This window comes from Schistocerca cancellata, chromosome 1, assembly GCF_023864275.1.
Source record: "Schistocerca cancellata isolate TAMUIC-IGC-003103 chromosome 1, iqSchCanc2.1, whole genome shotgun sequence".
NCBI lineage: Eukaryota > Metazoa > Arthropoda > Insecta > Orthoptera > Acrididae > Schistocerca > Schistocerca cancellata.
The window spans coordinates 572614233-572726766 of record NC_064626.1 but is presented as its reverse complement, the minus strand read 5'-3'; the positions used below and the strand labels follow the sequence as shown (position 1 = coordinate 572726766).

At 42.9% G+C, this 112534-nt stretch overlaps 1 protein-coding gene across 1 annotated transcript; it reads right to left on the bottom strand.

The window, feature by feature from the left end:
- Positions 1-28668: 28668 nt before the first annotated feature.
- Positions 28669-97188, bottom strand: LOC126161826 (dipeptidyl peptidase 1-like). The gene is made up of 10 exons (XM_049917932.1): positions 97161-97188; positions 83192-83371; positions 78147-78298; positions 77913-78065; positions 58331-58473; positions 55902-56027; positions 48215-48401; positions 40866-40977; positions 29949-30103; positions 28669-29046 (listed from the first exon to the last, which is right to left on the bottom strand). Exons 2-10 carry the CDS (start codon positions 83355-83357, stop codon positions 28864-28866), a joined length of 1377 nt encoding a protein of 458 aa, XP_049773889.1. The 5' UTR covers positions 83358-83371; positions 97161-97188; the 3' UTR covers positions 28669-28863.
- Positions 97189-112534: the final 15346 nt, after the last annotated feature.

Here is a 112534-nt window from a genome sequence, read left to right as displayed (position 1 = left end):
TAAATCGCTCCATTTCACTTCAAGCTAATATCATGTCTAAATCATTTCACAATTCGTTTTGATCTTTTGATAGCTTTACTGAACGGTAAACGGCAGAATCATCTGCAAACAGTCTAAGAGAGTCGTTCGCATTGTCTTACCTGTATAAATCACTTATATACGAGGGCTATTCGGAAAGTATGGAACGATAGGTCGCGAAATGGAAACCACAGTGAAAATCAAAACTGTTTATTTGCAACAGTTAGCCACAAATTCGAGCTACTTATCTCTATAGTCACCGGTCCGACTTAGAAGTTTGTCGTAACTTTGTACCAACTTTCCAATACCCTCGTTATAGAAGGAAGCCGTCAGTGCTTTCCGCCAGTTCTCTACACTGGCCTACAGCTCGTTGTCTGTGCAAAAATGTTGTCTCCATAGCCAGGGGTTCTTGTGAGCAGAGCCGGCCGCTGTGACCGAGCGGTTCTAGGCGCTTCAGTTCGGAACCGCGCTGCTGCTACGGTCGCAGGTTCGAATCCTGCCTCGGGCATGAATGTGTGTGATGTCCTTAGGTTAGTTAGGTTTAAGTAGTTCTAAGTCTAGGGGACTGTCCCATAGTGCTTAGAGCCATTTGAACGTGAGCAGAAATGAAACTCAGAGGGAGACAACTACGGGCTGTATTGTTGGTAATCAAACATTTCCAATTGAAAACGATGCAGGAGCATCTTCATTGCCCCTGCAGAATGCGTCTGAGAATTGTCTTGAAGAAGAAAGCGCACTACAGTTATGTAATGTTGGCTGTATAGCTTTAGGCGAAATTTCTCACCAGGCCCTTGTACTTGTTCTAGGTATCTTTATGTGCTCCCCGTGTGCTCAGAACTAAAAAGAACGACGTAACCCGATGGACAGGCATACTACAGACACTGCACAACACACCTGTGCAAAACTTCATCGGATTTTCAGTGTGGTTTCCATTTCGCGATCGATCGTTCCTTATTTTCAGAATAATTCTAGTAGTTTGAGAACGCAGACGGCCTACAACACTTCCTTGGAGAGCCACAGATATCATTACGGTTTCACTAGATGTCTTCCAGTTATTTACTGCAAACTGTGCGTCTTGACAGTAAATCACGAATCTATTCACACAGCTTAGAAAATCTATAGGCACTCAACTTGAGATTATATGCATTTTGTGAGGAACGGTTGAAAAAATCCTCCGGAAATCTATAAATGTGGAATCAACCTGAAATTTCCTGTCGGCAGCAGTCCGTCGCACAAATAAAGAACCGTTGTGTTTCGCAATACGATATTTCTGCTGCTTATGTGTCAACAGATCATTTTCTTCGGGTATTTTGTAATGTTGACAATCAGTATATTTTCCAGAATCTCACCACAATTTGATACCAATTATATGGGTTTTTCAGTATATTATTCATATTTCATTTCATTGTGTTTTGGAGTGATCTGCGCAACTTCGTATTCTATAAGTACAGATAATTCGTCGAGCGAGTGGTTGTAAACGATTGATAAGAGTAGAGCTATTTCTTCAGCATACATGTGATTGTACAGAATCTGGACGGACCAGTCGATTTCATTAAGTGGTTTGTTTCGCAATTGTCTGTGTGAATTTCGTGATATTAGCTGTATTAGGCATGCATTGAGGTGACGGGCGTGATGGGATAACGATATGCACATGTACAGATGGCGGTAGTATCGCTTACATAGGGTATAAAAAAGTAGTACATTGGTGGAGCTGTCATCTGTACTCAGGTGGACAATTGAAAAGGTTTCCGACGCGATTCTGATGGCACGACGGGAATTAACGGACTTTAAACGCGATGTGATAGTTGGAGCTAGACGTATGGGACATATCACTTCGGAAATCGTTAGGGAATTTCATATTCCCAGATTTATAGCATCAAACAATCTTATCTCCACAAATTTCATGAAATATTCAAAAATAAAAACTCATCATCCTCTGATATAATAACAAATCGAATGTAGCAATCACACAACAGATAAGGTGTCATTATCGTAATTCGAAAAAGTCGTATTGTAAATGTGGTCACCGCCAGACACCACACTTGCTAGGCGGTAGCCTTTAAATCGGCCGCGGTCCACTAGTATACGACGGACCCGCGTGTCGTGGCGACAGTCAGTGATTGCAGACAGAGCGCCGCCACACGGCAGGTCTAGAGACACTTCATAGCACTCGCCCCAGTTGTACAGACGACTTTGCTAGCGATGCTACACTGACAAATACGCTCTCATTTGCCGAGACGATAGTTAGCATAGCCTTCAGCTACGTCAATTGCTACGACCTAGCAAGGCGCCAGTATCATTTAATATTTATCTATGGATGCCTGTACCGTCAGACCGATGTTCTCCAATTGTGGATTAAAGTTAAGTATTCCAAGAGCTTCGTACTTTATTTATTAGACTCAACTCCTTTAACTGTTCCAGACCTCACGCCAGTCTGCGTGAGCTTAAACGCGTGCATTTCGGCCTGCTCTAGCAACATGGTGTTGGCTCTTCTGCCAACACATCAGTAAACACAAGCTTTAACTGTCATTTCAGTAATTTATAACAGCTTTCAAAATTTCATGTGTATAACATTATTGTACTTCCTAGATCTAAGATCTCGGACAACAGTGTGCCTCAAAACAGTTCTAACTGTCGTTTTTTAATTTGTAATAGCTTTTTGTAATTTCGTATACAGGGTGGTCCAATGATTGTGACCGGGTCAAATATTTCACGAAATAAGCTTCAAACGAAAAAACTACAAAGAACGAAACTTGTCTAGCTTGAAGGGGGAAACCAGATGGAGCTATGGTTGGCCCGCTAGAAGGCGCTGCCATAGGTCAAACGAATATCAACTGCGTTTTTTTAAAAATAGAATCTCCCATTTTTATTACATATTCGTGAAGTACGTACAGAAATATGAATGTTTTAGTTGGACCACTTTTTTCGCTTTGTGATAAATGGCGCTGTAATAGTCACAAACATATGGCTCACAATTTTAGACGAACAGTTGGTAACAGGTAGTTTTTTTAATTGGAAAAACAGAAAGTTGGTAGGTTTGAACATTTTATTTCGGTTGTTACAGTGTGATACATGTATCTTTGCGAACTTATCATTTCTGAGAACGCATGCTGTTACAGCGTGATTACCTGTATACCACATTAATGCAATAAATGCTCAGAACGATGTCCGTCAACCTCAATGCATTTGGCAGTACGTGTAACGACATTCCTCTCAACAGCGAGTAGTTCGCCTTCCGTAATGTTCGCACATGCATCGACAATGCGCTGACGCATGTTGTCAGGCGTTGTCGGTGGATCACGATAGCAAATATCCTTCAACTTTCCCCACAGAAAGAAATCCGGGGCCGGCCGGGGTGGCCAAGCGGTTAAAGGCGCTACAGTCTGGAACCACGCGACCGCTACGGTCGCAGGTTCGAATCCTGCCTCGGGCATGGATGTGTGTGATGTCCTTAGGTTAGTTAGGTTTAAGTATTTCTAAGTTTTAGGGGACTGATGACCTTAGAAGTTAAGTCCCATAGTGCTCAGAGCCATTTGAACCATTTTTTAGAAATCCGGGGACGTCAGATCCGGTGAACGTGCGGGTCATGGTATGGTGCTTCTACGACCAATCCACCTGTCATTAAATATGCTATTCAGTACCGCTTCAACCGCACGCGAGCTATGTGCCGGACATCCGTCATGTTGGAAGTACATCGCCATTCTGTCATGCAGTAAAACATCTTGTAGTAACATCGGTAGAAAATTACGTAGGAAATCAGCATACATTGCACCATTTAGATTGCCATCGATAAAATGGGGGCCAATTATCTTTCCTCCCATAATGCCGCACCATACATTTACCCGCCAAGGTCACCAATGTTCCACTTCTCGCAGTCATCGTGGATTTTTCCGTTGCCCAATAGTGCATATTATTTCGGTTTACGTTATCGCTGTTGGTGAATAGCGCTTCGTCGCTAAATAGAACGCGTGCAAAAAATCTGTCGTCGTCCCGTAATTTCTCTTGTGCCTAGTGGCAGAACTGTACACGACGTTCAAAGTAGTCGCCATGCAATTCCTGGTGCATAGAAATATGGCACGGGTGAAATCGATGTTGATGTAGCATTCTCAACACCGACGTTTTTGAGATTCCCGATTATCGCGCAATTTGTCTGCTACTGATGTGCGGATTAGCCGCGACAGCAGCTAAAACACCTACTTGGGCATCATCATTTGTTGCAGGTCGTGGTTGACGTTTCACATGTGGCTGAACACTTCCTGTTTCCATAAATAATGAAACTATCAGGCGAACGGTCCGGACACTTGGATAATGTCGTCCAGGATACCGAGCAGCATACATAGCACACGCCCGTTGGGTATTTTGATCACAATAGCCATACATCGACACGATGTCGACTTTTTCCGCAATTGGTAAACGGTCCATTTTAACACGAGTAATGTATGACGAAGCAAATACCGTCCGCACTGGCGAAATGTTACGTGATATCACGTACTTATACGTTTGTGACTATTACAGCACCATCTATCACAAAGCGAAAAAAGTTATCCAACTAAAACATTCATATTTCTTTACGTACTACACGAATATGTAATAAAAAATGGGGGTTCCTATTTTAAAAAAATGCAGTTGATATCTGTTTGCCCTATGGCAGCGCCATCTAGCGGGCCAACCATAGCGCCATCTGGTTTCCCACTTCAAGCTAGACGAGTTTCATTCTTTGTAGTTTTATCGTTTGATGATTATTTCGTGAGGTATTTGGCCCGGTCACTATCAATGGACCACCCTGTATATAACATCATTGTATTTCCTAGATCTAAGTTCTCCGACAAAAATGTGGATCAAACATTTCATAATGTGGATAAAAAAAACTTCGCAGTTTATAATAGCTTTAAGTTTCTATATGTGCAACATCCTTGCGCTTCCTATGGCTAAGTGCTTTGACCACAATCTACATGTTTCTGCATGAGCAACATCTTTACAGCTCCTACGCCTAAGTTCTTTGACCATAGGCTACATGTTTGTATGTAAACACAGTGTATTCCACGAGTGCACGTCGTAATACTGTAATATGCAGCTAAACTTTATAAAACTGAAATATGGACGCGAAAACGATAAAAATGTGCAGCTAAGTGGAGAAACTATCACCAAAGCGTAATTATAATAATGATGCTTCATCTTTATATAAGTACAGATATATTTTCGACAAATGATGCCTTGCCACCTACAATTGTTCACATGTATCTATTTGGTCAACAGCAAATAATTTTTCTGTATTTATACAGTGATCTCCAGCAATATAAACATATACATGAATGTATAAACACCTGAGGATGGGCACTAGCCCGAAACCGGTATTGTGACGAATAAAAAATCTTCTATTGTGACTGTTAGCGGAAATTTTTCTAGACCCTGTACTGATAATGGATTCAGCATCGTCCGCCAAGAGGTAAAGTAGAGGCATCGCTATCAGAGTGCTGTCTGTGACTACCTTTTAATAGAGAATGCTCACACTCGGAATGCTCAGTGTGGTGCAAATGTGTGGACTAAGCAGGCAACCAAGCCACGCGCTTCGTATAGTCAACTGAATAAGTTTGAAAGGGGTCAAATTCCGGTCTTCCGAGGGGCGGGATGGTCCTTTCGGAGAACTGCCATACAGGTTTGATGTGCTGCGTCGGTTGTCCAACGATGCTGGTATCAGTGATCAAGTGAACATTTTCACACCCGTAGACGAGGTTCTGGACGTCCACGCAGCACAGACGCCAGCCAGCATGGTGGTAGTATTGTAAGGGCAGCCAGCAGTGGCAGGTCGTTCAGCTACCACAGCACGGATAAGCCTTATGAGCCTAATCATGTCAAACCGGTTATTAGTGGTGGGAATACGGGCATACACACTTCTAGCCCGTCTTCCTTTCAAGTTACAGCATCGACGTGCACGGCTAGACAAGTGCCGTCAGAGGATCACTTGAAACACGGAACGGCGCGCTGTGGTCTTCAGCGATGAAAGCAAATTCTGCCTCCATGCAAGTGATGGTCGTTCGTGTGTACGACATACACCTGGTGAGCACTGTCTCATAGAGAGCCTTTGTTCAAGGTACTCTGGCCGCACCCAAGGCCTTATGGTCTGGGGTACGATAAGCTACGACTGAAGTTCACATTTGGTGTTTCTGGAGGGGGCGCTAATCAGCGGTCGCCAAGTGCAGAATGTTGTCGGACCCGTCCTTTCGCCGCTCTTGCAACAGGAAGGTGATGTCTTGTTCCAACAGGGTAATGCCCTCGCACATACTGCCCGTGAAACGCAGCGTGCTCTGCCAGATGTGCAGGAACTTCCCTGGCCAGCACGTCTTCCAGACTTGTCTGCAATCTATTACGTGTTGAATTGATGAGGAGAGAAGTGACTCGTGTGATTTATCAACCAACAACTCTAACAGAATTACGTGAACAGGTCGAGCAGGCGTGGAATAACGTACCCCAGGACGGTATTCGCCATTTTTCGATCGACTGTATGCCAGAGTGATGGTGAAGCAAGCATGGGTCGATACCTGGTATCTCAGAACCGCTGTGCTATTGATCTGCACGTACTCCATATGATTGTTGCAACAATAAATCTTGAGTGAATTGGAAACCTCTAAAAGGGAGTACTAATTTTTTCCGGCAGCGTATGTCAACGTTTTAAGAACGTTTTAAATTTAAAAAGTCGCATAACACTGTGCTCTCTGTAAGGTCGATATACGAGTGGAGCAAACGTTATGTTCATTCTGAAAGCTATAAGAATTTTATACAAAAGTTTCGAAATAGTTGGAGAAACTACTAACAGGAGTCACTGTAAGCTGTGCAGATCGTACAGTATCAGCATACATAATTAAACTTGTCCTTTGTAAGTAGTCTTTGCAATCACCTCACAATCCTTTCAAAACGTCTACCACTCGCCGTGCGGAAGTGGTGCAAACGAGCAAAATCAAATTTGTCCTCACATCGTGTAGCGTCTCAAAGATAATGCGATCAGAGGCCACACAGATCGCTGATTCAAGCTCGTCCTTCGTGATGGGATGGTTCCCATGGACAGTGTCCTTCAAAGTGCTACACCTAAAGTAGTCACAAGGAGTCAGATAGGACGACTAAGGAGGCCAATCCATCACTGCTCCAGTAAATTTGCAATAATCCAACGCAGTGACTGTGTTCCCGAAGTATTCATCAATAAAGTGAAACACATGTTCCCTCCGATGTGGTCTTACACCATCTTGCATGGACCATTAGGTGCCTGGTCGATCCTACAACAACAGCGTTGTGGCTACAAATCGTTCCAAAATTGCAAAGTAACGTTCACTAGTGATCGTTACCCGCATAAAAAAGGGAAAATATTGCCTCTGCGACATACCGCAGCCCAAACAGTAGTTCTGGGAGAATACAGTGGTTTCGCTTCGCACTGAAGGGGATTTTCGGAACCCAAAAATCGCCAGTTTTGTTTATTCGCGACTACATTCACCTAGAAGCGTGCTTCATCTTTGAACCAGATACAGCCAACCTCAAATCCCTCATTATCAAACATTGTGAGAATCTGGTTCGCGAAGTCAGTCCTCTGTCGTACAGGCATGACCTGATGGCTTTGGATTTTGAATTGAAACATTTGTGGGCTCTATCTCACTTATTTTCCGCGTGCCTTAACGCTTCAAAGCAGTCTATGCTGCAATTATTTTGACAGATTTCCTTGGATCTTCTTTAGTAACTCCAGAAACTATGGCGACATTTTGAGCACAAAATCATCAGCCAGGCTGCCTATCCGATGGAATTCGGCGAATGATTTTCGCATCAGTTCCTTCTGGATAGCTGGCCGCTGTGACCGAGCGGTTCTAGGCGCTTCAGTCCGGTACCGCGCTGCTGCTACGGTCGCTGGTTCGAATCCTGCCTCGGGCATGGATGTGTGTGATGTCCTTAGGTTAGTTAGGTTTAAGTAATTCTAAGTCTAGGGGACTGATAACCTTAGATGTTAAGTCCCATAGTGCTTAGAGCCATTTGAGCCATGCATTTGAGCCTTCTGGAATATTTGAAACATCAAATCGTGTTTGAAAACTGCGCATTGTTATCGTAGGACTGTATTCTAACCTGTGGTGTTAGAGTACCATGAAAACACGTTGTTCAATGGAACACATGACTGCAACCTCTCCCTTCGGCACGCTAATCTCGTTTCACGTTTCAACGTTGAAAGTGATCTCTCTGAACTGCGAAGCACTATATGTAGACTTTACGTATTGTGATTACAGCGCCATCTCTTAGTTTCGAAACTTCTGTATAAAAAATTTACCGTTTGGTACACTTGTCTATTGACCTTAGTTTTTGAGATTTTTAATTTTCGCATCACGAACTTCTGCGGTGGACACCGTGTATGTGGTGAACAAAAATCTGCGTTGGATGAGAATCGAACGCGGAATCCAGACTTCCTGAGCCACTGCACTATCGACACTGATAGCATCAAGTTCTAAACGCTGCAGAGGCTCTCTTATGACGGAATTTTCCAAACAGCTGATGGTGCATTTAACAGCCTGCCTAGTAAAGAATCTCAATCAAACCTTCTTAGCAGTGGGCAGCACGATGAGTTTAAAAGCGCCATAATTTAAGTTGTATTTTCTCTCAAATTCTTTGTAGAAGTCACTCATGATCGATGTTTTACTTGCTTTGACCAGCGAGTGATTACGTAACTAATATTTAGGACTTGCACCACATACCCTGTTTTTATATTTATCTTTCTTCCTGTAGAAATATCTACCTCTTCTTATTTATTCAGGGACACCGACAATCAAGGAAGATATGTTAAGGACTAAAAGTGGTATAGATTAGAAAAATTGTCACTGCTAGATACGGCAGCACTGAGATGTTTGATGTTATTGAGTCACGTATATGTAACATAGAACAGCAGGAAAGAATAGAAATAAGAAGTGCAGGGACGCCAAGGAGGAATGACACCAGGTAAATTAGAAGAACTCGAAAAAAGAACTGATCGCCGGAAGGACTGATTCAGCGTATAGAAAAGTCAAACCGGCTTCCGATAAAATTAAAAGCAAACGCGTCAACATTAAAAGTGCAACAGGACTTCTGCCCTTAAACACAGGGGGAGGGGGGGGGGGGAGGGATAGAGGACAGACGTAAAGAATAAAAAAAATGGTTCAAATGGCTCTGATCACTATCGGACTTAATATCTGAGGTCATCAGACTCCTAGAACTTAGAGCTACTTAAACCTAACTAACCTAAGGACATCACACACATCGATGCCCAAGGCAGGATTCGAACCTTCGACCGTTGCGGTCACGCGGTTCCAGAAGGAAGCGCCTAGAACCGCTCGGTCACACCGGCCGGCCGTACCGTAAAGAATAGATCGAAGAACACTACGGGGGATGGGGTGGAGGCGATCGGACGACATGACGGAAGAAATGCAAGTCAAAATGGAAGACACAGGGGATCTAATGTTAGAGTCAGATTTTAACAGAGCTTGTAAGACCTATGATCAATGACTGCGGCTACACAATCCTGAAGATAGCAAGAGCAGGTAAGTGCGAGATCTATCACACAATGAGTCCAATAGTTCGGGGGTCGCGTTGCTGATAAGAATAAAATACTGAAGAATGATAAAGAAAACTGAGGATCTGTTAGATGACGACCAGTTTGGTTTTAGGAAAGATAAAAGCGCCAGAGAAGCAGTCGTGACGTTGCAGTTGATAAAGGAAGCGAGGCTTAAGAAAAATCAAAACACGTTCGGTTTGTCGACCTAAAATAGACTTTCGAGAGTGTAAAGCAGTGCAAGACGTTGGAAATAAGCTATAAGGAACGATGATGAATAGGCAGTGAAACCAAGAGGGAGCAATAAGAATGGAAGCTCAAAACGAAATGCTCAGATTAAAAACGCATAAAACAGGAATGTAGTCTTTCATTCCCACTGTTTGAACTACACGTCGAAGACGTAATGGCGGAAGCAAAAGAAAGATTCAGGAGTGCGACTCAATTTCAGGGTGAAAAAATATCTATGATGAGATTCGCTCATAATGTAACCATCATCAGTGAAAGCGAAAAGAACTGCAGGACCTGCTGAATGGAATGAATAGTCTAGTGAGCACACATTACAAATAGGGAGTAACCCGAAGAGCGATGAAAGAAATGAAGAGTAGGTTAATGATAACGTCAAAATTAGGAACAACAAAGTAGGCAATTCTGCTACTTTGGATGCAAAATAACAAGTGACTGACGAAGCAAGGAGTGCATAAAAGGCAGACCGGTTTAGGTAACGGCATTCCTGGCGAAAAGAAGTATGCTAGTATCAAACATGGGAATTATTTTGAAGAAGAATTTTCTGAGAATGTATGTTTGCAGCACAGCATTGTATGGTGGTGAAACGCGGATTGTGGAAAAACCGGAAAAGAAGAGAATCAACGCGTTTGATATGTGATGCTACAGAAGAAAGTTGAAAATTAGTTTGACTGATAAGATAAAAAATGAAGAGGTTTCCGCAGAATTACAGAGGAAAGAAATGTGTGGGAAACATAGTAAGCAGAAAGGATGAGATGATAAAATAGGTCGTGTTTTAATACATCAAGTAATATTTTAAAAAGTACTACTTTTCAGGAAGACCTGTAATTACAGGTTTTTGAGTTGGGCGTTTTTACATCTACATCCACATTTACATTTATACTCCGCAAGCCACCCAACGGTATGTGGCGGAGGGCACTTTACATGCCACTGTCATTACCTCCCTGTCCTGTTCCAGTCGCGTATTGTTCGCGGGAAGAACGACTGCCGGAAAGCCTCCATGCGCGCTCGAATCTCTGTAATTTTACATTCGTGATCTCCTCGGGAGGTATAAGTAGGGGGATACCTCATCCAGAAACGCACCCTCTCGAAACCTGGACAGCAAGCTACACCGCGATGGCGATGCAGAGCGCCTCTCTTGAAGAGTCTTCCACTTGAGTTGGCTAAGCAGCTCCGTAACGCTATCACGCTTACCAAATAACCCTGTGACGAAACGCGCCGCTCTTCTTTGGATTTTCTCGCTCTCCTCCGTCAACCGGATCTGGTACGGATCCCACACTGATGAGCAATACTCAAGTATAGGTCGAACGAGTGTTTTGTAAGCCACCTCCTTTGTTGATGGACTACATTTTCTAAGGACTCTCCCAATTAATCTCAACCTGGTACCCGCCTTACTAGCAATTAATTTTATATGATCATTCCACTTCAAATCGTTCCGCACGCATACTCCCAGATATTTTACAGAAGTAACCGCAACCAGTGTTTGTTCCGCTATCATATAATTATACAATAAAGGGTCCTTCTTTCTATGTATTCGCAATACATCACATTTGTCTATGTTAAGGGTCAGTTGCCACTCCCTGCACAAAGTGCCTATCCGCTGCAGATCTTCCTGCATTTCGCTACAATTTTCTAATGCCGCAACTTCTCTGTATACTACAGCATCATCCGCGAAAAGCCGCATGGAACTTCCGACACTATTTACTAGGTCATTTATATATATTGTGAAAAGTAATGGTCCCATAACACTCCCATGTGGCACGCCAGAGGTTACTTTAACGTCTGTAGACGTCTCTCCATTGAGAACAACATGCTGTGTTCTGTTTGCTAAAAACTCTTCAGCCACACAGCTGGTCTGATATTCCGTAGGCTCTTACTTTGTTTATCAGGTGACAGTGCGGAACTGTGTCGAACGCCTTCCGGAAGTCAAGGAAGATGGCATCTACCTGGGAGCCTGTATCTAATATTTTCTGGGTCTCATGAACAAATGAAGCGAGTTGGGTCTCACACGATCGCTGTTTCCGGAATCCATGTTGATTCCTACAGAGTAGATTCTGGGTTTCCAGAAACAACATGATACATGAGCAAAAAACATGTTCTAAAATTCTACAACAGATCGACGTCAGAGATATAGATCTATAGTTTTGCGCATCTGCTCGACGACCCTTCTTGAAGACTGGGATTTCCTGTGCTCTTTTCTAATCATTTGGAACCTTCCGTTCCTCTATAGACTTGCGGTACACGGCTGTTAAAAGGGGGCAAGTTCTTTCGCGTACTCTGTGTAGAATCGAATTGGTATCCCGTCAGGTCCAGTGGACTTTCCTCTGTTGAGTGATCTCAGTTGCTTTTTTATTCCTTGGACACTTATTTCGATGTCATCCATTTTTCGTTTGTGCGAGGATTTAGAGAAGGAACTGCAGTGCGGTCTTCCTCTGTGAAACAGCTTTGGAAAAAGGTGTTTAGTATTTCAGGTTTACGCGTGTCATCCTCTGTTTCAATGCCATCATCATCCCGGAGTGTCTGGATACGCTGTTTCGAGCCACGTAGTGATTTAACGCAAGACCAGAACTTCCTAGGATTTTCTTTCAAGTCGGTACATAGAATTTTACTTTCGAATTCACTGAACGCTTCACGCATAGCCCTCCTTACGCTAACTTTGACATCGTTTAACTTCTGTTTGTCTGAGAGGTTCTGGCTGCGTTTAAACTTGCAGTGAAGCTCTCTTTGCTTTCGCAGTAGTTTCCTAACTTCGTTGTTGAACCACGGTGAGTTTTTCCCGTCCCTCACAGTTTTACTCGACACGTACCTGTCTAAAACGCATTTTACGATTGCCTTGAACTTTTTCCATAAACACTCAACATTTTCAGTGTCGGAACAGAAATTTTTGTTTTGACCTGCTAGGTAGTCTGAAATCTGCCTTCCATTACTCTTGCTAAACAGATAACCCTTCCTCCCTCTTTTTATATTCCTTCTTTTTAGAGCTAGTTTTAAAATTTCCGTTCTCTCTAGTCAGCCGAAATGTACACTCTGATAAAGCTGACAGACAAAATTACATGACATGTGGTTTTGTTGATTCATCTTCATGGATGTACTCTTAGTGGCGTTTAGTTGCATTTCATTAATGTACTTTTATTGGTTAATCCGTTCTTCTGTTTTATTGATCGTATTTAATTCACGTGATCGATTTCGAAATTACACAATTTAGTATTCCGACTTGCTTCTTGTTGTCCGACTCAGTCACAACACAGAACTACAGAATGTGATCCAAAATATAACCACATCGAAAATCCGCAGTGCTTCTGTAAGTATAAATTATTCCACTTTTTACGTGCAGACAATATGGTCACCAGACATGAATCGAAATTTCGTGCCCGCCCAACGACAGCTACGTTAGCCATGTGTAAAGTCAGCTTTTCGCTCTGTAAGGCATTAACGGTTTATATCGCTGGTACAAATAAAGAAAAAAAAGCAGAACTCAAGTTCATATTTTTGTTGTATACAACTGTGCAGCATTCCACTGGGCCATTTCCAGACCGACGAAAGAGTATGCGCGGAGGTGCGACGGTACATTTGGGAACTACTCGAGTTAGACCGCCACAGACTGGACATTAAATATAATTTTTAACTATTCTGTAGAACATTTATGATCTGCAGATAGGTGCTTTAGCATTCCTCGTTTCGTTAGCTCTGTAAATTCGAATACGTCCATCTCATTTTATTAAGAACACAGTACTGCCTCATGAATAGGAATCACTTCTCTTGGTCGGACTACGTTCTATTCTGTTTGGTTGCAATGTGTTTGTGATTTAGGATGTGTGCTGGAGCAGGAGCAACGTATGTACTGTACACATGTTTGTATTTATCATCAATTATTCATACAGTTAGAATGTTACGCTGAAAAAAATTCTTCCATATCTACACACAATCTTAACAAGAGAGTGTTTAAAACAGTGCACATAGCTGCATTAATGGGGGAATGAGACTTAACGGTACCTAGTGATAATAAATACGAGACAGATTAGATGACAGGTGCACTCATGGAATCTATACTTCATAATGTTTGACGACAGCCACTTAACGAAAAAATGCTGCGCAGTAGCTTTATTCCCTTGAGAAGTAGGGAAGTGGATTCTTTGTAAGTTATCTTATCACTGTTCGTGGCTCAGTGTCATATTATCGTTATATAATTATGAAATACTGACTCTCGTGAGAACTTTTTTTCTTGTCTCGATCAAACTTTTGTGTTTGATTTCTTAATTTTATTTCTTTTTCTTTTAATTAGCATTCCATTATCAATCTCATCTAAGTTCAACAGCTGAAGTGAGGATGGAGGTCGCGTGTATTCCAAGAACTTCATTCTAATATACACTCAATAAAAAGAAAAAAAGAGAACGCCACGAAGGAATTAACAGAATAAGATGGAAACAGGTAGATGTATATGTGCAGATCATTACAACTGCAGAAAAATCGGATAATTTACTCAAGAGAAAGCTCTTCACAAATTTATCTACCACTGACCTAATGCAGACAATTATGAGGTTTTGCATTGACTGATAGAGTTGTTGGAAGGGCATCGTGCCAGATTCTGTCCGACTGGTGCGTCAGATCGTCAAAATGACGAGGTGGCTGGAGATCCCTGGCCATAATGCTCCATACGTTCTCAACTGGGGAGAGATCCTGTGACCTAGCTGGCTAAGGTAGAGTTTAGCAAGCACAAAAGACATGCAGTAGAAACTTTCGCTGTGTGCGAGAGAGCATTACCTTGCTGAAATGTAAGTTCAGAATGACTTGCCATTAAAGGGAAACAAAATGGGACATAGAATATATTCGACGTACCGCTCTGCTGTAAGGGTGCAGCAGATGAATAGCCGACTGCAGTGGCCGAGCGATTCTAGGCGCTTCAGTCTGGAACCGCGCGACTTCTACGGTCGCAGGTTCGAATCCTGCCTCGGGCATGGACGTGTGCGATGTCCTTAGGTTAGTTAGGTTTAAGTAGTTCTAAGTTATAGTGGACTGATGACCTCAGATGTTGAGTCCCATAGTGCTCAGAGCAAGTACGAGCAGATGAATACTAAAGGGATCCTGCTATGGTAATAATTGGTATGCCACACCATCACTCCTGGTTTGCGGGAATCAGTCAAGTTGGCAACCCACGCATATACAGATGCGTCTTCGCTGGTCGTCGGAGCTTAGTTCGAAGCGGCACTCATCAATGAAGATACTTCTACTCCACTCAATGAGATAGCAGGCCGAATGTGACCCACACCAATGGAAACATGCTTGTTGGTGTACAGAGGTCAATGATAGTAGGCGGCCGGCACTGGTAGCTGGGTGGTCAGCGCGACGGAATGTCATTCCTAACTGCCCGGCTTCGATTCCCGCCTGGGTCGGAGATTTTCTCCGCTCAGGGACTGGGTGTTATGTTGTCCTTATCACCATCATTTCATCCCTGCCGGCACGGAAGTCGCCGAGGTGGCGTCAACTCGAAAGACTTGCACCAGGCGAACGGTCTACCCGACGGGAGGCACTAGCCACACGGCATTTACATTTCCAATGATAGTTGACGCAAGGGACGCCATGAACTCAGCTGCCTTCCCCTGAGCCGCTTGTTGAGGGTCCCTGTGTTCACTGATGCACCAGCTGCATGTTGGATTGATGATGACGATGAATATGGGGCTGTGAGTGCCTCTCTGACGACTGTTCGTCCTCACGTTCTGTCGTTTCTCTGGATCGACCGTTTCCTTCTCGATGCTGCGTTCGGTCGTGGTTCACTCTTTTCTCTCAACATCGTCGACTAGTGGCATCATCCCTACTCAAATGTCGAGCGATTCGTCGATTACTCCAACCAGCTGCTTTGAGCCCAACTTCACGTCCAATCTCAAATGCTGACATCTGCGTACATTGTTCAGGTGCCTGTCTGCGAGGCCTCGTTACTGGATGTCCGAATACACGGAATAAATTTGTCAAAGATCTTATGCTCCGGTATGGATATGATCCATGTTTACTACCCGTGTCAGCGGCGGGGTGAAATGGTGCTGGAGTGTGACACATTCGTCCATCGCTAATGTTTACAATTTTCATTTTCTGTGTATACCTATATGAACATCAATTTTTGACCAATTTGCATAACTCCTTCGAGTTCGTCAATTTTTTTTTTGTCTTAGTGTGTACTTAATGAGCCAGCTTATGAAGCAGTTACCCAAAACCTTCTGTTCACACGTTATGAATGCAAACACACACAACACCGATGTAGTACGAGTATTTTTAGAATATTTATTATTTACCTCACAAATCGGTTTCCGACTGTTACGCTATTCTGAACATCACATTATATGTAGATTCATCAGCAATAGAAACTGGCACACTTCTCATATGTCGTAGTACCTGCTTAGTATTGATGAGATATCGAATTATCTTTGCGTGGAATGCACAAGACACCGAAAGTATTCGGAAGCCATCCTGATCTGTGCAACTGAAGCTAAAACTCATGGAGATCGGCAGAGCTTTTTGGCATCCCAGATATAATCGGCAGCATTAAGGTCGGGTGATTTTTTGGGGGCAAGATGGGTAGAGGGGGGACACATAAGAACAGTAATACTCTTGTAGGGTACGTCAAATTATTCTGCCAGTGTCACAGGTCTGGGGCAATGGGGAGATCGTCGTTTCGTCAAAGGTAAAGGCTGCCTGCGGAATTCTGTAGCAGTACAATATGTGACACTAGGCTCCTGGAACTTTCACCACTGAGAGGTGATACAGGAAAAATCAGTGGCTCCATTTTATGCTACGTGAACATTACCTGAGCATAGAATTCCACCATTTGCCTAAAAAGTGCCCTGTAAGCAAATGAGATACACCACCTCAAGCTGTTTTCGGCATTTTTGTCCCTGCCATCGACATGTGCCAACATTTGCCGTGACTGCCACGCAATCGTTGTCCGTCTTTTTAGAGCCCAGTGGTGACATTCAGAGGTTACATTAATCTCTGAGCTCTGTGAAATGCAGATGTAGAGTTCGACCAAATTAACTTGGTCCATGTAGAAATGCATTCTCACCCTGAATGCTGGGAGTTCATCCCTTTGTGCCAAAAGTGTGGCACTCTCATTTAGCTGTCACTTGCTGAGTTGTGCTCTTAGTAGTTTAGAAACTCTATGATTAAAAGTTCATGAGAAACTGCGGCTGTTGAATAACCCACCCCTACTGATCGTAGCCGTTTGCACAGGAAATCCTACCTCAATCGCTTGTCCCCTCTTCTACCGAGTCATCTAACAAGTCGTCTGCATAGGCCAACTTATTTCGCGCGCACTCTGTGTTTTTTTTTCACATATCGAGGTCGTATCTACGGGTCGTATGCTTACTCTCCGGGATCGGGCAAAGGACGATTATAAGGGGTGATAAAAAAGTTTGTGTTTGACAGCGTTCGTTCAGCGTATACGCAACGTAGCGCGACTCCGATGCCGTTGTATACGCACTGACATGCAGGCAAGGTACACTCCTGGAAATGGAAAAAAGAACACATTGACACCGGTGTGTCAGACCCACCATACTTGCTCCGGACACTGCGAGAGGGCTGTACAAGCAATGATCACACGCACGGCACAGCGGGCACACCAGGAACCGCGGTGTTGGCCGTCGAATGGCGCTAGCTGCGCAGCATTTGTGCACCGCCGCCGTCACTGTCAGCCAGTTTTCCGTGGCATACGGAGCTCCATCGCAGTCTTTAACACTGGTAGCATGCCGCGACAGCGTGGACGTGAACCGTATGTGCAGTTGACGGACTTTGAGCGAGGGCGTATAGTGGGCATGCGGGAGGCCGGGTGGACGTACCGCCGAATTGCTCAACACGTGGGGCGTGAGGTCTCCACAGTACATCGATGTTGTCGCCAGTGGTCGGCGGAAGGTGCACGTGCCCGTCGACCTGGGACCGGACCGCAGCGACGCACGGATGCACGCCAAGACCGTAGGATCCTACGCAGTGCCGTAGGGGACCGCACCGCCACTTCCCAGCAAATTAGGGACACTATTGCTCCTGGGGTATCGGCGAGGACCATTCGCAACCGTCTCCATGAAGCTGGGCTACGGTCCCGCACACCGTTAGGCCGTCTTCCGCTCACGCCCCAACATCGTGCAGCCCGCCTCCAGTGGTGTCGCGACAGGCGTGAATGGAGGGACGAATGGAGACGTGTCGTCTTCAGCGATGAGAGTCGCTTCTGCCTTGGTGCCAATGATGGTCGTATGCGTGTTTGGCGCCGTGCAGGTGAGCGCCACAATCAGGACTGCATACGACCGAGACACACAGGGCCAACACCCGGCATCATGGTGTGGGGAGCGATCTCCTACACTGGCCGTACACCACTGGTGATCGTCGAGGGGACACTGAATAGTGCACGGTACATCCAAACCGTCATCGAACCCATCGTTCTACCATTCCTAGACCGGCAAGGGAACTTGCTGTTCCAACAGGACAATGCACGTCCGCATGTATCCCGTGCCACCCAACGTGCTCTAGAAGGTGTAAGTCAACTACCCTGGCCAGCAAGATCTCCGGATCTGTCCCCCATTGAGCATGTTTGGGACTGGATGAAGCGTCGTCTCACGCGGTCTGCACGTCCAGCACGAACGCTGGCCCAACTGAGGCGCCAGGTGGAAATGGCATGGCAAGCCGTTCCACAGGACTACATCCAGCATCTCTACGATCGTCTCCATGGGAGAATAGCAGCCTGCATTGCTGCGAAAGGTGGATATACACTGTACTAGTGCCGACATTGTGCATGCTCTGTTGCCTGTGTGTATGTGCCTGTGGTTCTGTCAGTGTGATCATGTGATGTATCTGACCCCAGGAATGTGTCAATAAAGTTTCCCCTTCCTGGGACAATGAATCCATGGTGTTCTTATTTCAATTTCCAGGAGTGTATTAGTGTCTTTCCGTCGGGCTTGCGGTAAATGCGGAAACGTGAACTCCAGCGACGTTACAGCCAAATGTATGACAACATTGAACTGGCGATTGGTTTGTTGTACTGTATGCTGTCTGCCCGCTGTTATTACTAGCGATACTAGACAATCTACACCTACCTCTACATGGATACTCTGCAAATCACATTTAAGTGCCTGGCAGAGGGTTCATTATTCCAATTTCGTATAGCGCGCGGAAAGAACGAACAACTTTATCTTTCCGTGCGAGCTCTGATTTCCCTTATTTTATCGTGATGATGTTCCTCACTATGTAGGTCGGTGTCAACAAAAAATTATCGCATTCGAAGGAGAAAGTTGGTGATTGGAATTTCATGAGAAGATTCCGTCCCAACGGAAAATGCTTTTCTTTTAATGATGTCCAATCCAAACCCTGTATCATTTCAGTGACACTCTCTCCCATAATTCGCTATAATACAAAACGTGCTGACTTTCTTTTAACTTTTTAATGTACTCCGTCAGTCCTATCTGGTAAGGATACCACACCGCGCAGCAGTATTCTAAAAGAGGACGGACAAGCGTAGTGTAGGCAGTCTCCTTAGTAGGTCTGTTACATTTTCTAAGTGTCCTGCCAATAAAACGCAGTCTTTGGTTAGCCTTCCCAACAACATTTTCTATGTGTTCCTTCGAATTTAAGTTGATAGTAATTGTAATACCAAGGTATTTAGTTGAATTTACGGACTTAAGATTTGATTGATTTATCGTGTAACCGAAGTTTAACGAATTCCTTTTAGCACTACGTGGATGACGTCACACTTTTCGTTATTTTGGGTCAACTGCCAATTTTCGCACCATTCCGATATCTTTTCTAAATCGTTTTTCAATTTGTTTTGATGTTTTGATGACTTTATTAGTCGATAAAAACAAACTAAGATGGCTGCTCAGATTGTTTCCCAAATCATTTATATAGATAAGGAACACCAAAGGGCCTATAACACTAACTTGGGGAACGCCTGAAATCACTTCTGTTTTACTCGATGACTTTCCGTCAATTACTACCTCTCTGACAGGAAATCACAAAACCAGTCACATAACTGAGGCGATATTCCATAAGCACGCAATTTCACTACAAACCGCTTGCGTCGTACAGTGTCATAAGTCTTCCGGAAATCGAGGAATACGGAATCCATCTGAAATCCCTTGTCAATAGCACTCAACACTTCATGCGAATAAAGAGCTAGTTATGTTTCACAAGAATGATGTTTCCTAAACTCATGTTGACTGTGTGTCAATAGACCGTTTTCTTCGAGGTGATTCATAATGTTCGAACACAAAGTATGTTCCAAAATCCTGATGCATATCGACGTTAATGATATGGACCTATAATAAAATGGATTACTCCTGCTACCTTTCTTGAATATTGGTGTGACCTGTGTGACCTGTGCAACTTTCCTGCCTTTGGGTACGGATCTTTCGTCACGCGAACGGTTGTATATGACTGTTAAGTATAGAGCCAATGCATCAGCATACCCTGAAAGGAATCCCGGTGATCATCCAGTTGTTACCAGAGCCAGTTATCTACGGCAGCGGCAGTTTTCTTCAGATCGTGATAAGCATGGCACACTCTTGATACAGTGGCATGTGAAAACGTCAGTGCCTTATGACCTCAGAGATGTAGTATGCCATGCATTAAGAGTCCACAGTGTGGCTACCATAAAATATTCTGATATTATCCGTCTTAAACATCGACAGCTCAACAAGTACGCCAATAGCCAATTCCGTGAAGAGGCACATTATCATACGCTGAGATGATAACTATTATGGGATAGCGACCTGCACATATACAGATGGCGGTAGCATCGCGTACGTAAGGTATAAAAGGGCAGTGCATTGGCGGAGCTAACATTTGTACTAAGGTGACTAACATTAAAAGATTTCCGACTTGAATATGGCCTCACGACGGGAATTAACAGACTTTCAACGCTGAATTCTAGTTGGAGTTAGACGCAAGGGACTTATCATTTTGGAAATCACTAGGAAATTCAATATTCAGAGATCTACCCCGTCAAGAATTTGTCGATAATACCGAATTTCGTGCATCACCTCTCATCACGGACAGCACAGTGGCCGATGGATTTCACTTAAGGACCGCAGCGGCGTCTGCGTCGAGTTGTCAGTGCTAACCGACAAGCAACACTGGGTTGAATAACCGCATAAACCAGTGTGTGACGTACAACGAAAATATCCGTTAGGACAGTGCTGCGAAATTTGGCGTTAATGGCTCTGGCAGCAGAAGACCGACGCAAGTGCCTTTGCTTACAGCACGACATCGCCTTCATATCCTCTCCTGGCCCCGTGACCATATCGTTTTGACCCTGGACGACCGGATAACCGTGGCCTGGTCCGATGAGTCCCGGTTTCGGTTGATAAGAGCTGATGGTAGGGTTAGAGGGTGGTACAGATCCCATGAAGCCGTGGACTAAGGTTGTCGACAAGGCACTATGCAATTTGGTGGTAGCTCCATAATGACTTGCGCGGTGTTTCCATGAAATGTATTGGGTCCTCTGGCCCAGCTGAACCGATCATTGACTAGAAATGGTTATGCTCTGCTACCTGAAGACCATTTGGAGACATTGATAGACTTAAAGTTCCCAGACAACGATGGAATTTTTATAGACGACAATGCGCCATGTCACTGGGCCACAGTTGTTCGCAATTAGTTTGAAGAACATTCTGGGCAGTTCGAGTGAATGATATGGTCACTTTGTAACAAATGTTACTTGACTGTATCAAGACAATCGTAATACAGCCAAGAAATATTTTTACATTGACCTGATGTAAAAACAAATATTTTATGGACACTGAAACATTAGAAATGCAGGTATGTCATAAAAGATTCATTTCACTACTGTAATCTGTGCACACAAAATGTTTGAATATGTTGTATTTCGCGTTTTCTCAATAACATTGTTCCTTCTAATGTAGGTAATGGTTTGAGAATGAACGAAAATATTCGAAACTAGTCAATAATAAAAGTACACTCAAGAGCCAAAAAACTGATACACTTGTCTAATATCGTGTAAGGCCCGCGCGAGCACTCACAAGTCCCGCAACATGACGTGGCATACTCGACTAATGTCTGAAGAAGTGCTGGAGGGAACTGACACTATGAATCCCGCAGGGTTGTTCATGAATGCGTGAGAGTATGAGAGAGTGAAAATCTCTTCTGAACAACACGTTGCAAGACATCCCAGTTATGCTGAATAACGTTCATGTCTGTGGAGTTTAGTGGCCAGCGGGAGGGTTTAAACTCAGAAGAGTGCTCCCAGAGCCACTCTGTAACAATTATGGACGTGTGGGGTGTCACATTGTCCTGCTGGAACTTCCCAAGTTCGTCAGAATGCACAGTGGACATGAATGGATGCAGGTGACAGGACAGAATACTGAGGTATGTGTCACCTGTCAGAGTCGTGTCCAGACGTATCAGGGGTCCCATATGACTCCATCTCCACACGATCCACTCCATTACAGAGCATCAACCAGCTCGAAAAGTGCGCTGCTGACATACAGGGTCCATGGCTTCATGAGGTTGTCTCCATATCCATCCACTCGATACAATTTGAAACGAGACTCGTCCGACCAGACAACAAGTTTCCATTCATCAACAGCCTAATGTCGGTGTTGACGGTCCCAAGCCAGGCGTAAAGCTTTGTGTCGTGCAGTCGTCAAGCGTACATGAGAGTGGGCCTTCGGCTCCGAAAGCATATATTGATGATGTTTCGTTGAACAGTTCGAACGCTGACACTTGTTGATGGCGTAGCAGAAATTTGCGTTAGAGTTGCACTTTTGTCACATTGAACGCTTCTCTCCAGTTGTCGTTTTTCCCGTCCTTGCAGGATCCTTCCCGGCTGCAGCGATGTAGAAGATTTGATGTCTTATCGGATTTGTGGTATTAACAGTACACTCGTGAAATGGTCGTACGGGAAAATCGCCACTTCATCGCTATCTCGGAGATGCAATGTCCCATCACTCGTGGGCCGACCATAACACCACGTTCAAACTCACTTAAATCTGGTTTGATCAGATTAGATTACATTTCCTTTCATTCCAATTGATCCGTAGTGAGGAGGTCCTCCAGGATGTAGAATATGTCAAAAACAATAATATATGACAATATTTACAACTAAAACAAATAAGCTAATGTACCTTCCACAGGTCCCAAGTGGATTGATCGTCATTTTTTATATGAGCACTATATGAAAAGCTCATTTTACAATATTCATTTACTAAGATCGCATTAATGCACTGAGTTCAAAATAAAAAAATGGTTTTTTTATTAATTTGTAAGGTAATGAACATATAAAAGAACTTCTACAATACTTACTTACAATGAACACATTACTGAACTGAAATTGTGCAGAAGTTAGATTGTACTTTATATACACACATCAAAAAAAGTTTTTCATCACCTCGGTTCAGAGAGTTCCGGACCCTGTACAGAAAATTGGAATACAGGTCAACATGAACATCATTTCCGCCCTTTTTATTGCTCATGGAAACCACACATTGCACGTTGTACCACCACACAGCAAGACTTTCAGAGATGGTGGTCCAGATTTCTGTACACACCCGTAGCTCTAATATGCAGTAGCACGTCCTCTTGCGTTGATGCATGCCTGTATTCGTTGTGGCATACTATCCACAAGTTCATCAAGGCACTGTTGGTCCAGATTGTCCCACTCCTCGGAGTAGATCCCTAAGGGGGGTTGGTGGGTCACGTCGTCCATAAACAGCCCTTTTCAATCTATCCCCGGCATGTTCGATAGGGTTCACGTTTGGAGAACATGCTGGCCACTCTAGTCGAGCGATGTCGTTATCCTGAAGGAAGTCATTCACAGGATGTACACGATGGGGGCGATAAATGTCGTCCATGAAGACGAATGCCCCGTCAATATGCTGCCGATATGGTTGCACTATCGGTCGGAGGATGGCATTTACGTATCGTACAGCCGTTACGGCGCCTTCCATGACCACCAGCGGCGTACGTCGGCCCCACGCAATGCCACCCCAAAACAGCAGGGAAACTCCAACTTGCTGCAGTCGCTGAACAGCGTGTCTATGGTCGTGTCCTACGTGAGCGACAGAAGCGAGCGACAGCTTCAGGCGACAAAATACAACCGCTGCCTGTCTTCCACTGCAACTGGCGACGTTTGAATTCAAACGTGTTTGAACCCTGTCGCTGCAGCACGCGCAACACAGAGCGACAGTCTTGTTGGCAAAGCAGTGGAGCTGACGCGACGGCAGCTATGAATTACTTAACATCCGATTTTAAGAAAACTATTTGGTGAAAAAATTTGATTCTTCCGCAAACTGTAGCTTGATATCCTTAAATGATAAAGGTCAGAATTTATTTTCGTTATTCGTCATAGTTACTGTGCAGACAAAATTGAGTACATGGCTGCACGAAACTTTTAAGAATTTGCAGAGGTAAAATCACATTGGGTAGACTTTCCGCATAGTTCATTTAAGGCTATACATTATTGTGTATGAAATTTAACCAATATATCTAAATTGTATTTAAAGTTGAGACTGGAAAGATATCTCTTTTCATTCTTGAGATGTTGTTGTTGTGGTCTTCAGTCCTGAGACTGGTTTGATGCAGCTCTTCATGCTACTCTATCCTGAGCAAGCTTCTTCATCTCCCAGTACATACTGCAGCCTACATCCTTCTGAATCTGCTTAGTGTATTCATCTCTTGGTCTCCCTCTACGATTTTTACCCTCCACGCTGCCCTCCAGTACTAAATTGGTGATCCCTTGATGCCTCAGAGCATGTCCTACCAATCGGTCGCTTCTTCTAGTCAAGTTGTGCCACAAACTCCTCTTCTCCCCAATTCTATTCAATACCTCCTCATTAGTTATGTGATCTACCCATCTAATCTTCAGCATTCTTCTGTAGCACCACATATTGGTTGTTATATGCACGGATGGGTCGCTCGCGGCACGTCCGAATCTTTCGTGTGCTGCAGGAATCAAGTGGTCGTAAATATCGTATGTCATAAAAGGTTCAAGATATCGAAACGACGAATTCTGAAAATGACAACACGCAGAAAGGACTATTTTATCATATGATTAACAGTCGATACGTTTTTGTAAACGCGTGAGCAGAGCGAAAACATGACTCCCTATAACTTACACTATGAGGTTTTGTCCAAATTTTCATAGACAATCAAAGGGAGAGAAACAGGTAAACGGGGTATCAAAGTGACCAGCATGAGGTCTAGTTTGGCATGAAAATATTCAACTGTTTGAAAGTAATCAGGCTAATGAACAAAAACTTAATAAATAAGCTGAGGAAAAATTGAAATATTTCAGGAAAAGCTGATGTAAATGAAGTGTCGAAAAAGTCATCTGTTCATTACCTAGCTATTTTGCTCATAAAAAGATACATTGGTGAGGCATTTAAATGTCAAAAAGGCTTCCTTCGAATCAAGTACGTTAGGAAGGCAAACGAGGAGTTAGTAACATCAAACTTTCTGAATGAAACTTGAAATTCAAAAATGGAAGAAATCAGACAAATATTTTATAAAATGATTTGTGTAAAAGAAATAAGTAGATCAGAGAAACGTTCTAATTGCCTTTGAATGATGCTCGAAATCATGAACAGAAAATGAGGTGCATCAAACTTTTCCCTAATATTTATTTATTTCATACTTTTTGACAAATCATTACACAACACATTTGACTTTCTTTTCAAAAATTTTGTAAGCGTTACTTTTACGGACTATTTAGATTAATCAAAACGCTTGGCCTTAACACTGACTGTTGATGAATTACGTTCGCAACATCAAATATCTGTAAATTTTCATGGTACATTGTAATTTATTAGGAATTAACTGTGTGTGATGTACTGGGATAGGTGTGAAGATCAAGTTCTAGGGCAAGACCTTAAAAATATACTTAGCGATGCAGTGTAAACAGTATACATAAAACTAAGTATACTGAATCGTAACTGAGTCAGTAAAAATATATGAACTGTCGGGAATCGAACATAGGAACTTCTTTTCACACAAAATTATAAACCGAATCACTACCCCTGCACCTAACGTAGTTCTTAATCATTTATAACAAACTGTGTACTTATGTTTGTATTTACCATAGTTAGTCATGTAATAGTCATTCTTCCGCATTTATTGGCTGTTATAAGTTCTAGATCACGTAAAAAAAACATTAGTATTTAATTTATTGATGAGATAGTCGAATGCTCCTCCGATCATTCACGTGTATTCGAAGAATTTGTCTGGTAAGCTTCGTAGTTGACGATACTTACGAAATTCTCCATGGAGAAAAATAAATTTCATACACAGCATTCCTTTTCGCTTTATTTTCTTAAGTAAACCTAATTCTGTAGCCTTACTCTCCAGCAAAAGTATTCTACAGGTTAAAGACGCCGTTTTATAGAAACAGCTGGTTGGCTCTAAGCAGCCGTCTTGCAGCGCGACATGGTCGTTCACACGCAGGACACCCAAGATTGTCGCCCAATGCTGCTGCTTGTCGCTGGAGTGTCGCATATCCCAGAAGTCGCTCTCGGTTGCTCGCTTCTGTCGCTCACGTAGGACACGGCCTGACCGGGTTTTGTATATGAATGCTTGGTGACGTGTCCAAAGGAACAAACATCACACATTCATGTATAGTTGATTCGCCTCGACGGCCAATGGATCCACAACCTTGAATGTGGATGCACATTTACATTCGACCTTCAGTGGGAATCTAAAATTAGCGATCGTGGAGGACTAGTTAGGGACTGCAGATAGATGGACCTGAATTATCAGGGGAATGGGTTGAGACAGTCTGCGCATTTGCGATGAACACTGCGTCGGGGTGGCACAGTGATTAACGCAACTGCCCAGTGGGCAGGAGATCCCGGGTTCGAGTCCAGGTCTGCAACACATATTCACTCGTTGCCGTTGATTCCACATGAAGTACCTTTCCTTTCCTTTCTTCCCCCTGCACCTGCAATGTTTTTTATTGACGCCAGCGTTGCTGTGACCCTCTGCTTTGACTGATTGTCCGATACTGAAGCCGCCGCTCGTCACAGCACCTCCAGTGAATTTCGTTATCATCGCAGCAGACTCAGGGGGCCACCATTCGTTAGGTATTCTTCCCGCTCAGGTATGCATTTGTGTGGCACATCACTCACCATCAATCGTCACTTCATAATGCCCGAACCCACTCTTCCACAAATAAAGGACGCCGTTGTTTGCACCATTGTAAACGACGATACTCATTCGTTACTGTGGTCGCTCGTCTTTCGGCGACAGCGCGGCTGTGAATGATTCTGTCGGTCGTGATGCATCGTTCCGTCATTGCGAGTTGCAACTGAAGTTCAATAAATAAAAGGACGTCAGGTGTTGGTTTTGCACATCTCTTTCAGAGTTACAAGGTTCCCGTCAGTTAATTTCTATGATCTACCAGAATGATGATTTTTGCTTAAAGCTTTCTTATTGAATCCACTTAGAGTAATATCAGGATTAATGGAAACGTCAGCATTTATACCTGTGGAATATCTCGCCAGAATGCCAAAGCTTGTGGACCCCTCAAGACACGTATTGTCCATCACTCAATTTTCACCGTATAGTCATACCGATAGAAACACCTATCTGATGTAGAATGTTGGATGGCCCGTAGCTGCATAGTGTACCGTGATTCCATTGGTCCATAGTTTCTTCTCTGCAAATATCTTATGAGAGAAAGTAGCCTATGATTTACACAAAAAACGAAATAAGGTTACAAAATTGGAATATAATAGGAACACATATATATTTGAATAAATGATGGAAAGTGTTGATATATTTTTGACAGCTCTGATTTCAGATTTCTTTGTGTTTTTATGATCATTATGAACTAATTATTGATGGAGCAGTCTACATGTGTAGACAATCATTCATTAACTCCTTTAAGGAACCAGTTCAGCGTCTTCTTAGATATTGTGAGAAAATCACTGAAACCGTTATTCTGAGAGCATGATTTGTTACTCCGAAAGATTGATTGTCACGTTCTGCGTTTGATTGTGATGCCGCTTTGTAGGCTGAGTTCAGTCTGGTGTATTACACTTCTGGCCACTAAAGTTACAACAGCCTGAAGGCAGCATGCAACAAGCATCAAATCGGCGTGAAGTGTAGTACATTATTGAGTGTGCAAATAGCTAGTATTCTAGCGCAACCGCACGAAATATATAGTAACAGCGCCATCTGCATTCTATATTCAAGGAAAGAAAACGCAGCAGATTTCTCATTCAAAAATCTCATGTGAATGTCGTTTGTTTGAGAGAATATCATGTTTTCTCGCATAAGGGAGAAGAGTGTCTGGCGGCGGATTCGGACAATAGTAGCGGAATAGCCTATAGTAACAGCGGTTTATCGTTGCACAGTATTGTTGCTCCTGTTCGTCATAATACCACCACTGTCGTGCAAATATATAATTGATGGGTTCAAGACGTCCATGCTCAACGCCATGCAGGATTTCATCGTTGTCCCCCCGTCCAACTACCTGCGAGTAGCGCCCGAGAGGACAGATGTAACGTTTGCTCGGCTGTGCAGGATCGCTTAGCTCTGCCAGTGTCTTTAGTGAGGAAATGAGCCTCAGCTCACCAGTCACTGAGACTGATAGCCTGTTGCGCAGTAATAAGTAGCAAGGAAGAAAATAAGTAGCAGGTTCAGTGCACAGTCATCGTTTCTACCAGCGGTGCAGCTATTTGCACGTTTCGCAAACTGTAAATTCCCAAATCAGCTACAAATTTAGTCCCGTGACCATCCTGCTGATCTGAACACACACGATAAGTAAAATACCTACATTTTATTCTTCCTGGTGCTGCTGTTTAATAGATAGAAGTACAGATTATGGGTCGGACTTGTAAATGTTTTTCACCTCAGTTAGCGGTTACGAAAATTAGACTAAGCAAGATTACTGATGGTGGAACCAAATTTATTTCAGTTTTTGATTTGACAGGTACACCAACACGTCATCAGTAGACATCTTTCACGGTACGGAGAGTGTGAGGTACGGCGCAGTCGTAATCGTACGCCCCTGGAGGTATGCTGCCCGCGGCGCACTGCACCTCCAGCGCTAACTGACGTCCGGGGCACTTCTAGGGGATGGGCGTGGCCTCGACGGTGTTGCTCTCGATGCCGCACTCGTTGACGCCTCGCAGCATCAGAAAGTAGCCGCTGTCGCCCCACTCGGCGCCCCAGCTGTTCTTCACGATCCAGTACTTCTCGCCAGAGGCGTCGTCTACTCCGTAGCCCACAAGCAGAACAGCGTGGCTGGTTGGCTGGAGAACAGGAGTTACACATTATACACCAGTCCCATAAGAATTGCTTGTATATCAAAGGTATTACTAGCATATTCCAATTCCTGCAATCTTTATTGTTCAATACTGGGTGTTTCCGGTCCTCAAAGCAAAAGTAACTAAATTAATTAATGACTACCGGTCACACACCTGATTAGGGGAAAGTTGGACTTGATTCCGACAAGAGCTGTTTATAAACAGCTGTAGTAGATCCGCATTAAGTGTCACAGTATTGTAAACTATGGAGCAACAAAGCTACTCAGGCATTTTTGAATCTAACCAACTGTGCGCTTCAGAACGGCGACAAGTTACCTGTTTCTAGAAATTTTTGGTCCACGAACTGAACATTGTAGTGTTGTGTTTTGTTTGCAGGTAAACAATATTGTATTTTTATATGGTACAACTGCTATTATTCTCTGTATTGTAGGCTGTGCCAAAGTTTATGCAGTGATAAAATAGGGAATGTAAACTACTATATCAGTTTCTGATTGCAGCGAACAAAACAGGCACTATAAAATTTAAACTTTCACGTGTTTTTTTTTTTGGTTTAACTGCCCTACTCACATGGGGAGGAATAAAGTTCGCATCTGTCTCTATCGTGACGATACTGGTTTCCCGTGGTTTTAAATCGATTAAAGGTAATGCCGGGAAGGCTCCTGTAGAAAAGACATGGCCAATTTCCTTCACTTTCCTCGTCCTATCCCAGCGTATGCTTAATGCGTGATGACCTTGTAGTCGACGGTACGACGACCCTTAATCTTGCTTCGTTATTGTAACATCATGGCGTTGACGCAGTGGATCAATGGAGGAGGACACAGCGCCTGTCAAAAGAGAGAAGTCACAGTGTACAGCTGCGCAGTGCAGGCCTACAGCGGGCTACGTACCACGCGGGGGTTGAAGTCGACCCTGGTCTCGACGTGCTTGTACACGCCACCCGCGTACTGCCGGAAGTCGTCGTACACCATGAAGCCGGCCGCCACGGGCCCGTTCTGCACCAGCGCCTCCTGGATCAGCACCTCGTTACCGCCGCCGTAGTAGCCTGTGAAGCACAATAAATCGTATACCACAACAACTCTCGAAGCTGTTACCGTCAGCGGGCAGTGGCTTGTGTGTGTGCCAGGTTGAAGAGTAAGTTCGTTTTGCCTGTTGGTGTTCCGGATGCTATGGATTTATTTGTCGATTGTCATTTGTTATTTGTAGTTCACACTTGCTGTTTGATTTATTATGTCATTTGGAGAAAGCGAGTGGAGCTGCGGACGCCAGAAAATGAAGTGCCAAGTGGAGAAATCGGTACATTTCCGACGTATTCTTCCGTTGATTTCAATAGAGGGGTGACAACAGCGAATGCAGCCTTAAACACTTGCGCCATGTAGGGAGATAATGCCATTGGATAGAGCACGCCAAGAAAATGGCTTTCTCGTTTCAAGGAAGATCGTTTTGACGTCAGTATTAGGGACTCTCCTCGTTCAGGAAGACCCAAGGGGTTTGATGGAGATCATTTAAACCCATTAATCCCATGTCTGCATACTCGAGAACTGAGAAATGTGATGAACTGTGATCAGTCCACCATCGTGAATTCTTGCCTGCAATGGGGAAGGTTCAAGAATCGGCAGTGTGGGTATTGCATGCTCTAAGCAAAAACCACAAAAACGGGTGGGTGGCTCTGAGCACTATGGGACTTAAGTTCTAAGGTCATCAGTCCCTTAGAACTTAGAACTACTTAAACGTAACTAACCTAAGGACATCACACACATCCATGCCCGAGGCAGGATTCGAAACTGTGACCGTAGCGGTCGCGCGGTTCCAGAATGTAGCGCCTAGAGCCGCTCGGCCACCCTGGCCGGCCCGGGTGGATGGCCATAGACGTATATCTGTTCGCTGGTCATCAATTGGCTCGTGAATAACACCGACCGTACCTATCCTGCATCGTTGCTGGTGATGAGAAATGGTGTCTTTATGCTGGCATTAGGAAACGAAAGGAATGGTTAAGCCCAAACAAAACAGCAACTCCCCGTTCAGAGACCTGCGCTCGTCCACATAAGATAATACTATGCATGTGGTGGAACAACGACGGTGTGGTGTACTACGAATTGCTTGCTCGAGGAGTAACTATCACTGCTGACATTTGTTTTCAAAAACTGAGACGTCTTGCAGACGCAGTCCAAGAACAACGACCAGGAAGACTGCATCAAGTGATGCTACTCCACGATAACGCCCGCCAGAATTCCGCTAGACAAACAAAGAACACTGTACAGGAATTGGGTTGGGAAGACATTAGGCACCCACCTTATTCACCTTGTCTTGTGCCCCTGTTTTCATATTTTCCCCTCTCTCTCGAACAACCTTAAAGAAACATCCTTTCCGGATGAAAACACTCTCCGCCTCAAAACCACTTGATTTCTACTTTCGCGGAATGGAAAAGTTGCCGCAGCATTGGGAGCAGAGTGTTGTGAAGGAGAACATTTTATTGCCAACTAAAGTCTGTGTTATGCATATGTGTTTATTAAACCAATTGGGAAAACGCTACGAACTTTTACACCAATCCAAAATATACATAGAATATTCAAACTTTTGAAAATTGGTAGACAACCTGGAAATTGTGGACAAAATCGGGAAAGTATAAGATTAGATAGTATAAGATAGAAGAAATGGATATATTCGTGCATAACATAAAAAATGAATATGATATTCTAAATGAGATTGTTTTATGGGGTGACAGGGGAAGGGGGGGGGACAAACCATCAGTCTTCTGAGTGGTTTGGTGTGGCATGCCGCGAAATTTCTCTCCACTGTTAAATTCTTCATGTCATAGTGGCACTTACACCTGCCGCGTGGAGTGTCCGCACTGTTAGAGACGCCATGTCACTGATTGCGCGAACCCTCTCGCTGGAGGTTCGACTCCTCCCTCCGGCGTGGGTGTACGTGTTGTTCTTAGCGTAAGTTAGTTTCAGTATTGTGTAAGTCTAGGGATAAGTCTAGTGACCGATGACCTCAGCAGTTTGCTCCCTTAGGAATTCTCTCTTTCACACACACACTTACACCCAACGTCCTCATTTATTTGTCTGCTATATTCCAATGTCTGTCTTCGCCTACAGTTTTAACCCTCCATAGCACCCTCCAGTATCATTGAATTTATTCCTTGATATCTTCACTCATTTGCATTCGTGATACTCTCCAACTCTGCGGTAATACAAAACGAGCTGCCCTTCTTTGAACTTTTTCGACGTTCTCCGTCACTGCTATCTAATAAAGATCCCATACCACGCAGCAGTACTCGAGAAGAGGACAGACATGCGTAATGTCAGCAGTCTCTTTATTAAACGTGTTGCATCTTCAATCTCCTATCATCGTGTCCCTTTCTTCTTTTTCCCAAATGTTTCTCTGCTCGCCGATACTGCAGAGAACCTTCTGATTTCTTACCTTATCTGATCACCTGTTTTTCAACAATCTGCCGTAGCACCACATCTGAAACGCTTCGATTCTCTTCTTTTCCGGTTTTCCCATAGTGCATGCTTCACATCCATATGATTCTGTGCTCCGAAAGCATACACTCGGAAATTACTTTTTCAAATTACGTCCTGTTTTTGACAGTAGCAAACCTCTTTCACCCAGGAAGCCCTCACTGCCTGTGCGAGTCTGCTTCTTACATGCTCGTTGCTTCATCTGCCTTGCATATTTTGCTTCCAACGTGGCAGAATAAATTCACATAATCTACTTCGTGGGCTCCAATTTTGATTTTAAGTTTCTCGCTAATCTCTTTTCATCTACTTGTCATTACTTTCGTCCTGTTTCAGTTTACTCTCGGTCCTGGGCATGTTCTCATGAGGCTGCTCATTCCGTTCCACAGCACCTGCAACTCTTCCTCAGTTTGACTGAGAATAACAATATCATCAGTAGATCTTCCCATCGATATCGTTTAACCATGAATTTTAATCCCAGTCCTGAACTCTTCTTCTGTATCCATCAGTGTTAATAGACATGGAACAAGAGGAGCGAAATACCACATGCCTGTTTCACCCTTTCTCATTGGGGTACTTCGATCTTGAGCTTCCATTCTTACTTTTCCCTCTTTGCTCCTGCACATATTGCATATTATGCGTCTTTCCCTATGGCTTCCACCTATTTCCCTGATAATTTTCAACATTTTGCATCATTTTACATCGTCGAATGGTTAACAAACCCTATGAAAGCATCTTAATTTTTTTTAAATCTTACTTCCGTCATCAACGTCGAAACATCCTCACTATTGTCTTAAGCTTACTTAAAGTGAAACTAATCTTCTAACAAATTCTGAATTTTGTTAATGGGATGACTGACTTTAAAAGAACCTATGACTCTTAACTATGCTAATGCAGTACTTAGGACGCGCTAGTGTGAAACTAATGACTGCCTAACTGTTAGTACCGCAAAAAAAAGAACGCATTGCGCAGTGAACTGCATCCAATGCAAGTGTCAGTACCGTAGCGTAACGTTACTCAGTAGTACCGCTAATATACCAGAAGGAAATACAATCCGAATAAAGCTCTGCAACACCAAAATCATAGGTGAACAGCTGGCGTGTTAGTGCATCACACCAATCTTGCACCACAGTAAGTGAAGCAAAACTGTCTGAATGCATATCAAACCGACTGTTTTTCCTAACTCAACAGTAGAGAGATATCTTGCTTGCTGAGCTTCACACAGCAAAATAATAAAAACAGATACCACTGAACGTCGACTTCTGCCACTCCCCCCTTACCGCCCCACCCACTCCCCTCTCCCAATCCCGACTCTCGGGATATTTTAAGACAATTTTCAAAATGGCAAAGCATGATGCCAACTACGATGTGAACTATAGTTATGTCATTTTGTTAACAGTGTACAAACTGCTGAGTAAGATCTATGTGTTTAATTTCCCTTAACAGCCAATTATAGCCATAAAGTTGCAGACAATCTATAAGGGTAGTCAAATGAAAACCGAGCACTCTCCACGGCAGGATCATGGAATGTTTCCATTCAAAAGTAATTACAATGTGCATTAAGACATTTATCCCTCTGGGAAACAAGACAATCAGTAGTTCCTGTTTTTCAGAACGCGGTCAGTAGCTGACGGATCCACAACCGCACCCACTCTTGCACTTTCTCGTCCGCCTGAAACCAATGTCCACGCAGGTTCTCCAAAGATGTGAACATACACAGCGGAAGATACGGGCTGTACGGAGTGTGCTGCGTGTTACCCAACCAAGTCGCCGAAGCGTAGCTTCTGTCCTGTTGGCAATGTGGTGGCGGGCGTCATCATGCAACAGAACGATTCCGTCCCACAGCATTCCTGTGCGTTTTAACTTTATGGCTCTTTGCAGTTTCTACGAAGTGTCTTCATAGCGCTGCGCGCTGATGGTGGTTCCACGCTCGGGAAACTCGACGAGCAGAGGGCCCCTGCAGTTGAAGTAGGAGGTTATTCTGAACTTACCGCAACTTGTGTGAACAGCTTTCGATTTGTTTGGTGGGGCAGAACTGGGATGTTTTCTCTGTTGGCTTTGGGCTCGGTGCGATGTCTATGGCTGGTCTTCGTATTTTACGTCGCGTTTGGAGCAGATCTCCACCTTGGCTCCTCCGGAGACCCAAATTTATTTTAGATTTGACTAATTTTAAAAAAGATGGCATACCAGATTTTACGTTTCAATCTCTGTTTTTTCACATTTTAGATGTGCATCACGGTTTCACTGTCGTTTATACTGATGGCTCCAAACAGGAGACTTTCCTTGGCTGTACTGTGGTGTTCCCTGATCGTGTTACCCGGATTCGCCTCCCTGCTGAATATACCGTTTTCCCAGCGGAGCTCCACGCGATCCTGAAGGCACTGGAGCAGATGCATCGTGTTCGGGGCGATCGATTTCTTCTCTGCTCCGATTCTCTTAGTGCCTTACAATCACTGCAGAACCTATATCCGACTGAGGAGATGGTCCAGCTGATACATGACCAACTGTACTTGCTCCAACGGCGGGGTAAAGAGGTATCCTTCTGCTGGGTGCCTGGTCGTGTCGGCATATTGGGGAATGAACAGGCTGATCGGGCTGCCAAGGAGGCCTGCAGAGAGCAGGATGTGGTCCAGTGTCCTACCCCTTGCAGTCAGTCATCGCTGCACTCCACAGGAAGTGCATGGAGTTGTGGGAGGACGAATGGCTGGCGGTGACGGCCAATAAACTGCGGTCGGTAAAGTCAACCACTCGGCCGTGGCGTTCCTCCTGCCGGCTGCTCAGGCGGGAAGAGGTGGCCCTCACACGTCTTCGGATCGGGCACTGTCCTCTGACGCATAGCTATTTATTACGGCGGGAGGATCCTCCGTTTTGTGATGCTTGTGGTGTGCACATCTCTGTCCGGCACATTTTAACAGACTGCATTTTATACCGTGATGCAAGGGCAGAAGCACAAGTTGATGGGGATCTGCCCTATGTTTTAGCTAACGATGAGACGTGTGTGTCTAGGGTTTTTAAGTTTTGTGATGTGTCTGGACTCTGGCCTAAACTTTTAGGCTGGAGGTTTTAGTGTATTGCAGAGTGGCTGACTCCTCCCTTTTTTCCTTGCGGTCAGCCAGCCACTTCCATCTGCTATATTGTTCTGGCACCCTCTCCCTTTTTCCTCCTGTGTTGTCCATTATTTACTGCTGACGCCCTGCTTCATCCCACGCTTCGGTGTGGGTGAGCACAAATTTTTCAATGATTGTTCCCCGTGTTTTCTGTTCCGTTATATGTAAATGTTCTGAGTTTTTTTCTTGACACCCGTCTCACTATGATACTGAACGGGCGCTGAAGACCTTGCTGTCGTGCGCCCACAAAACCCTTCTATAATAATAATATAATAAATTTGGAGTTTGCACTCGGATAGAATCATCTTGTAGATCGATAACGCACGTCCCCCTCCACCCACTGCCAATCGAACGAAGGTTACGCTGCACTAGTTGGTTGGGAAACATCGCAGCACCCTCCGTAAAACCTGGATCCTATACCTTGTGATTTTCATGCCTTTGGCGATCGGAAGAAAGACATGTGTGGACGGTCAGTTTCAGTCGGACGAAGAAGTGCTGTTGTTTGGATCTTCTCCACTTCCTCTATCCCTCTTATCTGGTACGGATTCCAGACTAACGAGCAACATTCAAATTCTGGTCGAACGAGAAATTTGTTCGCCATTTGTTTTGCATGTGGACTAAACTTCTTGAGGATCCTTCCAATGCATCTGAGTTTCGTATCGATTTTACCTGAGACTAGTTTCATGTGATTGTTCCTATTTAAATCGCGTAATGCGCAAAATCCTAGATATTTAATAGATGTGAGAGCTTCCAGTGACTGTTCTGTAATCGTGTAATCATGTAATGGCAGGCTTGGTTCAAATGGTTCAAATGGCTCTGAGCACTATGGGACTTAACTTCTGAGGTCATCAGTCCCCTAGAACTTAGAACTACTTAAACCTAACTAACCTAAGGACATCACACACACCCATGCCCGAGACAGGATTCGAACCTGCGACCGTAGCGGTCGCGTGGTTCCAGACTGACGCGCCTAGAACCGCTCGGCCACCACCGGCCGGCTATGGCAGGCCTTACTGCAATTTATGCTAAATAGTACCATTTGTTTATATTGAGTGTTAACTGCCAATACCTGTACCAAGCGTCGATGATATATATATATGACAAACTAAGAAGGAATCATCCACTGCGACGGAAATCGGCAGATGTGATGGACACGCGGAGATATACAAATGATTACAAATTTAGGAAAAATGGATGATTTACTCAGGAGTAAAAGTGACAAACTGGGAAAATCAAGAACCCCTTGGTCTTCCTCTGGCTGTTATGCACGCAGTTATTCGGCCTGACATTGATTGACAGAGTTGTTAGATATCATCCTGAGTGATGTTGGAGAGATCTGGCGAACTTGCTGTCCAAGGTAGGGTTTGTCAATCACGAAGACAAGCAGTAGGAAATCTCGCCGTCTGCGGGCGGGCACTGTCTTATTGTAATGTAAGTCCAAGATGGTTTCCCATGAAGGGCAATAAAAGTAGGGAGGGCTACAGTCAGGTTGTATCCCTCCTCCGTCAGTGGCGTCTACAGACACGTCTTCGCTTGTCGTTGGGGATCAGTTGGAAGTGGGACTCATGACTGGGGCCGAATCTACTCCACTCATTGAGATTCCAGGCCAGTTTGTTAACCTCTTGAATAAATCATCCAATTTTCCTCAGATTTTAATTCGACTGGGCATGTGCATCACAACACATTCTGTTCCATTCGAATAATTCCTTTATGGTGCGTAGTCCGTGATTTTTTCTTTTTGCGTTTAGTTACGCATTTTGGAGTCTCAAACCGGAAGGTCGCGCTTTTAGAAAATTCTTATTCTAGACATTGTAATTTCTCTGAAAATAGATTCTGAAGAGTGAAGTGCCACTGAAGTCATCTCTTTTAGAATTACGACACTAGCATTATATTGTTACATTTCCGTTTGACAAAGTAAAGCTCATACTGATATATTTTCAATTAATATAGCTATAAAAAGAAACGATAATTAATCGAAATCATCAGCTGCCAACAGGTGTTGTTGATGTACTTCAATGGGGACAGCTGAAAATGTGTACCCCGACGGGGACTAGAACCCGGGATCTCCTGCTTACACGGCAGACGCTCTATCCATCTGAGCCACCGAGGGCACAGAAAATGGCGCGACGCTTCCCGTGAGACCTACATTCCCAACTGACCGTAACCTACATTCGTAATGTTTCTAAAGGATATTTCCCGATTCACTCATTACTCGCCCCAAATAAGGTGACTGTTCCCGTAAGAGTTCGGGCAAAGTGTGCGTACTCGCACAGAAGAAAGTCAATAGCCGGGTACCCTTTAACTATATGTAGAGTATCCTTTAGGAACATTACGAATGTAGGTTGTGGACAGTTGGGAATGAAGGTCTCACGGGAAGCGTGCAAGGGAGAAGTCCCTGCAGGCGCGTTCTCTTCTGTGCCCTCAGTGGCTCAGGTGGATGAGCATCTGCCATGTAAGCAGGAGATCCAGGCTTCGAGTCCGGGTGGGGGCACACATTTTCAGCTGTCCTGATTGAGGTATATCAACAATACCTGTTGGCAGGTGAGGGTTTCGATTAATTATCATTTCTTTCTAGAGAAACTGCTTGGTCATCATCGGTATCTGTTCTTTCGGAACAGCTACTATCTTCATAATACAGCTATGAAAAAAGACTGCAGTAATTTAGTGGAGATGCTTTCATAATTCATTTTGGTGAGAACAGAATTATAATATGTTAAACGGTTCAGGAAATATGTGAGCTGAACAGCTTAGGTGAATTATACTGTATATTGTAAACAGCAACGGCCCTATAATATTTCCCCGATCCAGATGCTCACGAGATACCCTCAACAGAATGCCACGTGAGTAGCGCAGTGCATGAACGACCTCGGGAAGTCGGACAATGTGGCCGATATGAACAGCGCTGGTATCGCGCGCTTCTTACGCATTCTGAGCTATACTACCGTGCCTACGTCCAGTACAGGGGTTGGCGAATCCTAGCCACATGAGACACGGTGCTGGTCCATTCACTTTGTCGGTAGAAGCGCTCTGTCTCCAACACAGCACTCTTACGACAATTTGAAGTCCGCTGGGGACATTTTCAACGAGGTATCTGAATGACTGTGGAAGAATAGCTTCTTTCTTTCCCAAGAACAAAAACTAGAGAAGCTACTTTTGTTAGTCGCTGGAGTTTGGAGCGAAGGCGACGTTCTAGCCCGTATCAAAGGTGTCTCACTGGGTTCAGGTCGACGTGTGGGCAGGCAGGTCCATTTCAGGAATATTATTGTCAACAAACCATTGTCACAGGAGCTGTTTTATGACAGACTAAACAAACAATGGTCTTCTCTGGCTGCCGCTTAGCATCCAGTACTGAAATGTGCGCATTATGAGGAGCCACTCGACCATTGCTCCTCATTCTTTTTAACTCCCTATGCGCAGTCATTGTGCTAGTTGGACTGCTGCTAGCACTTTGGAACACTGCAGTGAGTCCTTCCGCTGATTTCATGCAATTTCTTATAACCACCCACTGCAACGCTCAGTGGTTCCTGTCTGCTAGCACATGAGGTCCGCTTGGTCCTGGTTTAGCTGTAGTTGTTTCTTCGGATTCCCACTTCACAGTCACATCATGAACAGTTGACTTGGGCAGATTATGAAGGGCTGAAACGTCCCAAGGATTAGTGTTAGTCCACATTCGGAATCACAGTGCTCTCCTGATCGGTCCATTCTACAGGGTGTCCCACTCAAACCTCCCTGGTTTCAAAGGCTCAGGAAAAAAAAAACCGACAGTAGATACAACAATGAAAAATGAACCACATTATAGAGCATCTCAAAGAATTTATTTATTTATCATCAGTTCACCTCTACATGTGAACCATTTCTAGCACGAAGAATATGGAGTCTATATACAATTTCTTGCCAAATTCTTTGTGACATTTCCTCTGTTATTGTTGCAATCGCATTAGTGATACGAAGTCGCAACGTAGGAATATCGTCCACTTTGGTCGCATACACGCGGTCCTTCACGAATCCCCACATGAAGAAATCAAGCGGCGTAAAGCTGTGGCCAGGCAGTGGGTCCTCCGTGTCCGATCCAACGATCGGGAAATTTCTTATCCAGGAACTCGCGAACAGCCGTTGACCAATGCGGTGGAGCTCAATCTTGTTGAAAAATGATGTTGGGTTCCAAGTCTTGTATCTGAGGGTACACAAACTGCTCCAACATGTCCAGATACACAGACCCATTCACTGTTTGTTCTGCAAAGAAGAACGGTACAAGAATCCTGAAGTGCATTAGCCCACACCAAACGTTTAGTTTAGGGCTATCACGAACATGCCCAATGTCGACATGCGGATTTTGCGAACCCCAATTCCGCATATTATGGCTATTAACCCTTCTTGATAGATGAAAGGTTGCCTCAACTGAGAAGGAAGCTGGCATCCATATCAATACGCTGCAGCATATCTGCAGCAAATTGTAGTCGGCGTGGTTTGTTGTTCGGCGTCAGATGTTGCACAATTTGCACTTTGTAAGCACACATACGAAGACGCTGGTGAACTACACGATGCAATGTTGATCGAGGTACATCAAGTTGCCTAGATGCTTGACAAATTGACTTACGTGGGCTTCTGAGAAATGTTTGTCTGATGTCCTCCACTGTCTCTTCTCAAACTCCGTAACGTGTACTGCCAGAATGTTTCAGAACACTTCCTGCTGCCAGAAACTTCCTATACCATTTCCTAATTGTTTTCACATCTGCTGGATCACATTCATACACACGACGATAATTTATTTGCACACTAATCGGCGATTTTGTTTCTGCAAACCACACTACTGCTTGTGCGCGCTGCTGTGGAGTCGCCATTTGGACTTTATGCAAACATGCTGCACTCTGGCGACGATACTTGGCACTTCTGACGCGAGAATATAAATTCTTTGAGCTGCTCTACAATGTAATGCATTTTTCATTGTCGTATCTACTGTGGTTTTTCTCTCCTGGGTCCTTGAAATCAGGGAGGTTTGAGTAGGACACACTGTACTGTTACTGCGCCTCTACTGACAACGTATTTCATACTGGCGGGTTACCTCTTGCGGCGTCTAGCGGTCAGTCCTGCATTACATAGGGGTGTTCGGATACTTTTGATCAGATAATGTGTAAATAAATAATCAGGAGTGTGAATGATGAAGCTCGTCAAAATGGAGAGCTCAAGACACGTGACAGAATTGATAGTATCGTCGGCCGTCAGAATTGAGACTCACCGCCCACGTAGCTGTAGTCAGACACGAAGTACCGCTTGCAGGTCTGGTTGGTGGTGCACGCCCCGTCCACGCCCAGGTACGGGTTGCATTCCTCCTCCACGAAGCCGTAGTCCTGCACCAACAATACAACAATCATGTCGAGAACAACCCTTCTTTTTATGTGATATAAAAGCAACCGATAGTAAATTAGAGTTCTGTGATATGATATGCTTTAGAACGACTAGCTACTGAAGAATATTTCTGTATAACAGACACACATCAGTTCTCTTTGTCAATGGGACAAGTGATACTGTGAAAGGCAGGCAACGTGATATACGTAATGTAGTCTATAGGGCAGTCAGTAACATCAACACGTGACTTCCAGAGAACAGATTAACATTTAACAGTAACAAAAAACGGAGTGCATTCTGTTTCTAACACGGAACTCTTTTAAAAGTTCAAATCGCTCTAAACACTACGGGACTTAACATCTGAGGTCATCAGTCCCCTAGACTTAGAACTACTTCAACCTAACTAACCTAAGGACATCACACACAACCATGCCCGAGGCAGGATTCGAACCTGCGACCGTAGCAGTAGCGCGGTTCCGGACTGAAGTCTTTTAAGAGCATAATGTTATTGTTCCAAGGTGACCAGTCAGTGAAGGAGACAATTTTTAAAACTTTTAGGACTGAGGGGAAGGTTTTCTTGGAAGTATCGCGTTCAAGATCATAAGAATTACCTCCACTGTCTGTGATACTGAAAACAGAAGGCTTGTTTACTTTGCTTATTTTCCCTCTATTAACTCGTACTGTGTTATGTTTTGAGGCAATTCTGTGAACTCATCAAGAAAATTGTTAGCTCAGAAAAGGCCGGTCAGACTGATCTGCGGTGCCAGTTAGCGAACAGGCCGTTGTTCAAGTGCATCGATATGCTCTAATTCTGCCGTCCCTGTACACATACTCTGTAGTGGGAGTTATTGTTGAAACTTGTGGCGTAGGCTGTTGAGTGGGGTTCGGGCTGGGGATTGCACAGGCGTGGGCTCATTTCAACAATTATTTATTTTGCATAAAAACCTTCTTAACAACGGACCAACAATACAATAAGAGTGAAACAGAACGTACTCTGCATCGCGGTATAGTTTTTGAAAGTACGACTCAAACGAGAGAAAATACCTTCAGCACGACAAACAAAATTGAGAAAAAGCCTTTGGCTTAGCACACAGCATTAGGCATCAACAATAACAATTACAATATGACCCTCAACTACAGACGGAAAATATAATAAATATAACTCCTGGAGTGAACGGTAAGATACTAAAACAAGCCTCAGACTTAGTTTATATAATGTACACGGCACATACTGAATATTGGTCAACTACTATCCAAGATGATTACTCTCACATAGCTAATAACGAGACGAGGTGACATTCTTTGTACAAATGGGATTAACAAATCAGTCACAAAGACACACACACACACACACACACACACACACACACACACAGGGAGAGAGAGAGAGAGAGAGAGAGAGAGAGAGAGAGAGAGAGAGAGAGAGAGACCGTGCCTTCAAACAACCACGACTTCTCACACGATAACGACAGTCTTCCATGCATAATATTGTTTGCTAACCAGTACACTCTAAACACCGCTTGTACTCAGCACTGCAAACTGTATTGAATGACTCAGCCACCAGAACGCAACCGTCAGTTACTAAGGCACACAGGTAGTGCTCCTCCCGATATGCACAAGCTCATTTCTTCGCCTCCATTGGAAACACCATCCACACGCCCGGGAAAAGACACCAACCGCTCCAGCAGGTGTCGTTTTCACAAAGCGGCCAAGCTCCCCGCTGACTGTTAGGGCTGGAAAACAGGTGAGTTTTTTGCTCTCAGACAGTTTGCTACTCTCAGATAGCGTTCGCAGAACTGTTTACACTAGGGCCGAGTTTCCGCTGTTAGTTACTGTCTGACAGTCCCTTGCGAGCGATTTCAGTCTGAAAGTCTTGCGAGATCATATCTCGGAAGCATTTACACACAGCAGGATGACAGTGCATATGAGAGCTGAGAGACCACTCTCGGCGAGATTTTTTAGTCGTAGTTGTGTGGTGAAGGAATGGGGTTGCAATAGAAGAGTGTCGGGCTGCAGATGCTCTATTAATACTGTTAGTGGTAGAGAAGAAACGTAAACGAATGTGTTCATGTTGCATGTAAGCATCTCACTGTAGAGCTCCTGGTGGAAAATCCACAACAGTACCGAAATTTTAGTGGATGACAGCAATGGAGATGGAAGAAGTACTGTTTATAATGGGCCGGCCGTGGTGGTCTTGCGGTTCTGGCGCTGCAGTCCGGAGCCGCGGGGCTGCTACGGTCGCAGGTTCGAATCCTGCCTCGGGCATGGGTGTGTGTGATGTCCTTAGGTTAGTTAGGTTCAAGTAGTTCTAAGTTCTAGGGGACTTATGACCTAAGATGTTGAGTCCCATAGTGCTCAGAGCCATTTGAGCCATTTGTTTATAATGGAACTCAAAATATCCAGTCTAGATACTATTGTACGTAAATCCAGTAGTGTTAAATACAGACCGTTTGTACATGAAACGCCTCAGCTACTGTTATTCTCTTTAGTATCTGGTAAAGTAACAATAACGGTGAAATAATATTACACCAATTGCATCTTGATAACCATAGATGTTCAAAAGCTAAATAAGGTGGCTACCTGATAATTGAAGCATTTCCGGCTATACTTTTATTTGAACTTTTTTTTACTTATATTTACTTAAGGAACTACTCGTAAATTCCATAAGGTCTGTTTTTCAACACCCGATATGATAATATAATCGGTGCATACCACGTAAAATTATAGATGCAGCTGTAATACTTGAAGTTAAGTGGCAATTTTCCGAGTTCCGAAACAATTAGTTTTAAACGTAAGTTCACTTATTTCTCTGTATTGATTAACCTAAGTTATAAAACCACTTTGCCTGATTCCTTGAATTGTGGATATTATGGTAAATTTCTTTTGTGGAAGAGTAGAAAATTTGTGCCATTTCAGGCAGCAAACTTTGCTTCTTATCTCAGTTCCTGGCGTCCAGTAACTACACATACCATAACGCTGGTCTCTCCTCGTACAAACTAGCTAAATGCGCAAACTCGTCCTGAGTCCATTCCTGGCAGCTTTCTTCATTTGTTTTGTTGCTGAAACATCGCTGGCATTCACTACCAGTGCGTATCCACCGCGACAGTAGTCTCAACTTTCTCGATAACGTCAGTAAATGTTCAGAGGAGAATGTGTTTGTCGTTGACGTCGCATAGACTACGGTGCGCTGGATTACTAGTCGTCTTTTTAGTGTCAACATCGGATCAAGTCTCTCCAGTCCCAATATTTTTTTCTTTTCATTAGTTAATTCTATACAATATGTCCATGACGTTTTCATATGTTATTGCTGCGTAGCGTTGATAAGTCTAGAGATTTCGAAATTGATTACTTTGCTCGTGCTGTTCGTTTATGAGGTAAAACGGGTCACTGGAGCACATGAGACATTCTTCCTCTCCTAAATTTCTTGTCTGTTCCGATTCACTCAGTGCCCTTCACTCATTGCAACGTTTGTATCCGGCAGACAAAATTGTCCAGACCATCCAGGATGCCCTCCTCCGACTACAGGGACTGGGGAAGACTGTAGCTTTTTGCTGGGTTCCGGGGCATGTCGGCATTGCAGGGAATGAAAGGGCAGATCTCACAGCCAAGGAGGCGTATCTCGATCCACAAGTATCTCAGTGTGCTATCCCCTTTCACGCACTCACCTCGCTGTTGAGCTCACGGGTCATGCGTCGGTGGGAGGATGAGTGGCTGGAAGTGACTGACAATAAGCTCCGTATAGTCAAGCCCTCAACGCGTGTGTGGTGTACTTCCTTTCAGCCCCATCGACGGGACGAGGTTCTCCTCACTCGGCTTCGAATAGGCCACAGCCCTATGACGCATGGCTTCCTTCTCCGGCGAGAGCACCCTCCAATGTGTGGTGCTTGTGGCGTCCAGGTCACTGTGCGCCACGTTTTATTGGATTGCGTTTTATTTTCTGACCAGCGGGTCGCGGCTGACTTGCCAGCGGACCTGCCATCTCTTTTAGGCAACACTCGGACGAATGTGGTTAAAGTTTTAAAGTTCTGTACCCTGTCAAATGTTTTTACAAAGATTTTAGGGAGAGGATTTTAATTTGCTCACTGTGTGACAAGATCGCCCATATTTTATGTAAGTGGCCAGCCAATAACAATTTCCTGTGATATTTTTGTTGCTATGTTTCCCCTTTCCTTAGGTTTTACTTTCTTATGTAGCATTTTCCTTCTTTTCCTGCTTTCTTTGAGTGTGTGCTTTTGTTTTCTTAGGTCTGTCCACATTCGTTCCTTTTAATGTGTGTCAGGGCGCTGATGACTTCGATGTTGAGCGCCCATAAGTCCCAACACACCACCACCAGATTTCTTACCATGGCCACATATTATGGCGTAAAACAAGGCGTTTCGTGCATAGTTTCATTTACTGTATACGTGAGTAGGGCAAAATATATTAACAAGATGTAGTCGTGTACAATCTGTGAAATACATCGTGAATCTGGGACACAGTGTGGCCGCTCAGTACACGCAGACTGCTGTCAGCCCTGCCGACAATGCCGCTATAGTTTTCCTTGTCTGAGAGCTATGGCGAGCAGCTCTCCGCAGATGGAGACTGCCCTCTATTCGCAGTGCGCGTGTATGTGAGATATTTTCCCACTCTCGGCCACTGCAGTCCGGCTGGCACTCGGCACTGTTTACACGACACGTATTACTGGCAAAAGCTCCCGGAGAGTGAAAAACTCTCACGTCTATACCTCGCTTTGGTGGTGTCCCGCCGACAGCTCTGCAGCGTACAGCTCGTAGGTACTCTGCAGCCTTCGCTTGTTCCCGGCCGTCCAGCAACTGATCACCACGCCGTCCACATCTGTTCCCTGTGGCTCCCTTTCTGACCAGCCCAAGACTCGCACACCGCTGCCCACCTCTGAGCGCAGCCTGAGCTGCCAGCCTCGGTCGCCACTTCGAGTTCTTCACACCCCACGCTGACTGTTGACGTCACTCACCGGCGATCCGATCGCGTACACGGTGCTGTGCCCCGGAACATGTACCGCGTTCCAAGCGGAGCGGGTGACTGCTGCACCCTCGTCTCACGCTGTTCCACCGCGGATCGTAGTGGCACCAGGAGCGCCAAAACGCCGCTGACTGTGCCTCTGTCTCAGCGCAATCACGATAGCGGCGCTAACGTGCGCGACTGTATGCGGCAGGAGACTAGACGTGTCGCGAATTACAAATCATGGTTCACAATACTGACTCATCTATCATTCGTTCAGAACATGACGTGGAGAGAGATATGCTCTTGGAGAAGACTTCCTTAAGGGTTCTACAGAAAGGTGTGCAGTATTCCGCAGGTCTCATTTGTAGCAGGCTTTCAGCAGCACTGAGAAAACGAATGAAATATCCCAGCGCTTACAGCGGTGTTAGATAGCTGGCGTTCTCGTAGCATATTCAAAAGGCTCGTCAATCTTTGAATCTCGATTTGTTGACAACAGTTGAGAAGTGTATCGCTATGGAGCAGCATTTGTTACTTTTGAAGTGGTGAGCAATTGGGTTATGCTTCGCTTGTCACAGTGACAATGTCAGTCCTCAGATAACGTGAGGGACACCAGTTTGAGCCAATGGTACGGATGTAGCAGATGAAGAAAATATAAAATCTTCAGTTAAACGGTTCTGGGTATGTGATCGCATCGTCATGTTGTTTCATAGACCAGCGTTTCGACCGCTCCTCCAAATGCTCTTCTCTGGGTTCTGTATTCACTTGGTCGTGTACTAGCAAGGCAGCCACTTACCATGAAGAGGAATATACGGGCAGGTGGTTGAAATTATTCCGAAGCAGTCTGCCGACATGAATCACGATAATGGATATAGGTTCCCATCATGTCGGGTATCTTTCTACACACCACACATTCCTTCTCTTCCACGTTTCTCTCTGCAGCCTCTTGAATCTTATGGTCGAGTGGTGCGACATTTGGAAACGTCAAGTAAATCCGCAGGACAGCCAAGCCACAGCCGCGCGAGATATTCCCGTGGCCTAAGGCGTCTTGTCACGGTTCGCGCGGCTCCCACCCTCAGAGGTTCGATTCCTCCCTGGGGCATGGGTGTGTGTGTTGTCCTTAGCGTAAGTTAGTTTAGGTTAGATTAAGTAGTGCGTAAGTCTAGGGAGGGATGACCTCAGCAGTTTGGTCCCTTAGTCCTTACCACAAATTTCCAAATTTGGAACCCACTACATGTCGCTGTAGTGCTCATCATTTCTGTCATATAGATTTCCACCTCTTCATCTACAACCACCCCATCCTTCTCGGTAACACAGTAATGTATTTAGGTCGAACCCTAGGCAGCAAACTAACATGGAAAGCACGTCTGTATCGAGCACTAGACCCAAAATCGACTAAAATTTCTAGCAGGCCGGTTCATTCCAGGAGATATATTTATTGTATTTGCTGTCTGTGGTCGAGGGTAATATTGTAATTGTTATTGTTGATGCCCAATGCTGTGTGTTAGGCCAAAGGCTTTTTCTCAATTTTGTTTGTCGTGCTGAAGGTATTTTCTCTCGTTTGAGTCGTACTTTCAAAACCTATACCGCGATGCAGAGTAAATTCTGTTTCACTCTTATTGTATTGTTGGTCCGCTGTTCAGAAGGTTTTTATGCTTCACCGTAGATGGTAGAGCTTGGTTTAATCCTGGGTGCGGGTGGGGATTTCTATTCGTTTCACACCCTCTAGGATGGACCCAGGTCCATTTAGCCTAATATCAAATATTTCCTGGCGGTAACAGCCGGCCAGGGCCAGCCATCCTCCCCTCTCTTTTGCCGCGACAAAGAAAGGCTGCACTCTACTTGCAGTAAGGCCAATAGAGCGGTCGCTGACTTTTGCCACAGGCTTTTCCGTCTTTGCAGTATTTATCAAATGCATAAAACCTGTCGCTGAAGAGTGGTTTTATCCTCTGGGGAACTGATTTTACGCAAAAAAAGAATAATATTACAATCAAGAAAAGTTTTACTGAAGTTGTTAATGGCCGCGCAGGTCTATGCTCGTTTGTTACAGTAATGTATTTACTTGTAATTTTTATCATCGTCAGCAGACTAATGTTAAAATTGTACTTTACTTCATGGTAAGAAATTCGTAGATTTGCTCTTTCCCCACAGTTCCTGAAGGTCTCTAACGGCTATGCGGAAATAATCAGCAGACGAAACGAAATGTGTATTTCACACGTGAGTCCACTACTTGTTCAAAGGCAAGAATGCAGCGCTGAGTGTCGGTGTCAGGTCGCACAGTACCTTCCCGTAGCGGCCTCCAGCGAGGTAGGCGAAGCCCCCGGAGCAGCCCTGGTCGAGCACGCTGCAGCCCATCAGGTCCTGCACCGACAGCACCGGCTGCAGCGTGTTGTTGGTCTTGATGCGCAGCCGAGATTCCAACATGGCGGCTGACGCGAACGCGAAGCAGCTCCCGCAGTTCGCCTGGTCCCTGCACACACAGTACACCCTCCGTACAAAGTGCGTTACTTAGCTTTAATTCGTTAAAAGATTGAAACCCTTAGTACGCATAAAAGCTTCATGTGTCAAACGCCAGCACTTTGCTCCCAACACTTGAGATGACGGTGTGTACTTGCCTCTTTACAAGGCAAGAACAAAAAAAATATTAAAAATATTATTATATTGTCATTTAGAGAATGAAAGGTTATTGCGTGATAGTGGGAATGCTATGTATGTTCTGGACCACTTTTCGTGAATTTGCATCTGAATCTTGAGGATCCTGTGATATCATCGTCCTTATAATTGATGTCATCGTTCTTACCATTAATGTATCATCCTTATTAGTGACGTCATCAGTGGCATCATCATCCTTATCAGCGGGAAGCTACGCCCCCTCCCCTTCCCCATATCTCTAGCTAGTTATAGTGCAGTATTAACACGAAACAACAGTGAAACATGCGAGATGGTAAGTTACCAAGTACCACTAAGTTATGTGCCAACTTCACGGTTGTACAGTGTGAACCGAATTAATATTAATGGCGTTAATGTGCCGATTCAGTTGACTAGATTCACACATGTTCGAGATTCAGAAGTCCCACGCAAGCCCAGAAGCACGTAAACGCGTGTAGGTAACGTGATACCAATATAGTTGTCTGTAAAATACCCACGTGTCATCTGGCATTCCAGCCTACACATCCCATTTTCTAATATAAAATTTTGTGGTGCGGGTCCCATGACTCCAACCTGCTGCTAGCAGATGCTGCTCTAATTGGTAACGCCTCATACGCGATCAAATTTGTCTGACAGATTCGCTCTTTGCTATCTAAGGTTTGTCAAACAAGTCCGATTACATGCCAACAGAGTTTGTCAATTGAACCTCACTTTTGAAGCAGACTCTGTTCATGTCATGAAGTACGCTACTAGCCATTAAAATTGCTACAGACGCAAAATTTAACCGACAGTAAGAAGATGCTGTGATATGCAAATGATTAGCTTTTCAGAGCATTCACACAAGGCTGGCGCCGGTGGTGACACCTACAACGTGCTGACATGAGGAAAGTTTCCAATCGATTTCTCATAAACAAACAGCAGTTGACCGGCGTTGATCGGTGAAACGTTGTTGTGATGCCTCGTGTAAAGAGGAGAAATGCGTACCATCACGTTTCCGACTTTGATAAAGGTCGGATTGTAACCTATCGCGATTGCGGTTTATCGTATCGCGACATTGCTGCTGGCGTTGGTCGAGATTCAATGACTGTTAGCAGAATATGAAATCCGTGGGTTCAGGAGAGTAATACGGAACGCCGTGCTGGATCCCAACGGCCTCGTATCACTAGCAGTCGAGATGACAGGCATCTTATTCGCATGGCTGTAACGGATCGTGCAGCCACGTCTCGATCCCTGAGTCAACAGATGGGGACGTTTGCAAGACAACAACCATCTGCACGAACAGTTCGACGACGTTTGCAGCAGCATGGACTATCAGCTCGGACACCATGGCTGCGGTTACCCTTGACGCTGCATCACAGACAGGAGCGCCAGCGATGGTCTACTCAACGACGAACCTGGGTGCATGAATGGCAAAACGTCATTTTTTCCGATGAACCTAGGTTCTGTTTACACCATCATGATGGTCGAATCTGTGTTTGGCGACATCGCGGTGAACGCACATTGGAAGCGTGTATTCGTCATCACCATACTGGCGTATCACCCGGTGTGATGTTTTGGGGTGCCATTAGTTACACGTCTCGGTCACCTCTTGTTCGCATTGACGGCACTTTGATCAGTGGACGTTACATTTCAGATGTGTTACGACCCGTGGCTCTACCCTACATTCGATCCCTGCGAAACCCTACATTTCAGCAGGATAATGCACGACCGCATGTTGCAGGTCCTGTTCGTGCCTTTCTGGATACAGAAAATGTTCGACTGCTGCCCTGGGCAGCACATTCTTCGGATCTCTCACCAACTGAAAACGTCTGGTCAATGGTGGCCGAGCAACTGGCTCGTCACAATACGCCAGTCACTACTGTTGATGAACTGTGGTATCGTGTTGAAGTTTCATGGGCAGCTGTACCTGTACATATGCACCCAAATTGCATGAAAATGTAATCACATGTCAGTTATAGTATAATATATTTGTCCAATGAATACCCGTTTATCATCTGCATTTCTTCTTGGTACAGCAATTTTAATGGCCAGTAGTGTATTTTGATACTGGTGGGAATGGCTACCAATGGACACAAAGAATTTCTTGCGTTGATTTTAGCACTGTGTATAGAGAAGAAAAAGAGCTTGGTCAAGGAAATGGTTGAAAGAGAAATACACCCAAGGTAATCTGCTGAAAGAAATGTTACACTCAGAACCTAGTGATTGTATAAACTTTCATCAAATGGACAATCGGACTTTTATGACCGAGTTGCTTCGCCTTTAGATTGAAAAAGAAGTTACAAGCATGTGAATAATTATTCTCTCCCACTTGATCCCCTAATCAAAGTTCATTAAAATATCTACCGTGAGACGATATACATCGTCGTGTAAGGAATGGAGAGCTTCGATTTTTTTAAGTTGCTCTCCCGCTGTTTAGTTGTGTGTAGAATATTGTTTTCCTCTTAAGCCCTCCTTGCGTAACATACGGCTGGGAAAGACACAACGTACCACTTTAGTACTTGCCAACGTTGTTTTCTGCTTATCCCTGATTAGTTTCCATTTTTGTGGAAAGTCAAAATGTATTGAGATGAACTCTAGTAAAACTCATTTTCGTTAAACACTCACAGCGAAACGCGAACACAAACAACGTCTGCCATTTTATCAAATTTACCGAGAGTCAAAATTTCTCTCAGACGCGTCAGACACGCAGCATAACAAACCAGCAAAGCAGTGTCGTACAGCGTCAAATATTTGACAGACATAGTAAAATTTGACAGATTGTTTGATCGTGTACGGGGCCTCTAGGTGTGTGAATACTGAGTCTGCGGGCAATCTGGAACCTGGGACACAGACAGATGCCTGCAGCACAAGGCGTCCGCTCCTTTTTGCACTGTGTGAGTCGCTTACCCTCGGCTTGTGTTAAGGCTGCTTTAAGCGACTACATTTGTTTGCCATTTTCGCTGTTTGCTGCCCAAGGCTTTGTCAAACAAGCGGTAGCAATGTAGACTGTCAGATTTAACATCTCTTTTGAAACAGCTGTAACAAAATATTTTGACACTGGTGAGAATGGCTGCTGCATTGACGTTGATACAGTGAATAAAAAAGAAAAAGGAGACAAGACGCTGGTCCAGAGAATGATTGAAACGGAGAGATAAATGTGCCCACGACAACCTAAGTTCCTTAAAATACCATAACATGGGAAAATACACATCGTCCGTGGAGGAACCAGAGAGCTTCGATTTTTATTTTATTGAACTTCCACTTGTATGTTGTATGTAGAATAATGATTTTCTTCGCAACTTATTCCTGTATAATATATGGCTGAAGAAGACACAACACTGCAACCATTTCGGTGACTGCCAGTGCTCTTTTGTTTATATCCGAATATTACGGTTTCTACAATTCTTACAACATACGATATAACGAGAAAAACTCGGCCGGCCGCGGTGGCCGAGCTGTTCTAGGTGCTTCAGTCCGGAACGGCGCGACTACTACGGTCGCAGGTTCGAATCCTGCCTCGGGCATGGATGTGTGTGATGTCCGTAGGTTAGTTAGGTTTAAGTAGTTCTACGTTCTAGGGGACTGGTGACCTCAGATGTTAAGTCCCATAGTACTCAGAGCCATTTGAACCATTTGAGATTAACTCTTTCTTGCTAAACATCCACGGCGAAATATCAACACAGACAGCGTCCGCCATATTGCCATGTCGGCTGTCAATCAAAACACGTCGAACACGCACTATGTTTGACAAAAACACCAAATTCAGCTATGTACGTCAAATACCCATACCAACAATTTATATAGTATATGAAATGATCGTGTGGTATTGTTGGCCGGGAAGCCCCATCCGGGGATGTTCGGCCGTCTTATTTCAGTCGACGCCACATTGGGCGACTTGCGTGCCGGTGATGAGGATGAAATGATTATTAGGACAACACAACACCCAGTCGACGAGAGGAGAAAATCTACAACCAGGCTGGGATTCGAACCCGGTCCCGCTGCATGGGAGGCAAGCACGTTACTACTCAGCTAAGCAGGCGGACTATGTAGTACATCACACACACCCATGCCCGAGGCAGGATTCGAACCTGCGACCGTAGCAGAAGCGCGGCGCCGAACTGGAGCGCGTAGAACAGCACGGCCACCGCGGCAGGCGTTCCGTAATCGGTCTACGCCGAGTCGAGTGTTCCGTCTGTGGTCCGCGCCCACCAGACTCGGCTTCAATGGACCCCTCCAGTCGCGGATATTCCGACTGCCGTCCGCGCCCATTTTGTCCGTCCCCAACGATTGTGGTCGACATCTGAGGTGTGTCAGACCCGATCTGAGATGTTGGGTACTCTATCTCATGACTGTTACTATGATTTCCACTTCTGTTTCCTGCTGGGCGTTCCATAATCGGTCCTCGCCGCCTCGTGTGTTCCGTCTGCGGTCCGTGCCCGCCAGACGCGGCTATATTGGCCCGCTCTGGTCGCCGGTGTTCCGACCGCCGTCCGTGCCCGGCCTGGCCGTCTTCTGAATTCGAGTTTATGATCTGGGGTGTATCAGATCTGGTCTCTAATGTCCGGCACCTTGTCTTTCGGCTGTTCTCTCGGTCTTCACTTCTATTTCTTGTAGAAGCCCGGAGTGTTCTGCGTTGAGTTTTCACAAGCTCAAGCACTGGATTTCAGGCAGTGCTGATTTGGTATCCCGAGTCACGGTTGATTAGATTATCTGTGACCTTAATCTCAATGGCTTCTTTAATGACACTGTACCAAAATCGTGAGGTCTGTGTCACAATCTTGGTGTCATCGTAACCCATTGAATGACCAAGTTCCTGACAATGCTCTGCTATGGCTGATTTAGTTGCCTGTCTGAGCTGAGTCTGGTGTATATCTGGTGTTCTTTACACCTGATGTCCACAGTTCTGGTGGCCTGGAAAATGTATGACATCCCACACTGGCATGGTATGCTGTAAATACCTGGCTTGCGTAGGCCCAGGTCATCTTTTACATTCCCCAGCATAGCCCCAATTTTGGTGGGTGGGCAAAATATGCTCTTGATGTCATATTTGTGGAGAATCCTGCTGTTTTTGGCAGAGATAGGTCCGATGTATGGCAGGTATGCCATCTTATTTGTCTCTTCTGGTTCTTCTTCTGGATCCTTTGGCGGATTGGCAGGTTGAAGTACCTTCTGGATATCTTTAGATGAGTACCCATTCCTGCTGAACACTGATCGTAAGTGTTCTATTTCTGTGACCAAACTATCGGGATCTGACAGTTTGTGGACCAGTGTTTTGAGCACTCCATTCTTCTGTGCTGGATGGTGGCAACTGCTGACTTGTAGGTATAAGTCAGTGTGAGTAGGTTTGCGGTACACACTGTGTCCAAATGTGCCATCTGCCTTTCTCTTCACTAGAACATCCAATAACGGAAGTAGACCATCCTTCTCCATTTCCATTGTGAGCTGGATATTTAGATGGTAAGATTTGAGATGTAGCTGGAATTCATCTACCTTCTCTCTACCATGGGGCCAGATGACAAAGGTATCATCCACATACCTAAAAAGACAACTAAATCAGCCACAGCAGAGCATTGTCTGGAACTTGGTCATTCAATGGATTACGATGACACCAAGATTGTGACACAGACCTCGAGATTTTGGGATAGTGTCATTAAAGAAGCCATTGAGATTAAGGTCACAGATAATCTAATCAACTGTGACTCGGGATACCAAATCAGCACTGCCTGGAAACCAACCCTTCAGCTTGTGAAAACTCAACGCAGGACTCTCCGGGCTTCTACAAGAAATAGAAGTGGAGACCGAGAGAATAGCCGTGAGAGAAGGTATCGGACATTAGAGACCAGATTTGACACACCCCAGAGCATGAACTCGACTTCAGAAGACGGTCAGGCGGGGCGCGGACGGCGGTCGGAACACCGGCGACCAGAGAGGGCCAATGTAGCCGCGTCTGGCGGGCGCGGACTGCAGACGGAACACACGAGGTGGCGAGGACCGATTATGGAGCGCCCAGCACAAAACAGAGGTGGAATTCATAGTCGGAATTCTCGACTCGGGGAGGACCGATTACAGGACGCCAGCTCCTTTCAGGCATAAATACTGGACTCGATCGATCCTAGGACCAGTCTCAGGTAGCACCTGAAGAGGACAGCGGGGCATGCTGTTGAAATATCGTGCGAGAACGACGCGAACATCTGGCTGGATTCCCGAATATCCAAGATGTCAACAGATCGCCGGGAAAGCATGAAGAATTACAATTTTAAAAGTAGTTACAATGTTACATACAAGTCATGTGCCATTTAGGAACTTGTTAATGGCCAATATGTAGACATCCACTGAAAGTAATCATGAATTAATTACTTCAGAATTGACTCTTTCCACAAGATTTAGAAAAAAGGTCATTAAAATAATCTATGGAACATGTAACTAACTAATACCTCCCAGAACCCGCCGTCTTTTGTTTCCCCACATTACCGCATTCTGAGAAGAAGCACCGAAGTTGCGAATACCACATCTTGAAGTCCCTCTGACGGAACGTGAAAAGAATGATCAAGTCGAATGAAAAACATGTTAATTATCGTTTCTAACGATAAGGGTGTGGTTCACAAGGAATTCATGCCGGAAAAACAGTTATTCAGCTCTTATAAACTATGTGCATATGGCTTAGAGACAAAAAACAGTCAGCTACATCATCTTTCGCGTCTGGGAGTCCTTGGACAATCACAATTTGGCAATGCTATTCGAAACTCCCTACAGTCAAAATGTGGTTCCGGCAGACCTTCTTCATCTCGAAAATCAAGACCCAGACCGTTTCGGAAGCATCGAAACTATCTAAAACGACGCGACAGATAAACGATCTAATCGCTGTCCCTGTCAACGTCTTTCAGAATATATTTATGGCAGAGCTGCTGAAAAAAAATTACATACGTAGATACCATGGGGATTTATATGAAGAATTTAAACGTTTGTAACAATATTGTGAATGGAAATATATTTACTGATGTAACTGGATCACTGTCCGCCTCCGTATCTGAGAGATCTTACTACCATTTGTCTGGATTCATTTCCCGGTACTGTTAGAAGTGTTTCCTTAGATGGATAACTGGACGCACTGATCCTCGATATGTCAACTAAGCAGCTTCTTGAGTGAGAGGTAGAAGGTCTGGCAAGCTGACAACGGCAAAATTGCAAGGAGAGCCGTACGCTGACCGCACACCCTTCACATCACATCCGGGTGACGCCAGTGTCAGAGTCTTCTAGAGAAGATGGTGAGGATGGCATTTCTTATGGGATTTAGGTACCATGCGTGCGATAGTGTAGTGTTGCTGGTTGCAACTTAAGTTACCTCACAGGAGACACGTAGTTGACGCCGTCGACGTTCCTCCAGTCCCACTGCTTGGGCAGGTACGAGGCTCGCTGCTTCAGTTCCATCGTCACTGGAGCGGCTTGTGGCCACTGCATCACCACCGATCTGCAAGCAAAAAAGCCATCATTCACTAAACTGTGGAAACACAAAGAAAAATATAGCGGTAATATGTGAAAATGTAAAGCAACTGACACTGAAGTTACGTTTGTTGTAATTATAGCTGTGTTGCACAACTTACTTTGGCTGAACATGACGATATGAGCAAGGTGAAAGGACAGGTGGCGTTAATACCAACCAATCTTTTTGTTTCCTCTATATTGTAAACCAAGTGTCATTCCATTTACTAATTTTTTGTTTAACTTCTCACTCTTCCCCTGGTACACTACAGTGAATCGTGATTAGACAAAATTTTGTGTGTAAAATCATCCAAAAACTATTATTTGCACTGAAAATAGCTGTAGGAATAAAATAAAAACAAAATTGTAAACTAGAAAATAAATATTGTAAAATCATAGAAGAAGTAAAAAGAAACAGAGACATAGTAGAAGAAACCTTCACTAATACAATTTTAGTGTAATGTTTTCCACTCTTCGGCCATTGTGAAATATATTTTTTCAAACAAACTTATTTCATATATGGATTTATTGAGTGAAACAGTAATTTGGCGGAGTCAGGAAAATTTCCTCTTTCACCTACAAGTAACAGAATAGTCTCATCCTGTACTGATGCTGTTTATGTAGCTAACATAAATACTGACGATTAAGGTGGCGAATCTGGTGCAGGTAGACTATGAATGTTGCGGAAGATAAGAGGACAAATGGTATCTACAAATATGTGCGACAGGGAGGTCTGGATAGAGAGGTGTGAGAAAATGGGACATAGGTTAAGTTCAAATAGATGGTTACGTACAGGCAGTGTAGGTTTCGAAGTGTAATGTCTGTTGGACAGTATAGGGGGGGCGGGGGGGGGGGGCGGGCGCGGAAATGCTGTTTCTAGATGATTGTAAGAATTTAGCTGGCAGAATAGATACTGAAATATACTTAGAACAGTATAAGGGTCGTATGAGAGGAAAGAGAAAACGTTCTCAACAGTACAGAAAAGAAAAAGCGTTAAAAATGTTTGCATGTGCATGTGTATGTGTATGAAACATCCACTGCGTCTTCATCAGAATTTCCTTTAGCAGGCATTATTCCCACAGATACAACCACTCGGAACATTTGTTGTTCCTGCTGCAGGCTACGTAGATGCCGCATACTTAAGTCCATAACGTCTGCGTACCCTCAGATTAATTTATACTCCAGTGGAATAACGAAATCGCAAAAGGAAAGATGTATCTAAACTTTAAATAGACTTATTTTCAGTCTGTAGTTTACTGAATTTTTAGGTTAAAACTGAAGAGTTTTGGACAGTGTCATTTGCCTTCTGATCACCTCTCAATGTTGAAGAGTAACCAGTCTTAGTTCCACTGAAATTGGTAGTTCCTTAAGAATGGCTACCCTGTAACAAGTGATCTGAAGATGGAAGACACTGTCCGAAACCGATCAGTTTGAAACATAAAAACAGCGACTGACCAATTTAAAATGTTTTTTTATATAAAAATAAGTATCGCGAATAACTCCCTGCCGAGAAGTATGTCTAGTCTTGATTTCTAATCTTCGTTTAATGAGGACTGCGAAATTTAGAATAATGCGTGACCATCAATTTCTAACCACAAAAATGAAAATAAAGCGTGTCTACTTAGTACCCTATACTTTCAAATACTACCTCTTATTAAATGATGCCGTTCAAACCATAGTGCGGGGAAGATGTGGTTTAGGCGGTAGATGGTTCTGTGATGTATGGAAGATGGTTTTCGTATCGATTTCAGCCAACCCATTCACATTAAGAACCAGTGTGTTTATTTCAACATTTTTGTGACCCAGTATTGTCCTTCTTTCCACATCTTCGTGATGACTGTACTGTGGAGACTTCCATTTTCGAAGATGAAAACAGCTCCGCATTCATAGATTGCACACGTACTACCCTAGTTTGGTGAACATTCAGGCAACAAATCGGTCCTAGCCCGTTAAATCATCCAATAGTAATAGTATAGAAAAGTCAGGTGGTATATGTAACAGCGACTGAAAAGTAGGAATCAACATCATCACAGTTTACTAGCTCTGAGGGATCTAATCAACGATGAGTTTAATATGGCATAACAGAAGAAACTTTAGAAGTCCCTTCTACACCATATCATGGCTAGTAGTGGTGTTACACGGTATTAGCTTGATGTCCGATGCTCTTATTGTGGTAGCAGTAACGACTAAGATCTAAGTGTGTTCAAATGTCTAACTTTCATACTTGATAACTGTTTAACGAATCCGGCCATCAGAAAAGAGTAATGATATTAAAGAAGACGATCGTCTTACCTTTTTCCGCCGGCCATACTCAAGAGTTCGTCGTATGTTTTCCCTTCAAACTGCTTATACGCCTTTGCTCTCCACAGTTTTTGCTTCTGATTTATTTCGGTGACCATCGCCTCCTGTACATCGGCGGTGAACGTCTCTGCCAGCTGCAAGAGAGTGTTAATATAGAACAGTTTCAAATGTATTGTTTTATGTTGATAACTAGTTAAATTGAAGATAGTTGCTACTTTCTGGGGGAAAGACCCAAGAGGTCTCATTGCCGAAACGTCAAACATAAAAGCTCGGACATTGAAAATTTAAAGAGAAAACGTAAATTATCATTGATGTTCATTGAGACTGGGACCACAGGTGCTATAAATTGTCTAAATGATTTCGTTCCGGCTATCATTTGTCCTTTATTGGTTGTACGATTGTACAATTTCTCTCTTAGACCATTATCAAGTATTTTACAAAAAAATTCAGAACCTGTATAATTTCGTATCGCTTACACATGTGTAGAAACCTCTGTGGTATAATTTTTCATCGATGATTGTTTTTTGTGAAATACCTGATTTTGGTCTAAGACCGAAAATTCACAACCGTACAACCAATAAAGTAAATACGGCCAGCTACAAGCTATATTTGTTCGGTTTTCATTATTCAGGTTCTTCATGTTCGGCTATCCCACCGTCCTCAATGGATTATCAGAGCCTAAATGAACAGTAGTCTATTAAACCCGTAACACATCTATCGTGTCTGTATCTTCGTTGTGAACAGTGTGGTCTCTAGATTAAGTAATATCACAAAGAGGCCACTTTAATCTGTTTCACAGAAATCAATCATGGGACACTCGAAGAGTCAATGTTAAATTTTCGGAGACGATTGCGTGACACAGTAAAAGTTCTATGTAGCTGATCACAAAGCTGACCTAGATTAACGTCTTCACAGCACGCCAAAAATACAACGTAAATGCACGAAGAAATCCGATGATGCCTGCAACTCTATTCTTCACGTATTTTTATGGTATAAGCAACCAATGAATGATGTCACATTTAGACAAAATGCAGAACATTGTGATTTATAATTCACCCAATTTAAGCCGTGCAGATTTTTCTGACTGGGAAGAAATTACTTACGGGTTTCCTCAAGCTTCTATCTTAGGTTCGATTTTGTTTTTTACATGCATAAACGACTTTCCACCTAATGTACAACAAGCAGAATTGGTTATTTTTGCTGGTGAATCAAGTGCTGTAGTCACTCCTGATATACATACAGCAACAGGAGAAATGTTTTTCTGCAAATGGTGTCGTTATCAGTTTCAAAACGACAGAACATATTCAGTTCTGTAGATTTAAAGATACTTCATCAGTGATATCTGTAACACATGGCTAGTAAATAGTTGCTAGGGTGGATACATGAAAATTTTAGATACCAGTATTAACGAGGGTTAAAAATGTGAAAAAGACATTTTTGAACACATAAAACCACTCTGTTCAGCCACATTTGCACATCGAATCTACAAATATTGGGGAGCCACAAATCATTTAAGTAACATGTTTTGCTTATTTCCAGTTAATACCGTTCTAGACAATAATGTTCTTGGGAAACTCATCATTCAGAAAGAAAGTTTTCGTTTCTCAAACACGTACTGTAAGAAAATTCTGTGGTGCTCAGGCGCGATCATCTTATTGATATCTCTTTCAGGGATTAGCCAACTTAAATGATACTTCAAAGTACACTTATTTCCTTATGAAGTTTGTTATAAATAACAAGGAGCAGTTCAAAATGACTAATGATGAATATAATTACAATACCAGAAGTCAAAAATCACAGTCATTCGGCAGTGCAGACACAGGACCGTTCATAATAGCGACAGCAGATTCGAAATTGGATCAAATAAGAAAGGAGGCATATCCTCCTTTGTATCAGTTTTCGGATTGTACCTCACGGCGCAACCATTTGAAGGAAAAAGGTAGTTGGTACGATCACGGAAGTATAGTGGAAAGAAACCAAATGGGTTGTTGTGGAGCTCTGCGTCACGTTGGATAGCTTCACATCTTTTGAGGAAGAAGAGGTACAATACCTGTCGTGTTGAGTATTCATGAGCCGACTAAACGAACCTGTGACGAAGCGCGAAGTTCTTCTTTAAAACTTCTCTATCTCTTCCGTTAATCCAGCTTGGTAAAAATCTCTGAGTACAGAACATTCAAGAACTGGGCGAATTAGGTTCCTGTGAGAGACATCTTTCGTGCGTGAAGTACAGGGTTCGTCATAAGTAACTCCGGAACTTCAGGCAAGGGGAAGAAAAATGCCACTTATCAGAAAATCAGAGAGAATATTGGAGAAAACAGGAGCACCTGTTTGAGAATCGATAGCTCACGTGAGACGCCCGTACTAAGCAAAGAAGCGAAAGTGAAAGGGGGAAGGAATATATAGGGAAACAACCTTGAAGACAATGTTATCGAAGAATAAGAGGAATTAGATGAAGACGAGATGGAAGATATGATACTGCGAGAAAAATCAGGCAGAGCACTGAAAGACCTAAGTATAAATAAGTCTTCTGGCTCATACCACATTCTCTCACCATTATTAAGATCCTTTGAAGAGCCAGCTGGTGTGCAAGGTATGAAAAAAGCTAAATAGCCTAATACTTCAAGAAAGATGAAATGATTCAGATTCCTATTAAAGTGGCTTACAGGTGTGAATAGTACCAAACTATCAGTGTAGTAAGTCACGGTTGGAAAACACTGAGACGTGTTATTTATAGTAGAATGGAAAGAGTGGTAGAAGCTGACCACGGGGAAAATCAGATACTGAAGAAACATAGGAACACAAGAGGCAATATTGCCGTTAAGGATTATCTGAGAAGATAGACGGAAGAAAGGCAAACCTACGTTCATAGCATTACAAATTGAGAAAAGAATTTGATTAGGTTGACTGGAATACTCGCCTTAAAATTCTTAACGTGGCAGGTATAAAATACGGGGAGCAAAAGGTAAAGAACAAGAGTTACAGAAACGAGAGTGCCATTATGAAAGTCAGAGGACATGAAAGAGAAAAGTAGTTGAGGAGGCAGTAAGACACCTCATCTCCGATGCTATTTAAGGAATATAAAGGAGAAACCTACAAAGTAAATTAAAGCTCAGGGAGAAGAAATAAATTATGAGGTTTGGCGATGATACTGTCATTCTGTCAGAGAGGTCAAAGGACTTGGAACAACAGCTGAACGGAATGTGCAGGATCTTCAAAAAGAAGTTATGACATGAACGGCAACATGAGTAAAGGAAACGTAAGGCGATGCTTGTAACGTCTAGAGAAACAAAAACAATATATTATGTAGTAATTAGAGAATTAGATGTATCATATTGTGTCATTGCATAAAATTATGTATTTTTTTTTATTATTTATTTTTGAAAACGTCTGCGTCGGCGAGTAATAAAACCGACACAGAAGATAAATGTTAAACAGAGATAAAAGAAATGAACTAGTATATAATACGTGATGTAGATTAATGTCTTTGTCTTCTTAACTTAGAAGTTGCGCGAGTAAGATCTCCTGTTGTTGTCGTAGAGAACGCGAATGTAGCACTCTTTTGTCGAGACTAAGCAATTTACGCCATTACGCCTGAATTCATAAAGGTCTGTAATCACTGAGATATTTAAAGGTTTTAATAGAGTTGTTTAAATGAAAACTTGTATCATTTATTGTTAAGCTTGCTTGCATATTATCCCATCCTGTTGAAACATTTTTCAGTTATATAAATATTATCTGTGGTGCTGAGCTGCGTGGAGAACGAAAAGCCGCTGCCGCGGCGTATTTAAACGACTTACGACATAGTCGAGCATACCGCAAGGAAGCGGTAAAATAATAGTAAAATAATATTATTTCTTTTAGCTCCCAGACTGGCAGTGAAGATCAGCGGATTTTATGATGTGTTGCAGATTGACGCGGGCTGCTGATAGGATATAATTTACAGTGCAAATAATTTAATGTACCTTCAGAATCTGATAGGAATCTTGCTGTGCTCCGTTCTGATCTGGCAAACTTTATAGTGACAACGCATTTTTTAATGAGAGTCTCATGTTCTTGGGCTAGTCGTGGTGTGAAATAGCATTTTAACGAGAAATAAAATCCACTGCGAACTTGTGTTTTTGAACGATCATACGAACTGTAACATCAGTGTTCATAACAAAGTAATTTCAACTTTTACTCATTATGAAGTAGGGAAGATATATTGATTTCTAGCATGAGTTGCAGTTACGAAAAATCGTTCCTTAAATTGTAGGCCAGATCCAGAACAATCAAACTTCCATATATACATTTTATTCCGCTAAAAGGTAATGATGATAATGAAAAGCAAAGCACAGCATTGATAAAAGTATTTCGCGTAACTCTTTCCGTAAATGTGTTGTTACAAAGAGAATAAATAAACCAAAGAGTAACAATTTAACAATTCGCGAGAGAGAACTATTACGCGAAACTGTCGCCCAAAAACGCGGGGCCCGAATTTGCAGTGGCCACAAATATAAAATTTTATGTATTTTTCTTTCAGTGTTGATTGTTATGTATGTATAGATATATATGTATTTAGTGATGAATGTATGTATGTATATCATGATCAATGCTATGTATTAATGAATGTGTAAACACTCTTTCATGACAAAACGTACTACTGCAAACGAGTCTGAGAAGACGATCCTGATAGTACTGAGAAGCTGTAACGACTACGTAATCCGGGGGCAGCCGAACCCCGAGATAAGATAAACTAAAGGTAAGACTACAGTGTAGTTGTCCTGTTTGTAGAAGTCGTGCTCCAGTGAAGTGATCTCATTTCGCTAGTGGTGTGCATATTGTACGTAGTTTGATGTTAGTGTTCGTGACAGGACAAAGTTGATGGTAGATAGTAATTTTTAGTGTGCAGTTAGTGTAGATAAATTAACGTATTTTGTGTGCAAGGGGCAAAACTGTCAGACTTTATGTTTTAGTAAGCAATTTAGGAATATGGTTAAGTTGCGTAGTCAACGTCCGAGCAATATGGATACTGAGGAACAACAATTAGTTAGTGCAGGAAATGTGGAACCGGGTACCTCAAGTAGTACTAGTACTCTCTTTGAGGATATAACATGTGAGAATGTGGGGGCAGGGGCACAGGAAGTGGTGCCACCGCCCACTAGTCCTCAAGGGGATGTAGAGAAAGAAGTTGTACCACCAGCAGAAAAGCAGGAACCAGCGAGTGGTAATCTGCCTGGTGGGTATTCGCTTCAGGCTATATTAGAGCGCGTGCTGAATTACCAGGCAGAATTTGCGCAACAGCAAGTCGAGCGAGACCGCCAGCAAGCTGAGCGAGATCGTAGGCTAGAAGAAAATTTACTTGCCCAGCAAGCTGAGCGAGAACGCCGGCAAGCTGAGCGGGACCAGCAACTTGTGCAATCGTTAGAAAACATGAAAAAAGAGATTGCAGATATGAAACAGAATTATGAGTCGATACCTAAGGCCGTGCAGGAGCTGACTGAACAGGTCAACAACCTGAAAGTAGCAAACACTAACAGGGTAGACGAAATAGGTGTATTAGCCAATCGAGTAGAAAAGCTAGAAATAGATTCCACGCAGCTTGTAGAGCAGAAGTGGAACGAACAAGCAACTAAAATTGAGACAGAATTCAACTCATGGCTAGAAGTGAAGGAGTGTGAGATTGACAAGAACATTAATTCCAAAGTACAAGCAGCCATAGCAAATAGAGATCCCGAAACGTTTAGTACCGCAGTAAATAGTCAGGTACAGAACGACGTGCAAACCATCAAACAAATACTCAGTGAGGATATTCCGCAGTGGCAAGTGAATATGAACAAACGGATATCCGACCTGGAGAAGGGTTTAGCACAAAGCAGAAAGCATTTGGAACAGGAACCTCTGTCGCCAACAGCCCACGGTTTTGGCAACGCACAAACTTATACGCGATACAACAATGGGGAATCTGTAGTCGATAATGCGAAGAGCTGTAGCTTCGGTTCGGAGCACACAGCATATGTCCCAGGAGAAAAACCATGTAGTTCAAAAATATTAGTGGAAGAAAGTTTAATCAAAAATAGACAATTTCAAACGTTTACTACTGAACGGAAATCAGTACACCCAGTAGTATTCATAAAAAGCTTTAAAAATATCTTGCCCAGTGTGTGGAATGAAACACAGAAAATTCAATACGTAATGTCGTACATTCAAGGTGACGCAGCGTTGTGGGCTACAGAAGTAGCAGACAGCTGCATGACATATGAACAGTTCGAAAGGGCATTTCTATCGAAATATTGGTCGCCTTGTATACAAGAGCGGCTAAGAAAAGAAGTATATAATCCCGAACCGTACTCACCTCGTCTGGGGAATTTGAGACGGTATTTTGAAAAATATATAAACAAAACACGCTACTGGGACGAACCTATATCACCAAGAGACATAATAAGACTACTAAAATCACATTTACCCATTCATATCAAAGAGAAATTAATACACGTACCAGAAAGCGATATGGAAAACTTCCTGTCTGTTCTAGATTCTATAGACTTGATACAGGAAGACGCAAAATCAGCGTGTGATCACTCGCGGAATAATGGGTCAGGATGTAAACATGACAGGAATAGTAGTGCACAAAACCACAACCATGGAAATAGTGGGGTTGGTAACAAGCGGCAAGAACATTCGCAAAATGGTAGTAATGGTAGAGGCCAGAACGGGTATGGACAAACAACTTATAACAAAAAGCGTCGATTTGACGACCGGTACGAATCCGGAATGTCAGGGACCAACCGCTGGAAAAATGCGCGAGGTCAGTGGCAGAGCAATTATAGTGATAGTAACCGAAATTGGCAGCAAAATCAGCGAAGAAGCCCAGAGCGACAGGGTAGTGACCTGTATGACAACAATAGACCACCACCGCAAAACGCGCCTATTGCGCAGCCGTGGCGGCCGACAAATCAGAGTGTACATATAGTGGAGGTCGCGGACAATAGCCGTCCAAGTACTTCACAAGTAACTAATCCAACAAACTAGAATCGGCCTCGATATGCTCTCCATCGATGGCCGAGGGATGGAGTGAGAGCAACACGAGTGATAATAATATACCTGGGATACGTATGCTGCGATACAACGATGGTGTCAGTATGGATAAAGATCTACTGAACGAACCGCACGAATGTAAGAAAGATAATAACGAAAATGTGCAAGCTATTATCGAAGCGAAAATTAATGATGTTGCAGTGAATATAATCATCGACACAGGTGCTTCAGTAAGTGTAATGAGTATGGGGTTATTTAAGGCACTGGGAAAAGGACATAGCATTCCGACTTTCCCGGTTAATAATTGTAAGGTGTCTGGAGCCATTAGTGCACAGAGCCAATCAGTTAAGTACCAGGTGCAGGTGGAGATTTGTAAGGAGGGCGAAGCCATAGTGAGCTCGTTCCTCGTTGTAAAAGGATTGAAGGTGGCCTGCATTCTGGGAGTAGATTTTCTCCGCGAGAGGGACGCATTGATCGACCTCTCCTTGGGGAAATTAAGCATAGTTAATAGGGGTAGAAGGATTGAGTTATCTATGATGAAATCGAAGGAGGTACTTGTGCCGTGTTGTAATCGAATCAATATCAAGGGTAGGAACCCTTGGGTACTACACCTTGATGATTTTTCGCATGCAGCAGACCTCTATTATCCGAATTTAGAGGATCGAAATTTTGAAATAAATGTTCAGGCATTTAAAACCAAAGTGCAGGAATCTGAAGGGTTAAGCGATACACAAAAGCAACAGTTGACGCAGCTGCTATTGGAATACACTATGGTATTTACCGACCGACCAGGAATAGTCAAAGGGTACCACTATCACATTGAGGTGATGCCCCATAAAACATAATGTCGCGCAACTTACTCCATCCCTTGGTCGAGGAGGGAATTGGTAGCTAAAGAGATTCGGAAGATGTTAGAGTGGGATATCATTGAGCCCTCATTCTCTCCATATAGTAGTCCTCTTGTAGCAGTGGCGAAAGCCAATGGAAAAATCAGGCTAGTGTTAGATGCGAGGGACATTAACAAAATTATCATACCTGTCCGGACTCGCCCTGAGAATTTAGATGAGCAGATACAAAAATTTCATGGAGTACAGTACTTGACCTCGGTCGATCTTAAAAGTTCATATTGGCAAATTCCCCTTACACCGGAATCCAGGAAGTACACAGCTTTCATATTCGGAGGGCGAAGTTACCAATTCAAGGTACTTCCCTTCGGATTGAATGTGAGTGCCGGAGTGTTTATTACTGCACTAGACACGGTATTGGGTCCAGACTTATTAGAAAAAATCACTGTATATGTTGATGATCTGGTAATCGCTACTGCTACTTGGGACGAACATATGGAATTGTTGCGTAGAGTACTAGAGAGATTTAAGCAAGCAGGTGTGACAGCAAACCTAGAAAAGTCAAAATTTGGACGAAATAAAATTAAATTTTTAGGTCATCTTATTACACCACTTGGTATCCGCCCAGACAACAAAATACTAGAGGCGATCCGAGAATTTCCAAGCCCCCGCACTAAGAGACAATTGAAAGCGTTCCTGGGGCTCACGTCTTTTTTCAGAAGGTTCGTGCCCAATCAGTTGTTAAATGACGCGTCACTACTAAATCTACTACGAAAAAATGTGCAGTGGGTTTGGACTGACAAATGTCAACAAGCTTTCGAAGCGATCAAAACCGCCCTACTGAATGCAAATATTTTGCAACACCCAGATCTGTCAAAAGATTTTTGTCTTGCGACGGATTCATGTTCCTATGGCCTGGGAGCGTGCTTATTTCAGTGGGGGGAAGGAAACGACCCGACAACAATAAAGATTATCGGCTTCGCCAGTAGGACTTTAACTAGCTGCGAGAGAGCCTACTCGGCAACCGAACTGGAAGCACTTGCGGTAGTCTGGGCTGTAAAAAAGTTCAATTATTATCTACAAGGGAAGGAGATTAGAGTGTATAGTGACCACCAGGCGTTAAGTTTTTTGATGTCATGCAAACTATTCCATACCAGACTGAGGAGATGGATGCTTGTCTTACAAGAATACCGGATAAAGATTATGTACATAAAAGGCCAAGATAACGTGATAGCGGATGCTCTGTCGCGACTGCCGGTAGGATTACCGGATTTAGCAGAATTGTTAGAGCAGTCCGCGGAGTATAAAGTGCTGTTAGTGCGTGACAATACTTACATGAAGGATTTTTTATATATATGTAAAAACATGGTCGAATTACAGAGGGCAGATCCGATGTGGAAAAAAATCATTAATAATATTGAAGAGGGTGTTAACAATAGAGATGAGCAAGGTTTTAAAATTGTGAATCATATTTTGTATCATAAACTTAGTACGAAAGAAGACTGCTGGGCAGTATGTATACCTAACCAGTCGGTAAAAGTTATGATATGGCACACGCACTTGGCATGGGGCCATGCAGGGATTGGAAAGTGTGCAGAGATCATGGCGAGATACTGCTACTTTCCCAGTATGAAACACCAGATTCAGGCAACAGTTAGAACTTGCGTGATATGTCAAAAAGCAAAACATTATAATAGATCCACTAAGTTTGAACTACATCCCATAGTTCCACTCAGGCCGCTTCAAATAGTATCTGTGGATGTAGCCGGTCCTTATCCCATGGCCAGAGGAGGTATGAAATATATACTGGCCATGTACGATATTTTTTCCAAATACTTGGCAATTTATTGCATAAAATCAGCTACTGCCAAAACCATGGTCAGGCGGATCAATCAAGAATACTTGCCTCAAGTGGGAAAACCCGAAGCCATAACGACTGATAATGCTTCTTATTTCACGGGTCGAACTTGGAAAAATTACCTACGGGAACAAAATATACAGCATATTCTGGTATCCCGGTTCCATCCAGAAGCAAGTCTAGTTGAAAGAATATTTAGAGAATTGAATAAGTTCCTTAGAATCTACTTAGGGAACCGACATACAAAATGGCCAGGACTAGTACCGAAATTTGTAGAAATACACAATTTAACACCCCATTCAAGTACAGGCTATCCACCGGTAGAGATACTGAATGGATTTAATGAGACACCGAATGAATGGCTCACGCCTTTGCCGAGACTACCAGTCAAGGCAGAAACAAGGGAGGAAAAGATGAAAGAGATATGGAACAGACTAACCAGCTGTGCGGCAAAGAGGAAAAGGAAGTACGACCGAGGTGTAACTAACGAACAGAAATATAATGTAGGAGATCTAGTACTTATTCGTAACCACCCTAAATCCTCAGCCACCTTAAAACGGAATAGTAAGTGGCAATTGCTATATTCAGGGCCCTTTGAAGTAATAAGCGTGCCACACGAATGTAGCTATTTGTTAGCACATCCCCATACGAGGAAGATCAAAGGATTGTATCCACGTAAAGATGTGAAGTTATTTATTCAGTGACATATCACATATAAAGAGTAATAGTTATAAGAAGATTTTAATTGTGTTTTAGAATATAAGTATGTTAGTATTAAGAAAGAAATTTGTGTGTAATGAAACTTGGAGGAAATGGATTCAGAAAGTAGGCAATAGCTTACACAGGAAAGATTTTGCTTACAGACAATTAGAGCCATTTAAAATATTATATGCTCATTAAGCAACGAACAATCTTCTTGTTGATAAAGTGAGGATTAATTTCTTGAATCATTATACAAAGGATTAATTTCTTGAACCATTTTCTATGTGTAGTGTGTAAGGGCAATTAATGATGCAATCTAATATAGTAAGGTAACTGTTGTAATTGTATTAGAATAAGGAACCCTGAGAGAGAGAGTCTTGACTAGCCAAACATGGACTTTGTAATATGCAACAATTATGTGATGTTTGCTGCCAGTAGTGATTTGAGAACGACACTGGAGCATAAGCTAATCAAAAAACAAGCCGGTTCCGTGGAAACTCCGCTTTGTATATAACAATGCTTCAATTGAAGCCTGTATACTTGGTACACGCCCTTGAATATTCACTACGCGATACGCGAATTAAGTCAACCAATGTGGAACCTACACTGTAGTCACATAGGAAAAATCATTAAAAATAATGCTAGTGCTAAATGAAGTATTTATTGAGCAATATGCCCAAGTCAAGCTGTCATGCACATGGTAAAATCTGTTTGATAGATGGGTGATAACCAGGCAAGCTACACTGATAAGAAAATTAAAAAATTTTACAAAAGGGCTATATACGCCTAGTAACAATATGAAAAGTGTGTTGTGATAAGGTAAAAACAAATAGACGCCATGTAGATGAGAGTGAGTATATGAAGAACAATTAAAAGGTACTAAAAAATAAACTGTGCGTATAAATAATGGAGGAAAGGACGCAATATTGTGTGTAGCAGGGACAGAAAATGACTGTTGTATCTGCACCAATATATACGTCGATAAGTCTAGTGTTGAGTGACAGACTGTCCTAGTGCAGTGCTCAACGAACAATAGACAGTGTATAAAAACAGTAGTTATTGATCCGTTCGGAGTCGATTTAAACGAACATCGCTCGACGGGGACATTTAGTATGTGTGTTACGAAACATTTTCACGTGTTGAAAGACGCTCTGGCAGTGTACCAACCGTGGAGTGAGTGAAAATGTGTAGTACAATGTGCGTGTGACGAACCTTGAATACCAGTGTCACAATGCCACAAGAAACCTGTTATCACGCCAAACCATCCTGTGCATACCAGTGAAGCGACGGCTTACTGAACAATAAACGCTTTTAACCAGTTGCATCTTCTTCCACAGCTAGTAATCTGTGTTCTTAAAGATAGTACACTGTTGTGGAATGTTTGTTTCATGCGCTACGACGGGGAGCCATGCGAAGAAGCCGAGACGAGTGCCGTGTCGCCAGCCAGCCGGTCACGGTAAACCACTGCCACTCGCCGACATCGGCGAATGGTTCAGCGCGGTTCGTGACTGTTTGGGCGCCACGTCAGCACGACGTCGCTGTTACTGAGAGCCGGTCATCGAACCCAGCGGCCGTCGGCACGCGGCGTTCCAGACGACGCTACTCAACAATTGCTTCGCGCCGCCAGCTCCGTACAACATTGTTGTCATTCAAATGAACTATCAAATATGTGTTTAATGCACTAACATGAATAGGGTTTAGTGGACACTAAATGACGTGACAAACAGTTTTTTTTTTGAGTTATTCAACACAGACCCGAAGTATTCATTGGTTCAGTGATATATAGGTGTAATATGTTTTCGTCATGTTAATGAAGTATACTCGCACGAATGCTAGAAATTTTAAACCAATTGTCGCGAGTAAATGCAAGGACGATTCATGATACTACGGTAAAAATGTGTAATAAGTGACTTTCATTACAATCCAAAACACAAATATTATATGGGTAACAAAGAGACTAAAAGTTTAACATGATCTGACAAATAGCCTTTGTTATATGTGAACATTGAAAGAATCTGAACTTTTTGTGATCAAACTGGGTATTAAAACAAACCAGGCGAGATGACCATGGCTCCGGCGCAGTTTTCCCAGGTTTTCTGATCGCACGTAGCCCGAATGGGGGAGCCAAATAAATGTAATGACCCTGGGACTAGGTTGACGGTCACCTCGCAAAGTGTAAGAACAGTATAAAAAGTGTAATTAAACCTACAGTATAAAAGAACTAAGAAGTGTATGGTGAATGTTCCAACCAAGGTAACAGACAATAACCAAACAGACGTTAGTGGCAGCATATTGCCGAACATTTCCAACGTTAGTCAATTGCTGCCAGGGGGCATTGTAACGTCTAGAGAAACAAAAACAATATATTATGTAGTAATTAGAGAATTAGATGTATCATATTGTGTCATTGCATAAAATTATGTATTTTTTTTTATTATTTATTTTTGAAAACGTCTGCGTCGGCGAGTAATAAAACCGACACAGAAGATAAATGTTAAACAGAGATAAAAGAAATGAACTAGTATATAATACGTGATGTAGATTAATGTCTTTGTCTTCTTAACTTAGAAGTTGCGCGAGTAAGATCTCCTGTTGTTGTCGTAGAGAACGCGAATGTAGCACTCTTTTGTCGAGACTAAGCAATTTACGCCATTACGCCTGAATTCATAAAGGTCTGTAATCACTGAGATATTTAAAGGTTTTAATAGAGTTGTTTAAATGAAAACTTGTATCATTTATTGTTAAGCTTGCTTGCATATTATCCCATCCTGTTGAAACATTTTTCAGTTATATAAATATTATCTGTGGTGCTGAGCTGCGTGGAGAACGAAAAGCCGCTGCCGCGGCGTATTTAAACGACTTACGACATAGTCGAGCATACCGCAAGGAAGCGGTAAAATAATAGTAAAATAATATTATTTCTTTTAGCTCCCAGACTGGCAGTGAAGATCAGCGGATTTTATGATGTGTTGCAGATTGACGCGGGCTGCTGATAGGATATAATTTACAGTGCAAATAATTTAATGTACCTTCAGAATCTGATAGGAATCTTGCTGTGCTCCGTTCTGATCTGGCAAACTTTATAGTGACAACGCATTTTTTAATGAGAGTCTCATGTTCTTGGGCTAGTCGTGGTGTGAAATAGCATTTTAACGAGAAATAAAATCCACTGCGAACTTGTGTTTTTGAACGATCATACGAACTGTAACATCAGTGTTCATAACAAAGTAATTTCAACTTTTACTCATTATGAAGTAGGGAAGATATATTGATTTCTAGCATGAGTTGCAGTTACGAAAAATCGTTCCTTAAATTGTAGGCCAGATCCAGAACAATCAAACTTCCATATATACATTTTATTCCGCTAAAAGGTAATGATGATAATGAAAAGCAAAGCACAGCATTGATAAAAGTATTTCGCGTAACTCTTTCCGTAAATGTGTTGTTACAAAGAGAATAAATAAACCAAAGAGTAACAATTTAACAATTCGCGAGAGAGAACTATTACGCGAAACGCTGTCGAATCAAATTAGATGATGGCGAGAGATTTAGATTAAGAAATGAAATACTCAAGTAGTAGCTGAGTTTTGTTACTCAGGCAGCAAGATAAGTGACGATGACCAAAGATGAGAAGACATGAAATGCAGGCTGGTAACAGCAAGGGAAACATTTCTGAAAAAGAGAATCTTGTTAATATAAAATAAAATTTTAAATGTTAGGAAGTTTCAAATTAAAGTTTTTGTTTGGAGAGCAGCCATGTACGGAAATGAAACGTGGATCATGAACAGTACGGACAAGAAGGATTAGAAGCTGCAGAAATTTGATGCTACAGGAGAATGCTGAAGATTAGATGGCTATATCGTGTAACTAATAATAATAATGTCGTGTAACGAGGGCCTCCCGTCGGGTAAACCGTTCGCCTTGTGCAAGTCTTTCGATTTGACGCCACTTCGGCGACTTGCGCGTCGATGGGGATGAAATGGTGATGATTAGGACAACACAACACCCAGTCCCTGAGCGGATAAAATCTCCGACCCAGCCGGGAATCGAACCCGGGCCCTTTGGATTAACATTCCCTCGCGCTGACCAGTCAGCTACCGGAGGCGAGCGTGTAACTAATAAAGAAGTACTGAATAGAATAGGGGAGAAAAGAAATTTATGGTAAAACTAGATTAAAGTAAGGTATTGGTTGATCATCTTCAAATATGTCTGCATTTCCTAACCATTTCCCAACGATGTCACTTCCATGTACGCAATTACGTCCTCTTATGAGAGCTTTTATAGAGGTGTGGACGTTGTCTGCAATTTTATTTGCACATATTATCTATAGCAGTCCTGACACTTTCTCGAACTTGTAACGGTCCTACTAAATTGGCCGTTCATGTACTATTTTATTCTTCCCTTTAAAGAAGTAATGCTAAGTCAATGCCGTAAGATATTTTCTGAGTGATGGAATTACGTGTGCAAGTGAGGGACAATCATTGTATCAGTTGCCCTAGAAAATTTTTTCATGTTGAGTTACTAAGCGCTACGTGGTGTTTCAACCCGCAGGGTTATGGAGTACGTCGTTGGAGGTGGCGTTAGCGGTGACGGCGAGACGATAATGAATCAGGCAGCACAGAACATGGAAAAACTGTCTACGAGATAAAGACAATATGAATTATGTTGTAATGCGTCGGTCGTTAGCATGTATTCTTTTGAGACTGACGTTAATATCTTATTGCGCCAGGCCAGACTTATTGACGTTGATACTGAACTTAACATTGTGCGATTTACATGAAGGAAGCTCAGAATTGAAGAGGCCGAGTGATTGTAGTTCATAGTTTCAAAAAACGATCAGGATCCGTTTGTTTAGAAGTTCACTGTTTTCCTTTACGTAAAGAGAGTGTTTGAGTGACGGGATAGTGATTTAATTTCGAGTTTATTACATTAAACTTCAATTTACTTATTTCAAGCGGTGAGATGTGTTATATGGAGAGAATTATCCTTTGACTTTGGCCGGCCGGTGTGGCCGAGCGGTTCTAGGCGCTTCAATCTAGAACCGCGCTCCCGCTACGGTCGCAGGTTCGAATCCTGCCTCGGGCATGGATGTGTGTTATGTCCTTAGGTTGGTTAGGTTTAAGTAGTTCTCAGTTCTAGGGGACTGATGACCTCAGATGTTAAGTTCCATAGTGCTCAGAGCCATTTGAATCATTTTATCCTTTGATTTTACTGTTTTTTCCTTGGAATGATTACACGCCTGGAGCTGTGGGATCATGGATGGGCGGGGCTTTACTATTGTAGGAATTCTTAATTTATTTACTTATTTAAATTGATCAAATTAAAGCTTGCAGGCCCTCTCTTACATGATACGAGAGTTTCGCACATACATCACTTTTTTTATAATACAGTTACCTAATAAATAACGATAATTTTAATATGGCAGATAGTAATGACATGGTATTAATACTATTAAATAGGGACAATGATTGTTCGCGTTCACGACATTCCGTAAGTCACACGTATCCTCTGGGTGTTGCTAAAGAAGTCACTTCAAGGCAAATGTTTAAGGCCAAGAAGCAGAGGTAGCCAGATAATCTGAAATGTCTTCTGGTTAAAATAAATTTGTCACGAGACACAGACACAGACGGTTTTTCTCAGGACACTCCAGTTGTAAACTTGGGACCTGTTATCTAGATCCGTCAAATCAATGTTGAAGGCACAAGTAAATGTCAAGTCTTACAGAACATCTTATCAAAATATAACGTCATTGTTATTGCTGTACAGGAAACACATACTGAAAATGAAGAGCAAATGAATCAGAGAGGAAACATTCCTGTCTTTGACTTACTAGGACTGTCCTCCACAATGCCTTCAATTGCCTTGCGTCCAGAACAAGGTCCCTGGATTCGACCAACCTTAGGCTATTTGGACTACCTTGAATCGCATCCGAACGGGCCGTGGAAGATATGCAGACACTTTTTACAAGTGGGGCAAATCATCATCGCCAACGTGTGACTGTGGTGCGGAACGATAGACAGTTGCTCATTCGGAATCAAAATGTCCCGCAAGTTCCTGCAAGGGTCCTTTCGAAAATTTCCTGACAGCGACGAGTGTTGTGATAAAATACATAAAAGAACTTGACATTTATATATAGGTGTTGTCATTTGTGTTATTTTATGTTGTGCTTAAATTATGACATGTAGTAGTTTTGTAGTCACTGTGTATGTATTGCCATTTGATAAATGAATAAAAATATAATTAAAATTATTTGAGCATGTGAAGGGAATATGTGAATAAACAGCACTGACTAAGAGCTAATAAACTTAATGCTGGTTGTTTTACTATTACTGCTTCTATTGCTGCCACCATAATAATAGTTATAATAATGGAGTTATGTTTTTTTGGGGGAAGAGACCAAACAGCGAGGTCATCGGTCTCATCGGATTTGTGAAGGGTGATACTGGCAGATACAAAATGTGTTGATGGGTGTACAAACGCTATATCTGGCGTAGCAAGGTCTGAGGGAAGGAAGTTACATGTGTTCAAGCAGCCAAATGCGAATTTACTATCCAAATAAGACTTAATGTGCTGTATCCGTTGGCCATAATCAAGGATATTTATGGACGGTTCACTCGAGGCAGAACTAAAAGAACTATATTATTGTTTAACTTTAAGACTTGGGAATGGGAGACTTGAACAGGTATTAGTTAATATTTCATGCTGTTAAATACGAGAACCGCCACAGGGTACGCTGGATGCTACTTTTGCTTCTAACGATGCATTGGCAGTAAGAAAGACTTAATGGGTTCTATCTGCAAGAAAGTTTGCAATTTAATCATATATCTGTCCTATTATTCCTTATGTATGTAATTTGTTCCGTAGGCACCGGTAAGGACGTGTCGGCTTTCTGAAAGCCAAGAAACACAGCATCCAGCTGTCAACCTGAACTCCGCTATCTACCTCCTAGTGGATCTCACGAACGAACGGAGCAAGTCGAATTTCACATGATCGATGCTTACAGAAAGTCTTGAAGATGATCGATTTTCAGAAAATTTACGATACGGGAGCACAAAATATGTTCCATAATTTTATAGAGACGTCAGTGATACAGGCCTATAGTTGTGAACATTGACTTTACGACCTGCGCCTTGTTCCAGCTACGTGACGCAATTCGTAGCCGCTTGGGGCTTCGGTAGACTGGTGCTAGCAGGGCGGCTTCCGATATAATACAATCTGTCGCACTACCTCTTCCGCCGACTTTCGACTTGAGCCGATTTTGAACAGCGTACTAAACTTTTTTTTCTGCATCTGTCAATTTTACGCGTTTGCGACGGTAGAATGTTAATTGTGCGGTGATCCGCAAGAATTAAGGAATTTCGGAAAACAATATTCAGTGCTTCAAATTTTATATTAACATTTTCCATTTCGGTGCCATGAAGTACCCGGATGGGCCAAAAATCCTGAAGGAGTTATAACAACTTTTTAAGTTTTTTGACAATTCACCAGGTAATCCTTGCTTAAGAATTCATAGAGCGCTTCTTGCTCACTTAACCCCATAAGCTTGTTTTGGCTTATTTGTCACCAGGTGTCCTGACACGTTTTGATCTGCCATACACCTTTGTATGTTCCTGTTGTTTCTCATACTAACTTTCATGCACAGTACTATGCAGCTTATCACGCATAACACTTTTAAATTTGAACCCGAGGTCTTCCACTTCCTTCTATGCACAGCACAATACACGAAACTGACTGCCCAACTCATTTTTAATAATTTTCCTATCGCACCCGGTAAGTATAAAAACTTTTCACCTTACTTTTTAAATTTTTGTGTGATAGTGGGGACCTACGATTATACGTTGGGTACAATATGGCTGGCTCAGAAAATAAGGTAGCAATCCATCTTATAGCATCCACCGCAGGTGCAGGTGATGCACAAAATATATTCCGAGCTAATTTTATTTCGCTCATTCTATATAATGAGTGGAATAGAAAATTTTTGGCATGTATGTTGGTAGAAGATCCAATGCATTTCCACTGCGAGTGGGTAGTCTCACAAACAGCTATAAATTCAGTATAATGTCGGCATATTCTATAACGCTGCATTCTGTTGTAAGTGTGTGAGGCTAACCAATCAGATCTGCCGATCCGAATCTTAGGCAGCATGTGTGGGATGAGATACAGTCCCTTAACCACATTAAAGGATTCTTCTGGCAACAGGATGACTCCGTTGCAGTAATCGGACAGCAAAACAGCTCTTGAATCACTCCAAATAGAGAAAGCCCTCTGCTAACATTTTTGCTACGTTATTTTAGATGCATACATTACCCTCTGTTTCAACATTCCTGTAACTGCAGGCTTTGAACAGTGATGTTTCCAAATATATTGTGGCTGAGCTTTACTTAGTCTTGTACCATATCTGAAACCATGTTCGGGAAATACGTTCTCGTTCTCTGCTCATACCTAACTTCGGGTGTATACACAGGGCGATTCAGCTACCCCTACCGCTGAGCTTTATGCAGCCCACAACGCCTTCATATACCACGTGCAAGATTTTTATATTCTCTCACTCGTTATGTTCAAACTATTAGCCCCACAGAAAAAATAAACAGGACCTTTTTGTAGAAAATGCAATGTAGTTAAATTTTATACTGGGAACTTTTTGCTGGAGGCCATCGTTTTCGAGTTATTCAGGAAAGATGCATTTGCACTACACTTTTGTACGTTTTCATTGTATAATTCGAATTCGAAAACTATGGCCTCTGGCAAAGACGCATCTCAGTACAAAATTTGACTACATCAACTTTCCCACAAAAGCGCGACTTCATTTTTTCCGTAGGACTAATAACTTGCGCGTAGCGAGCGAGAGAATTTGAAAATCTTGCATGTGGTGTTTGAACCTGCTGCACGATGCATAAGACCCAGCGGTATGAGCAGCTGAATCGCATTGTATGAAATCTCTCCACGATGTTGTGCAATAATAACTAGACTTTTTCGTGTCATCCTCCATGGGAGGTTCCTCACTAGAAAATTGGGATCTCAATCATGGCACATCAAAGATATACGAGTTTAGTCCTAGAAGTTAAAAAGAAGGCTTAAAACTCTACTCTTTACAAGCACAGAATAATAAAGAAGTGATATGCACAGTACAAAAGGGTAAAGGAATAGTGGTTACCTTGTGCGTGGGAAGCTCGGGTTTTGCAGATGAGAGCCGCCTCCTGGTGGAGCCGTCCTTGATGCCATAATAACACGACCAGTGTCGCACGGTGACGTCGTGTGACCACCCGGGCAGTGTCTGGTCACACAGGCTGTAGGTATCGTTACCCACCTGAAAGAAAATATCACAGCGCTAAGTTATCAGCGACTTCGCAACATCGAAAGGAAAGTAAAAACTTTGATGGTCACCCACCGTTTCGTAGGCTGAGAATGCAAAGTATGTTCTGCCGTTTACGGTCACTTCGAAGCCCTGGTTTGATATCAGCGTCCAGGTGCCGACGTTGTCGTATTGGTCCACCGCAACGTTGGGGTAGGACAACGTAACCCGCACTTGGTGAACGACATCTGCCAGCAACAAACGAACGGGCCTCCTATTAAATATCACGCTGCTGTTTCCAACATACTGGAGGAGGCTTCACAACACACGACAGACTTCAGCCTTCACAGCTCAAGGAATTAGATATAAACTGAATACCAAACATCGCTTATTGCTTGAGATTTGTAAGAAAAGTGTAGTGAATAGTATTTCAATGCTGTAACGTACCTATTATTGGAAAACGTAAATTATATTTTCGCTATATTCCCTTAACGGGTCGTAATTTATGCATGCCGATCCGGTTTTACTAAAGCTGAAATTTCTAGTCACAACTGTTTATCTCGTTCAAAACATACAACCACACACTATAACATATCTTCTGATAAAACTGCAAAGTAATATTTCTGCTTATGGACTCCTACGTAATAATCCCCGATATTATTTCAGTTAACTGCAAAAATATTGCTAATGCGTTGAGTGGACAATGAAGAACTGTTTCTTTCGTGTTATGAAAATACAAAGTGTTTTAGGAAATTAACATACACTACTGGCCATTAACATTGCTACACCACGAAGAGGACGTGCTACAGACGCGAAATTTAACCGACAGGAAGAAGATGCTGTGATATGCAAATGATTAGCTTTTCAGAGCATTCACACAAGCGTGGCGCCGATAGCGACATCTACAACGTGCTGACACGAGGAAAGTTTCCACCCGATTTCTCATACACAAACAGCAGTTGATCAGCGTTGCCTGGTGAAACGTTGTTGTGATGCCTCGTGTAAGGAGGAGAAATGCATACCATCACGTAGCCTATCGCGATTGCGGTTTATTGTATCGCGACATTGCTCCTCGCGTTGGTCGAGATACAATGTTAGCAGAATATGGAATCGGTGGGTTCAGGAGGGTAATACGGAACGCCGTGCTGGATCCCAACGGCCTCGTATCACTAGCAGTGGAGAAGACAGGCATCTTACCCATATCGCTGTAACGGATCGTGCAGCCACGTCTCGATCCCTGAGTCAACAGATGGGGACGTTTGCAAGACAACAACAATCTGCACGAACAGTTCGACGACGCTTGCAGGAGCATGGACTATCGGCTCGGAGACCATGGCTGCAGTTACCCTGACGCAACATCACAGGCAGGAGCGCCTGCGATGGTGTACTCAACGACGAACCTGGGTGCACGAATGGCAAAAGTCATATTTTCGGATGAATCCAGGTTCTGTTTACAGCATCATGATGGTCGCATCCGTGTTTGGCGACATTGCGGTGAACGCACATCTGAAGCGTGTATTCGTCATCGCCATACTGGCGTATCACCCGGCGTGATGGTATGCGGTGCCATTGGTTACACGTCTCGGTCACCTCTTGTTCGCACTGACGGCACTTTGAACAGTGGACGTTACATTTCAGATGTGTTACGACCCGCGGCTCTACCCTCCATTCGATCCCGGCGTAACCCTACATTTCAGCAGGATAATGCACGATCGCGTGTTGCAGGTTCCGTACGGGCCTTTCCGCATACAGAAAATGTTCGACTGCTGCCCTGGCCAGCACATTCTCCAGATCTCTCACCAATTGAAAAGTCTGGTCAATGGTGGCCGAGCAACTGGTTCGTCACAATGCGTCCATCACTACTCTTTTTTTCTATGAGGATGGAGGATGTGGTCTCTACATCTACATCTACATCCATACTCCGCAAGCCACCTGACGGTGTGTGGCGGAGGGTACCTTGAGTACCTCTAATGGTTCTCCCTTCTATTCCAGTCTCGTATTGTTCGTGGAAAGAAGGATTGTCGGTATGCCTCTGTGTGGGCTCTAATCTCTCTGATTTTATCCTCATGGTCTCTTCGCGAGATATACGTAGGAGGGAGCAATATACTGCTTGACTCTTCGGTGAAGGTATGTTCTAGAAACTTTGACAAAAAGCCCGTACCGAGCTACTGAGCGTCTCTCCTGCAGAGTCTTCCACTGGAGTTTATGTGTCATCTCCGTAACGCTTTCGCGATTACTAAATGATCCTGTAACGAAGCGCGCTGCTCTCCGTTGGCTCTTCTCTATATCTTCTATCAACCCTATCTGGTACGGATCCCACACTGCTGAGCAGTATTGAAGCAGTGGGCGAACAAGCGTACTGTAACCTACTTCCTTTGTTTTCGGATTGCATTTCCTTAGGATTCTTCCAATGAATCTCAGTCTGGCATCTGCTTTACCGACGATCAACATTATATGATCATTCCATTTTAAATCACTCCTAATGCGTACTCCCAGATAATTTATGGTATTAACGGCTTCCAGTTGCTGACCTGCTATTTTGTAGCTAAATGATAAAGGATCTATCTTTCTGTGTATTCGCAGCACATTACACTTGTCTACATTGAGATTCAATTGCCATTCCCTGCACCATGCGTCAATTCGCTGCAGATCCTCCTGCATTTCAGTACAATTTTCCATTGTTACAATCTCTCGATACACCACAGCATCATCTGCAAATAGCCTCAGTGAACTTCCGATGTCATCCACCAGGTCATTTATGTATATTGTGAATAGCAACGGTCCTATGACACTCCCCTGCGGCACACCTGAAATCACTCTTACTTCGGAAGACTTCTCTCCATTGAGAATGACATGCTGCGTCCTGTTATCTAGGAACTCCTCAATCCATCACACAATTGGTCTGGTAGTCCATATGCTCTTACTTTGTTCATTAGACGACTGTGGGGAACTGTATCGAACGCCTTGCGGAAGTCAAGAAACACGGCATCTACGTGTGAACCCGTGTCTATGGCCCTCTGAGTCTCGTGGACGAATAGCGCGAGCTGGGTTTCACATGACCGTCTTTTTCGAAACCCATGCTGATTCCTACAGAGTAGATTTCTAGTCTCCAGAAAAGTCATTATACTCGAACACAATACGTGTTCCAAAATTCTACAACTGATCGACGTTAGAGATATAGGTCTATAGTTCTGCACATCTGTTCGACGTCCCTTCTTGAAAACGGGGATGACCTGTGCCCTTTTCCAATCCTTTGGAACGCTACGCTCTTCTAGAGACCTACGGTACACCGCTGCAAGAAGGGGGGCAAGTTCCTTCGCGTACTCTGTGTAAAATTGAACTGGTATCCCATCAGGTCCAGAGGCCTTTCCTCTTTTGAGCGATTTTAATTGTTTCTCTATCCCTCTGTCGTCTATTTCGATATCTACCATTTTGTCAGCACCGTGGTATCGTGTTGAAGTTGCATGGGCAGCTGTACCTGTACACGCCATCCAAACTCTGTTTGAGTCAATGCCCAGGCGTATCTATGTACCCAAATTGCGTGCAAATGTAATCACATGTCAGTTCTAGTATAATATATTTGTCCAATGAATACCCGTTTATCATCTGCATTTCCTCTTGGTGTATCAATTTTAATGGCCAGCAGTGTATGATATTAATCTTTATTCTGCGAAATTGTAGTTACTTTGTCTATGAGAAAAGCGTCATTAGATTGTTTCTTTCTACCCTTTCTGCCAGCGGCACGATACAGATGTAAGTTTACATTTGTTTTGTCTGTTCTTCTGGACATGTCCGAAAGAACAGACACCACACTTACACGTCCTGACGGCGACATATTGATACCTTCAGTGCTGATACACTGTCCGTTCGATCTCTTGCGGGAATCAGGTAAGGCTGCAAACCATGAGCATAATGGACAGGGACACGCGACATGCGCGAATTTGATTCAGACAGAAAGCGTGCTCAGGTGGGCGAACTGTTTAAGGCTACCACTATCGATAAATCCAGCCTGGAGTCCCGGTACGGCACAAATGTTCCCTTCTCGCCAATTGCTTTATTTCTATGTCCGATTGCAGGTGATGTCGGAATTTCTCTTTCGCCACAGATGAAAGTGTAATCATCATGACGGTTGGACCATTATATTATAACTTTGTTTTCTTTTGTAAAATGAAATAGTCCGAATTTTCCTGTTTTAACTATATAAGGCAACTAATTTCTGGCCGTTTACAGTAGGTTGAAGTGACTTGTTTGGTGACGCAACGAGCGAGCGCCATAAGCGTTTCATAGTTAGTTTTTTATGTTTGAAAGTCGAACTTGCATCGTAATTAGAAGTCGGCTTTTTTCCTACAACGTAATCTCTTTTGTATGACGGTCAACAACGTACCCGGTTATTCCTCACCAAGATCGCCATTAACCAAGAATAATCATTTTGGCCTGAATTTAATATTCATTCAAGTTACTAGAGCCAAAGAACGTGATTTTATTCAGACTGAAAATAATATTTAAAACAATTTCAATTAAAAATGAGAATAATAGCACCTTCAGACCTTCCACCTATTTACCGCCTATGAAGACGATCCTATTGCTTGAGATTTTGTGACGTACACAAAAGGAACCACTTCAGCACTTTTCAGTAACAAAGATTCTCTTTTTCGTTTATGTTGGATAGATATTGATGTTCGCAGCAGTACGAACGTGTGTGGCACATTTTATGTGAGGTCTGATCCAAAATACCGAAAATAGCAGTTGAATTGATGTTAAATTACCAAATTACTTTTGAATCTACATCAAACGTAGAACTTTGAGACGGTTTTCCACAAGGGGCAAAGTGCACGATCTTCAGGCAATGGATCAGATCATTTACTGACACACACGGTGGATGCCTGATTAAAACGACAAAACTCATCTGGGTGTATGAATATGAATTAATTTACAGCGTTTTCTTGCCAACTACCACAGTTTATCTAACAAGACTTCCGTCAGTTGCAAATGGCCTGGCTAACAGATTTCTCTTACTTTCAGATAAATGCAGTAAGGAGACGCAACGAAGATGTAGCAGAGGGGAAAGCGATTCAGCAGTGCAAAACGAAAAGAAATAGAAAATAAATGATTATTCGATTCGTCGAGGGAAGATTTCTTACCAAAATCTTCGCAGAGGGCGGAGCTGTCGAGGTTCCGCTGTCCCTCGTGGAAGGTCCAGGAGCCCTCTATGTCGCTGTACAGGCAGCTGGCGGGCGTGTCCGCTGACACCGCAGCCAGCAGCAGCGCAGAAGCTGCCGCAACCAACGCACTCACTCCAGCGGTCATGGCCACAGACGTCTCTGAAAACAGGAAAGCGATCTGACTGAGTCGATGAATAAGCAGTGTCTGACAATCAAGTGTAGCGATTACAGGCTTCAAACTATTACCACGCTCGCAAAAGGAAATCTGCAGTTGGAAAGAGCGTACTACACAGCCGCTGAAACGCTTAATCTTGTTCACAATGCGTATGTTTTTAGGTGTAAGTAGTAGTCTCTCGTTACAGGGTGCAACAGATGGCTAAATTAAATTCTGCAACTGACTGGTAATCGGCGAAAGAGGGAGCGAAGACCAGAGGCGTGTTAGCAGTGGTCAGTCTGACGTGATGGTCAGGTACGAGGGGCGTTCCATAACTAACACAAGGCACTTTTTTTTCATCATCACTTGCGGTTGCAAAAGAGCGGAATTTGCTGTTGAATATCATGGAATTTTCCGCCTTCAACTCCTATAGTTTCAAGAAGTTTCGACAGGTGAGGGCTCTATACGTAGCCTTCAACGTGGCGTCTGTAACGGAGATGCGTTCCAAGGAGAGCTCTACAGCTGTCATTGAGTTGCTTTTGGCGGAAAACTAGAGCATCGCAGATGTTCATATGCGCATGCAGAATGTCCGTGGAGACCTGGCAGTGAACAAAAGCATGCCGAGTCGATGGAATGGAGAAGGCGTCTGTCATCATCGTAATAAGATTGCGCAAACCTGACCAGTATCCAGCGCGACGGTCGACCGCACCCAGCTATGACTCTTGCAATGTTGGAACGTGCGGACACTCTCATTCGAACTGACTGCCGGATCACAATCAAGCACTTCACTGCACTTAGTGATTTGACCCAAAAATTGTAGTGGGTAAAGAAGTAATTATTGCTTCAAAATGGTTTATTTGGACAGTAAACGATCATAAACATTAAACTAAATTAAGTGTAAGCTACATATGCTAGTATTAGGTTTCCACGTTGGGAGAAAGTTGACTCAAATAAGCAAACATTAATGATAGAGTTGTCAAAGTTTTGAACAGATTAGGCCTCGATCAAAATATTGGTTTAACCTTTAATAAGTCACCGTCTCAAAAGACTAACACGAATTCTTTACAGAGAAATTGGAAAACTGGTAGAAGTCGACCTGGGGGAAGATCAGTTTGGATTCCGTAGCAATGTAGGAACACGTGAGGCAATACTGACCCTATGACTTATTTTAGAAGATAGGTTAAGGAAAGGGAAATCTACGTTTCTAGATTTTATAGACTTAGAGAAAGCTTTTGACAATGTTGACTGCAATACTCTCTTGCAAATACTGAAGGTGGCAGGGGTCAAACACAGGGAGCGAAAGGCTATTTACAATTTGTACAGAAACCAGATGGCAGTTATAAGAGTCGAGGGGCACGAAAGGGAAGAAATGGTTGGGAAGGGAGTGAGACAACGTTGTAGCCTCTCCCCGATGTTATTCAATCTGTAAATTAAGCAAGCAGTAAAAGAAACAAAAGAAAAATTTGGAGTAGGAATCAAAATCCATGGAGAAGAAATAAAAACTTTGAGGTTTGCCGAAGATACTGTAATTCTGTCAGAGAAAGGAAAGGACCTGGAAGAGCGGTTGAACGGAATGGAGAGTGTCTTGAAAAGAGGATATAAGATGAACATCAAGAAAAGGAGGATAATGGAATGTAGTTTAACTAAATCAGGTGATGCTACGGGGATTAGATTAGGAAATAAGACACTTAAAGAACTATGTGGCCGAAGTAGAGCGGATATACAATGGCTATGGCAAAGAAAGAAGAAGAGAAATTTGTTAACATCGAGTGTAGACTTAAATGTCAGGAAGTCCTTCGTAAAAGTGTCTGTATGGAGTTTAGCAATGTATGGAAGTGAAACATGACGATAAACAGCTTAGACAAGAAGAAAATATAAGCTTTAGAAACGTGGTACTACAAAGAATGCTCAAGATTATATGGGTAGATCACTTAACTAATGACATGGTACTGAATAGAATTGGGGAGAAGAGGAATTTATGGCACAACTTCACTAGAAGAAGGGATCGGTTGGTAGGACACGCTCTGAGGCATCAAAGGATCACCAATTTAGTATTGAAGGGCAGCGTGGAGGGTAAATAATCGTAGAGGGAGACCAAGAGGGGAATACACTAAGGAGGTTCAGAAGGCTGTAGGGTGCTGTAGTTACTCGGAGATGAAGAAGCTTGCACAGGATAGAGTAGCATGGAGAATGCATCAAACCAGTCTCTGGACTGAAGACCACAACAACAACAACAACATCTGATATTCTGATGATGGGCTATGTCCGAAACACATGAACAAAAAAGAGCTTTTAGCGACTGGACTATTGTTATTAAGGGCCAGATGGCGGTGATGTGTTCAGTTACTAGTATATTGGTCGCACGGCTTCTACGCAGCTTTATGCCGCAACATAAACGTTTAGGGAGAGTCTACAGTGACAGCCCCCCCCCCCCCCCCCCCCCAGCCATCACGGCTATCTGTAGAGCATTATATGGACTCGACGAAACAGCAAAACTTGAAATATTTATTCCAAAGTTCCAGCTGAATATTATCACCGAGAGTGATACTCGATAACAGTACTGAATAATGACTCTCAAGTTCCCGGAATAAGTTGAGTTCAGTTAATATTAAAGCAAGATTGAGAGAATTGTGAAGATGGTTCGATGATTCATCTGCCAGGCACTTAAAGGTGATTTGCAGAGTATCCATGTAGATGTGGATGTAGAAGACAAAGTGCTAGATCTACAGCCTTGCTTCCGCCGTTTTTTGTGGAAGTTAGAGGCTTTATTGTGTAATACTTACAAAACATTTATGATTCAAAGTACAGACCATTGCTAGCCATTACTTTTCCCACCTTTCGGCCAGTATTCGAATACCGCGGTGGAAGAACTGGGCCCCTTTTGAGGAGACCCATGAATCGATCAAATTTCGCACTTGTTCATGTTACCAGAAGTGCTGGTCAGCCAGGTCGTGTCCCATTGATCGAAAAAGATGGGAGAGTAGACCCTGGCGGTGGCCAGCTTGTATTGATCTTTTTATGCGGAAACATTAATACTTTATTTCACCATCTTTACAGCTAAGTAATTAAAGCTTCTACCTGTTTGCCTGTTAATAAAAAATATTTAGTTCAGTAATATCACCTGGGACAATCTATACCTCCTATGGGGCAAGTTGTCGCAACAGTTGGGCAAACTGGCCCGTATTATCTTATCATTAATTTAGTTATATTTTTTATTTCATTGAAAATATATCGATTTTAATACTTACAGTTTATTTTAATACAAATTTCTGTAACTTTATGACAAAAACTATTATAAAATTGTGTTATCGTAGTTATAATATCAGACTGATAGAAAAATATCTTCACAATTTCTATATCTTCAACCGAAAGCCTGATAGGACCTTTGCAGTACAAACATTCATGAAGAAGCGCTTTCACGTCATTTTTAAAATAAAAGATATGGCTACCGCTTACAACTTGTGCATTGAATCCATTCCTCATCTGGATTCTTGTGCGAATGTTGTTAGGACATCTAAGCCGCACAGCACACTCACCTCAATCTTCTTCATCTTGAAGAACCTTCTCAGAAGTTTCTTTTCTCTTTCTGTCTGTTATTCAAAAACATTTAGCTTGACAAGAGAGCTTTTTTATTGTTTTTTTTTTTTAAAAAAAGGTTTTTACACACTACAACCGTATTCCTCTTTAAATTGTGTTATTTTCTCCCCGTGGAGGATTGAATTCTATGGCTGATAGTCTTTTAGTTGCTTCAGAAACATCGCCTCTTTCGGTTTTCGTTTCATAATTTCGATTGATCCTAAAAACAAAACAGTAGAACGACGATGAGTAAAAGCATGATTGCATTCGAAAGGTTTAACGTTCAGTTGACAAGAGGTATTTAGACGACTACATTCGAAGATACAGGTAGATTTGATACTTGAAAATATATGTCCTTCAGTGTCCAGTAAGTAATAATTTAAAATGTATATTACAGTCATTTTAATTGAACACTTGAATACAAGTTGCAGGTTTTGAAAGAAAAGAAGAAAATAGTATCAAACATCACATAAATATTACCGGTTTAAAATCAGTGCAAGACAAAATTTTCTCGCGTAAAAGTTGCGTTGGATTTGATGTAGTCTTCGATTACTTTGTACGTATTAAAGTTAATAAGATTATTTACTTACAAAATGCAGAGGGACAGGTTGACCATGTGAGCTGACGTGCCCTTATTTAAGTGGGCCACAGCGCCCCATCGCTATGTTGGAATTATGTTAGTTCGTTAGCGAAAAAGTTTCAAACATTTATCGCTGTCTATAGTATCAAAATAATATTTAATCTATGGACTTTAACCATTGTACTCACTTGTTTAGTAAGAGTGCTGTCTTGAAGTAGACAACAAAACATCTTAAGAAAACAAAACTTACTTTCAATATCAAAAAGAGATAAAAATGCATGCCTTTCGTCTCTCGACAATCTACATGCACTGGCGAGTTCGTGGAAAGACAACTATATTGTTGCCATCAATCTCGATGGTAGGTAGCGTATTTTAACGGCAGTTTAAGACCAATTGACCGTCGTACCTTTATGGCTAATGTCCTCGGTCTCCCCAGGTCATATGCCATTGATCCAAAAAGGCGCTAATCACAGGGAGAATTGTTTGGAGAATACGGAGGGTGGGGTAGGTCTTTTCGTTTCAACGTTTCCCAGTATGTTTGACGGGTTTTGCGACATGGAATCGACCACTGTCATGCGCTGAAGCAGCGCTGTATTGTGGCCGTTTATCTTTCAGTGCTCGGCTCAAACGTATCATTGCTATCTATTACGACCTTCTGTGATTATTTCCCTGGGCTTCGGTAGCTTCGAAAATCTTCCCTCTTCCACCACAATGCCAGTCCTCAACATCAAAATCACCATTGTTGAAGTGTTGAAATCGTTCTCTGCGCGTTGTTTCACTGACAGGTGCTCCACCGCAGCTCTTACCCAGCATTTTATGAGCCTGAGTCACAGGTTTCTTCATGTTAAAGCAGAAAATTAAAACTTCCCGCAAATGACGAGAATTGGGTGCGTAAGGTGACAGACTCAATCGAAAATAGCTTTATGATGCAATCCCAAGTCGATTAATAACCTGATCGCGTTATGTTTAAAAATGACTAAGGTCATTGTATGACACTTACGCCCTATCATCAGCACCACCACTTGCCGCTGCTGTCATGTATTGCAAAGCGATGGGAGCAAAGTTGTAGGACTAATAAATACTTTCTATTCTACTAAAAATGATACAAATGGACACATACATCCTAGCGTAGGGTAGAAGGTTAATAAAACAGAGATATCTAGTCAGTGAAACCAAGGCAATCAGTTGTGAAGCACAATGCCGGTCCTCAACATCACAAGTCTGTGACGATGTTAGAGTTCATTTTGCGTTCTCAGCGTCATGTTTGGCGAGTTGACTATCAGAATCTTTACCTGCTCATTGGCTGTTCGCAGCTAATCTTTGAAAAGCAAGTTCGGAAAAGAGTGGCGTGCGTATATTCAGCATTGGCATTCAGGCATATACCTGTAATTTAAAGTCCCACGTATTTAGTGCAATTCAGAGTATACTGTAAGATTTTTTATGTGTCATCAGTCATCTGATTGGTTTGATGCGGCTCGCACGATTTCCTCTTCTGTGCTAACTGACCCATTTATTTCAGAATAGCATTTGCAACCAATGCCCACAGTCATTTGTTGGTTATATTCCAATCTCTGTCTTGCCTACAGTTTTTATATTTTACAGTTCCTTTAAGCAGTGTGGAAGTTGTTCCCTGATGTCTTAGCATATGTCCTGTCATCCTGTCCCTGTTGTCAGTGTTCTCCACGTTTTCTTTCCATTGCTGATACTGCAGATAACCTCCTCATTCCTCACCAGTCCACTTAATTTTCAACATCCTTCTATGAGACATCACGAACGCTACGATTCTCTTCTTTCCTTATGCTCATCAATAACAACTTTACATTCCTGTGCTGCGCACGTACATTCTCAGAAATGTCCTCCTCAAATTAAGGCCGCTGTTTGATACTAGTAGACAGAATTTGAGCATGAATGTCCTCTTTACGTGTGGTAGTGTGCTTTTTATGTCCCACTTGCTTCGACCGTCTCATGTGATTTAGTTTTCAACGTAACCAATTCTTTCACCTCATCTACCACCAATTTAGCTCTTAAGTTTATCGCTCATTTCTTTCCGATACCTCTCAATACTTTCGTCTTTCTTCGGTATACCCTCAATCCATATTCAGTACTAACTACAGCATTCCATTCACTAAGTCCTGTGATTCTTCTTCATTTTCCCTGAGGCTACCCATGTCATCAGGGAATCATATTATTGATATTATTTCACACTGAGATTTAATCCCATTCCTGAACCCTCTTAAGACACCGAAGTGGAAATATGTACCATCGCCATACAGCCATGAGCGATTGAAAACATTTCCCCGAAATTAAAGTCTGATTTTACTTGAAACGTTTTAAAAATGGAGGTGGGCTCCTTCCTCTTCGCTGTGGTGCAAATGGCAGCCATCATTATCCCTGAGGTTGAGTCCAGATGAAACGAGCTTCAAATACGTGTGGTGTTAGTTGGACTCTCTTAGAGGGCGGCATGAGGGAGATGACTTTTGCTTCACATCTAGCACTGTGCTCCCACTCTGGTGGCTTTTTATCTGTTCTATTCCTTTAACAAATTAATACTTTGTGCAGATTCATGTTCTTAAAAAAGTTTAGTATGTTACTTCCTTTTATTAACAAAGTAAGTCTTATCTGTTAGCAATAAACAATAGTTTAAATGATTGGCATAACAACTGAAGATTTGATTTTTGAATTTGCCTCACAACGTTTCCACCAACGGCTTGTTTCGTCTTGGTTTGAGCGAAGCGCATCCTCCCATTTCTGCTTGTTGTGCATAAAAGACACAAATATTTGTGTCTTTTTGGCGGCCCCGATAGATGAATATTGAAACAAACACCGTCCGAACAGGCATTGAAGCCCCAACGGTCCGACCAGCCGTCGTGCCACCCTCAACCGTTAGGCGTCAGCGGGTGCGGATACGGAGGGGCACGTGGTCAGCACATCGGTCTCCCGGCCGTTGTCAGTTTTCGTGACTTCTCAATAAAGTAGCTCCTCAATTGGCCTCACAAGGGCTGAGTGCACCCCGCTTGCCAACAGCACTCAGTAAGCCGGACAGTGACCCATCAAGTGCTACCCAAGCCCTACAGTTCTTAACTTCGGTTATCTTACGGAAAACGGTGTTAACACTGCGTCAAGGTCGCTGTCAGCCGATGGATATTATTTCTCAATATTTCCTGTTGTGCAGTAATATTGAACTCATACAGAGAGTGATAGCCCACAAGTAATTTTAAAAACAATCATTAAGGAGAAACACGTAGTCTGCCATTTGTAGTCAACCATATCTAGCAATATATTAATTGTTGGACAATCAACTACGAAAAAGTTCTGATATACGTTTATTTCGTTCAACCTCAGTTTTCTCAATATGTTAGAGGGCGTTATAATTATTCATTCTCATTATATCACCTTATCTTTCTGCTTAAGGGAAAGTAGAACAATTACCGCAGAAACACCGTCTTGATCGTTCAGACTTTCGAACCAGACTACATATTGCACATTTTTATTGAGTATTCTAGGAATAAATTTAATAATATTGCACAACATTGTTGTGCAATAACACTGACCCCCTAGAAGTTGCTTCAGTGTATCCTACAATAGAAGTAACGTTACATTTTCTCTAGGAAAAACCTGACGATTTACTTCCCAGTCCAAGTTTATGCTCTGTCTCTGATGATTTAGGTGTCGACAGGACGTTGAACTCTAATCTTCCAGTTTTGCACGCATGTTAGGAGCGCCGTGGTGAGCCTGGCATCCTATGTTGTTGGCCGACGTAGTGGGCAGACGCCAGATATGACATTCTGTGGGCGCAACTAGATACAGCATACGATCTCGACATCTTCATATTGAGCGTAATCTAAGAAGGGATCGTCACAGCAGTGAGGTTTAAAGGCCCAACACATTGCTCCTCCTCTCAGCACGACGGAGGTACCACTGCTACAGTGACTTGAGCTCGCCCAGTGAACATGTGTGGGATATGGTTGTTCAGCTACATATTTGTCGCGATTCTCCGTCAGCATCTATCGATGATTCCTGGAATCTCTGTATGGCGGGTATTATCCGTAAACATACGCATCCCCGCTTTGAGCTTTTTCCGCAATATTTAGGGGCACCGATAGTGACTCGTGGGAGTTCCACTTCATGCTAAACTCCGAAAGTCAAAGCGTGGGCAGAGTTCTATAATCTAATTACGTGTGTGTTTACTTCACTCCCACATGTATCCTTCTGTGTGCTGCAATTTTCACAAGCGTTAGTGTAATATGATGTGCACGAAATTTGAGCTACCGAGGCTCAGAGAAAGGAAGATACACTTTTAGATACACCGTAAATGAGCACGTTCGCTACACAGTATTCCACTGTAATTTTTACAGGCAAGAAGTAACTAGAACAGGAAAGTAACTGAATAATGATGTGAACAATTAAACGATTACGAGTTGCTGCCCCATAGGAAAAATTAATATGTGATAAGCAGCCTCCTACAGAGGCACGTGTGATAAGGGCTACAGCGACGAAAGTGGGTGTTACAAAATAGGCAACACTTAACCTCATTGTAATCTCGCAGATAACTGTGTGGTGTTCTTATTAAAGAGCGGGAAATCACCTTCGTCTGAGCAATAGAGGAGAATACTCTGTACTACGCATTATATAACGGTAGACCTTGATACCAAAATGTTCTGATACCATAAGATGACACACTTTGAGATACAGAACAAGACACTGAAATATATTAATGATAGCATTCTTTGTTACTTATTTGTAAGAATTTACGAAAATAGCCTTTTTTACCAGTGACGTACCTTTCAAAAACAGGGAAACTATTACCATTACTGTTCCCTAATAATTTCTGGTTACCTTGCGGATCATAGTTTTGGCAGAATAATCTATAATTTCGTTAGGGGGAATTTTCTATTTCTAAATGAAGAGAATCTATTTGTGGTCGATAGTAGGAGATCTTGGCTAACTGCAGTATGTTTTTGGAGTGAATCGCGTACAGACATAATGTGATATACTGACGATTTTGTTTTTAAGCAATTGAACATATGCACTTTTGCAGTTTATACTTTTTCACACACGTTTTCTCACAATTTATGAAAAAGCTTCTTCGAAGGCCTAAAATATACACGTATTTTCAAGTTGCACGTTTCGTTTACAGATTGTCTCATTGTAGTTTTGTGTTATAAACAGTTCTAGCTCACTATGGCTTAATAAATGTTTTACTACTAATCAAGTGTGTCGATTTTCCACTTCACGTGCACTTACTATACTGTTGGTCAATCAGGTCTTGTTATTTCCCACTAGCTCGGTCTCTGTTGTGGGTGTCTTGAGTACGGTAGATCTCTTTCACTAGGCTAAGATTTTTGGTGTGACTGGCAATTTTAATATCGTGCTTTATATATTTGTGGTGATGATCATAATGTTTTCGCCTTATAGTGCAAGATATACATACTTAATAGGTAATAAAATACATGTTGAGCTGGAATACGCCGGAGTTGTTTCTAATCTACAATGAAGCGCCAAAGAAACTGTTACAGGTTGTGTATTCAAATACAGAGATGTGTAAACAGGCAGAATACGGTGCTGCGATCGGCAACGCCTATATAAAACAAGTGTCTGGCGCAATTGTTAGATCGGTTACTGCTGCTACAGTGGCAGGTTATCAAGATTTAAAAAGTCAGTTTGAACGTGATGTTACAGTCGGCGCACGAGAGATGGGATGCAGCATCTCCGTGGTAGCGATGAAGCGGGGATTTTTCCTTTGCGACCATTTCACGAGTGTACCGTGAATGTTAGTAATCCGGTAAAATATCAAATCTCCGAAATAACTGCGGCCAGAAAAAGATCCTGCAAGAACGGGACCAATGACAACTGAAGAGAATCATTCAACGTGACAGAAGTGCAAGCCTTCCGCAAATTGCTGCAGATTTTAATGCTGGGCCATCAACAAATGTCAGCGTGCGAAGCAGTCAACGAAACATAATCGATACGGGCCTTTGGAGCTGAAGGCCCACTTTTGTACCCTTGATGACTGCACGAAACAACATTGACATCGGACTGTTGATGGCTGTTGTTGCCTGGTCTCGTTTCAAATTGTATCGAGCAGATGGGTGTGTGTACGGCTATGGAGACAACCTCATAAATCCACGGACACTGCATGCCAGCAGGACACTGTTAAAGCTGGTGGAGGCTCTGTAATGGTGCGGGGTGCGTGCAGTTGGAGTGATATGGGACCTCTGATACGTCTAGATGTGACTCCGGCAGGTGAAATGTACGTAAGCATCCGGTCTGATCACGTGCATCCATTCATGTCTATTGTATGTTCCGACGGACTTGGGCAATTCCACCAGGACAATGCGGCACCCCACACGTCCAGAATTACTACAGCGTGGCTCCAGAACTCTCTTCTGAGTTTAAAAACTTCCGCTGGACACCAGACTCCCCACACATGAACATTATTGAGCATATTTGGGATGCCTTGCAACGTGCTGTTCAGTAGAGATCTCCATCCCTCGTACTCTTACGGATTTCTTAACAGCTCTGCATGATTCATAGTGTCAGATCCCTCCACTACTACGTCATACATTTGTCGAGTCAATGCCATGTCCTGTTGTGGCACTTCTGCGTGCTCGCGTGGGCCCTACGTGATATTAGGTAGGTGTACCAGTTTCTGTCGCTCTTCAGTGTAAATATAAAGTGTCAAGTTTTAAATGAAATGTGAAGCAAGCAGTACGTTTCTTAATAAATTAAAGCAACACCGGATTGGGAAAACTGCATTTATTCAGTCACGCATAGACGCAAGCTCAAAATCGTGACTATAGCATTACAAGTCCGAGCTCTTCGTCATGCGGTAGCGTTCTTGCTTCCCGAGCACGGGTCCCGGGTTCGATTCCTGACGGGGTCAGGGATTTTCACCTGCCCCGAGATGACTGGGTGTTGTTGTGTCGTCTTCATCATCATCATTCATCCCCATTACGGTCGGAGGAAGGCAACGGCACATCGCCTCCATTAGGACCTTGCCTAGTAGGGCGGTGCGTGTCTCCCGCATCGTTCCCCTACGCTATGTCAAGAAGCATGGGACTTCATTTCCACTCCATAACACTACGAACAATTAAGACTAGATAGGCAGGCAAAGTTAGAGGTGTACAATGCAAATCGTAAACGAACGTTGACCACAGCGTTCAAGTAAAGAGAGAAGAACAAATTGCACTTGAAAGTAAATGTTTGTAGCCTCAAGATATTTAGCTGCTTTACGTCTGGTTAGCGTAAACTACATTTTAGTGTGCCCACTTGCTTTTCAGAAGACGTGCCGGAACCTCTGAAGCCCATACTATTCTCACTTTGACAGATGTAGCTCGTTGTCTAAGCTCTTTTATCCACATAACGCGACCTAGTGTTTGGAAGGTGGTGCTCAATCTAGACACAGGCTATCGTTCAGCAGTTCTGATCGTTTACATGTCATTTACTACCTAGAATGTTCGATAAATTAAAAATAATTTACATGTTCATCCACGACGTTGCATGGAATTATCAAAACTAGTACAATAAACTTACATGAAGCACAAATCACTAGACCGTATGTTTAGTCACTGGAATGGATACAAAGAAATATGAAGAAACAATAAGGAACAGTAACTGATCATGATTATAGCACATTCTGCATCTCCAGTAGAATCTTTTCGGTTTACAAGCCTTGACACTTCGAACTCACGTGGTTTGCGAACCGAAAAGAATTCAATGAAGCATGCCGTCGTGAAATATTCCGAGTACACACATTCTGCATGTACTTCTACAGTTCGCTTGACACTTTAGTGTGTGTGGTGGAACGTGCATAGAGCGTCAACATATCGGTCGGCCATGCTATACCGCAGCAATGCGTCGTACGGAACGATCGTTGTGTGTACCTCTCTACATGAGCTCAAAAATCTGCAGTTTTATCGTAGTAGCAGTTACGGGTTTTCTGTGTGAGTAGTGCTGATATGTTGGACTTCTCTGAAAGACAGTTTCTCTGAATGTTTCATAGATACCAATCGTGTTATTCATAACGTCACTGCTTTAGCAAAAACCGTCGAATATAACTGTATATACGAAAGACAAGGTGAATTCACTTTGTATAGCGGGCAGCTATACACAACTTCTGCAAATCGACTGCAAATGGGAAAATGGTAACTGTACTGGACTTGGATTCGCAGTGTTTGGAACGACAGAATTAATGCTATTAAATTAGTTCCGCTCACAAAGTGTTAGGAATGATGATTCATGCGAACTTCCCGGACAACGAAATTAATTTTCTTAGGTGTGATCCGCGTTTTTCAAACAAAATCATTGATGAAGCTAATAAGATGAATGAATGGCAAAGTTATCAAACAGCGCGCGCTCACACACACACACACAAACACAAAATATATGGAGGAGATAATTTTATTCCTTGCTTCGTAGTCCTACAATTCGTAGCTGGTCAGACTTCACTGATCAAAAGGTGTATCTCTGAATAAATCTTTTTCTTTGAATGTTCTGTTTCTCTATTGTTCACCGCATTTCCATGTAATCCCACAATTACGGTACACAAGAAAGGAACAGACGAGAGAATTGTAATTATTCTTCTGGGAAGGCAAGTTATATATCTTAGGAATCCTTCTTAAAGGCTAATAAGACATTAGTTCACAGAGACTTACGTTCAAATGCGACTAGGAAAGAGGATCTCTAATGAATTTCAACTTTTGACGATGATGTTTATATGTGATTACTGCGGGTGTTAATGCCTAAAACTAACCTGTTGTAATTTACCTTACTTAAGGTGGATTTACGCCCTTACCTGTCTCACTTAGAATATTAGGAACGCTATCCTCTCTTTGCTAATCAAATGTGAACAAAGAAAGTCCATGTGAATTAATTTCTTATCAGCCCTTAAGAAGAACTGGTCTGTGTTTACAGGCGATTTTTTATTCATCTTAATAAAATAACCAAACAAAATACGAAAAATAGGGAAATTGAAACGTTTCATATATTTGAATTAGTTTTTTAGTAAAAGAAAATAAATAAATCAACGAACTGAAGAGGTTGCAACTCAAAGTGTTTTTCTTCCAACCAAAACGGAGTCAGTTTCCTCCTGCAATAGTAAACTGGCTGTGGCTGCACCTCAGAAAGTCACAACTTAATTGTGAAGCATGTCAGATTCATTTGTTGTTTTTGTCATAAAATGGTTCAAATGGCTCTGAGCACTATGGGACTCAACATCTTAGGTCATAAGTCCCCTAGAACTTAGAACTACTTAAACCTAACTAACCTAAGGACATCACACACACACCCATGCCCGAGGCAGGATTCGAACCTGCGACTGTAGCAGTCCCGCAGTTCCGGACTGCAGCGCCAGAACCGCTAGACCACCGCGGCCGGCTTTTTGTTATAACGAGTTCCAAACTAACCTAATCTAACCTAACCTAACCTAACCTAACCTAACTCTTTCATACTATTAGCCAACAGACAGTATGTCAACAAGTGCTGTTGTTTGTCATTCCATCGCTAAAAGCGTACTTTACTGAATGATTGTCAAGTGCACTGTATTACGGCGTACAAGCAAGCAAGCAGCTTAACAGGTTACGAATCTGTGCTTTCAACTTCAAATTATGCAATTATGGTAGCTGCGCCTGGCCACTCACCTGTTAACTGTTCGACCCCGAATTTTCCACAGAGGTAACGAGACTCTGCTTTATATCTGAGATCTAGAGCGATTAAATACTCAAGTGTGATTATCTAGGTAGCTTGAGATATCAGATAAGCAACAGTTCATTAGAATTTATCTTTTCTCAACGGTGACCAATACAATCAAATGACATGCTTGATTGATTGTCAGGTAGATTCCGCTGTTGCGCCACAACTGTGCTACTCTGTAAAGGATAATATTTTGACAACGACACGTCATTTTCCATCAGTGGCTGCAATTACAAAATACTTTTCTGGTCGTGCTACTCTGTAAAGGATAATATTTTGAAAACGACACGTCATTTTCCATCAGTGGCTGCAATTACAAAATACTTTTCTGGTCGTATTACTGAATAGTGATATTAACTGGACGTAATCCTACAAAATATTCGCGGCAAGCCACCAACGACTCGGTATAAATATTTACTTCCGTAAAGAGAAAGTTAAAGGGAAAAAAAAGAAGAAAGAAACTAAGGTGCGATTTTCCCTTACAGTACTTGAGTTTTTAATTTTCTAATTTTCGCAGGTCGGTGTGGCCGAACGGTTCTAGGCGCTTCAGTCTGGAACCGCGCGACCGCTACGGTCGCAGGTTCGAATCCTGCCTCGGGCATGGATGTGGGTGATGTCCTTAGGTTAGTTCGGTTTAAGTAGTTCAAGTTCTAGGGGACTGATGACCTCAGATGCTAAGTCCCATAGTGCTCAGAGCCGTTTGAACCATCTAATTTTAAGAACATGAGTGCGCCATAGTTTCTCCTATGGAACGAGAAGGATTACAACAAAAGTGGTAAACAGAAGAATAAATCGTTCGAAAGAAACACACTGTGATTTTTGTGAACAGTTATATCAAATAAACAGCAAGTATTACTCGCGATATCGCATATCGCCGTATCAGTATATACAGTAAGACGTTTTCTTGCATTCTAGTGTGACACAAGAATTTAATAGCAGCCACCAACACTCAAAACGAACGTACATTTACGTAAAGGCAAAGTTAAGAAGAAAACAAAGAAACCAACAAATACCTTGTGTCTATGTGAATATCATCATCCACTTCTTATTTCAACACAATAAATGTTGTCCATCAGGGTCGCAATTACTCATTTTACGATTACTGGTATAAGTTTATTTAACAGAGCATTAGTCAGGTCTAGCACCGCTACAGTCGAAGAAATGCGCATCGAATTTTCTCAAGACATAACAAGTAATGCAAATGCTCTCACGTTATGAGGTCCCCGTGGTAGCAGCCCTCACATAGTCTGTAGATAGAAATAAATCGAATGCTTATTGTGGTGTCTTAGTTATACATTCAGGTTCAGTTCTCCTATTTATACGGTCCAATCACATTAATGTGACGACCACATATGTTCAACATCAGCGTGCAATAACTAATTACAGGCGGCAGATGGCAGCACGAGCAGTGCATCTACATCTACATCTACATCTACATAGTTACTCTGCAATTCACACTTAAGTGCCTGGCAGAGGGTTCATCGAGCCATTTTCATACTACCTCTCTACTATTCCAGTCTCGAAACGCGCATGGGAAAAAGGAACAACTAAATCTTTCCGTTCGAGCTCTGATGTCTCTTATTTTATTATGATGATCACTTCTCCCTACGTAGATGGGTGTCGACAAAGTATTTTCGCATTTGGAAGAGAAAGTTGGTGATTGAAATTTCGTAAATAGATCTCCCCGCAAAGAAAACCGCCTTTGTTTCAGTGACTGCCACCCCAACTCGTGTATCATGTCAGTCAGTCTCTCACCCCTATTGCGCGATAACACGAAACGAGCTGCCCTTCTTTGCAATTTTTCGATGTCCTCCGTAAGGATCCCACACTGCGCAGCAATATTCCAGCAGAGGACGGACAGTCTGTCTCTTTAGTGCGTTTGTCGAATCTTCTGAGTGTTCTGCCAACGAAGCACAGTCTTTGTTTCGCGTTCCCCACAATATTATATATGTGGTATTTCCAATTTAAGTTGCTCATAATTGTAATTCCTACGTATTTAGTCGAATTGACAGCCCTTGGATTTGTGCGATTTATCGTATACCCAAAATGTATCGGATTTCTTTTAGTACCCATGTGGATAACCTCGCTTTTTTCTTTGTTTAGTGCCAATTGCCACTTTTTGCACCATATAGAAATTCTCTATAGATCATTTTGTAATTGGAATTGATCGTCTGATGACTTTACAAGACGGTAAATTACAGCGTCATCTAAGGGGGCTGCTCAGATTATCACCTAGATCATTTATGTAAATCAGGAACAGCAGAGGTCACACTGGACTCGCATTCGTGAGGACGACGGTTCAATCCCGTCTCCGGTCATCCTGATTTAGGTTTTCAATGATTTCCCTAAATTGCTTCAGGCAAATGCCGGGATGGTTCCTTTGAAAGGGCACGGCCGATTTCCTTCCCCATCCTTCCCTCACCCGAGCTTGCGCTCCGTCTCTAATGACCTCGTTGTCGACGGGACGTTAAACACCAATCTCCTCCTCCTCCTCCTCCAGCAGAGGTCCTATGACACTACCTTGCGGAAGGCCAGGTATCACTTTTGTTCTACTCGATGATTTACCGTCTATCACTAGGAATTGTGACCTCTCTGAGTGGAAATCACGAATCCAGTCACACAATTGAGACGATACTCCATATACACGCAATTTGATTAATAGTCGCTTGTGAGGAGCGGTATCAAAAGCCTTCTGGAAATCTAGGAATATGAAATCGATCTGAGATCCCTTGTCGACAGGAGGGTATAGAAAGCGTGTCGGGGAACACGGAAAACAGTGCAGGTGATTGTCGTCATGCGAAGACGGAACGATTGCTCATTAGCTTTCAGGCCAAGGGTGAAAGCATGTGCGGCTAAATTTTTAAAATGGTCTCGAGCTGGCGTGTTTAAAGTGTACCATGCATGGGAAAATGGCTCTATCTAAAACAAGCGCTGAGGCAACTGTGGTGCGCCACACTCTATAGATGACAGGGGTGAACGACGACTGCGGAGATGTGTAAAGGCGAAAAAATGTCCAACCAAAGGTGCCAACAGTGTCTTCTCAATGACGCTTAGCGAACGTTGCACCATATGCGCCTCCGCAGCAGGCGCCTAGTTCGTGCACGCACTCGTAACTGCTGTTTATCGGCGACGAAGGCTGGAACTTGCACACCAATACCGCAACTGGACGTTCACTGAATGACAGCAGATTGCCTTTTCAGGTGAATCACGTTTTGTGCTCCACCAGACAGATACCCGTTGGCGTATACGGCCTATCAACAATTATCGGTAGGGTAGAGGCCCGAAGAAGGAGCATTATGGTTTGGGAAATGTTTTCGTGACGTTTCCTGGGTGGTTCCGTCATTGTGGATGGTACAGTGGGTCATCACAAGTACGCATCTGTCTTTGGGGACCATGTCCACCCCTACGTGTATTTTGTTCTTCCTCGGAGCAACGATGTCTACTAGCCGAACAATGCAACGTCCCACACAGCTGCAGTGTACGTGTGTGGTTCGAAGGGCACCAGGATGATTTTACTGTACTCCTCTGTCCACCAAACTCCCCAGATTTAAACCCAATGAAGGATCTGTGGAAACACTTGGATCGGACTGTTCGTGCCTTCGATTCTCAACCGAGAAAGTTGGGACTGTTCGCCATGGCACTGGAGCCGACATGGCTGTACGTCTCTGTCGATACCTTCAGAAACTCACTGACTGTCTTCCTGCACGTCCGCGCTGCAAATGATGGTTACTCAGGCTTTTGACAGGTGGTCACATTAATGTGACTGCACCGTGTACATTACATATATTTGGGATTCTGGACGTCTAACGCAGAGTCAAAAGTGCCGCATCGAAATACACACACCAAGAGGACCAGAAACTCTGCTACACTTTCAGCTCATTGCCCAAACCGTCGATATTTATTTTTGCACGAAGGTTATATCTTCCATCATTGTCCCTACGAAGCTTTTGTGTGACAGTAGTGTTGCTTCGTGTGTGGTGTGACTAGCCTTTTCCGTGGATTTTTTTAAGCTAAACAGTTAGTTACTTTTAGTCCGCTATCTTAAAACGTGTTGATATTCAAACAAACACAACAGGAATACTCTTTTAATACACAGGTCGATTAAGTTTTTCGCGTCAAATATTTCCAAAACCATTTAAGACATCATAATTTTGTTTTCACCGAGATGAATAGTCGTAAATCCCACACTAAACGACGTACAGTCTCATTTAGTGGCTATATTAATTACTATATTAATTATTAAATTACTATATTAATTATGACACACGGTTTTCCGAAGTTCCGTCACCAAAGAAGACGAAGTAAATATTCCTGAATTCCAATTAAGAACAACTGCCAAGATGAGAAACATACACTATGTGATCAAAATTATACTGACACAGCCAAAAACATACGTCTTTCATATTAGATGCATTGCGCTGCCACCTGCTGCCAGGTATTACATATCAGCGACCTCGGCAGTCATTAGACATCGTGAGACAGCAGAATGGGGCGTTCCGCGGAACTCACGGACTTCGAACGTGGTGAGGTGATTGGGTGACACTTGTGTCATACGTCTGTACGTGAAATTTCCACACTCCTAAACATCCCTATGTCCACTATTTCCGATATGACAGCGAAGTGGAAACGTGAAGGGACACTTACAGCACAAAAGCGTACAGGCCGAGAGGGACCGTAGACAATTGAAGAGGGTCGTAACATGTAATAGGCAGACATCTATCCAGAACATCAGATAGGAATTCCATCCTGCATCAGGATCCACTGCAAGGAAATGACAGTTATGTGGCAGATGAGAAAACTTGGACTTCATGGTCGAGCGGCTGTTCATAAGCCACTCATCACGTCGGTAAATGCCAAAAGACGCCTCGCTTGGTGTAAGTAGCATAAACATTGGGCGATTGAACAGAGGAAAAATGTTGTGTGGAAGAACTACTGACGGTACACAATGTGGCGATCCGATGGCAGGGTGTGGGTATGGTGAATTCCCGGTGAACGTCATCTGCCAGCTTGTCTAGTGCCAACAGTAAAATTCGGAGGCAGTGGTGTTATGGTGTCGTCGTGTTTTTCGTGGAGGGGCTTGCAGCTATTGTTGTTTTGCGTGGCACTATCACTAAAGACTGGAAAATTGCTCGGGTCACACCAATACCCAAAAAGGGAAGAAGGAGTAATCCGCTGAACTACAGGCCCATATGACTAACATCCAACTGCTGCAGGGTTATGCAACATATACTGTGTTCGAAAGTTATGAATGATTTATTGACACATAGTCAGCACGGATTCAGGAAATATCGTTCTTATGAAACACAAATAGCTCTTTATACTCATGAAGTAATGAGTGCCATCGACAGGGGACGTCAAATTGATTATTTATTTTTAGATTTCCAGAAGCCTTTCGACACCGTTCCTCACAAGCGTCTTCTAACCAAACTGCGTGGCTATGGAATATCGTCTCAGTAGTGCGACTGGATTCGTGATTTCCTGTCAGAAAGGTCACAGTTCGTAGTAATAGACGGAAAGTCATCGAGTAAAACTAAAGTAATACCCGGCATTCCCCAAGGAAGTGTTACAGGCCCTCCATTGTTCCTGATCTATATTAAGGACATATGAGACAATCTCAGTAGCCGTCTTAGATTGTTTGCAGATCATGCTCTCATTTACCATTTTGTAAAGTCATCAGATGACCAAAACGAATTTCAAAATGTTTTAGAGAAGATATCTGTATAGCGCGAAAAGTGGCAATTGACTATGAATAAAGAAAAGTGTAAAGTTATTCACCTGAGTACTAAAATAAATCCGCTGAATTTCGATTACGCGATAAGTCACACAAATCTGAGGGCTGCAAATTCAACTAAATACTTAGGGGTTACAACTACAAATAACCTAAATTGGAACGATCACATAGATAATGTTGTGGGTAGAGCAAACCAAAGATTACGATTCATTGGGAGAACACTTAAAAGGTGCAACAGGTCTACTAAAGAAACTACTTACACCACTCTTGTCCACCCTATTCTGGAGTACTGCTGTGCAGTGTGGGATCCGCATCAGATGGAACTGACGGATGAAATCGAAAAAGTTCAAAGAAGGGTAGCTCGTTTTATATTATTGGGGAGATAGTGCCCCAGACATGATACGTGAGTTGGAGTGGCAACTATTAAAATAAAGGCGTTTTTCGTTGCGACGGGATCTTCTCAGGAAATTTCAATCACTGGTTTTCTTCTCCCGTTAAGAAATCATTCTTTTAGCACCCACCTACATAGGGAGAAATGATCATCACGACAAAATAAGAGAAATCAGGCCTCGCAGAGAAAAATTTAAGTGGTCGTTTTCCCCGCAAGCCGTTCGAAAGTGGAACGGTAGAGAGACAACTTGAAGGTGGTTCATTGAACCCTCTGCCAGGCACTTTATTGTGAATAGCACAGTAATCACGTAGATGTCGATGTGAATTGGTATTAACTTCGCTTTTTCGAATGGAACTACAGTAATTTCTGCTGCCAGTGTTGCAGTTCTAAGCGAGAAGAATTTAACTGCTTTCTCTTTCCAAAATACTGTTAGTAGTTTTGGAGGACTTAGGGTATTTAGAATTTACGATTTACCAGTTTTGGACATGAAATCTATTGCGATCTTATATGGAAGTGCTCGATTTTATACTCAAACTAGCCGAGTACCCGTCGTAGCCCGGGTATGTATTTATTCTAATCTTCTATTAGTCCATCTCCTCCTTGTCGCTCTCTCTGTCTACCTCCACCAGCCTCGCTCTCTGTCCACTTCCTCTACCCCTACACTCTCCATCCGTCTCCTCCTGCCTCTATCTCTGCACATCTCTTCCAGTCTCTCTCTATTTCAGTATCTTCCTCCTCTCCCTGTCCTTTTGCTCCTTTTCGCTCTGTCCATCTCCTCCCCCTCTAATTCCATCTCCGCCACCCGCCCTTTTTGTGAATCAATCTCCTAGTGCCCCCTCTCTATCCATCTCTTCCTCCCCTTCTCTCTCTGTCCATTTCCTCATCTCCCCTCTCCCTGTTCATCTCCTTCGATTTCCTTTCTGTATCATCCTCTCCCCTCTCTCTGTCTATCTCCTCCTCTGCATTTTCTCCTCCCCTCTTTATGTTCATCTCCTTCTGCCCCATCTCTCTGCCTAACTCTTCCTCCCCCAGCCTCTGTCCATGTCCTCCTCTTTACTTTCTCTGTCCATCTCCTTATCTTCCCTTTCTCTATCCATTTGTGTAGTGTCAGTGTCGTCGTAACTGCCGTCTGCTTCACGTCTGCTGTGCAGCGAGCTACGTTAATTTAAGTATTAACTGTATTTTTCTAACTTGTCACTTCTTCTTCCGTGTGTTTTTGCTTTTAGGAAGCTTTAATTGTCGAGTGCTAGTAATAGTGTTCCATATATTTCGTGTTTGTTTTGAATACAGTCAGAGAGAGTCCCTTTAGTCAGCCATAGTGCCAGTAGTGCTAGTGTTTGTTTTCAATACAATCCAGAAACAGGTAGTGCTATTTTCATTGTTTTCTACAAGAAGTGTCTAGCAACCACATTTTTGTCAACTATCAGCCGCCTTTAGTGAATTAGCAGTGTAGTTAAAAGTTGATTAACTCTCTACAGTAAATTGATTTCTTAGGATGGATAGGATGTGTGACTGCTGTGTACGGATGCAAGAGGAGCTGGCCACTGTTCGCGAACAGCTGAGCGTGTTGATGGCCGCGGTCAGCCGTCTTCAGGCCGCTGCCTCGGAGTGTAGCGGCAGTGGGGAGTCTGGTGCGTCGCATGGTACGCCCCAGGTGTTACATGCTTCAACCACTGTCCTTGCTGTCGAGACATCTTCGCGGGTACCGGGCGCGGTTGGGCCACCCTCTCCCCAAGGGGAGTGGCGGGTTCAGCGGCGTTCGCGGCGTACGAGGCGAAGGGTCAATGTGGAGGCTGGCCGTGTGGCATCGCCCGCTCTGCCTGTGAGTGGACATGTGGCCACTCCTTCAGCAAGGTCCGAGCAGGCACACGGGGGGTGGGGTTTATTAGTCATTGGGAGCTCCAACGTTAGGCGGGTGATGGAGCCCCTTAGGGAAATAGCGGAAAGGTCGGGGAAGAAGGCCAGTGTTCACTCTGTCTGCTTGCCGGGGGGGGGTCTCATCCGAGATGTGGAGGAGGCCCTGCCGGCGTCGATAGAGAGCACTGAGTGCACCCGACTGCAAATTGTTGCTCATGTCGGCACCAATGACTCCTGCCGTCTGGGTTCAGAGGTCATCCTCAGTTCGTACAGGCGGTTGGCGGAATTGGTGAAGGTGGAAAGCCTCGCTCGCGGGGTGGAATCTGAGCTAACTATTTGTAGTATCGTTCCCAGAACCGATCGCGGTCCTCTGGTTTGGAGCCGAGTAGAAGGCTTAAACCAGAGGCTCAGACGATTCTGCGGAGATCTGGGATGCAAATTTCTCGACCTCCGCTATCGGGTGGAGAAATGTAGGGTCCCCCTGAATAGGTCAGGCGTGCACTACACGCCGGAATCGGCTACAAGGGTAGCGGAGTACGTGTGGAGTGCACATGTGGGTTTTTTAGGTTAGAGAATTCCCTCCCTAGGCCCGACAAGACGCCTCCTGAGACGCGGCAAGGTATGAGTAGGCAAAATGCAACAGGGAATAACAATATTAATGTGCTAATAGTAAACTGCAGGAGCGTCTATAGAAAGGTCCCGGAACTGCTCTCATTAATAAACGGTCACAATGCCCATATAGTACTAGGGACAGAAAGTTGGCTGAAACCAGACGTAAACAGTAATGACATCCTAAACTCATATTGGAATGTATACCGCAGACAGGCTGGGCAGTGAAGGGGGAGGCGTGTTTATAGCGATAAGAAGTGCAGTAGTATCGAAGGAAATTGACGGAGATCCGAAATGTGAAATAATTTGGGTGAAGGTCACGGTTAAAGCAGGCTCAGACATATATATATCTAATATGTTTTAGAACAGTTAGTTTAATTCTGAAGACGACGCTCATAGTAGCGTCGAAACCTGGTCAATTTTGACTTAATATTTGTGACCGAGGGCTTATTTGTTCTAATATAATTCTGACACGGTCACTGAACCTTAGCAGCTATGTTCAAAGTTTTACATTCTTTTGTGATTTCCTTTTTGTTGCAGCTGCTGACGTGATTCTGCAATGTAAGTGGTTGTCTTGAAATTAAACTCATAACGCGAAGTCATTATTTAACAGTTTTTCTATCTCAGTTTCGTATTTTACAAATCAATTTAATTTTCGACGTGCAATTTGCTTTCAGGGATCCGGCAGACGCAAGAGAGGAAGAATTACTATAGTTAACTGGTGAATCATCCTCAGATTCCATCTCCTTTGCCTTCAAACTGGTATCGAGCGAACCAAGTGTAGCCAGGTGTGATTAGTATCAATTTTCATTTACGCTTTTCTCCACTATTCCGCTTTTGTAGGTAGACTTGGGAGCGTCAGTCTGAAACGCCCTGTCAACCTGACACCACAGTTTCATACAGCAACACGAACTACGGCATGAAACAGAAATCGGTTTCGTCATTCCTCTCCAGATGACCCTACTACCGCCTGGGTGGGTTTATATCGATAGTAGGTCGGTGGTCATAATGTTCTGGATGATCAGTGTATTTAACTGATTAACATTGCACAGGTTAATGTAAGCGCGAGATAAGCGATTGCAAGTGTGAAATGCGGGGTACGTTAATAACCGGTGTAACCGCCAGAATGTTGCATGCAAGCATATAAACATGTATGCATTGCGTTGTAAAGGTGCTGCATGTTTATGGAATGAAGTACCAAGACTGTTGCACTTGGTCGGCCAGTACAGATAATATTAATGCTGCTTGTGAATTACCAATATGTGCTCGATTGCAGACAGACCTGATGATCGAGCACCTCGAGACAACATGTCGGGACTCTGTAGGGCATGTTGGGTTACAATAGCGGTTTGTAGGCAAGTGCTATGCCGTTGGAAAAACCCCTGGATACTGTTCAGAAATCAGCAGTTTGACGTGGTTATCGATTATACAAACTTATGCTGTTGTTGTGCTCGTCTAAGTCAGTGTATGCTGAGATGTCTACTACTACAAAGCAGTGCTGGACTGAGGACCTGCATCTAGATTGTGTATATTACTTTACCAAAATACATGTCTTAGGTCTACGTAAAATAATATCAAATTATCCGTACATTATGACGACCCACTGTACTACAGTAACATTATCAGGTTCTTACATACGTTCATTTTTACGGACACTGTTACTTATAATAGAGTAATAAATATACTCCATAAAGTATGCGTTTTTTGGTATGTAAAGAGGCACTATGTATACAAACAAAACACACGAATATTCCTTGTCATTAGTGGACCAACACCCCAATCAATGGCCCTGGGGAATCCATAAAGCATAAAATGGTTTAGTTGTTTTCCAAGTCCACTCACATTTAAAAGGCTTGAGCAGAAGATCACGTGACTGGAAATGTTGTTGTCATGACCCTAACCCAAAAATTTTTGCTACTGATATGAACAACCATCATCAGTAAAAAGCGTTTGTTTTTGGTGGTATTTCTGATCACATTTCCATGATAAAAGAGTTCCACTATTTGTCCTAAGCACTTACGAATACTAGGACACACTGACGTTGCATCTAAACCAGCATCATAGGCAGAATTAAAGTAATTACTGTTGACTTGTGTGGAAGTACAGACATTGCAGATAATCATAAGTGATAATGGGCTACGCAAACTTTCAAACATGGATACTGACGGTTGGAATGTGGAATTCTATGTTGCTGTGCTGTATAATTCTCTACTTACTGTAAGTAAATTGCATCTCTAAATCAGTATGGGATGTTTGTGTTTTATAGGGATGCAGTTTTGACAAAGCATTTGCTAACTGCGGAAGGATGTGGCTGACAGTTCGTCTGATCAATTGGTGAGCCACGTTACTGGAGGGGGGGAATAGTTCCTATATAACTGAGACTGGGAAACACGCTTTTATTATTTACGGTTACTATCCTTGTCAAAACCGTAACCATTCCAAATGAGTTTACGATGTTCCGTTGCTTATCGAGCCTCTGCCCGTATTCTCTGGCTGCATTCATTATCCACCATATTCATCGGTGAGTAAGTGTGATAACAATATTCAGCGCCTCACTTGCACTATCATCACTGCCTCTGTCTTTTGGTTTTTGACAGCTAAGCCGGCGAGGTGTACGGAGACAACTATAATTGAATTTATTTATTTAACTAAATAAAATGTGTTTCTCTCTGTATCACTTGTGTGGAAATTGTATACAGTGTTTACAGCGTACTTCCTAGCAGACCTGGGTAAATTTTTGCTCGGTATAGCTGTCTGAAATACGTAACAAAATGTACTTCATACTGGCAGCGACGTGTCACCCGATGTATACTCTCCTCGGTCCATGTAATCTATAATTCTTTATCATTTGGATAGCACGTTTTGAGCACTGATTCGGACTTTTAGGAAATTTGGACAAGAATGGACAACAAGTAACCATTTAACAATTATAAACGTAATTATTCTCAAGAGGGAATGTAAAGGGGACATCCAAGATTAGCATGCAGCTATATCCCAAGAATTACAAACTGCCATGTAAGTATTAAAAGTTAATCACGACGTCACTTTCACTCACGTGTTCATAAAATAAGAAAATCATATGTGGTTAGCTGATTCGTGATGTCTTCGATTTTTGTGTTACGTGCTTCCGTAACGCTAAAACAGATAGTATTTGGACCTGTGTAACTGCTCCATACCGTCATGCTAAAGTCAATATTCTGTCATTAAGGATTCATAGTTATCTGTTATGATCAATTTAATCTATAATTATTCATCATTTACGTACCACATTTTGAGCGATCACTCGAAGCTGTTTTCGAGGTACGTAAAAAAAGAAAAGAAGAAGAAAAAAAATCATGTTATGTAATTTGCTCGTAATATGACCCATACCAGGCTGTATTGATAGACATAGTATTCAACTCTCTTAAACGTATGTTACCTGAACAAGTCACCCAAAAAAATGCTAGCTGAAGGAGGAAATAATCACATGCAAGAATAAAGAGCATTTTCCAAAGAGATTGTAGCATTTATCACCTTAGAAGAGGACGATAAAAAAGTTTAGTAGTATCCTACGTACAGGCTTTGCCTCTCAGTTGCATGAAGTCCTGAATTTGACTCCGATATTAGCCAACTTTTACTTCCTCTTCAATGACAGTGTCATAGCAGGACATTGTCGGAGCTCGAATGGTATGTGAGAAACAGGAGAGAGGAAGATTCGTGCTAAAATGTTTTTACACCTGTTGATTTTATAGTACTGAGTACACGTCGGAAAGTATACGTTAATAAATAATGTGTTTTGTTTAACACAAGTTATCGTCATATATTTGTTAATAAGAGTGTGTGGGAAAATCCAGAAGCTGGCAGACATGCTTAGCGACATATATGAGCCACGTAATAAAAATAATTTTTGAACGTTTTTAAGACCATCATGCAACATTTGCTGACATCCGGAGAGCACGCAAATGTCTCCAGCTCCATTCATGGTGTGCTCTAACAAACGGTCGTGTTAAAAGGCAGTGTGATTTATCTGGCCAAGGCAGACTCATGCTTCACATCGTCGAAATGATCTCTAGGACACACAGATCCAGTGATTTCCCATTTATCAGTTTTGCATAGAACTATTTCACGACAGCTACTGACTGTCAATGATCATGTGTTTGAGGCCTCTCTGGGTCATCTTCCCTAACTAGATGGTTAGCATATACGCAGAGTATGGAGCAGTGGTTCCAAGCCTGGGGATAGTTACCCCCTGAGGTGTAAAATGAAATTTTCTGAGGGGTAGAAACGAAGCGATTCGATTCTGTTTCAGTCACTAAACTACATTATTTTCTAAAGATCCTTACTATTATCATAATTCTGTAAGACTCTCATACTTACTATATAAGTTACCAATAATTACTTTTTCTCAGTTAGTAGCATTAATGCGGTGGAGAGTACAGGTTCCTCACATAGTCCACCCATTACACACATGTCTTGTGCTTTGTCATATACATCGCTGATGATAAAAGTGAGACATATAAGAAACAAATGCTAAATATCTCAAGAAAATGTCTTTTCCAAGTTGTAGATAGTAACTGAAGCAGTCCAGAAATTGCTTCATTACTCGCTTGAAGACAGATAAATAGCCAGCCGGTGTGGCCAAGCGGTTCTAGGCGCTTCAGTCTGGAACCGCGCTACCGCTACGGTTGCAGGTTCGAATCCTGCCTCGGGCATGGATGTGTGTAATGTCCTTATGTTAGTTAGGTTTAAGTAGTTCTAAGTTCTAGGGGACTGATGACCTCAGATGTCAAGTCCCATAGTGCTCCGAGCCATTTGAACCATTTGAACAGATAAATAAATTAATTGTCAGCATGACACAGCAGTAATTACATAAGGGCTACTGTAGTGCTGTACACTGTCATTATTATTATTATTATTATTATTATTATTATTATTATTATTGAAGTGGTTAAACACAATGAATTAACAGGTTGAAGTCGTCCAGTACCTGCCATTGCGAAAGTAAGGAGTGGAGCACTCAGATAATTTACCAACAGTAAGTATAGGGCACACAACTGAACGAGTCTGATTTTCAACGGGGTTGTAGTGTGCACATCAAGCGAGTGTCGCAAAAGAGAGGAATGATGCAAGGGAAGTATGTTTTTCAACAAGTGTCTACCCTCACAGTGGATAGTTAGCTTTCTTATCTTCTGAGGAGGAGTTGTGGGTAGCACTTGTGATGCACCACGAATTCCTTCATCATTCACTCTACACACACACACACACACACACACACACACACACATATATATATATATATATATATATATATATGCCTTTTACCATATTAAAAATAAAAGTGTTTCAAGAAAAGTCTTTCATTCTACAGATTTGTTAGTTGCTAAGGGAGTGTGGGGGAGGGTGGAGGGACAACAGCTGGCATGGGGGTGGAGGGCAGGGGGGTACTGACTAATGTCTGATTGCACTCATGGGTAATGGTCCAAGAAAGGTTGGAAACCACTGGTATAGACACTTGACATCTCAGACAGTTGTCACTGTGGCGGGGAGTGCAAGGCAGCAGTTGCTCGGGCTGGCATAGGCCCTCTGTAGGTGGCATTTGTTTTGTTTATTGCCGTGCGTGTGACTTATTAAACCAGGTATTTACATGAGTCTTCTTGTGAAAGTGGGAGATAGTCAAAAAAACGTAAACGGCGAAAGATATTTGTACATTAAATTATTTTTAACGCTACAACATTACGTACTTACTGTGCTGTGATAATGTAGACTTGGTATTCAGCAAGTGGGTATTTGTTGTTAGGTAATGAATTGTGTAATTCATTAAGCATTCAAATGTCTCCTATGTAATTGGGATCATACTCTGTAGTGCATACGTAAAAAGTCATGACATCCTTGAATTATAGTACTTCCGGTGTTTAACACGCACTGTGACGTCACATGATAATAAAAAAAAACACTGGAGTGAGGTAGTGAGAGTTAATGTATCGCATTGTGGCGGGTTACCTGTAATTATGTGCTTCTTTCCTATTCTGCCTGGGAGCTCTGGCTGATCCCTGCTGTTTCTGGCATTTCATGATGATCCACTCCGTATGGTAAACAGAAGAAGAAGGATACCATCCACGCATGAGCTCCAGTATTAAATATGAGACTGTTGGGCCAGGGAGAAAGGGGAAGAGGAGGGGTGCGCTTGGATTTTAAACTGTTAGCGACGCTTATGTGCAAATTTGCCGCATATCTCTGCTGGCTACCATGTAAGCGTAGTCGAGTTACGACTAGTTTCGTGTGGTATGCTACCCTCTCCTTGAATGCTTGATTTCGTACCAGTATCTTTTGTGACAGTCACCAGGTCGATTGCATCGGAGGTGATTACTTTTGTGTAGCCCCGTTGTCACTGTAGGCTTGTACTATTGAAAGCAAGGAGAGGTTGTTGTTCGGTGGCCGGTATCCTCTTTCTATAACACAATGGCAGGCATGAATTAACAGGATTCTTTAGTAACTTAAACAGAAAGCTACTTAAGAAAGTCCAGGTGTAATGGTACAAGGTCTTCCGTAACAGTCCACGTTAGCCTCACTGCTTGTGAAGTACAAGTGCCGCTGTGTACACTACTCTGGTCACTACATACTCACTGACTCTGAGCTAGAGGATGAGCTGACTGCGACTGCGACTCCCACTGGGCTGCGACTGACGACTCGACTTGTTGACTCACTGGATGACTGACTGGGCTCTCTGGTCCGCGGCGGCGATCTGAATACTGGTG

Excerpts from the sequence above, each read along its gene's own strand:
- LOC126161826 (XM_049917932.1), bottom strand. The coding sequence starts at position 83,357 with ATGACCGCTGGAGTGAGTGCGTTGGTTGCGGCAGCTTCTGCGCTGCTG. Across the intron at positions 78,299-83,191 it reads CGCCCTCTGCGAAGATTTTG|ATGTCGTTCACCAAGTGCGG; the intron begins GTAAGAAATCTT and ends TGTTGCTGGCAG. Across the intron at positions 48,402-55,901 it reads AACTACGTGTCTCCTGTGAG|GGACCAGGCGAACTGCGGGA; the intron begins GTAACTTAAGTT and ends CTGTGTGTGCAG.